The following is a 144,179-nucleotide window of genomic DNA, read 5'->3' as shown; positions in this document are numbered from 1 at the left end:
GGACATGTTTGATCTTAAAAAATGGATGACTCTTTACCCATTTTAAATCTTGATTCATCGACTCACGAGTGGAGATAACAAATTTCAAAATTTTCAAGAATCTCCTTATTCATTATAAGACTTGTAATTCACAATGGATCGTGAATTAATTAGGAAAAGTGACGGATTATGGGCAGAATTTTCGTACAAAGTTACACTGCGTAATAACAACAGGATTTTGCGATTCTAAGGAAGTACGGTGCAACCTTTCCAAGAATATCATACGAATTTTTCCTACTCCATGTATGTTAAGGCTATCCCTTCTTTCTTTTGGCATGATCTATACGATATGAACGAAACGTGCAAATGCACAAATTCCATAAGTGACCCTACTCATAGAAGTAATGAAATATCTATGTTCTTTAATTTTCATATATTATAATATTTATCATTTGTTCATAGGTCTCAGAAAAATACGAAAGTTGAAAAGATGTTACTTTATGATATTGCTCAAGAGGCAAAATGGTCTTATGACATTCCGAATGATTTTATTGACGTACTTTACATGCATTGCGTTCATGTGCATTGACCCATGACTAGATGACGTTATATACGCGTATATATGTAAATATATGTATATGGGATATGGGAAAAGGTTACGGCGTTATATACGCACCACCACCTAATCAGCTGGTATATGATGATGATGTTGCCCACAGTGGCTGAAATATGATTCAAACGGCGTTATATACGCATATATATGTATGTACTCAAACGGCGTTATATAAGCGTATATATGTATGTATATATATGTATATGGGATATGGGAAAGGTTATGGAATTATATACGCACCACCACCTGATTAGCTGGTATACGATGATGATTTTGCCCACAATGGCCGATATGATATGATGGGATGCCCTCAGAGGCTGATGATGTTATGAAACATGTATCTATGCACGACATGACATTCATATGCATATGCATGATGCTAAAAGTAATTTATGATTTGCAAAGTTATTCAGACTTACAGGTTGAGTCATGTACTCTATATTTCTTCCATGTCTCTTATGTACTTATTTATGTGCCTTACATACTCGGTACATTATTCGTACTGATGTCCCTTTTGCCTGGAGATACGGTGTTTCATGCCCGTAGGTCCCGATAGATAGGCCGAGATCCCTCCAAGTAGGCTATCAGCTCAGCGGAAGATGTTGGTGCGCTCCATTTGCTTCGGAGTTGCTTGTTTGGTTAGTATGATTTAGATACGTGAAATATTGTATGGCCTTGCTGACCTATATTTTGAGTTGATAAATGATTATGTTGGCCTATTAGGCCCGTATGTCACGTGTATATGATGATGTAATAAGAAAGATATGTTACGTTGGTACTCGGTTGAGTAAGGTACCGGGTGCCCATCGCAGCCCATCGGTTTGGGTCGTGACATAGGTCATCTCATGTTTTAGAACTAAATTCTATATTTCGAAGCCTTAAATATCTCATTTTAACCTTCCTCGATTTGTGTGAGTGGTCCAAATGTTTTTTCGGAAGGCTTATATGTTAAAAATTGATAAAAATAAGAATTTTTGCCTTAAAAGTTAAATTGAGTTGACTTTGGTCAACTTCATGAGCAAATGGACCCGAATTTGTGTTTCGACGATCCCGATGGATTCGTATTATAATTTGGGACCTGGGCGTATGCTCGAAGTTGAATTCCAAGGTCCCAAGCTTGAGATATGAATTATTGTTGAAAATTGAAAGTCTGAAAGTTTAATGGTTTTTAAGAATTGATTGACTTTTTGGTCTTGTTGATACAGGTCCCATATTTTGGTGCGGAGCCCGATACAGGTCCATTATAATATTTAAGACTTGTTTGTATAATTTGGTGAGAAACGACGTTAGTTTGACGTGATTCGGATGCCCGGTTGTGAAAATAGAAGTTTTAAAATTTTCTTGAAAATTTCATTTGATTTGGTGTTCAATTCGTAGTTCTAGGTGTTATTTTTGGGATTTGATCATGCGAGCAAGTTCGTATGATATTTTAGAACTTGTGTGCATGTTTGGTTTAGAGCCCTGATGGCTCAAGTGAGTTTCGGATAGGCTACAGAATGTTTTGAACTTAGAAAACATGGCAGCACCTGCAAGTATCTGCAGACTTCGCATTTGTGAGGTCTGGCTCCCAAATGCAAGCCTCGCATTTGCGAGCAGTGAGCTGGGAGGGACACCTTCGTAAATTGCGAATTGGCGAGATCAACAGGCTCAGGCAATCTTCGCATCTGCGAAGCAAAGTTTGCATTTGCGAACCCCAAGTCGCAAATGTGCTAACTGTAGCAGGCTAAATTGTTAGAAAAGGGTATTTTCGCTCATTCTTCAAATTTTCAAAACAAGAAAACCCTAGGGGCAATTTTTACAAGACTCTTTCTTCCCCAAATCATTCGTAAGTGATTGTAACCCATTTTCTTTCAATCTTTCGTCACATTTCACAAGTTTTTAACCTAAAATCTAGTGTTTTCATGGTGAAAATTTGAGGGTTTGGGTAGAATTAGGTATTTTTGAGAAATTGGGATTTAGACCTCAAATTGGGGTCGGATTCCAAAATAAATTACATAACCGGGCTCAGGGTGAATGGATAATCGGGTTTTCGTCCGAATATTTGGGTTTGGACCAAGTGAGCCCGTGAGTTGACTTTTTCAATAATGACCTAAATTGAATCTTTTATAATGTGGGTGATTCCTAAGGCTTATTTTGAATAGTTTGGTTGGTAATTTGCTAGATATTATTAGTTCGGAGGCTTGTTTGAAAGGCAAAGCTGTGGTTGAGCTTTGAGTGGTCTTTGGAGCGAGGTAAATGTTGTGTCTGACCTTGACTTGAGGGAATTAGGAACCCTCGGACTATGTGCTCTGTGAATTTCATGTGAGCAGCATATATGCAAGGTGACGAGTGCTTATACGCCGCCGAATTATCTGATTTCTCTGATTTTCCGCTTATCCTTAATTATTTCCTTTCCTGTCTTAACTGTTATATGCACTAAATGCTTTTCATGCTTAACTGCTACTTGTTAATCAATATCTTCTCCTATTAACGATGTTAGTTCTTCCACAGTTTCATGATTCCCTGCTATTTGCTTAAATTGATTTACTTGCATCTTCTAATTGTCAATTGTTGGATTAGTCTCTTTGTGTAGTAGTACTCATGTAGATTTTTTTATTGTACAAGTTCCTTTTGGTTCAGTTTGGTATTTATTAATCGTAAAGGCTTTGTGGTTGAACTATTAATTTGATTTTGCTTTGAGTACTTGGTACTGATATGGTGGGATCGGGCTGCATGCCGCAATAGGTATAATAAGGGCGGATTTATATGGTGAAATAAGGGAAATCTATACTATACGGTGAGATCGGGTTGCACACCGCAAAAGGTGGAATACGGGTGGATTGTTAAGGTTAAAGAAGGGTAAATTGTGATACTGATATTGACTGTTGTTAATATAGCTACGGTGAAATAAGGGAGGTTTTGTATTGTTTGGTGGGATCGGGTCGCGCGCCGCAACAAATTATGTGTTTCCATTTCTTGAGTTGTGTCGGTTTTTCGGCATTTGTATTCGGACTGTTAAAGATTGGTAAATTCTGGATGACACTGGTTTATTCTTGAGGCTGTGGTTATTACTTTTAGTTGACTGTTTAATTTTGTTCAGTATTCCTATTTTCTGTCATTATTATATACTGCGTACAAGTTGTAGTGTAGGTGACCCGACTTAGCCTCGTCACTACTTCGTCGAGGTTAGGCTCGGCACTTACCAGTACATGGGGTCGGTTGTACTGATACTACACTCTGCACACTGTGCAAATTTTGGAGTCGGTCCTAACGACAGTTATTAGCGTGCTCGGATTGGACAGTTGTGGAGACTTGAGGTACGACCGCTCCACGCCTGCAGGTCCTGGAGTCCCCTTCCTCTTTCTATTTAGTTGTGTATTTTCATTCAGACAACTTTGTATTTATTTTAGACCCTTGTATGTATTACTCTAGAAGCACGTGCAATTGTGACACCAGGTTCAGGGATTTGTAGTAGATGTTTTACAGTTTTAGCTTCCGTATTTATATTTCGAATTATTATAGTTAAATTAGTTCTTCTTCATTAATTAATTTTAGACTTGTAAAAAGGATAAATCGTTCTAACGTTGGCTTGTCTAGCAAGTGAAATATAGGTGCCGTCACGATCCCAATAGTGGAAATTTTGGGTCGTGACATTTACTTTCAATATTGCTATGTATTTGGGCTATGCCCAGACTAATATATTAATACTTTGTATGTTGCTGCATGACTTAGTGTACTTGGGTATTATGGGATGTTGCACCTAGACAATTGTACTTTATTTGTTCGCTTTTATACTTATGAACATTTTGTCGTGCTCATTTCATATTATCAGCATGTTTGAGCTTAGTGGATTCACCTGGCGTGGATAATGATTTTTCAGGTGCATGTCAAGGCCTAGATGCCAGATTTAGATCATGACACAGCAAATATAACTAACTTGAGTGTTGGAGAAGACCTCAATCCATCGAGTCAAAAACACTCTCCATTCTTCCGTGAGGAGTCATATTTCAATGGTGATACCTTATATTCAAATTAGGCGACTATTCAAAGCCTTTGGCATTTGTAAAGTTTTTCAGAAGTATATCTAACATTTTTTTTGTTCTAAAATTATTTTTAACAAATAAAAATAAACCAACATGTTTGCCAAATCTATTTCTTCTAAATACTACGAGTTTGGACTATAAAGCGTGGTTCAATGGTTTTAAATTTAAGTATATATTACATAGAGTTGCTACTAAATGTTGTCCTCTTTAATTACACATATTTTTTCTTACATTACTTTATACAATCTGTTCTTCTTGAGCATTTTATAGTTCTTAAGCCCAAAAGTAAAACTGTTATAACCCCAACGGAAAATGAGGAGAGAAAAATATAGGAAATTCTAGCTCCTATAGCAAAGATATAAACCCTATTTATCATAAATTAAAATTATTTTAAAATATTATTTTCTATAGCTACCTTTTATATTTTATAACAAAATAGGTATTTATGGTATATATACTACCATTGAGGCATGAAATACGCTATTTATGTTTTTCTTCTCTTTTTTTTTCAATTAACACACGAATCTCTCTCAGATTTTTTCTTTTCTCTCTCTCTCTCTCTCTCTGACGACCCGGCCAGTTGTCTCATGAGTTACCGCTCTAATTTCTCCATTTCTACTTCTTATTGCTTTGTCTATCGGTTCTATGTGTGATCGGGTTAGTTAGCTCGGGTTCGAAAAGGATTTAGTAAGGTTTGAGACACTTAGTCTCTTTTGAAGAATCTTAAGTTGGAAAAGTCAACTGGATGTTGACTTATGAGTTAGTGGGCTCGAATGTAAGTTCTGATGGTTCGGTTAGCTTCGGGGGGTGATTTGGGACTTAGGAGCGTGATCGGAATGAGTTTTGGAGGTTTGGAGCAGATTTAGGCTTGAATTGGCGAAGTCGATATTTTGGCGATTTCCGGTTGTAAGGTGAGATTTTGATATAGGGGTCGGAATGGAATTTCAAGAGTTGCAGTAGTTCTGTTGTGTCATTTGGGATGTGTGTGCAAAATTTCAGGTCATTCGGACGTGGTTTGGTTGAGTTTTTGATCAAAAGCGTAATTTAGAAGATTTTGGAATTCTTAGGATTGAATCCCATGCAAATTGGTGTTTCAATGTTGTTTTGATCGTTCCGAAAGTTGGAACAAGTTTGAATGAGGTTATAGGATATGTTGTCATATTTAGTTGGGATCCCGGGGGCCTCGGGTGAGTTTCGGGTGGTCAATCGGACCATTTCATGAAGTTTGGAATTGCACAAATCTGTTGCTCAGTGTTGAAGACAAATGACCTTCGCGTTCGCGAGATGGGAACCGCGATCGCAAAGGGTTAGCTGAAGAAGGCTGAGATGTTGGCCTTCGCATTCGCGAGGAAGGCTCCGCGTTCGCGAAGGGCTGGAAAGTGATTCATCGAGTTCGCGAGGTAAGCTCCGTGTTCGCATAGAGGAAATTGGCCAGCTGGGTTTGAGGTGTTTTGTTCATCGCGTTCGCGGGTGAGGGAGCGCATTCGTGAAGAATCAGGTTGTGGAACCATCACGTTCGTGAGTGGCATGCCGTGATCGCGAAAGAGGAATTTTGGTCAAAGGTGATTTGTGCTTCGCGAACGCGAGACTTTGACCGCGTTCGCGAAGAAGGATGTCAGGCCTGGGCAGAATGTTTAAATACTCGTCTTGTCCGCAATTTTGGGGTTTATTTCTTCCTTTGTTGATCGTTTTTGAAGTTTTTTGAAGAGGATTGAAGATGGATTGAAGAGGGGAATCACTCGGATGTAAGATTCTTGGACTTAAAACTCGATTCTAATGTGAATTCCACATAAATAATCATGGAAATTAAGCCAAAAATTGAAGAACTAGGGCTTGGAAACTTAGACATTTGATTGAGGAGTTGTGGGACCATTTGAGGTCGGATTTTAGAACTTTTGATGTGTATGGACTCGTGGGGATTTCGAGACATGGGCCCGGGGGTCGGGTTTTTGTAATTTCGGGATTTGTGTTGCATATTGATTAATTTTTGGGCTTTATTCCCTTACCATATTTTGATGTCGCGATTCTTATTTTGGATAGATTCGGCGCGAGTGGAGGTCGATTCGAGGGGAAAAGGCATTGCGAGCTAGATATTTGACCAGTTTGAGGTGAGTAATGATTGTAAATGATGTTCTGAGGGTATGAAACCCCGAATTTGCACATCGTTATGCAATATTGAGGTGACGCACATGCTAGATGACGAGCATGGGGCCGTGTACTATTGGGGATTGTGACTTAGTCCATCCCGAATGACTATTTTATCGCGTATTTGACTGAAATCTATTTGTGAACACCATGTTTTGGGCTGAAAGCCATAATTGGGCATAGTGCCAACTATTTGAACCCTTAGGGGACTTTTATTGATATTTCCTCACTGTTTTGACTTTATGCTTGAACTCAGTCATGTTATATTTCACAGTTTCGTACTCATCCATGTTTACTCTATTTTAACACTTAAACGATCCTTTAAATGATATTTTGGGCTGAGAATCATATTTTACTATTGTCCGAGTGGCTTGTGAGGATTTTTGACTGAGTAAGGCTGAGGGCCTATGTTATGAGGAAACATTTGATATTGATTATGAGGCCGAGGGCCTGAGATATATACGTCATGAGGTGGCTTGTTGATATGAGGCCGAGGGTCTAGTGATGAAGCCATGAGATGACTTGATTTTGCGCTTGGCCCGTAAGGTGCCCCTCCAGAAGTCTGCACACCCCCAATTAGTGCGGGTACCCATGTAATGTGAGATGTAGCCTGAAGGGCTGGTATTGTTCTGAGATATTGCCCGAGGGGAGGATTTCTTGATATTGTGCCCGATGGGCGAACCTTTATGTGTTTATTTTCTTAATTTTCTGTCCTTTACGGGTTTAATTGTTCAAAAAGGTTTTTATGAAGTTTAATTGCGCTAAATGACTTTCACATATCTTTTACTAATTTTACTGCTTCATTATAATCTGCAAATGTGTTTTACGTGATTTCTTGCTTTTAGTCTTTATTTATGGTTATTACTCACTGTGTTGGAGTACTCACTTTACTCCCTGCACCTCATGTGCAGATTCAGGCGCATCTGGTCCCGCTTCAGAGTGTTGATCTTCCCAGCTCAGGCGGATCCGAGGAGTCTCTAGGTAGCTGTCGACGTCCGTAGCCCGGAGCTTCTCCCTATCTTATTTCTCCATGTTTTTAGTTACTATATTAAACTCTGTAGTATTCTCTGAGTAGCCCGGATTATTTAGATGCTCATGACTAGTGACACCCAGTATCAGGCTGTGTTGGGTTGTATTCCGCATATTATACTATCATCTTCTTAAACCTTGATTTATTTTATCATGCTTTAAATTGTTTCTTACTATTTAACTATTAAATACTGAAATGGGAAGTGTTGGTTGGCCTTGTCTTCACGAGAGGCGCCATCACGATCAGGTCCGGGTTTAGGGTCGTGACAAGTTAGTATCAGAGCCTAGGTTACATAGGTCTCACGAGTTATTAACAGGTTTAGTAGAGTCTCGCGGATCGGTACAGAGACGTCTGTATTAATTTGAGTACTAAACTTCTGTTATTCTATTCTTTCACAGATGGTAAGGACACGCGCTTCCGGTCAGGATGGATGACCACCAATACCACCAGTTGTGGCCCCTAGAGGCCGAGGGCGCGGTCGTGGTCGCGGTAGGGGCAGAGGTGTGGCCCGCACAACAGCTAGGGCAACACCTCCAGATCCACCTGCCGCCTCAGTTCAGGATCGAGTCCCAGTCGTGGATGCTCCAGCAGCACCAGCTCAGGCACCAGCTGTGCCCATTATGATTCTAGGTTTTTAGGAGGCCTTGACTCAGATCCTATCAGTTTGCATTGGCCTAGCTCAGGCGATTTTAGTCACTATAACCGCAACTACTTCTCAGGCCGGGGGAGGCAATCAGACTCCCGCCGCTTGCACACCTGAGCAGGTTGTGCAGGGACTTCAGATGCCGGGGGCACATCCAGCCCAGCCGGTTGTAGCTGCTCAGGACTATGTAGTCTCTGCCATGCCAGAGGATGAGCAGCATAGGTTGGAGAGGTTTGGTAGACTTCAGCCTCCGACCTTCAGTGGTGCAGAGGGCGAGGATGCCCAGGGCTTCTTGGATAAGTGTCAATGCTTTGTATAGCGGGTATTCTAGAGACCAGCGGGGTCACTTTCACTATTTATCAGTTTTTTGGAGCTGCCTTCACTTGGTGGGAGGCTTTTAAGAGGCGTAGTATTGTTGGTGCAACACCCCTTACCTGGCAGCAGTTCTCCATTTTCTTTTTGTAGAAGTATGTGCCACAGTCCCGCAGAGAGGAGCTGCATAGGGAGTTTGAGTGGTTGTGTCAGGGAGAGATGACTGTGACGCAGTATGAGATGAAGTTCTCCGAGTTAGCTCGCCATGCTATTTGGTTGATTCCGACAAATAGAGAGAGGATTAGGAGGTTTGTTGATGGCCTCACTTATCAGCTTCGTATTCTCATGACCAGAAAGAGGGTGACTGGTGCTACGTTCGACGAGGTTGTGGATATTTCTGGTGAGATTGAGTCTGTTCATCGCCAGGAGCGAGAGGAGCGGGAGGCCAAGAGACCTCGAGGATCTAGTAACTATAGTGGTGATCCTTCGAGTCGTCAGTTTCAGCACGGTAGAGGCCATCCATTCAGGCATGCTCAGCTAGCTCGCCCAATTTATCGTGAGGTGTTATCAGGTCACAGCTCTCACAGTTCTCATCAAGGCCAGTCATCACTTAGTGCCCTTCCAGCTCAGAGTTCGTCCCGTGCTCTATTAGTTCAGGGCTCTTCTATGTCAGGTGCATCTGCTAGTCACTCCGGTGAGAGGGGTTCCCTTCATTCCCCTTCTTTAGCACCTGGGAGTTGTTATGAGTGTGGTGATATGGGTCATATGTGGAGGCAGTGCCCTCGTCGTCTTTCGAGTTCATCTCAGTAGAGGGGTCAGCCATGGGCTTCAGTGCCAGTTACTTCATCACCACCTGCTCATCCAGCTAGGGGTGGAGGTCAGTCAGCTAGGGGTCGCCCTAGAGGGGGAGATCGATCAGGTGGCAATCAGGCTCGTTTCTATGCAATTCCAGGCAGACCTGATGCTATTGCTTCAGATGTTGTTATCACATGTATTGTTTTAGTCTGTCATAGAGATGCCTCTGTATTATTTGATCCCGGTTCCACCTTTTCTTATGTGTCATCATACTTTGCTCGTTATTTGGGTATGCCCCATGAGTTTTTTGCTTCACTTGTTCGTGTATATATCCCGGTGGGCGATACTGATATTGTAGAACGTGTGAACCAATCATGTTTGGTGACTATTGGGGTTCTGGAGACCCGCATGGATCTTTTATTAATGTGTATGGTGGATTTCGATATCATTTTGGGCATGGATTGGCTATCTCCGTGTCATGCTATTCTGGACTGTCTTACTGGGTGTGCCATGAATTGAGTGGCGAGGTGTGACTGATTATGTTCCCAGTAGAGTGATCTCATTCTTCAAAGCCCAGCATATGTTTGGGAAGGGTTGTCTTTCATATCTAGCCTTTGTGCGAGATGTCAGTGTTGAGACTCCCAGTATTGATTCTGTCCCAGTTGTGAGGGATTTTCCCAATGTGTTTCCTGCATACCTGTCGGGCATGCCACCAGACAGGGATATTGATTTTGCTATTGACCTGGTGCCAGGCACTCGGCCCATTTATATTTTGCCGTATCGTATGGCACCAGCGGAGTTGAAGGAATTAAAGGAGCAACTTCAGGAACTCCTTGATAAAGGGTTCATTCGGCCTAGTGTGTCACCTTGGGGTGCGCCGGTTCTATTTGTGAAGAAGAAGGATGGCACTATGAGGATGGGCATTGATTATAGTCAGTTGAACAAGGTAACAATTAAGAACAAGTATCATTTTCATCGCATTGGTGATTTATTCGACCAGTTTCAGGGAGCGAGAGTGTTCTCCAAGATTGATCTTCATTCAGGTTATCACCAGTTGAAGATCAGGGATTCGGATAATCTTCAGACAACTTTCAGGACCCGATATGGTCATTATGAGTTCTTGGTAATGTCTTTTGGGCTGACCAATGACCCAACAACGTTCATGCATTTGATGAACAACATGTTCCGGCCTTATCTCGACTCGTTTGTCATAGTCTTCATTGATGATATTCTAGTGTATTTGCGTAATCAGGAAGAGTACGCAGAGCATTTGAGAGTTGTGTTGTAGAGATTGACGGAGGAGAAGATTTATGCAAAATTCTACAAGTGAGAGTTTTGGTTCAGTTTAGTGGCTTTCTTGGGGCACGTGGTGTCCAACAAGGGTATTCAGGTTGATCCGAAGAAGATAGAGGCAGTTCAGAGTTGGCCAGACCGTCCTCAGCCATAGAGATTCGTAGGTTTCTTGGTTTGGCAGGCTATTATTGCCGGTTTGTTTAAGGATTATCATCGATTGCATCGCCCTTGACCAAGTTGACTCGAAAGGATGCTTCATTTGTATGGTCGGACGAGTGTGAGGAGAGCTTTCAGAATCTCAAGACAGCCTTGACTACAACTCTAGTGTTGGTTTTGCCATCAGCTTCAGGTTCATATACCGTATATTATGATGCTTCGAGAGTGGGGATTGGTTGTGTTTTGATGCAGAAGGGTAGAGTTATTGCTTATGCTTCTCGTCAGTTGAAGCCCCATGAGAAGAACTACCCAGTTCATGATTTAGAGCTGGTTTCCATAGTTCACGCATTGAAGTTTTGGAGGCATTACTTTTATGGTGTGTCTTGTGACGTGTTTACTAATCATCGTAGCCTACAACACTTGTTCAAATAGAAGGATCTCAATTTGAGGCAACGGAGGTGGTTGGACTTGCTTAAGGATTATGATATAACTATATTGTACCATCCGGGAAAGGCCAATGTGGTGGCCGATGCCTTGCGCCAAAAGGTAGTGAGTATAGGGAGTTTGGCATATATTCTAGTTGGGAGAGACCTCTTGCAATTGATGTTTAGGCCTTGGCCAATTGGTTTGTGAGGTTAGATATTTCGGAGCCCAGTCGGGTATTGGCTTGTGTGGTTTCTTAGTCTTCATTATATGATCGCATCAGAGAGCGACGGTACGATGATCCGCATTTGGTTGTCCTTAAGAACAGAGTTCAGCACGATGATGCCAGAGATGTGAACATTGGTGATGATGGGGTGTTGAGGATGCAGGATCGGATTTGTGTGCCCAATGTGGATGGGCTTCGGGAGTTGATTCTGGAGGAGGCCCATAGCTCGCGGTATTCCATTCATCCGGGTGCCGCAAAGATATATCAGGATTTTATACAACACTACTGGTGGAGAATGAAGAAAGACATTGTGGGATTTGTAGCTCGGTGTCTCAATTGTCAGCAGGTGAAATATGAGCATCAGAGACCAGGTGGCTTGCTTCAGCGGATGGATATTCCAGAGTGGAAGTGGGAGAGGATCACTATGGACTTTTTAGTTGGACTTCCACGGACTTTGAAGAAGTTCGATGCAATTTGGGTGATTGTGGATCAGCTGACCAAGTTCACACACTTCATTCATGTGTGTACTACCTATTCTGCATAGCGGTTGGCAGAGATCTATATCTGGGAGATTGTTCGTTTGCATGGTGTCCCAGTTTCCATCATTTCAGATATGGGCACTCAGTTTACTTCACAGTTTTGGAGGTCTATGCAGCGAGAGTCGGGTACTTAGGTTTAGTTGAGCACAACTTTTCACCCTCCGACGGACGGGCAGTCCGAGCGTAATATTCAGATATTGGAGGACATGTTGCATGCTTGTGTCATTGATTTTGGAGGGTCATGGGATCAATTTCTACCGCTTGTAGAGTTTGCTTATAACAACATCTACTAGTCGAGTATTCAGATGGCTCCATATTAGGCGTTGTGTGGGAGGCGGTGTAGATCTCCAGTTGGTTGGTTTGAGTCAGGTGAGGCTAGGCTATTGGGGACAGACTTGGTGCAGGATGCTTTAAAAAGGGTGAAGGTGATTCAGGAGAGGCTTCGTACAACATAGTCAAGGCAAAAGAGTTATGCTGAGAGGAAGGTTCGAGATGTGTCATATATGGTTGGCGAGAAGGTTCTGTTGAAGCTTTCGCCCATGAAGGGTGTTATGAGATTTGGGAGGAAAGTTAAATTGAGTCCTCGGTTCATTGGGCCTTTTGAGGTGTTTCGGAGGATTGGGGAGGTGGCTTATGAACTTGCTTTGCCACCCAGCTTGTCGAGTGTGCATCCAGTATTTCATGTTTCTATGCTCCGGAAGTATATTGGGGATCCGTCTCATGTTTTGGATTTCACCACGATTCAGTTGGATGATGATTTGACTTATGATGTGGAGCCAGTAGCTATTTTGGGTCGTCAGGTTCGAAAGTTGAGGTCGAAGGATATAGCTTCAGTGAAAGTGCAGTGGAGAGGTCGGCCCATGGAGGAGGCTACCTGGGAGACCGAGTGGGAGATGCAAAGCAGATATCCTCACCTGTTTGAGGCTTCGGCTATGTTTCTAGACTCGTTCGAGGACGAATGTTTGTTTAAGTTAGGGAGGGTGTGACGACCCGGCCATTCGTCTCATAAGTTACCACTCTGTTTCCCCCATTTCTGCTTCTTATTGCTTTGTCTATCGGTTTTATGTGTGATCGGGTTGGTTAGCTCGGGTTCGGAAAGGATTTAGTAAGGTTTGAGACACTTAGTCTCTTTTGAAGAAGCTTAAGTTGGAAAAGTCATCCGGATATTAACATATGAGTTAGAGGGCTCGAATGTGAGTTCTGATGGTTCGATTAGCTTTGGGAGGTGATTTGGGACTTAGGAGCATGATCGGAATGTGTTTTGGAGGTTTGGAGCAGATTTAGGCTTGAATTGGCGAAGTCGATATTTTTGCGATTTCCGGTTAGTATGCGAGATTTTTATATAGGGGTTGGAATGGAATTCCGAGAGTTGCAGTAGTTCCATTGTGTCATTTGGGATGTGTGCGCAAAATTTCAAGTCATTCGGACGTGGTTTGGTTGGGTTTTTGATCAAAAGTGTAATTTAAAAGATTTTGGAATTGTTAGGCTTGAATCCGATGCGAATTTGGTGTTTCGATATTTTTTTGAGTGTTCCGAAGGTTGGAACAATTTTGAATGGGGTTATGGGATATGTTGGAATATTTGGTCAATCGGACCATTTCATGAAGTTTGGAATTGCAGAAATCTGCTGCTCAGTGTTGCAAACAAATGAACTTCGCGTTCGCGAGAGGGGAGCCGCGATCGCGAAGGGTTAGCTGGAGAAGGCTGAGATGTTGGACTTCGCGTTCACGAGGAAGACTCCGCGTTCGCGAATGGCTGGGAAGTGATTCATCGCGTTCGCGAGGTAATCTCCGCGTTCGTGTAGAGGAAATTGGCCAGCTGGGTTTGAGGTGTTTTGTTCATCGCATTCGCGGGTGAGGGAGTGCATTCGCGAAGAGTCAGGTTGTGGAACCATCGCATTCGCGAGTGGCATGACGCGATCGTGAAAGAGGAATTTTTGTCAAATGTGATTTGTGTTTCGCGAATGCGAGGCTTTGACCGCGTTCGCAAATAAGGATGTCAGGCCTAGGCAGAATGTTTAAATACTCATCTTGTCTGCGATTTTGGGGTTTATTTCTTCCATTGTTGATCGTTTTTGGAGCTTTTTGAGGAAGATTGAAGAGGGATTCAAGGGGAATCGCTTGGAGGTAAGATTCTTGGACTTAAAACTCGATTCTAATGTGAATTCCACCTAAATAATCATGTAAATTAAGCAAAAAATTGAAGAACTAGGGCTTGGAAACTTAGACCTTTGATTGAGGATTTAAAGGACCATTTGAAGTCGGATTTCAGAACTTTTGATGTGTATGGACTCGAGTGGAGATAAGGAATCTATTGATGTAAAAATTATCGAATTCCGAGACGTGGGCCCGGGGGTCGGGTTTTCGTAATTTCGGGATTTTGTGTTGTATATTGATTAATTTCGATTGGGCTTCGTTCCCTTAGCATATTTTGACGTCGTGATTATGATTTTGGATAGATTCGACGCGGGGGGAGGCCAAGTCGAGGGGCAAAGGCGTCGCGAGCTAGAGATTTGACCGGTTTGAGGTGAGTAATGATTGTAAATGATGTTCAAAGGGTATGAAACCCCAGATTTGCACATCATTGTGCTGTATTGAGGTGACTCACACGCTAGATGACGAGCGTGGGGTCGTGTACTATTGGAGATTGTTACTTAGTTTGTCCCGAATGACTATTTTATCGCGTATTTTACTGAAATCTATTTTTGAACACCATGTTTTGGGTTGAATGCTATAATTGGGCCTAGTGCCAACTATTTGAACCCTTAGGGGACTTTTATTTATATTACCTCACTGTTTTGACTTTATACTTGAACTTAGTCATGTTATATTTCACTATTTTTGTACTCATCCATGTTTTCTCTATTTTAACACTTAAACAATACTTTAAATGATATTTTGGGCTGAGAATCATGTTTTACTATTGCCCGAGTGGCTTGTGAGGATTTTTGACTGAGTAAGGCCGATGGCCTATGTTGTGAGGAAACGTTTGTTATTGATTATGAGGCCAAGAGCGTGAGATATGTACGCTACGAGATGACTTGTTGATATGAGGACGAGGGCCTAGTGATGATGTCACGGGATGGCTTGATATTGCACTTGGGCCGTAAGGGCCCCCTCCAGGATTCTGCACACCCCCAGTGAGCACGGGTACCCATGTAATGTGAGATATAGCCCGAAGGGCTGGTATTGTTTTGTGATATTGCCCGAGGGGCGAATTTGTTGATATTATGCCCGAGGGGAGAACCTTTATGTGTTTATTTTCTTAATTGGATGTACTTTACTTGTTTAATTGTTCAAAAAGGTTTTCATGAAGTTTAATTTCGCTAAATGACTTTCACATATCTTTTACTGAGTTTACTGCTTCATTATAGTCTACAAATGTGTTTTACGTGATTTCCTGCTTTCAATATTTTATTTATGGTTATTACTCACTGAGTTGGTGTACTCACTTTACTCCCTGCACCTCGTATGCAGATTCAAGCGCATCTGGTCCCGTTTCCGAGTGCCGATCTTCCCAGCTCAGGCGGATCCGAGGAGTCTCTAGGTAGCTGTCGGCATTCACAGCCCGGATCTTCTCCCTATCTTATTTCTCCATGTTGTTAATTACTGTATTAGACTCTGTAGTTTTCTCTGAGTATCCCGGATTGTTTAGATGCTCATGACTAGTGACACCCCGTTATCGGGCTGTGTTGGGTTGTATTCCGCATATTATACTATCATCTTCTTAAACCTTGGTTTATTTTATCATGCTTTAGATTGTTTCTTACTATTTAACTGTTAAATACTGAAATGGAAAGTGTCGGTTGGCCTTGTCTTACGAGAGACGCCATCACGACCGGGTTCGGGTTTAGGGTCGTGACACTTCCTTCTCTTTCTTTTCAAGCAACTCAAGCTCTAGTATTGATGGCCAACGAAAAGAAGAATATCTCTCTTTTTGAGCAACTCAAGATACACGCCCTAATATTGATGGCCGACGAAACATTAGAATAGAGCAGAAGAACAGAAAGGAGCAATGTGATGAACTCTTCTCATAAATTTGTTGTACGGATTCGATGAACTTTGTTCTCTTCTTGGCCGGAAAACGCCATCTCCCACAAACTTTCTTTTCTTCTTTGCTATTTAGTCACATGTAATGATACAAATATATTATTTTCTGTACAAATTCACTCAAATTCATTGTATCTGTATATAAATATTTTTTTTGCCTGTATTTATGTATTTCAAAGATCTGTATTTTTTAATACACTTGAATACATATGTATTCATGCATACTGTATATACGGTATGCATAAATACAGGATATAATCATTGAAATACACTGAATACAAACATTAAAATAGAACACAAAATAAACAGTGAATACATTTAATTTTAAAATACAGTGAATATAGTAAATACACTGAATAGAACCAAAGAAATACACTGAATACAACCAATGAAATATTCTGAATACAACAGTAATAACATGTATTAGGAATAACCAAAATATTGTTAATGCAAATACATTTGAATACACTAAATATAAAATAACAAATATAGCTGTGAGCACGTGATTTTTGCCCTATATATTAATTATTCTCAAAAATTCAAACAAAATGATTTTTCTTGATTTTACAACTTCTGTGAATTTTATGGCATTTTCTGGTAACTGTTGCATTTTATTTGTGCATTTTAATTCATATAAAAAATACAAAAATACATTTTCATTTAGGATTTAATTTCATATTTTTAGTATTAATTAGGGGATAATTTTTTTTAGAATAAAATATGAAAAATAACAAAAATAGTTCGCTTTCGCATTTTATTGTTTAATTGTGAAATCGTCACGAAATAGTTTTTAAAATAATTTTAGGCATTAATTAGTTTTAGTTTAATTGTTAGTTTAATTTTGCATCTTTGTAAAAAATCAGAAAAATTAATACAACAATACAAAATGAAATAACAAGGAAAAGAAACAAAACAAAAAGAAAACATTTTTTAAAAGTGATCTTTGTTGAAGACCCAAATTTGCGCTAATTTTAATGTCCCAGCCCACTTCAATCACCCACATCATCCACCTCACCCAAGCCCAATCCAAAACAGACCCGGTCCGGATCTTCAAAAAGTCCAAACGACGTCGTTTTCAGGAGTCCATCTCAGCCGTTGTTTCTTGATCAAACGGATAAGATCGTCTTAGGATGTTTTATATATATATGTCCGAATCTGAGCCCCCACCCCATTTTCAGTCGTCTCCCTCACCCCACCACTCCTCTCACAAACCCTAATGGCGCCACCCAGAAACTCTAAGCCGCCGGTGGCGGCGCCGCCTCCAATCGCTCCCAAATTCATGCCACAGCTCCCTCTCCTCCCCCTCATCACGAATCCCCCATCATATTCCCTCGAATCACATCCAAACTCATTGAATATGTGACTGAAACTCGTGTCCAAAACACAAACTTGTCCAAATGATCCCAAATCGATACCAGATAGTCCCCTGATCTTCCTCACCTCAAATCCTCGGTTGAAACTCCTCGAATCTTACTAGAGCTCAGGGATTTTTGGATCTAGGGTTGTTGTCGAGGTTATGGGAATTTCTAGGGTTGTCCAAGGCTTGCATGGTTTTAAAATTGTATTATGTGTTTGTTCTTGGTAAGAGCAAACACATAATACTATTTGAAAACCACGTATGAATTCCGTCGAGTTGAAGACTTGAACCAGTGAGTCGCCCGTTCTTCTTTTGTTTGAATCATCCTTTTCTTCATGCATTGAGTGTCATTTTTATTTTGAATCAATTTGTTCTTTTCTGTGTTAATTTGTTCGATTAATTGATGACTTGAGTTTGTTTGTTTAAATTCTGTCATTCGTTCAAGCACAGTTATCGTTGAATAATCTATAGTCGTTGATTCTGGTTTTAGTTTAAGTTTTCTTTGGGATTTTCGTTTTCTTAGTAAGGTTCATTTCGTACTTGATTGATTTTTCTTCGTGATTAATTGTTTCTGTTTTACTTTGGTCTTAAGTTTTGGATTAATTTTGTTCTATTTTTTGATTTTCTGTTGGGTTGATTCGCTTTGGTTGCTGGAAATTAGATCATAGTTTAATCCCTTTAAAATGACTAATTTGTGTAGTGAATAAGTTTAGTGTGGATTAATAGTTTAATTGGATTCCATTACCCTGTTTTGATTAGTTTAGTGTTCACCTTAGGTGGTAATTAGAGTGGATTAGTTGGAATAATTTTATTAGATTTGTTTGGATTTAGCTGAATCTTTTTGATCCTTTGAACAATTGACCCAGTTAATAACTAGGATGAAGGGGCTGGTTTCAGTTTACACTAGTTTGTAAATTTCAGACTAGTATAAGGGTGGTTTAGGCATGGGAAAGGGTAGTTTTATTAAGAATGGTAATTTCAAAACAAAGAAAGGATAGTATAGGTATTGCATGGGTAGAAGAACACCCTAGGGCCTTCTAGAATAGGATTTTAGTGTACATTTCAGCACAATAGAGGTACTTACTTGAGTAACAAGTTAGAAATAAGAGGACTAAACTGAAAATAAAGAAGGACTAAAAAAGAAAACCAAAAATCTGATTATTCACTCTTGGGTTGCCTATAAATTGGCATTCTCATGCCGTAGAGAGGGGTCCTTCTTTGGAGCCAAAAATTCCCCAAAATCCTCTGCCAGATCTGCTCTTATATTTTTGAATTTCAAATCAAAATCTTCTTCTAGGTCTTAGTTCTATATAGAAAAATCCAAAAAAACAATAGAAAAAAAAGCTATCCAAAAATCAAACAAAACCTATTGTTTCATTAAGCTGCAAATGGATTTCAATTATTAGCTGTTGGTTTACAAGTTTGGCTCAGCTTCTAGTTGTTGTGGTTCTAAGGGAATTTCTGGGTGAATGTCGATTGGTTTTGGTTGCAATTAAGTCGTTCAGGATTCTTTTACTGGATGTGGCCTTCCTGTAGTGTTTGCTTGGAATCGTGAAGTCATTTTGGGTCCAATTTGTTCCAAGTTGTTGTTGTTGTTTACTGTTGGACACTAGTTGTGTTTCCTACTACTCTTACTGCTGGAAATTGCACGTTTGCTGCTGTATACTGCTGCTGCTTAGCTGACTTCCCTCTTCTCCTTTGTTATTTCACATTTCCAAGTATTGATTGAACTCATCTTGATGTAGCTTCGCTTATGGAAAGTATAAAATGAAACTGATGTAGAGTTCCTGCTGAGAAATCGCATTTTTATCATTTCGCTATGTTTTGAATTAGTTCCTTGGTGTATTCAAACTAGGACTGTTTTCTAATTTGTTTGATGCAAGGACTGTTTGGATTTTTAGAGGAATGTTTAGTAATTTGTGCTGCTTTAATGTATGTTATTAGTATAACATAGTATGGTGTATGTAGTTTCAATTTTCAATGATGCTAGGTCTGGTTCGTGTTTCAGTAGTAGTGTCAGTAGTCCCGTTTTTATGTGAATCGGAAACTAATTGAGTAATAATCGAATCAGTTTCAAAATAGCTGTATGTCCAAAGTTTAGGGGTCATTGATTTGTTTAAGCAGAAGGTCCAGTAAAATCACGTACTTAAAGCTTCGTTCCTGTTGTTAAAATCAGGTTTCTGATTCCCATTTAGTTGTCATTGTTGATAAGAGTTGGGAATTCATTAATAGAAAAGCAAGTAAGTTAAATAAAAAGGGTGATTTCATATAATTTGAGAATAAGTATAATATAACTGCACAATACCATTTCATTGGCATGGGGTTTAATAAAGCCATTTGGGTGCTATATGATATGTCTACTGGGAATCGAACTCTAGACCCCATTCAAACACTATGGAAAACCGGACTGGGGGCTCTTCTACTAGCCTGGTTCACTGGGCTAGTCATTTGGGCCCATTTAAGAATGTGTAATTCGAGATTTAAACAATAATATAGGTTTGGGCTTCGAGTTAGGTAGCGGGTTCAAATTAAAAGGTGCTCCCTTTTGTTTGGGCCCGGAATTGAACTTGAAGCCCGAATTCTAATATTAATTAACTAGGACCTTTTCCTTCCTTTTAGAGACAAAAAAAAATAGAGAATCATAGTTTCTTTTAGGCTTGCCCTTTTTAAAATAAAATGAGACGAGCCTCGCCCAATAAAGTACAAAATTGCGGGGCCCTCAGTAAAGGTTTAAAAAATACTTAGAGATTCGGGACGGACCGTTTAGCGAATTTCACGGCCTTCCCAAAAGATAATAATGCGTTAGTCTCTTTAGGCGAGTATTTTAATAATATTACTTTCCTAAACTCGGCATTTCATGTGACCCAAATCAAATCCCCAAAATGTTTACTAAAATATGTTTAGGATTGCGGGTGCATTTCATGTGACGCGATCCAAGGACACGTTTTAAACGACGTTCACCTTTCTTTAAAAAATTGAATAAAAAGCGGTTAAAAGTTAAAATTGGCACATAGGTTCATCATGTAATAAAATCAGATAAATAAGCTAAACACGTCAGTTGAGCGACCGTGCTAGAACCACGGAACTAGGGAATGCCTAACACCTTCTCCCGGGTTAACAGAATTCCTTACTCGGAATTCTGGTTCGCGGACTGTTAACAGAGACATATCTTTCCTCGGTTCAGGATTAAATCGGTGACTTGGGACACCATTAATCTCCCAAGTGGCGACTCTGATCTTTAATAATTAAATCCCGTTCCGATTGTCCTTTAATTGGAAAAACTCCTTTTACGCCCTTCCGAGGGTGTAGGTAAAAAAGGAGGTGTGACAGCTCTGGCGACTCTGCTGGTGATCGAACCCAGAATCTCTGGTTTAGGGTTTAAGAATTCGAGCTTAGAATAATTGTTGTGTTGGCTTTATCTAATCTCCTTACATGTTTCATGCTAAATGTGCTAAATGCTTTACCGCTTTGATATTATCTCAACTGTATATAAACTGTGCCGAAACCCTTCTCTTCTCACCTCCGGGGATGTGCTTACTGGTTGAGACTCCCTATTCTGTTAGTGTCATACCCTGAAATAAAAAAGAGGCTCGGATAAGTTGCAAAGCCGGACGATCTCGCGGGTCCTCGGTACGCTGCCCCCTCCTCGACTCGAGTTGTCCGCTCGAGTGCACTGTTTAGAACACATACCCAGGTTTTGAACCTAGAATAACTTGACTTCATGCCGGATCCCTAGTAGGAGCGCTTAATTGCATCATGCTGCATTTGACTTAGGGTACTCAACACAGGGGTTGGGTCCGTCTAGGGCTAGCAACCTGAAATGAAAAGACCATCCTGATGCATCCTACTTGTTCTGTACATATATTTGTTTTGAACCGGCATGTTGACCGGATTTTAAATCTCGGGAATGTTGGAAAATTGAGAAAAAGAGGAAAAGAGAAAAAGAGAGAAATAGCAGTTAGGGAGTTAATTGATTATTTTAGAAAAACCAATGACCAAATACTGTCGAAACTCTGCCGAAATTTTGAGAAAATGGAAAAAGGAAAATATTTTATTTTTAATAGTTTGTTTTACTAAAAAGAAAGGACAAATAGAAAAAGAGTCTTTTATTTTTGGAAAGTTGTTTGTTGAAAAAGAAAAGAAAAGAGTCTTTGTTTTAGTTTGTAAAAAATAGGTTGTTTATTGTTTGTTGAAAATGAAAAAGAAAAGGAGAGTCGTTATTTTGTCTTGTTTTCAAAAATAGAAAAGGAAAAATAGTTTGTCTTGCCATGGAAAATGAAAAGAAAGAGCCTTGTTTTCAAAAATATAGTTAGTTTCTTTGCCCGAACTACGCCGGTTTGATTCTCACAGGGTGTGGGATACGTAGGCAACCCTCATCGGGTCCAACCTCCCCTTTGCAAAATAGCCAAAATATTTAAGTTTAAATTTTGGCATGAATAATTCGGGTGATGCCGTTTTTGTCAAAATAGCCGAATATTCCCAAAAAGGACGCCGGAAGGTTGATTTCGCAAAGACGACCATTTTTGGTAAATTTTTATTTTTGACCGGTTGACTCTCACAGCCTTAAAATCTTCGTCCTTGGGAGTGCTGAATGGCCATGTTCGAAAACCAAGTCTTTCATTTTAAATTTGGAAAAGGAAATAGTTAATTTTGTTTTGAGTCAAATAAAAGTTTTGTTTTTGCTTAAATCACTTTAATAAATGTGCAGGATGAACACGATGCAAAACGAACCTTTCTCAATAATGACTAAAATCCCTTTCGAGTTGCGGCTATGGTGGAACGATTTAAAAAAAGAAGGACAAGACGAAGTCAAGAAATATCTGAAAGGTCTTACGGGTTTATTGAAAATCAAGCCTCGGGGTGATATTATAATAGCGTTGGTCACCTGCTGGGACCCGGCGCATAATGTCTTCCACTTCTCAGATTTTGAGCTCACCCCAACTCTGGAGGAAATAGCCGGGTACATCGAAAATGCTGAGGTTCCGTTAAGAGAAAAATATCTGGTTGCTCCAAGAGCCATCACGGTGCATCGGTTTTTAGATTCATTGAAGATACCTAGGACAGTCCATAATCCAGATTTGGCAAAAGGCTTCTGCACTTTGCGCTTCATATACGACAGGTACGGCCACGTGGGAGGGTTTAACAAGACGGACATCAAGCTACGCAGTAAAAATAACTGTCAAAAATGGGATGAGCACAGACGGGTGGCTTTCATGATAACCTTTTTGGGCCTCTTGGTGTTCCCAAGGAAAGACGAGAATATTGATATAAAAGTAATCGGGGTCGTTAGTACCTTGCTTACTCCAGATGAAAGCACTCTTGTGCCAATGATCGTGTCTGACATTTTCCGAGCTCTCACTGCCTGCAAAGCTGGAGGCAACTTTTTTGAGGGGTGTAACTTGTTGCTATAAATGTGGATGACCGAGCATCTATGCCACCATTCCTGGCTCTTGAGTTATGGTTCGTCTGACAAAACCTGTATAGGAGAGTTTTACACAAGGATTGACGGGGTTAGTCTGCTCGAAGGAGTAACAACGTGGATATCATACTTTCGTACTCTCACAGACAGTCAGATACAGTGGACGTTGGGATGGTTGCCTGTTGAAGAAATCATATACATGCCAACAGCTAGGTTGCATTTTCTTTTGATGGGACTTAAGAGCATCCAACCTTATGCTCCATGTCGGGTTCTGAGACAACTCGGGAGATGCCAAACAGTGCCACGGGAGGAAGATCTTAGTGCTCAAGTAATTGAGATTAGCCCTACAGTTTCCCGAAGCAAAAGTCCGCAAGATTTGGAATGAATGTCAATATCTACAAGCAGATACTTGTGTGCAGGATTGGGCCAAAGGAGAAATGTCGCCAGAATACCTCGCATGGTACAGAAGAGAACTTGAGCATCATAGGCCAGCTAAAAACCCACATCCAGGATTTCACTGAATCATCACAAGAACAATGGGGTTGGCTAGCAAAAGAAGAAGGCTATCAGGCTGAAATCGGCAATCTGAAATAACAGACTGGAGCTCTGAAATTTGATAACAGTGTGCAAGTTGCTGCTGATCAGGGAGAAAAGAACAGGTTGGCCCAAGAAAACGAGCCGCTTAGGGCCCAAATCCAGCAAATGAGGATAGCTGCCAATAACCAACAAAGGAGCCGGTCGGACGAGCGGTTGATAAAGGGGCTGAAAAAGGAAATTAGTGAGTGCCGGAAGGAGCTGAAAAAATCCGAAGGCACCATAGCGGGACTCCGGGAATAGTGGGTAAAAAGAACAGAAGAATGCACCCATTACATGCAACAATTAGAGAAGGATTATTAAAAGACCATTGCTAATCTGAAAAGAAAAGTGGTCACCCTTGAGGATAAAGCAGCTAAGCAAGCTAAAGCTTTTGAGACCGAAAGTGGACACTGCTATGATTTACTGGCCCGAATGAAAGTAGAAATACAGCAGCTACAGGATCAGCATCTTCAGGATTCTCATGTGTTGGAGGCTCGCAATAATAAAGTAAGGCGATTGCTTATAGAAAAGGGTCGAACAAGAGACAAGATTGAGACCATTGCCCACGCCATCCTTAGGAGATGTCGGGCATGTGAAGACATGACCCGCACTACCTTCTTCTCGGTAGTGATGATTTATGTCAAGCAAACCATATATGAGCTGGAGCAACTTGAAAGGGATTTGGCACCTAAGCCCGTGGCGAGGCCGAACGATGCCCCGCGGGCACCCACTTTTGAAGCACTAATGTATTCATAGATCGAGTTTGTATTTTCCATTTTAGAGTTTATTGTTTGTCAGTCTGTTTTCTTTTTGCATCCAAGTATGCTAGTAAGTTCGAAGTTTGTATTTGAGTTTAGTTGGAGTCTGTTATTTTCCATTTCAAAATGTTTAGTGTGTAATAGAATGTTGTGGTAATGAAAAACTTGAAAATTCCCAAAATTGTTCCTTTATTTTGGCACTTATTTTCATGAACTACGCCTGGTCTGATTCGTGCGGGGTCACGATACGTAGGCAATATCCATAGGATTCGACCGTACCCGAGTAAAGAAATGAAAATAAGAGAAGAGAGAAAAGAAAAGGAAAGAACGGAAAAACAAGAAAGGAATAGAATAAAGGAGGAAGGAAAGGAAAAAAAGGAGAAAAGAAAGAGAGAAAAGAAAAGAGAAAAGAAAACAAAAAGAAAAGAGAAAGCTTACAGTTGGAACTAAGAAAATGCGGGATGACGCATGCGGTCGAGCAAATGCATAATAGAAATAGTTAACTGTATAGGTGCATTCATGCTCAATGTGCAGTTATCCAATCTGTTAAAGCCTAATCGCTAACGGAATTGTTGTCTAAATGTGTGAGTCTAGGCAGGTGGTTAGTTGTTTGGCATTCTGGAAACCTATCCATACAACACCCGGTCTAAAGATAAAGTGAACATGACTGGCCCAGAATCTGATACGAGTATCGTTGACCCATCAAAAGAAGTAGAAGAAATGGACGTTCATGCAATGAGGGAGGAAATGTATAAGCTGAAGCAACAGATGACTGAAATGTACCAAGCCTGGGCGAAGGGGTATCCACCGCCAGTTTATCCCGCTAACCCCACTTATATCCCACCATTGGCTCAGCCTCAGGAGCCACCACTGTGAATTCATCTCCAGCATTTCCCCTCTACCAACAATGCCAATGCACCACTTCTCATACATCACAGGCTCCTCTATCCAATCAAGTCTCATACCCTCATCCACCAATCACTCCCGTTTTTGTGGCACCTCCGCCTGCTACCCTACACTGATCCCCCAGTGAACCTCTGCTCCAGATGCACGACAACCAGTGTTATCCCCCTAAGCCTACCTTCAAAGTTCCAGAACCCTACTCTTATAGCCCTCATCTTAATCTCACGGCAAGCACCAAGAAGCCGCCCAGAAACCCTTAGCAGGAGGAGATGATCAAAAAGGTCAAAAGCCTGGAGCAATCATTCTGAGACATGAGGGGGTTAGGGGGCCAAGTAAGTGTGGCCTATAAAGATTTATGTCTGTTCCCAGATGTTCAGTTACCGACCGGGTTCAAGATGCCTAAGTTTGATTTGTACGACGGGCATGGCGACCCAGTAGCACATTTAAGGGGATTCTGTAGCAAGATGAGAGGAGCAGGAGGGAGAGATGAATTGATGATGGCATATTTCAGCCAAAGTTTGAGCGGATCGGCGTTGGAATGGTACACTAGACAAGACCATAGCAGGTGGTACACCTGGGACGACTTGGCCCAAACCTTCGCCTGTCAGTTTCAATACAATCTTGAAATCATCCCAGATCGATTGTCATTGACAAAGATCGAGAAGAAGCCCGGTGAGAGCTTTCGAGAATATGGGTTCCATTGGAGAGAGCAAGCGGCGAGGGTTGACCCCCTGACGAAAGAGAGTGAAATGGTTGATTATTTCTTACAGGCTTTGGAGCCCACCTATTTTGGTCATTTGGTGTCAGCAGTGGGCAAGTCCTTTAATGAAGTCGTGAAAATGGGAGGCATGGTTGAGGAGGGACTCAAATCCAATAAGATTATGAGTTATTCAGCAATCAAAGCAACCACCCAAGCCATTCAAAACGGCATTGGGGGTGTGCTTGGGAAGAAGAAGAAAGAAGAGGTTGCAACTGTTGAATCCGGAGCATGGTCCAGGTCTAGAAGCCCTTCACCCTATTACAACAAACCTAGACCCCACCACCCAAATTATCCGTATACCTCATATGGCCCTCCTCAACACTATTATCCACCACCGGAGCCACACTTTTCCGTCCACCATGCCTAAACTTATACCCAGCCTCCGGCTCACGCACAATGGTGTGCGCCGGCTCCCCAAAACACATACCCGGCTCCCCAAAACACATACCCAGCTCCACAAAACACATATCCACACCCGAGGGCTTATAGGCCAGGATCCGGCTTCCACCCAAACCAAGCTTTCAGAAACGAGAGAATACAGAAACAAAAAACATTCACTCCGCTGGGAGAATCCTATACCACTCTTTTCCACAAACTGAGGCAGTTAGGCCTGTTAAACCCGGTTGAGGCCAAAATGCCAAATCCCCTTCCTAGAAATCTGGACCATTCAGTGAGTTGTGAGTATTGCTCAGGGGCTCCCGGACATGATACTGAGAAATGTTGGAGATTGAAAACTGTTGTGCAAGAGCTTATTGACACAAACAGGATCGAGGTTCAGGTCCCGAAGGCACCCAATATCAACTAGAGCCCGTTGTCAACGCATCATGAGGCCAAAATGATTGAACTGGTACATAAAGGAGAAGAGCTTAAGAATCCCTCACAAACAGTCATGATGATCCGTTCTAGTGAAGCCAAAGTGAATGAAAAGTCAGCTAGTGTAAAACCAGCGGTTCAGTTGAAAAGAATAGACAACAAGCCAGTTGTGGTGATGGGGAAAGGATCGTCCATTGTTGCTAAGAAACCAGAGCCGATCAAGGTAGTGGTTCGGGGAGTATCAAGCATACCTGCGGCAGTCGTGAAGGGGGCTCACATAGAACCAGTTGTTATAAAGCCAGTAACCCAGTTACCAGTAATTGACAGTAAAGTCGTTCCGTGGAAGTATGAACGGGTAATTGTGACCTACAAGGGGAAGGAAATCAAAGAGGAAGTCTGTGAAACACAAGGTTTAACTCGCTCAGGACGTTGTTTTGCCCCCGAAGAGTTGAGAAAGGCCAGGGCTCCCAAGGAAATCTGGTGCCAGTTAAGAAAGCTATTACGGAGGAAGAGGAAGAAGAGTTTTTGAAAAAGATGAAAGTGCAAGATTATTCTATTGTTGAGCAGCTAAGGAAATGCCAGCCCAAATCTCGTTGCTTTCATTGCTTATCCACTCGGATGAACATCGCCGGGCTCTGATGAAGATATTGAACGAAGCTCATGTCCCCGATAAAATTTCAGTGAATCATTTGGAGAAAATCGCGAACAAAATCTTTGAGGTAAATAGAGTGACATTTTCTGATGATGAATTGCCCGTGGAGGGTACATAACATAATAGAGCTCTTTATTTGACCATGAAATGTGAAGATTCGGTAGTCACTCGAGTACTGATTGATAATGGGTCCAGTGCTAATATCTGTCCTTTGTCTACATTGAACAAGTTGAAGGTTGATGATTACAAAATTCATAAGAATAGCATCTGCGTTCGGGGGTTTGATAGTGGTGGTACGGACACAGTGGGTGACATCATACTTGAATTGACAATTGGTCCGGTCGAGTTCACCATGGAGTTTCAGGTGTTAGACGTGGCGGTGTCTTATAATCTTCTGTTGGGGTGACCATGGATCCACGCTTCTAAAGCGGTGCCTTCTACACTACATCAGATGGTCAAATTCGAGTGGGATAGACAAGAGATCGTAGTACATGGGGAAGACAACATGAGCATTGTAAGTGATGCCATCATACCCTTCATAAAGACTGATGATGATAATGGGCCGTGGGTTTACCAGGTTTTTGATACAGTCTCGGTAGAAAAGGTTCCTGAAGGGAAAAGCATCCCGGTCCCCAGAATAACAGCTGCAACTGTCATAGTAGCCTCTGAAATGTTGAAAAATGGGTTTGTACCAGGCAAAGGGTTGGGTGCTGATTTGCAAGGTATTGTTTAGCCAGTTTATTTGCCCAAGAATCTGGATACCTTTGGGCTGGGGTTCAAGCCTACGGTGGGGAGATGTGAGACGAGCCTGCAAGATGAAGAAAAGAGTCTGGGTTCTTCCTAAACCAACTCCACGTCTGTCCAGGTCCTTCGTCAGGCCAAGTATCGGGAAGCAATTATTGGCAAAGGTGTCTGGTCCACTGATTGGTGCGGATGGGAACTTGGAGAAAGGGCTTGAAAGGGTATTTGCTGAGGTGAACATGGTTGAGGTCGGGGAAGGGTCGAGCAAAGCAGATATACAGTACATCGGGCCACGTGCTAATGTCAGCAACTGGGAAGCCACTCCTCTTCCATCTCGAAGGGAGTCGCGGTAGTGGGTTTTGTTTAACTTTTGTTCACCTGGATTATTCCAGGGTTTATAATTCAGTTACTAGGTTCCGTCCGTTTGGATGAGTTAAAACCTTGTTATCTTTACATTCAATGAAATGCAATTCCTTTTCTTTCTTAATTCCTAATTTTGTTTCCATTTTTTTTCGTTTCTTTTTTGTACAGTTATTTTTATGCTGATATCAATGACATGACATGCATGAGGAGTCTTCGGCCCAGTTTTAAAAGCCAATCTAACTCAGAAATAATAGCGCAAGAAATCGAGTGTGATGATGAGGTGGAATATGATGATGACGAGGCCTATGAGGAAGTTAGTAAAGAATTAAGTCACTTTGAAGAAAAACCCAAACCCAACCTAAATGACACAGAAGCAGTTAATCTAGGGGACCAAGACAATGTTCGTGAAACTAAAATAAGTGTTCATCTGGAGCCACAACTCAAGGAGGGGATAATCAAAGCATTGTTTGAGTACAAGGATATTTTGCATAGTCGTATGATGATATGCCGGGGCTAAGTACTAATTTAGGGGTTCACAAATTGCCCACTGACCCGACATTCCCTCCTGTCAAGCAGAAGCTGAGAAAGTTCAAAACGGACATAAGTGTAAAGATCAAAGAAGAGATCACCAAGCAGTTCGATGTGAAGGTCATTCGGGTTACACGGTATCCCACCTGGTTAGCTAATATTGTGCCTGTGCCGAAGAAAGATGGCAAGACCAGGGTGTGTGTCGATTATCGGGATCTTGACAAGGCAAGTCCAAAAGACAATTTTCTGCTGCCGAACATCCACATATTGATTGATAATTGTGCCAAACATGAGATTGTTTATTTTGTGGATTGTTACACGGGTTATCATCAGATTTTAATGGACGAGGAAGATGCAGAAAAGACGACATTCATCATGCCATGGGGAACATACTGTTATCGGGTCATGCCATTTGGTTTGAAAAATGCTGGGGCAACTTATATGAGGGCAATGACAACAATATTCCATGATATGATACACAGGGAAATCGAGGTGTATGTGGACGATGTGATTGTAAAGTCTAGACAGCACTCTGACTATGTCAGGGATCTGAGAAAGTTCTTCCAAAGGCTTCGCAGGTACAATCTCAAGCTTAATCCTACAAAATGCACGTTCAGGGTGCCGTCTGGAAAGTTGTTGGGGTTTGTAGTCAGCCGCCAGGGTATTGAACTGGATCCATCAAAAATCAAGGCCATCCATGAATTGCCACCTCTGAGGAACAAGACCGAGGTGATGAGTTTGCTGGGGAGATTGAATTATATCAGCAGGTTCATTGCTCAGCTCATGACAACTTGTGAGCCTATCTTTAAGCTGTTAAAGAAAGACGATGTGGTCAAGTGGACAAACGAATGTCAGAAGGCGTTTGATAAGATAAAGGGGTATTTGTCAAATCCACCTGTGCTGGTTCCGCCAGAACCAGGGCGACCTTTGATTCTATATTTAACGGTATTGAACAATTCGTTCGGCTGTGTATTGGGTCAACATGATATCACTGGAAGGAAGAAGCAGGTCATCTATTACCTCAGCAAGAAGTTCACACCCTATTAGGTTAAGTATACTCATCTTGAATGGACATGTTGCGCCCTAACTTGGGTAGCACAGAAGCTGAAACACTATTTGTCATCTTATACTACTTACCTCATATCTCGTTTGGATCCGTTAAAGTATATATTTCAGAAGCCTATGCCCACAGGGAGGCTTGCACAGTGGAAGATCCTGCTTACAGAGTTTGACATTGTCTACGTGACTCGGACTGCGATGAAAGCATAGGCCTTGGCAGACCATCTGGCCGAGAATCCGGTTGATGAAGATTATGAACCTTTGAAGACTTATTTCCCTGATGAAGAGGTGATGCATGTTGAAGAGTTGGAACAAGTAGAGAAGCCAGGATGGAAACTTTTCTTTGATGGGGCTGCAAACATGAAAGGCGTGGGAATAGGAGCGGTGCTTATTTCTGAAATAGGGCAACATTACCTTGTTACAGCTCAGCTTCGTTTTTATTGTACGAATAACATGGCAAAATATGAGGCATGTATCTTAGGGTTGAGATTAGCTATAGATATGGGTGTCCAGGAAGTCTTGGTCATGGGTGACTCGGACCTACTGGTACACCAAATTCAAGGAAAATGGGAAACACGGGACATAAAGCTTATACCGTACCGACAATGTTTGCATGAGCTTTGTCAGCGGTTTCAGTCGATAGAGTTCAAGCAAATTCCAAGGATTCATAATGAAGTGGTCGATGCGTTGGCTACTCTGGCGTCGATGTTACACCATCCGGATAAGGCTTACGTGGACCCTTTGCAGATTCAGGTCCGCGATCAACACGCTTATTGTAATGTGGTGGAAGAGGAACTTGACGGTGAGCCGTGGTTTCATGACATCAAGGAATATATCAGGATGGGTGTGTATCCGATACAGGCCACATGTGATCAGAAACGAACAATTCGACGGTTGGCAAGCGGGTTTTTCCTTAGTGGAGGAGTGTTGTACAAAAGAACTCCAGACCTCGGGTTGTTGAGATGCATTGATGCGAGACAGGCCACATCTATCATGACTGAGGTACATTCCGGAGTTTGTGGACCGCATATGAGTGGGTACGTTCTAGCAAAGAAGATTCTCAGAGCAGGTTATTACTGGCTCACTATGGAGCGGGATTGCATCAGTTTTGTGCGTAAATGTCATCAGTGCCAAGTGCATGGAGATTTGATTCATTCTCCACCATCCGAATTACATACAATGTCTGCACCATGGCCCTTTGTTGCTTGGGGCATGGATGTCATTGGGCCAATTGAGCCAGCAGCATCAAACGGACACAGGTTTATTCTGGTGGCCATTGATTATTTCACCAAGTGGGTTGAAGCGAAAATTTTCAAATCCGTGACCAAGAAAGCAGTGGTTGATTTTGTGTACTCAAATATCATCTGTCGGTTTGGGATTCCGAAGGTAATCATCACGGACAATGGCGCTAATCTCAATAGTCATCTGATGAAGGAGACATGTGAGCAGTTCAAGATTACTCATCATCATTCTACTCCATACCGCCCTAAGGCAAATGGTGCGGTTGAGGCAGCCAATAAGAATATAAAGAAAAAACTCCGGAAAATGGTGGAAGGATCTAGACAGTGGCATGAAAAGCTGCCTTTTGCATTGTTGGGATACCGCACCACTGTTCGTACTTCGGTGGGGGCAACTCCTTACTCTTTGGTGTATGGTACGGAAGCAGTGATACCCGCAAAAGTGGAAATCCCGTCTCTTCGAATCATAACAGAGGCTGAGATCGATGATGATGAATGGGTGAAAAGCCGCCTTGAGCAGTTGAGTTTGATTGATGAGAAGAGATTGGCATCCGTGTGTCATGGTCAGCTGTACCAGCAAAGAATGGCAAGAGCATACAACAAGAAAGTGCGTCCGAGGAAGTTTGAGGTGGGACAGTTAGTGTTGAGACGTATTTTGCCTCATTGGGTAGAAGCAAAAGGAAAGTTTGCTCCAAATTGGCAGGGACCATTCGTCGTAACCAGAGTGTTGTCTAATGGTGCATTATATCTGACAGATGTGGAAGGAAAATGTGTAGAAATGGCCATCAATTCTGATGCGGTCAAGAGATACTATGTATGATTTCTTTATTTTGATTGTACTTGTTTGTATTAAGCATATTTTAAAGATTGAAATGACGAAGGCATTTTGTTCTGCTATCTAAAAACTTTTACCCTTTGTCATCCCCTTTGAGCCTTACTTATTCTCTTTCATATCTCTCTTTCTGAATCAATAGGCACCATTAAGAAATGCGAGTGCGGAAGAAAAGAAAATGAAAAGGAAAAAAAGAAAGAAAAGTGAAAAAAAGAAGGAAGAAAAGAAGGAAAAGAAAAGAAGAGGAAAATTGAAAGTGAAAAGAAGAAAGAAAGAAATAGAAAAGAAAAGAAAATGAAGAAAAGAAAGGAAATGCGAGTGCGGCAGAAAAGAAAAAACAACAACGTAGTCTCTATGACGTGAACTACGTTTGACTTGATCCCGCAAGGGTACGTAGGCAGCCTCGCTGAGGTTCAGTCATACCAAGATAAAAATCCAAAAGTCCCCAAGCAAGAAAGTGGGGCAGAAGTTGTGGTTGTTGTGAAAGAAATTGGATTCCGAAAGTTGTAATTCTAACCCATTTTGAGATTGTTTTGAGCCTTTCATACCCTTTCTTTCTTACCCCGTCCAAAGCCCACATTACGATCCAAAGAAAGATCTTCTGATCAGTCTTTGGGGAATGCCACGTCAAGCAGGTAAAAGTAATTCCCGTCAGGGGCAGCACTCTGGTACAAGCAAGGAGAGAAATTAAAATGAGAGAGTCTTATTGGTGAAAACCCTCACGGGCACCGTAAGGCGATGGGAGTTGAGAGAAATTAAAATGAGAGGGTCTTATTGGTGAAAACCCTCACGGGCACCGTAAGGCGAAAGTGAGTTTGAGAGATGAACGAATGAAAGAGGTATGCTGGTGAAAATCTTTCAAGGCGCCACAGGATGAACAAAGTTAAAGGTTTGGGTAAAGTAATCAAGTGATGGAAATTCTGGGGCAACAAAGTGTGGCGACCAAGAGCTGGGTATTTGGACAGATTGGGCCGATTAGTCCGAAATGCATGTCATGACCATTGGTACCAGCTCTTCCGGTCAGATAAGTTTCTTTCCTTTTTCCTTTTAACAGTCATCCGATTTTGGATTCTTCTTATCCTTAATTCATAAAATCATTGCGTTTCATTTTCTTTTGGGGGTTTCGTCTATCTAAAATGTTCCAATGTCAGTTTTTGTTCAAAGCATTAGGGAAAGGATTTCAAAGCTCACTACCAGCTTCCGAAAATGGTAAAGCATAATGTGGTCAGAGCATGTCAACAACAACATGATGTAAAGTGGAATAGGGGAGGTCGCTGGGAGTTTCATCGGTGGAATAATTGGAAAATATTGTGGGAAATGTAAAGGTTCAGACCAAAGGTTCAGAGGTATGAAACAACAGCACGAGTACATGACAGTCGGGTTGTCAGAGGTTAGGGAATTTGAAAGTCAGTCAGAAAGTCAAGTGGTTCAGGGTCACTTCGAGGAATTCAGTCAACACAAAGCAAGGCAGTGGAAGGATTTTTCAGCAAGAATGCCATCAATTAACCACCATTTTAAACTAACGAAATTTGCTTTGATTGAAATAGGGGCAGAAAAGTTGTTTGTTCAAGAGGAATTCTCCATGAGGGAAAAGCAAGAAGTAATCAGGTTTGACTGCAAGTGAGGTATGGTTAAAACACAAGATAATGAGGAGTAACATAGGAAAATGTAAGGTAGTCTCAAAGTTTGCATGTTTAGGACACAATTTTAAGTTTTGAAGTGGGGAGCCCACCCCTATAACAAGGGAATACATTTCAGTCTTTAAATTTTAAATTTTGAAACATTTCAGTCTTTACATTTTCAAGTTTTGAAGTTGGGAGCCCGCCCATATAACAGAGGAATACATTTCAGTCTTTAAATTTTGAAGTTACATTTCAGTCTTTAAATTTTCAAGTTTTGAAGTTGGGAGCCCGCCCATATAACAGAGGAATACATTTCAGTTTTCAATTCTTATTAATATATGCTAACAAGCATCCAGTTTTCCTAAACTGGGGCAGAAAATTTTCTTTGTTTTGCCTATTTTTGTGAAGTCAGGAGCCCGCCTGGAGAACAGAGGAATACATTCAAGTTGCTGAAGTCAGGAGCTCGCCTGGAGAATAGAGGAGCCCGTCTGGAGAACAGAGGAATACAGTTCAAGTTTTGAAGTAGGGAGCCCACCCGTACAACAAGGGAATACATTCAAGTCCGAGTTCAGAAGTCGGGAGCCCACCCATACAACAAGGGAATACATTCAAGTTCAAGTTTGAAGAAAAATAACAATACCTCAGTTTACAATTTGAAGTGGCAACAAGGGATTTCATCGAGAAAACACAAGACAACGAGGCAACAAGAAACACAAGACAACAAGGCAACAAGAAGTACAAAAGCAAGTTTGAAGAATTTAGATAGGATTTTTTTTGTAATTCATAGTTCATAGCTTAGCCTAGCTTCTTTTATTTTGACACGGTGTAATAAGGGAGGTCAGCAAGTAGTAACAGCAGCAATCGCAGTGAAATCACAGCTCCTGGTAGTCCCATCTACCAGACATTTTCGAACTACACTGACCTGATTCCTGTTTAGCCCAGGATATGTAGGCAACCTCTGAAGCAGGGTGCGGTCAAAACCTTTCAAAATGCTTCACAACGTAATATTTGAACGGGAAAATATCGCTCGTATTTGCTCACTTATCTTTGCCCGCAAACTTTTCATGTTTCCGAGTAAAGAAGGGCAGCTGTGAGCACGTGATTTTTGCCCTATATATGAATTATTCCCAAAAATTCAAACAAAATAATTTTTCTTGATTTTATAACTTCTGTGAATTTTATGGCATTTTCTGGTAATTGTTGCATTTTATTTGTGTATTTTAATTCATATAAAAAATACAAAAATACATTTGCATTTAGGATTTAATTTCATAGTTTTAGTATTAATTAGGGGATAATTTGTTTTTAGAATAAAATATGAAAAATAACAAAAATAGTTCGCTTTCGCATTTTATTGTTTAATTGTGAAATCGTCACGAAATAGTTTTTAAAACAATTTTAGGCATTAATTAGTTTTAGTTTAATTGTTAGTTTAATTTTGCATCTTTGTAAAAAATCAGAAAAATTAATACAAAAATACAAAATGAAATAACAAGAAAAGAAACAAAACAAAATGAAAACATTTTTTAAAAGTGATCTTTGTTGAAGACCCAAAATTTGGGCTAATTTTAATGTCCCAGCCCACTTCAATCACCCACATCATCCACCTCACCCAAGCCCAATCCAACACAGACCCGGTCTGGATCTTCAAAAAGTCCAAACGACGTCGTTTTCAGGAGTCCATCTCAGGCGTTGTTTCTTGATCAAATGGATGAGATCGTCTTAGGATGTTTTATATATATATGTCCGAATCTGAGCCCCCAACCCCATTTTCAGTCGTCTCCCTCACCCCACCACTCCTCTCACAAACCCTAATGGCTCCGGCCCAAAACTCTAAGCCGCCGGTGGCGGCGCCGCCTCTAATCGCTCACAAATTCACGCCACAGCTCCCTCTCCTCTCCCTCATCACGAATCCCCCATCATATTCCCTCGAATCACATCCAGACTCATCGAATATGTGTCTGAAACTCAGTTCCAAAACACAAACTCGTCCAAATGATCCCAAATCGATACCAGATAGTCCCCTGACCTTCCTCACCTCAAATCCTCGGTTGAAACTCCTCGAATCTTACTAGAGCTCAGGGATTTTCGGATCTAGGGTTGTTGTCGAGGTTATGGGAATTTCTAGGGTTGGCCAGGGCTTGCATGGTTTTAAAATTGTATTATGTGTTTGTTCTTGGTAAGAGCAAACACATAATACTATTTGAAGACCACATATGAATTCCGTCGAGTTGAAGACTTGAACCAGTGAGTCGCCCGTTCTTCTTTTGTTTGACTCATCCTTTTCTTCATGCATTAAGTGTCGTTTTTATTTTTAATCAATTTGTTCTTTTCTGTGTTAATTTGTTCGATTAATTGATTACTTGAGTTTGTTTGTTTAAATTCTGTCATTCGTTCAAGCACAGTTATCGTTGAATAATCTATAGTCGTTGATTCTGGTTTTAGTTTAAGTTTTCTTTGGGATTTTCATTTTCTTAGTAAGGTTCATTTCGTACTTGATTGATTTTTCTTCGTGATTAATTGTTTCTGTTTTACTTTGGTCTTTAGTTTTGGATTAATTTTGTTTTGTTTTTTGATTTTCTGTTGGGTTGATTCGATTTGGTTGCTGGAAATTAGATCATAGTTTAATCCCCTTAAAATGGCTAATTTGTGTAGTGAATAAGTTTAGTGTGGATTAATAGTTTAATTGGATTCCATTGCCCTGTTTTGATTAGTTCAGTGTTCACCTTAGGTGGTAATTAGAGTGGATTAGTTGGGATGATTTTATTAAATTTGTTTGGATTTAGCTTAATCTTTCTGATCCTTTGAACAATTGACCCAGTTAATAACTAGGATGAAGGGGCTGGTTTCAGGTGACACTGGTTTGTAAATTTCAGACTAGTAGAAGGGTAATTTAGGCATGGGAAAGGGTAGTTTTATTAAGAATGGTAATTTCAAAACAAAGAAAGGATAGTATAGGTATTGCATGGGTAGAAGAACACCCTAGGGCCTTCTAGAATAGGATTTTAGTGTACATTTCAGCACAATAGAGGTACTTACTTGAGTAACAAGTTAGAAATAAGAGGACTAAACTGAAAATAAAGAAGGACCAAAAAAGAAAACCAAAAATCTGATTATTCACTCTTGGGTTGCCTATAAATTGACATTCTCATGCCTTAGAGAGGGGTCCTTCTTTGGAGCCAAAAATTTCCCAAAATCCTCTGCCATATTTGCTCTTGTATTTTTGAATTTCAAATCAAAATCTTCTTCTAGGTCTTAGTTCTATATAGAAAAATAAAATAAAAAAACAATAGAAAAAAAGGTTATCCAAAAATCAAACAAAACCTACTGTTTCATTAAGCTGCAAATGGATTTCAATTATTAGTTGTTGGTTTACAAGTTTGGCTCAACTTCTAGTTGCTGTGGTTCTAAGGGAATTTCTGGGTGAATGTCGATTGGTTTTGGTTGCAATTAAGTCGTTCGAGAGTCTTTTACTGAATGTGGCCTTCCTGTAGTGTTTGCTTGGAATCGTGAAGTCATTTTGGGTCCAATTTGTTCCAAGTTGTTGCTGTTGTTTACTGTTGGACACTAGCTGTGTTTCCTACTACTCTTACTGCTGGAAATTGCACGTTTGCTGTTGTATACTGCTGCTGCCTAGCTGACTTCTCTCTTCTCCTTTGTTATTTCACATTTCCAGGTATTGATTGAACTCGGCTTGATGTAGCTTCGCTTATGGAAAGTATAAAATGAAATTGATGCAGAGTTCCTGATGAGAAATCGCATTTTTATCATTTCGCTATGTTTCGAATTAGTTGCTTGGTGTATTCAAACTAGGACTGTTTTCTAATTTGTTTGATGCAAGGACTGTTTGGATTTTCAGAGGAATGTTTAGTAATTTGTGTTGGTTTAATGTATGTTATTAGTATAGCATAGTATGGTGTATGTAGTTTCAATTTTCAATGATGCTAGGTCTGGTTCGTGTTTCAGTAGTAGTGTCAGTAGTCCCGTTTTTATGTGAATCGGAAACTAATTGAGTAATAATCGAATCAGTTTCAAAATAGTTGTATGTTCAAAGTTTAGGGGTCGTTGATTTGTTTAAGCAGAAGGTCCAGTAAAATCACGTACTTAAAGCTTCGTTCCTGTTGTTAAAATCAGGTTCCTGATTCCCATTTAGTTGTCATTGTTGATAAGAGTTGGGAATTCATTAATAGAAAAACAAGTAAGCTAAATAAAAAGGGTGATTTCTTATAATTTGAGAATGAAGTATAATATAACTACACAACACCATTTCATTGTCATGGGGTTTAATAAAGCCATTTGGGTGCTATATGATATGTCTATTGGGAATCAAACTCTAGACCCCATTCAAACACTATGGAAAACCGGACTGGGGGCTCTTCTACTAGCCTGGTTCACTGGGCTAGTCATTTGGGCCCATTTAAGAATGTGCAATTCGAGATTTAAACAATAATATAGGTTTGGGCTTCGAGTTAGGTAGCGAGTTCAAATTAAAAGGTGCTCCCTTTTGTTTGGGCCCGGAATTGAACTTGAAGCCCGAATTCTAATATTAATTAACTAGGACCTTTTCCTTCCATTTAGAGACAAAAAAAATAAATAGAGAATCATAGTTGCTTTTAGGCTTGCCCTTTTTAAAATAAAATGAGACGAGCCTCGCCCAATAAAGTACAAAATTGCGGGGCCCCCTGTAAAGGTTTAAAAAATACTTAGAGATTCGGGACGAGCCGTTTAGCGAATTTCACGGCCTTCCCAAAAGATAATAATGTGTTAGTCTCTTTAGGCGCATATTTTAATAATATTACTTTCCTAAACTCGGGTGTGCATTTCATGTGACCCAAATCAAATCCCCAAAACGTTTAATAAAATATGTTTAGGATTGCGGGTGCATTTCATGTGACGCGATCCAAAGACACGTTTTAAACGACGTTCACCTTTCTTTAAAAAATTGAATAAAAAGCGGTTAAAAGTTAAAATTGGCACATAGGTTCATCATGTAATAAAATCAGATAAATAAGCTAAACACGACAGTTGAGCGACCGTGCTAGAACCACGGAACTCGGGAATGCCTAACACCTTCTCCCGGGTTAACAGAATTCCTTACTCGGATGTCTGGTTCGCGGACTGTTAACAGAGTCATATCTTTCCTCGGTTCGGGATTAAATCGGTGACTTGGGACACCATTAATCTCCCAAGTGGCGACTCTGATCTTTAATAATTAAATCCCGTTCCGATTATCATTTAATTGGAAAAACTCCCTTTACGCCCTTTCGGGGGTGTAGGTAAAAAAGGAGGTGTGACAATAGTAAATACAAATATTGAATCTAATGAATATAACAGTAAAAAAATATTGGAACACACTAAATACAAAAGTTAAATACAACAATTATATACAATTGAAAAATCATTCTAATTAATTGGGTTGATAATGAGGCACGTTAGAATTGATTTAATTGAGTTATATTACGAGTGTATCACGCTAATTTATATTATTTCTATTATTAGATAACTGGACATATCTATTTTTAAGGTGATTGTCGTTACTGTATTCATGAATACATGGCGCAAATACATGTGAATACATGCGCGTACAGTTGGACTGCCCTGATTTTAGGCATTTTTTGTTGCTGTATTCATGAATACAGAAGTGCGAATACAGCGAATACACTACGGTAACAATTGAATAGTAGCTATAGAAAGTAATTATGTATATGGTAGCTATAGGAAGTTAATAGCCACTAAACAATAGTGGTTCTGAAAACTTCTCAAAAATATATACATTATAAAAAATATTTATAAAAAAATCAGTATACATATATAATTATTTTCAAATGAGTTAATATCTTTGGTTGGTTTAATTCGCCTTTTTCAATTATTTTATATAAAATCAACCAACAAAATATTATTAGTTTTCTAAAATTTAATTCCTAAATAAACCAAAATCGAATAGATAATTGATTTATCAGGTTGATTTAAATTGAATTTTGACTTAGTGCAATTTCTTTTTTATTTTAACACCCCTTTAATCGAGGGTCATTACATAGTCAAGTGTCAAGCTTGACCTGTCTCACCCTCCGATTCTATTCTTGGATTGTTAAATTTTATTTTGATACCGAATCTTTTCCTAGCACCAACAATAACCATAATTGATAAGTATTAAAGATACAATTACCTCTTTACAAATTAGATCATTTTACTTTTTTGGTCAAATATTTTACTACTTCAGATCGTCACAATGTAAGAGGATTATATTCAGTATCTATCATTTAAGGTATTGCATTTAATAATTGGGAGGTTTTAAGAATTTAATTTAATTTCTTCACTATTGGTTTATCTCAATCTAAATGAAATAATTTCAGTATCTTCCATTTGATAATGTTCTATAAGATTTAAATTTAATTCTTTATTAGCTTTACAATACTCTTTAATATTGAAGAATTCCAAGAATACAATTAATTTCTTTACTGTTTTGATTTATCTCAATCTACAATCTGATACTATTCTATAATTAGTTGTAATATTATTCTTCTATTCAATTTTTCCTATAAATTGGAGATGCTCATTTCTGCTTTCATACAAAGATGGCTTCGAAAGTTTTGATTTTCCTCTTCACTTTGTGGGCAATAGGGATTTGTAAGTCTACTTTCATTTCTATTTTCTCTTTATCACTCTGTATTTAATATATGAAATTTCTGTATGGACTCAATCAATGAACTCTCTCTATCTCTTTGTTCAATACGCACATACATATATGTTTCTTGTGTATCTCTTTATTATGGTTTACCTTTCAATTCAATTTGCTGAAAAATGTAAAGCGGTGATTGCAGGAAAGATTATTTGTTTAATTAATATTTATATCAAATCAATAAATATATCACGTGAAGTTTTCTTTTTCTTTAATTAATTAAAGTTCTTTCCCTATAAACTCATTAAACAGAAAATGTTAGTTGGAATGTTTGGTAGTGAAGAAAAAAATAATCAATAACTATTAATACGAAGACGGTTTCAATTTTTTTTTAAAATAAGAAATTGATCTATTCTCTTTTTTATAGTGGTAATTATGATTATTTTATTTCATCATCTCCTTTGTCGATATATTTCTCAAGAAATTTACGTGCATTTAATGCATGAAATTCATCGCATTGTCTAGGCTATCTTCACAATAAAAAGGTAGTAAATTTCCTATATTTTTTTGTCAAATCTCAATGATCTAGATACTTACACAACTTGTCACATTAAAATTTCTCTCCTTTATCACATACATTCATATATTAATATCAGTGGCGGACCCAGAATTTTGTGCAAATGGGTTCAGTCGGAGAATAACTAACATAAGCGGGTTCAAAAATAATTTCTAAACAAAATTTACCTTGCTTTAGCCATAATTTATACATATACACAGTATTATTTTTTGACGAAGGGGGTTCAGTTGAACCCACTTCTCACCACTTGGGTCCGCCCCTGATTAATATTTGCACACACGCACACAAATACATCATATAAACCTACGTATACACACCTATGTACACTAATATATACACACACATGACGACTATATATATGTATGTATTCACTCATATTTTATTTTATTCACTCATATTTTGTATGTATTTCATATGATGTATACTCATTTTGATATAATTGAAATATCATTTTGAATAGGTTCGTCATTTGGGATTGAAGCAAGGAATGTAGTTACAACACATTGCGACAATGATAACGATTGTTTGACTATTTGCAAGGTGAAATTTCTACCAAAGTGTATAAGCAACGTGTGCATTTGTGATTTTCTGTTGGTCTGCAACAATGATCAAGATTGCGTAGAAAGAATACCAATGTGTAATTTGGAGCGTAGATGCTTTTTTCATCAATGTGTTTGTGGAGGATAATGTAACACTTCAATAATGTATGTGTTAAACATATTTTTAGTTTAATCTTGTTTTGAAAAGAAATATTATTTTAATATTATCAATTGCTTGAGATTAATCGATCGCGTGAACAATCTCAATCTTATGTGATGATAGCTTCTGTTGGAACTGAAATATATTGCTACGTAATAATCTGAGAAATCACTTTCTATATTTATTTCTTATTCCAAACCCTACTTATGAGATTTTACTGGGTTGTTGTTGTTGTATTTGTTTCTTATACTATAACTGAATTTTCGAAAATGAAACAACTTATGAAAGTCTACCATAAAATGTGTCATAATTAGTATCCTTCATTGTCAAGACATTTAAAATCAAAGACATGAGCCACATGGTCAAATGTTTTATGTGGTCAGACTGGATAAACTTCAAGTAGTCTATCTATATTAATAACATGGATCGATATAATTATTGGCCCCAACTAGATTATTGGCCTAATGACAAACTCAATGCTAGTCCAATTCTAGTCAAACATTAGGTAGAAGGAAAAGTTCTATCAATTTTTATGGAACAAATTACACTTGACCTATTTAGTGTTTGAGTTATGAAATAAATACCCTTTTAACCTTTGAATGAGACAATGACTCCCCTGACCTAAAGTTAACATCCAAAATGAGCGGCTGACTGCAAAAATATTTATAAGGTAAAATATTTATGGATTATAACATTCTAAAAGAATAAAATTACCGAATAGTATTATCTTCTGGTGTTACAATCCGGAATTCCCGCCCTTGGGATCGTGATGACGCCTAACATTTTACTTGCTAAGCAAGCCAACGTTAACTATATTTATTAACCAATTTTAACAATTCAAATTAATTGATAACAATAATAACCGAATATTTGAAATAAAGTGATAAACTACTGAGCGACTTAATTCAAATACAATCCCAGAAACTGGAGTCACGAATACATGAGCGTCTAGAATACTACAGATAATAGTCTGAATAAAAATAACTATTTGAATCAAAGTAAACAGCAATGGTGACATAGAAGGGAACTTCAGGGCTGCGAACATCATGCAGCTATACCTCAAGTCTCCATAGGTAGATGGATCCGAGCAATCTCACTAGGCACTGCTGGACCACAGTATCTGCACAAGAAGTGTAGAGTATAGTATGAGTACAACCGACCCTATGTGTAAGTGCGAGATTAACTTCGTCGAAGTAGTGACGAGGCTAAGGCGGGCCACTTATAATAACTTGTACGCTCTAATAATAATAACGAAAAAAATCAGAAATGGAAGTAAAGCAGTTAACTCATGAAAACAAACTTGAAATCCAACTACTAAAGAGTCTAGAATAACAAGTCTCATAATCTCATATCACAATGTTGGGGCAAAACCAACAATCACACACAAGTATCACATTTACAATCCGTTGTGGCGTGCAACTTGATCCCACCATATCATTGTCTACCAATATTATAATCCATCCTTATTCCAACATTTTAATTTATTACCTTTCAATTTCCGTTGCGGCATGCAACCCGCTCCCCAAACAATTTCAATCAACATAAACAATTCAACAACCAAATTTACAAGAATTTCTACATCAAGAGGGTAAATATACGAGGCAATAATGAACCACATAATAATCAACGAATATCTAACTTTCAAATTTACCAATTCATTGGTATCTATCAATTTAATAACTCATGCAAATGAAGCCACATTACGGAAGGAAACAAACATTACAAACAATAAGACAAGTAAAGCATATGGCAATTTAGATATGTAAGTAAAGCAAGTAGAGAAGAGTAGCAAATAAACATAGAGTCATGATAGGGACGGACAGTTTAATACAAGAATAATTAAATGACAAGTGACAATTATGACATAGAAGTCAAATAAAACATGTAACAATTAAGGCATGAATCAAGATATATAATGAAATAAACGAAAACATGGAAACAAATATTGTAACAGCGTATATACACTCATCACCTCGCATATATGCTTCCCTCCTCGTAATTCACACCACACATAGTTCAAGGTTCCCTAATTCCCTCAAGTCAAGGTTAGACCCAAAACTTACCTCACTCCGCGAATCAAAGCAATCAACCAACTACGACCTTAGCTTTCGAACAAGCCTCAAACCAACCAAAACTAGAAAATTATCGATCAAATGATTTAAAATAAATAAGCTTTAGAAACTACCCATTAATGAAAGGGGTTCAACTTTGATCATTTTTTAAAAAGTCAACACAAGCTCGCTTGGGCAAAACCTGATGTTCGGACCAAAACCCGATTACCCATTCACCCCGGAGCCTGGTTATGTGATTTGTTTCGAGATCCGACCTCAATTTGAGGTCTAAATCTCAATTTTACAAAAATCTCCAATTCTGCCCAAATCCCTAATTTCTACCATGGAAATCCTAAATTTGACGTTGAAATCTCATGAAAAATAATGGATAATTGAAAGAAAATGGATTAGAGTCACTTACTAATAAATTTGAGAAGAAAAGTCTTTTGGAACATCGCCTCTAGAGTGTTTGGGGTTGAGAAATTATGTAAAATTATAACGATCCGATTGGTCGTTATGAGTAATTGCACTTTGCTCGATAGTTTGGAAGTGCGTGTAGCTTCATATGATGTATTATGACTTATGTGTATTGGTGGTTTTGGTTTTCAGATAATTTGGAATTGATTTGGAAGAATGATTTCATGATTGAAGCTTCAAAGTTGGAAGAGTTGACCAAGTTTGACTTTTTAGTATTTGACCTCGGAATGGAGATTTGATGGTTCCGTCAGGTCTGGATGATGATTTTGGACTCGGGCGTATGACCAAATTTGCATTTGGATATGTCTGTAAGGTTTCAGCGCTAATTGGCGAAAGTTGGAAATTTGAAGGTTTAGAAAGTTCATAAGTTTGACATAGAGTTGATTTTGACGATATCGGATTCAGATTGTGGTTATGGGAATTGAAATAGCTTTGTTATATTATTTTGAACTTGTGTGAAAAATTTGAGTTCGTTCCGAGTTGATTTGATATGTTTCGGCGCGAGTTTTTGGAAGTCAAAAGTTCATTAAGTTTGATTTGAGGAGCGATTCGTCGTTTCGATGTTGTTATGCGTGATGTGAGACCTCAAGTAGGTATGTGTTATGTTATGGGGCTTGTAGGAATGTTTGGATGGGCTTTTGAGGGGCTCAGATGAGTTTCACATAGGTTTGGGTTGTATTGCACTCGTTTTTTATGTTTCGACGCCTTTTCTTCAAGCATAAATGGTACCACATTAAGCAAATGGCATCCAATTTCTATTTTGATTGAATCGTTAGATCCGTATCGTAATTACGAAGCCATAAAAAATAATCGTTGAATTTGGACATCGTATGAGGGTTTTATGGTCATTTTACTAAGAATTGGGTTACTAGATTTTTTTAAATTAATTACGAAATTGTCACTGACTTCGTATTTAAAAATCTACACTACTTTCAAATATTGAAACCAACATATCTCCTTCATTATAAGGTCAAATGGAGTGATTCAAAAGCCAAACTTGACTGAAATTTCACAAGGAATCTATTTGAGGCTTCAAAAGCAAGTTTCAAGATTGTTTTGTATGAGAAACGAGGCAGAACAGTTGGAAAAATATCTATTATCAAGGGCTTGTTCATTTGGTTATATTTTGAGTTGGGGAGCTTGGATTTGGGCAATTTTGGATCCGATGTTCACCACATGGATTGGGGTAAATGTTCTCTACTTTGTTTTGGTTATATTTCATGAATCCATCTTCGTTTTTTGGCATTTGATTGATGATTTCAAAGTGATATTTGAGGGGTTTTGTCTGAAATTTCATAAAGTGAATTTTTGAGTTTTGAATATAGATTCAAAATCAGATTTGAGTGAAACTAGCATTGTTGGACTAGTAATTGAATGGCTTATCAAATTTTGTCAGTTTTATTGGGTTCCTAGGTGCGAGCCTGGGTTGGACTTTTGGGACGATTTTTGGGATTTGATTAAAGATTCAACCTTTATCGATTGAGTTTGTTTCCTTTGGCATTGTTTGATGTATTTTGAGTTGCTTTTGGCTAGTTTCGAGCCGTTCGGAGGTTGGTACGCGCGATATGGCATTTTCGGAGCATCGTTTTGCTTGCTCGATATTGGATTTGGCTTGTTCGAGGTAAGTAACACTTCTAAACTTGGTGCCGAGGGTATGAAATCCCGAATTACGTGTTATGTGATTGATGTTGAGGTGACACGCATGCTAGGTGACGAGCGCGTGGGCGTGCACTATGTGAATTGTGATTTAGTCAATTCCATGGAACTGTGTATCTAGCTTCTCTTGATATTCTCACTGTACTCTATATGTTAGAACACTTGAGCTGTAATTCATGCTAGAAATCATGCTGTGATGACCCGAGAGGTCATCACTTATTTTAGAAATAAATTTTGTGTTTCGAAGCCTTAAAACCTCCTTTTTACCTCACCTCAATTTGCGTGCGTAGTCCGGACGTATATCCGGAAAGCTTTTATGTGAAAATATGATAAATAGAAAATTCTAGAGTTAAAAATTTGATTATGGTTGACTTATGTCAATATTTTGAGCGAACGAACCCGGATCTGTGTTCCAATGATCCCGGGAGGTCCGCTATTAAAATATGGGACTTGAGCATATGCCCGAAAATGAATTCCGAGGTCCCAAGCCTTAGAAATCAATTTTTGAAAGAAATTATTTTGCTGAATTTTTTATGAAATAATGAAAAGAATTAATGTTTAAAACCATTCGTATCGGGCCCGTATTTTGGTTCCGGAGCCCAATACAAACTTGTTAAAGTATTTAAATAATAACTGTGAAATTTGGTGAAAAATGGAGTTTATTTAACGTGATTTGGACCTCCGGTTGAAAAGTTATGAACTTTAAGTGTTCTTGATGAAAATGATGAGTTTTGAGGTTTTTTTTTATGGCAATCCGCTAGGCAAACGCCTAGGGCTAATTTTTTATTAATGAAAGAAAAGAAAAATACAACAATTAGGAACAGTACAAATAAGGGAGAAAATAGCACCGGTATTGTTACCCATATGCCTTGGCTATATAATCACTCCTCTGCGTCTCACATTGCCTTATGATGGAAGCCTCATGTAGAGGATTCATGGTGTAGCTGCCGGCAAAGTCTCACGAGGGCATATAATCTCATAGTCGTGTGGATATTTTTCCAAAGGCATAGTACCAAGGCAACTCAAACCGGGCTAAACCTTACCCTACTAATCCTATTGAGGCAGAGAAAAGGCCTCACCTACTAGCACGCATGTAAAAAATAAGAACTGGAGAGTACCAAATATTCAATGATCATCACAGAGTTTATAACATACTCTGTGATGATATTACAAATGAGAATACTAATAAAGTGGTATAATAGAATGAAGTACCAATTTGGTTCATGTCCCTTCTTTTGCAAACTTGTAAAATCTTCAATTTGTAATTCTTTGTTGTTTTCCTCACCCGTGATCAAAATGTATTAAAAAATCATCATTTCTTTTTTGAACGGTTGGACCTCGTTGATGTAGTTGGGGCAGCCTGCTTTTGTTTGGCAACTCTCATTGGAGGTCGCCTAACATTTAAAAAATTACTAACCTTGTCGTCCCAACTATTTTTCCTTGTATGAGATTTCCTATTTTTTCCGCTATGCATAGGTGATAAATCACCTTTTCTTGCTGCATGTGCGCGGCATTCTTTCAAAACTGCATCTTCTTCTCCTTCCTCATACATATCTCTACCCACAGATACTGGATCTGGCATGTCTTGTAAAAATTCTTGTGCCATCAAACCATTTCCATCTTGTCTGTTAACCATAATTGCCTTGTTTTGACTTTGTTTTGTGCCTTTCACTTGGTTGCTGGTCCAATCCCCACGCCCAGTGCTACCAACTTGATTTGTATTTAGAGAATTTAGGGGCTTAGAACTTACCATTGCATCAAGTAGCTTTCTGTCCTCCATCGTGATAACAGGTGCCCTTATAGATAACTGTTGCTGTCCAGCAGTTGAAGAAGTTACTGCTGCTCCTGCATTGTTTTCATTCTGCTGCTGCAATGCATCAAGCAACTTTCCATCCTGCAAAGTGATAGCTGGTGGCGTTGTATCCTGCTGCTGCTGTCCACCAGTTGGAAGTGTGACTATAGCTCCTGAGGTGTTTGCATTCAGCTGCTGTTGCCCATACTTTCGACCAGCTGGATCAATCTGGTTACTAGGTGTGGCTGCATTTTGAACTATGTTTCCAGCTACTGCATCCTTGACTTTTAGAGCAGCAACTGGAGAGTACCTGGGAATGAAAGCTGGAGCGTTGAGATTCAACATGCTTTTGTGGCTCGCGTTTGGTATACCATCTGGTTTAGGCAGTGTTATTGAATCAAGTTCTTCACCTGCACTCTCCTGACAACCTCATGATCTGCCTCTTCAGATGAGTATCCAGCAAAATCAACACCACAATCTTCTTCATCATCATACTCACGCTGGTCATCCTAGAGCTTGGATTTAATTGCCATCGCCCTCACATTTGCACTGATAACCTCATTGTTATTTCCTGTAGAAATCATCATCTGCCTAGATTCACCACCATGCTCACCAAATGATTCTAGCGATTGAGTAGGCACCTCTTGCACCGATGTGTTCAAAGCGACCAATGGTTGCCTGATCAGAGGCTTTGCATTCATCATCATATCCATCTGAGTCTCTTTAATGATTTTGGCTACTTCCGGACTAGAAATATGCATCTTTGGAGTACTGGACCTCGTGGTTGCTGTAGTCAATTGGATTTCCTCGGCCTTTTACGCATCAACAGGAACAATGTCCTTCGACACAATTAGTCGACCACCTGTGTTCTTGGCAAGTTGTTGTTTGCTACTACCTGGATATTGTAGTTGGCAAATTTTTGGGGTTGTGTTCATCATCATAGCTGCCACGGCATCGTTTACCATTTTATCAAGTTCCGAATTGGAAATATGTAGCGTTGGCGTATCTGCAGCATGAATTTGACTTGTCTCACTATTGTGATTACCACCAGATGCGATCTCAAGGCGAACACTGTCCGCTTCATTTTTCTGCTCCTTTTCAGTACCTGTAAAATTAGTTTTTCCAGCATCTGGTCGTATCTCGTACCCCATCTGTTGTTCCTCATTAACATGCTCACCCTCATTCACCAAAGCATCGAAAGAGTTAGAAACTCCAATAGCCTTTGATGGTACAATATGATTTTGAACCATTGGAGTTTGCTTCTTGCTAGGTGATTTGTTCACCACTTTCCAGTTGCTACTCTTTGTAGTACCTACTGCCCCTACACCTATTTTATCTTGCCCCGTAGAAATTTAATGACCATGTGCCAAAACATTTTTTCCTCGATCAACATCGGCCTGCATTGCACCATCAGTAACTAGGTGCATTCTTGTAGAGATAGTGGAGGCGTGAACATGTTTGGATTGTTTAGGCAGCCCCTTGTCCAATTTTAACACCTCATCTAGTGGCACGATAGGAGCTGAAGCATGTGTTGTATTTGAATTGTCAATAACCCCAGCAACAGAAGTCATAACCCCTTCATTAAAGAGCCCAACACCTGCCTTCAAACCTGTAGCATCTACACTTCTCACAACATCAACATCTTCAAGTTCCTGCTCCTCATCTTGCACTGCAGTATCTATTAACTGAGCTGTTTTTTCAGTTAGATCAACATGTGGAGCAGTAGCTTTAATAACCCCAGCAGTAGGACGATTACCAGTTGCATTCAATGCAACATTAGCCTCCAATTGTGAACCTACAGTAGCTGATCGTCTTTCAGCTTTGTCAACTTGTCCTATCAATGTTACTGCTTCATTATTCTTGGCAAACATTGTTCGAACAGCTGCAGCTAAAGCACTGTTATTCATCATCCCAGGTACAAACACTGAACCTTTAGAAGTTCCAGGTAAAGCCTGATCAACCATAGTATTTTTTGCAGCCTTCAAGTCCTGAGCAACTCTAGCAAGGGCTTCAGCAACTGGGACAATTGCACTAGAAACAGGATTATGCCCCATATGCCTTGTAGATACAGCTGTTACATGTGCTGTCTTGATCAAATTTTCAGCATGTTCATGAGCCCTTTGAGGAGCTCTTAACACCTTTGTAGCATCTGTATGGTTAATGTGATCTCCAGCAGTTCGATCACCATCATTTAAGGCCCTCCTCTCATTCAAAAATTGACGCAAATCTCCCTTGTATTTCGCACCACCAATTTGTTCTTGACGAGGCTGCTCTTCATCAATCTGAGCATCCTCATCACGATTTTTTTTCTGAAGTCTTCGACACGTAGTTTCATCATGGCCTTGATGCTTACAACAATTACAATACAATGATAAATTATCGTAAACGATTTCTTGAAAAACCTCCAGTACTTTTCTAGAAATTGTATCCACACTTTGCAACCTTACGCGATTAGGATGTTTGTCAAGCAAGTCTAAGATCACCTTCACGCTAACAGTGCTAGGTCTGGACTTAGTTTGTGTTGCCTTATCAATGGCAATTGGTTTTCCTACAGCAGATGTTATAGACAACAATGAAGGCATCGCAAACAAATCTGGTGACAGATTCGGCAAAGATATCCAAACCACTGTTTTGTTGTTTCCTCCTTTGGGTTATAACCAATCGTCCATGGAAATACACGCAAGCTGAACACCCTTATACAGCAGATAATTAACAGAGCGAGCTAAAGAACTTACATAATCATCATAACGATCAAACCTTAGCAGTAATTGTCTTGGTGCGATTAAACCGATGATACATCGACATTTAACACCTAAGTGTTTGGGTAGTAAATCTCGTTGCTCATTGAGTTCTGGTGCTCCTGGAGATACTTTCATCACTACTGATTGATGCAAACCTTCCTCCACATCAAACTGTTGTCGTTCTTCTAAGGAAAACATTACAGTTGGCTCTCTATGGATGAACTGGACTGGTTTGAGTTTTGGAGTTGTGCGAGGTATGGGGCCTATTTTTGTTGCGATTTGCTGAGCATATGTGGGTTTTATTGGTGGCTCTCCCACAGCCAAAGGCTGGGGAGAGACGACAGCATCCATGGCTGCTCAAAACGTCACCATATCATTGACGTGAAGAACTGAAAATAACAACAAAATCTGGAAAATTCTGCTTGCTACAATAAATCGCGAAATAGAATTTAAGATCTAGAAAAATAGGTTATGAATTTGAGGATGAAACCAGTTGGGGATTGTTCTCTAAGAGAAGGGGGTTCTTTTAAGACAAATCTTGTGATATTACCTTGCCGGATGCCAGAGTTATGGCCCGGTGAATAGTGACAGAATTACTATTCACCTTCTTCCTAGCCCGGAATAGTAGTTTTGAGGTTTAATTCAGAGTTTTACATGTTAGTTTGATGATTTGATCGCACGAGCAAGTCCTTATGATAATTTTGGACTTGCGTGCATGTTTGGTTTGGAGCCCGAGGGCTCGGTGAGTTTTGGGTAGGCCACGAAGTGTTTTGAACTTAGGAAGTTTCAGATTTTCAACTGCTATGTGTTGCAGGTCTGCAGGCTTCGCAATTGGGAGCTCGCATTTGCGAGAGACCCATCGCAATTGCGATGATGGGCTAGGGCAGGAACCTTCGCATTTGCGAGGCTTATGTTGCAAATGCGACTTCAACAGGGACCGCAAATGCGAACAATTTTTCGCAATTGCGAAGACAGCAGGATTTGGCCTACCTTCGCATTTGCGAAGACTGGGCCGCATTTGCGAGTTCGCATTTGCGAACCTGACTTCGCAAATGCGACATCTGCACCTGTGCAAATTATAACTTAGTCGAAAATCTCTCATTTTTCAAACCCTTTCAAAACCAAAACTCTCTTGGACGATATTTCAAAGACACGTACTCTTCCAAATCGATTGTAAGTAATTTTTAACTTGTTTTTATTAATCTTTAACATCTTTTCTCATAATTTCAACTCAAAATCAAAGGTTTTCATCAGAGAAATTGGGTGATTTGGGTAGAACCTAGGTTTTTCAAATTTTGGGGATTTAGACCTCGATATGAGGTTCGATTTCAAAACAAATTGTATATTTGGGTTCGTGGGGGAAGGAATAATTGGGTTTTGGTTCGAACCTTGGGTTTTGACCATGTGGGCCCGGGGGCAATTTTTGACTTTTTGGGAAAAACTTTAGAAAACCTATTTTCATGCATTTGAATTGATTCATTTAGCACTTATTGATATAATTAAGTAACTTGTGGCTAGATACGAGCGAATTGGTGGTGGAATCAAGAGGTAAAACGATAGTTGAGGCTTGAATTGTGTTCGTGGCATCGAGGTAAGTGTTTGGTCTAACCTTAGCTTGGGGTATTATGAGTCGAGTCTTAATTGCTACGTGTTAACTATGGAGTACGACGTATAGGCTTGGTGACGAGTATCTATACATCGGTGTCAAGCATGCCCGTGAGTCTTGTATTAAAATTTTATGACTCCGTTGTGGTTTATTCGTGCTGCATATGAGAATTATATTATTATTCCCTTGTCGGGATGTTGTTGTGATATTATTGGTCTCTTGCCGGGATGTTATTGTAATATTATTGTTCCCTTGCCGGAATGTTGTTATTATATTATTGTTCCCTTGCTGGGATATTGTTGTTACATTATTGTTCCTTGACGGGATGTTGTTGTTATACTATTGTTCCCTTGCCGAGATTCTTTTATGATTGGTGTTGATAAATGAAATGGGATCAGGTTGCATGCCTGCAACGGTAATAAGTAAAATGGGAGCGGGTTGCACGCCTGCAACGGTAAGATATGAAATGGGAGCAGGTTGCACGCCTGCAACGGTAATATATGAAATGGGAGCGGGTTGCACGCCTACAACGGTAATATTAGAAATGGGAGCGGGTTGCACGCCTGCAATGGTAATATGTGAAATGGGAGCGGGTTGCACGCCTGCAACGGTAATACATGGGTACTTGCTTTTCTTATTTCCTTATCTTTTGCTGGTAATTGATTTATGGCATTCCTTACATTTTTCTACTATTATTCTGTTGTTATCTGTTACTCCCCGCGACATATTTCCCCCGCCCAACTTTAGCTGTAATTTTCTGCTTTTATTTCCGTTGTATATGATTTAACTGCACAGGTTTATTGGGTAGTCTGGTCCTAGCCTCGTCACTACTTCGCTGAGGTTAGGCTAGACACTTACCAGCACATGGGGTCGGTTGTGCTGATACTACACTCTGCACTGTGTGTAGATACTAATACCGGAGCATTTGGACCGTAGTAAGGGTGATGTCTTTAGTCCATTCAGGCGATCCGAGGTAGTCCTGCAGGCGTCCGTGGACCTTGGCGTCTCCTTCTATCTTTTCTCTTTCTGTTTTTACTTATTCAGGGACAGACTTATGTATTTCATTCAGACCTTATTTGTAGTATTCTTAGACAGTCTCTGACTTGTGATACCAAATTCTAGGTAGTATTGTACTTCAAATTATGTAGCAGTGTTTGGTTGAATTATTAAGTTTTTGTCTTCCTCATTTCCGGTTATTTAATTTATTTCGCTGTTTAATAACTTGTTATTTTAAATTGTCGAACATGTTTAATAAAAAGGGTAATGACTTTATAATATTCTGCTTGCCTAGCTTCCAGAGTAGGCGCCATCACGACTCCCGAGGGTGGAAAATCCGGGTCGTGACAAATGCTTAGGCATATGTTGGTATTATTGGGACCCACTTAGGTCATTTCTGTTGTTGAATTATATGTTTAAATTGAAGTTTCGTACTCAGTCATATTTATTCATTTCATATCATATCTCAGTCTCTAGTGCTATTTATTGATACATCATATCATAATTTTTGGGCTTGTTTTATGACATGGTGAGCCTGGGAGACTGGAGAGTTTGATGACTGAGTAAGGGCGAGGGACTGATTGTGAGTGACATTTATGGGATCGATCTACACGCTGCAATAGGTTTTATAGATATATGCCTGGATCTGGCTTATTATAGCGCTTGGGCTGAAGGAGCCCATCCGGAGTCTGTACACACCCGAGTGAACGCACTTAATTTTTATTGAGGGATATACCTTCCCTGAGCATGTATTTTTCCCGAATCATTTATATTTGGGGATGGATCTTCCCCTGGGATTCAATGGCCTTATACAGTACTGAGTGACTGACTGTTAGTTGATATATATTATCAACTAACAGTCAGTCACTCATTACTGTATATATATTTGAGATGGATCTTCCCTGGGTTGGATTGGCCATATATTTGAGCATGTTTCTTGTACCACTATTATTATGTTGTTATGAACTGTTGCTGGCTATTGGTGTTGGACTCTGATCTGTATTCCAGCTCGTCACTACTTACAACCTAAGGTTAGGTTTGTTATTTATTAAGTACATAGGGTCGGTTTTACTCATACTATACTTGTGCACCTAGCGTGCAAATGTTGGATGTTGATGTTGTTGTGTTCGACGAGAGCTAGATTTGAAGATGTACATGCGTTCCGGTTATAGCTACCTTTTGTTCATGGTAGATCTAGACTTATGAAAGATATGTTCATGTATATTTCAAACAAATGATGTACTTTATTTCATACCAGCTTTGTAAATTCTAAATTTTAGACGCCCAAGATTTGTACTACCAATCCTTGGAAATTGTATAAAATTCAGTTATCTCATCTTTGACTCACATCAGTATTATTATATTGTGTTTTATTATTAATTGTCTTACCTAGCGGGTTGGGTTAGGTGCCATCATGATGGTTTGGATTTTGGGTCGTAACAAAAATGAGCTAAGTCCCATTTCCCTCCTCTTTTATCCAGCTGCAGATGTCGCAATTGCGATGTCTTGTTCGCAATTATGAGCATCGCAAATGCGAGACAAGGGTCGCAAATGCGAACGCCGCCATAGAAGCCCAGAAGTTGCAATTGTGACAAAAGCTTCGCAATTGCGAACAGACCCACCTTCGCAAATACGAAAATTACTTTGCAATTGCAAAGATCACTCAAGAGCACACTGAGTCGCAAATGCAACTATGAGATTGCAAATGTGACCTCTAACAGTTTGCAAATGCGAACATGTTCTTAACAATTATGAGACTAACCTAGCCTAGCCCAGCCCATGCTCGCAAATGCGAACAATTCTTCACAAAAGAGAGGCTCGCAATTGCGAGTCAGATCTCGCAAATGCGACATCTGCAACAGAGCACTAGAACTGGTATTGCACCAACAATCCTTATACTAACAAAACTCATCCGAAACATGTCTAAAACTCACCCGAACCACTCAGGCTCCAAACCAAACGTGCACACAAGCATAATAATATCGTACGAACTTGTTCGCATAATCAAATTACCAAAATAACATCTAAATCTACAAATCAACCCTCAAAACAAATGAAATTTCAAAGCAAAACTCAAGAACAACTAGAATCACATCTAAGCATCCGAATCGTGTCAAATCAATTTCGAATTGCACCAAATTTTGCAGACAAGTTTCAAATAGTAATACGGGCCTATTCCAAGTTTCAAAATCAAAATCCGGACCCTTTAGCTATGAAGTCAACTTACCGTTAAACTTTGAAACTTTCCAAACTTTCAAAATACTAGTTTTCGGCAAAATGAGTCAAATCAATCTAAGGACCTCCAATTTCAATTCTGGGAATACGCCCAAGTACAAAATCACGATTTGAACTTACTGAAATTGTCAAAATACCAATCTGAGGTCATTTTTATAAAATATTGACCATGGTCAACCCAAGTTGTTTTGAAAGTCAAAAATTATGATTTTCTTCAAATTTTCCAATAAAAGCCTTTCAACATAATGATACGGACCATGCACGCAAGTCAAGAAACATCAAATGGAGCTAATGGAGGCCCCGTAACACAGAAATAAGGGCTAATACTCAAAATAACCTTTCGGGTCATCACATTCTCCACCTCTAAAACAAATGTTCATCCTCGAACGAACATAAAAAAGTACCTGGAGTGATGAAATGGTAGGGGTATCTACTCCGCATATCGGACTAGGACTCCCACATAGCTGCCTTGATCAGCTGACATTTCCACTGCACTCAAACAGAATGATAACTCTTAGAATAGACACTGGCTCCTCCTCATTAGTCAAATCCTTGTCAAATTGGACTGCTAAAATCTAATGAATGGGACAGATCACCGTGATACTTTTGGAGCATGAAAACATGGAACGCCGGGTGAACTGCAGATAATCTAGGTGTCAATGTAAGCTTGTAGGCCACCTCACCAACTCTCTCAAGGATCTCAAAGGGTCCGATATACCTAGGGCTCAACTTTCCCTTCTTCCTGAACCTCATCACACCCTTCATGGGTGAACCCGGAGCAAAACCCTCTCTCTAATCATGAATGCAACATCATGAGCCCTCCGATCGACATCTCTTTTGCCTAGACTACACCATACAAAGTTAATCCTGAATCATCTTGGCCTTTTCCAAGGCATCTTGAACCAAATCGGTACCCAACAATTGAGCCTCTCCTGGCTCAAACCAACCAACCGGAGAACGACACCATCTCCCATATAAGGCCTCATAAGGATCTATTTGAATACTCGATTAGTTGTTGTTGTTGTACATAAAATTCGCAAAACCCCTGAAATCCATAACACAGGCACGAAACATATCCTCCAATATTTGAATGGTACGCTTGGACTACCAATACGTCTAGGGGTGAAATGTTGTACTCAACTCAACCTATGTGCCTAACTCACACTGTACGACCCTCTAGAAATATGATGTGAACTCCGTGTCCCGATCAGAAATAATGGACATTGGCATACCGTGAAGACAAACAATCTCACGGATATAAATCTCAGTCAGCCACTTTGAAGAATACGTAGCTTCCACTGGAATGAAATGCGCCGAATTGGTCAACCTATCCACAATGACTCATACTGCATCAAATTTCTTCAAAGTCTATGGGGGCCCAACAATGAAATTCATGGTAACTCCCACTTCCACTCGGGAATCTCAAGTTTTAGAAGAAAACTATCTGGCCTCTGATGCTCGAACTTCGCCTGTTGACAGTTCAAACACCGAGCCACATACTCCACTATATCTTTCTTCATTCTTCTTCACCAATAATGCTGCCAAATCATGATACATCTTGGCGGCACCCGTATGAATGGAATACCGCAAACTCTGGGCTTCCTCAAGAATCAACTCACGAAGCCCATCCATATTAGGCACACAAATCTGACCCTGCATCTGCAACACCCCATCTTCTTTAATAGAAACCTTCTTGGCATCGCCGTGCTACATTATGTCCTTATGGAAGAGCAAATGGCGGTTGTCATACTAACATTCTCTGATGCCTCATACAAAAAAGACCGAGAAATCGTACAAGCAAGAACCCGACTAGGCTCCAAAACATCTAAACTCACAAATTGATTGGCCAAGGCCTAAACATCTGATGTTAGCAGTCTCTTACCAACTGGAATATATGCAAGGCTAACCATACTCACAACCTTTCTACTCAAGGCATCAGCCACCACATTGGCCTTCCTATGATGATACAAAATTTAACAGCTCTAACCACCTTTGCCGCCTCAAGTTGAGATCATTTTGCTTAACGTACTGCAGACTCCGATGATCTGTGAATACCTTACATGACACGCCATAGAGGTAATGCCTCCAAATCTTCAATGCATGAATAATCGCTTCCAACTCTAAATCATGAACATGATAATTATTCCAAATGAAACTTCAATTGCCAAGACGTGTATGCAATCACTCTGTCATCCTGCATCAATACTACACCAAGCCCAATATGCGACGCATCACAATACACGGTATAAGATCCCGAGCCCTTAGGCAATACCAACACCGGAGCTATAGTCAAAGTAGTCTTGAGCTTCTGAAAGCTCGACTCACACACATCAGACAACCTGAATTGGGCACCCTTCTGAGTCAATCTAGTCAATTGGGTTGCGATGGATGATAACCCCTCTATGAACTGAGACAATAATAACCCTCCAAACCTAGGAATCGCTGAATATCTGTAGCTTAAGTAGATCTAGGTCAGTTCTAGACTGCCTCACTCTTCTTAGGATCCACTTTAATTCCCTGGCAGATACAACATGTCCCAAAAAGGCAACCGAATCTAACCAAAACTCACACTTTGAAAACTTGGTATTCAACTAACTATCTCTGAAGATCTGAAGTACAATCCGAAGATGCTGCTCATGCTTCTCTTGGATGTGAAAGTAGATCACAATATCATCAATGAAGATGATCATAAAAGAATCCAAATAGGGCTTAAATACCTGATTCATCAAATCCATAAATGATGTTGGGGCATTTTTCAAACCAAATGACATCACTAAGAACTCAAAATGCCCATACCGTGTTCGGAAAGCTATATTAGGGACATCTGATGCCCTAATCTTCAATTGATGGTAACCAGATCTCAAATCAATCTTCGAAAACACTTTGGCACCCTGAAGCTGATCAAATAAGTCATCAATCCTCGGCAATGGATACTTGTTCTTGATAGTGACTTTGTTCAACTACCGATTATCTATACACATCCTTATCGATCCATCTTTCTTTTTTCACAAATAACACTGGCGCACTTCAGGGCGAGACACTAGGTCTAATGCATCCTTTACTAAGAAAATCCTACAACTTCTCCTTCAGTTCCTTCGACTCAAGTGGAGCCATACGGTATGGTGGAATAGAAATGGGCTGAGTCCCCAGATCCAAGTCAATACAATAGTCAATATCTTTTTTTTTTGTGTAAAGAAAAATATTATTAATCTCCAACCAAACCAGAATTACATTCAAATATCTATACAAACTAGAAGAAGTCCTTTTAGTCGCAAAACTTGCTATCTATCTTGTCCTATGTTTCTATTATATATGCTTTCTATCTATTCCCTACTTCTTATCCCTTCTTTCCTAATGTTATGCACACTTAGTATAACTCTACTTTTTTGTTGAATCTGTTTGCACACCATTACTGACCTTGGTACTTTACCATTCCATATTGCATCATTCCTAGCTTGCCATATTTTGTACACCAAAGCTGCCACAACTGTTGTGATCAATTTCCTGCATAGTTTCCCTCTGACATTCCTTATTATCCTTTGCCATATACCATCCAAGATTAAATCATTTGTCCTCAATCCAAGCCATTCATTCAGAAGTTTATAACATTCCTCTGAGAAATGAAATTCAAAGAATAAATGCGGTAAAATTTCTGTACCTTCCCCACATATTCCACAACTTGTGTTTGTACATACTCCAATCTTTTCCAATCTTTCCCTTGTCAATAAACGTTTATGCATTACCAACCAACTTATGAAACTATGCTTTGGAATATTAATAGAATTCCAAATCCATCTAGCCCAAGGCCAGTTATTTATCTCCCATTTCCTCCAAATATACCCTTTTTGGACAGTGTATCTTCCTCCCATTAGTTTCTAGTCATCCACTCTATATCCATCCTTAAACTTTTCTTTCACACTACATATTATCTTCCAGTTCCAACTACAATCTTTTGGAGGTTGGTATTGTTTCCATCTTGACCCTTTAATGTATATATGATCTGCCCATTTCACCCATAGATTATCTGCCTTTTGTGCTATATTCCACACATACTTGGCAATTGCTGCCTCATTCCATATCACACAATCATTTATCCCTAATCCTCTTTTTTCCTTTGGTCGACAAACCATATCCCAAGAAATTAATGGAACTTTGTTTGTCTGTTCCCTCCCATCCCATAGAAAATTTTTTTGTATGCTGCAGTGATTCTTTTTAGCACATCTTTTGGAAGTATGAAGATTGATGACCAGTAAGTATGTACCTGTAATAGCACTGAATTTATTAACTGAACTCTCCAAGCATAAGATAGATTTCTTGAGCTTCATAGTCCATGCCTTTATTCTTGCAGTCATTTTATCAACTAGCTCTTCATAGTCTATGCTTGACAGCTTCTTTGCTGAGATTGGTACTCCCAAGTATTTAAATGGCAGCTTCCCCTTCTGTATCCAGTTACTTAACACAAATCTTGTAATTCCTGCTTTGGCATATTAGCACTAAAGATGTTTGACTTCCCTGCATTTGTACTCAACCCAGAAGCCTTTGAAAATGCTTGCATTCCTCTTAATAGAAGCATTACTGATTGGTAATTCCCTTTTCAAAATAGCAATACATCATTTTCAAAGCACAAATGATTCAGTTTCATCCCTTTACATTTGGTGTGGTACCCAAACTCCTTCATTTACTTTGCTCAGTATTCTTGTCATATACTCCATAGAGATAATAAATAATAGAGGTGAGATTGGATCCCCTTGTTTTAGGCCTCTTTCCCCTTTTATATTACCATACAATCCTCCATTCAGTGCAATGCTATATCTTGTTGTTGTTATGCATGCCATAATCCACTTGATGAACCTTTGAGGAAAGTTCATAGCATGAAGCATTTCTTCCATAAATGTCCATTCTACATAATCATACGCCTTTTTAAGATCAGTTTTTATCAGACAACTTTGAGTTGTATTTTTTCTGTTATACAATCTCACCAGGTCTTGACATATCAGAATATTTTGGACTATAGTTCTGACTGCAACAAAGGCACTCTGGCTCTCAGAAATCAGCTTAGGCAACACTAATCTTAACCTGTTGCACATCATTTTTGATATCACCTTGTACACTGTGTTACATCCTGCTATAGTCCTGTAGGCTCCCACATTTGTAGCATGAGAGCTCTTAGGTATCACCGTTATCACTGTATGGTTCAACACTTTCAGCATTTCTCCTGTTCGAAAGAATTCCAGTACTACAACCATCACATCTTTCCCAACCACATACCAACTATCTTTAAAAAATTTTCTACCATAGCCATCTGGCCCTAGTGATTTATCACCATTGATTGCACATAAGGCTCTTTTAACCTCATTTTCTGTAAATTATGCTTCTAACATTTCCCTTTGTTCTGCTGTTACAATTTGCCCCTGCTTCACAAACTACTATTTACATGCTCCCTTTCCTTATTGCTTGTACCCAGTAATTTGGTGTAAAAATCAATGAAGGGTTTAGCAATTGCATCCATCTTTGTTCTATGAATTCCTTCTGAGTCTGTTATTGAGAAGATTCTATTCATATTCCTTCTTGCCTTCATCATACTATGGAAATACTTAGTATTCAGATCTGCTTGTTCCAGCCATTTCACTTTACTTTTTTGACTCAGAAACTGATTCCTTACTTCCTTCAGTCTCTTATACTTCCTGATTAAGCTTGCTTTTTCCTCTTGCAGTTGCTAGTTCGAAGGCATCTGCTGCAATCTTTGCTGCCATTGCATCAACTCTTCTTGTATTTGATTAGTCTGCTTTTCAATTTGACTAAATCTCTCCCTATTCAGCTGACTTAGTTTACTCTTCAAGCTATTCAATTTCCCTACCAATTTATACATTTTGGTTCCCTTTTTTGTTGTCTTCCATCCTTGTTTAACCTTCTCCATATAGTCTGGTGCCAAACTCCACATATTGAAATATCTGAACATATATTGCTTCTTCTGCTCTCCTACCCAACTTATTATAGCAGGGCAATAATCAAAAGTCCCTTCATTCCTATAATACACCTCTGAATTTGGAAGAGCCAATATCCATTCATTATTCACCAACACCCTACCAATTCTACTATATACTCTATCATCTCCACCATGTTTATTGTTCCATGTAAAGAAAGCCCCTGAAGATTTTATATCCTGCAAGGTACATTCCTCAACACATTGTTTGAACTCTCTTATTTCTGACATTGTAATTGGGCTCCCAATTCTTTCATCTATGCAAAACACAATTAAAATCTCCCATGACTGCCCAAGGTTCTGCCATATGCTCATGAATTTCCTTTATTTCTTCCCATAATTTCCTTCTAAGTGTTGCATCATTGAAACCATGTACTAATGTAACCGCTAATTTCTTCTTTGTGCCTCTATACTGCACTCCACAATGTATAAGCTATTCTATAACTCTATATATAGTTATATCAAACACCATAGATTTCCATAATAGCCAAATTATTCCTCCTTTATGTTGACTAAGGCTTGTATTATGTGACCAACTATTACACAAGTTAAGAGCTGCTCTTTGAGCTTTATCTCTCTTAACCTTAGTCTCTAGAAGGCCAAATAATCCAGCTTAAGAGTTATGTATAAACAGATTCACCTCCTTCTTTCTTTCTGAATTATTTAGCCCTCTGGTGTTCCAGAATCCTATTAAATCCATGCTATGGTGGGCTCCCCCCACCTTTATCATATTGAACCACCATTTTCCCTGTATTTTCAGTCTCCACTATCACTCTCTGCTTCCCTGTCTGACTATTACATGCACCCTCTTCACTACATTGATGTCCTAAAGTGGCAAATACATATCTATTTTTAGAGGTATGTCTTGTTGATACGCTTAAATTACACTTTAAATAAATAGTGTAAGGCGGTTGGTGTCACATATAAAAACCCAACAAGGTTGGGATCAAATCCCATAGGGAATAGGCGTGAAAAAGTTACTCGAGTAGTGTGTTACTTAACTTAAGTTGTAATTCTATTCGGTTAATTATAACAAGAGTATGATATAGTTATGATTTTAAGAAATAACTAATTGTAACGTTGAGAATGTGAATAGTTTGATTAAGGAAACCAAGGTTGTGTCCCTTTCAATGAAGTGTAATGCTATCGGTGTTAATATGATATATTTCTAATGAAAAGTTCTTTAGATAGGAAAATGATTTCTAAATGACTACCTAATATTTTCCAATAGTTGGGTAGTATTTCCTCTTTGTGATTTTTCCAAATATAAAAGAGTTTCTATTAAGAACAATCAATATATGCCAAATAAAACCCACTTATTCCTAAGCAATTCTATTAAACAAGGTTTAAAGCCTTGAGTCTTTGATATTTACTTGTACCAAATTCTAACTCACTTTTCCAGGTAAAGAAAGAATTTAATAGCACTTGTTAATGTTTGCAACCACCAACAATAATTGAAGAATGAGAAATAAATATATAACAACCAACCATTATACATATATTCAATGTTAAACACCCATTAACATAACACCCATTAAGGGTCCACAACCTTAGTATTTAAAGTTAGCTACACATGCTAAAATACAAAAAGATGAGAATATTTAATGCCATAAAGCTTACAAAATGCAAGATTCTTCCTTCAAAAGCTTCCAAAAGAGAGGAATATTAAAGACTTGGATTGTAGCTCAAAAACCAAACAAGATGCCCCCACAAAACCCCAATAAATCTATTTATAGTGGGTCAAAACTCGAGACCAAAATCGGACAAAAATACCCTTTCAGGTCAATTATGCGATCGCATATCTGTCGCATAACAGACATGCGGTCCGCATTCTCGTCATGACCATCGCATCTTCAAACCCTACTTTTCAGGCCTTTATCGCATTCACGCCCTGCGGTCCGCATTGTATATATGCGATCGTATTTATAATCGCATTTTCCACCTTCTGCAACGTTCACAACGAGTTTGCGGTTCATTATGTGGCCTGCAAACCTGTTATGCGATCACATACTGGACCGCATTTCTTGCACTGAACTTTGGCCAACAAACTGTTGGGGTTTGCGATTCCTTTGATCATTATGCGGTCTGTATGTTAGATTTGCGGTCCACATTTCCACATTTGCAATGCATTTTGCTCTTTTCTTATCCTCTTGTGCCTTTTTGATTTCATTTCCATGCTCTTAGGTCCTTGAACCTCATACACTGCAAAAACACTAAAATTACATAAGTATAAAAGATTATTGCATTTAAAACAAGCTAAGCAATTTGTATTAAATGTGCCGAAATTCTCTGGCACATCAACACCCCCAACTTAAACTCTTGCTTGTCCTCCAGCAACTAAAACAACACTATCCTATTCTAGACTCCATCTAAACGATATGAAACAATAGTGAACGTGGACAGTGTTAGTTGTTAGTACTAAAAGCATGCACTTTCGTTTATTTACCCTTCCTGAACCATCATTATTTACAAAGAAACTAATCAACTTGTGAAACTTTGAGCCTCAACCAATTTGACAAAATGTTACCCTCAGCTGAGTGCACTTGCATTTGACTTAAAAACTCAACTTCTGTCAAACCACACAATTCATGTGCCCTCACTAGAAAGAAAGTCCTAAACTCACAATATTTATAATTACAACAAAAGGGACGAATTCACAAATACACTCACTCTCAAAAAGAGTTTCAAGTTTTACAACATACCATACCATAGGCTTGCTCTTATTTTAATTCATCGCTTTATTCTAAGAACGTTCGGTTGGAGATCCCATATGGGCATTTTAAGCTTGTAATGTAGGTTTAGGGAAGGGTTGGATTAGCATTTGGGTACAAGTGACTACATCCTCCTTGAACATTACTCACATTTTTCTTTCTTGTTGCTCTTTGCTTCTTTTCAAACCAAATAACCCTCCTTAGCTCCTAATTTCCCACATTGAAACGCCTTCCATATCTCTCTAATTTTCATCAAGACTCCATATTTATATATATATATATATATATATATATATATATATATATATACACACATACATCTCTCTCTTCTTTTTTTTCTTCTTTTTCTCTTTTTTTACATAGCTTTTGGAGCTTGAATAGTTTCCTATCTCAAGGTATACTTTCCCACACTCACAGTATAACCTGGCCAATTTCCGGCTTGACACCACACCCCCAACTTAGGCTTTTAGCCTCATTCTCAATATTCAAGGAGGGACAGATTCAAAAGAGGAAATTATTTTACAAAAGGGGAAAGGTTTGTAGCGAGGTGGTCAAAGAAAAGGTTAAAGGCTCAAATGGGGTAACTAGTGATAATATCTATACAATAGGTAGCTTGAAAGGCTAACTGGTTTTTCAAAATCACAAAGAATGCCTAAGGTCATTTCTCCAACCAAATGTAGTTATCATCAGCATCGAAAGACCAACCGGCCAAGTTCTAGATGGTATAAGTAAAAACCAGAATTATTTATACGAAGACTCACACACATGGCACATGAACTGTTTGGCTCAACATAGTTTTAGCCCTCGAGTCAACACTTGGCAACTCGAAGCTTCCATCATATTTACATGTATAACTCTAGGTAAGCATAGAGTCAAAGAGTGAGCCTCAAGTTCACACAGTTGATATTATATATATATATATATATATATATATATATATATATATATATATATATATATATATATATATATATATATATATATATATATATATATATTACTGGAAGGGTATAGGCTATTTACATGCTTGAAACTAGTCAATTACACCAAACCGGTCAAAATGTTTCATTCTACTGTCCTGGTTCTACTATTACACCCTTGGAAAAGAACCCGACGAAGAAAAACCAAGGGAATTCATTGATAATTACTATAGATGAACATACCACTATCTACTTGTTTTTGTTTTTTTATAAACAAAGATAACCTATGTACTAAAACCACAAAACACAAATATATTCAGAATCACAACACCTGTATATACAGAAGTTTGCTTATATAACACAAAAAACATGTACAACAGTTGGATTCACAAAAATTTATACAAGGATATCCCACCCCCAACTAAAAAGCATGCATTGTCCCCAATGCATAAGAATGTAAAACAGAGTTTAGGGGCTCCCTGAGGCACACTAAATGCTATGGGAGTCGGAAGCCGGTTGAATGATGGTGGGGTCACCCTCTGATGCTGAAGCTGGGACCGATGAGATCTCGGCCTGAGGAGTGACCTCCACTGATGGAGGAGGGATCTCTGGCTGGCCCGACACTGGAGTTGGGGCTTGTGAGCTGCAAGCCTCACCCGTTGATGGCTGAGTGGTCGATGGATCTACTGGGGAGACCATGTCTACTAGCGAATGTGCTATCACCTGCTGAATTGTTGCTTGTTCTTCATCCTCAACTGTAGGGATAGCAACCTTCTTACCCTTCTCCTGAAGGGACTCATCCTCCTCGGACCATGACTCCTCATCAGTATCTTCCTCATGTGCCTTCCCACCTTCGAACTCTGCAGAGTGTCCGGAATCTTCCTCAGAAGGAATGTCAATACATGCATGGGGAGCTGGAGGCTGGGAATCCCCGATAGTCTAAGGTGCGGTGTCTGTCATCAGTGTGGAGAAGTCAAGATCCAATCAAGCCACTACTGTTTCTGCTCCCTACTCACCTTCCTTGGGAAGGAAGGATGATAGATCGAACTCCAGAGTTTGCATTTTGTGGAGTTCAGTCTTCATGGTGGCTACATCCTCCCGGATCTTTGGTAAGTCACCAACCTTACCCCGATCTATCTTATCAACCCACACCTCAAGCTGCTTCAGGCGATCCCCATAAGATGTTTGTTGTTGTTGGAGGGCCATCACTAAGGGCTGGATAAGAGTCAATGCCTGCTTGATGAGGGCAAGGAGGTTCTTTAAAAGCTGGTCTACCTTAGCATTGGCATGCTGAGCTAAGAGACCAAGCCTCCAAAACTGCTGGCAGTATGGCAGAAGGCTGAGCAATGGTGGACTGAGAGGTGGGTTGTGAAGTGGAAGTGGATGCAACAGTGGCTTGAGGAGGCACATGAGCCTGGGAATCTGTGGGCTCTACATCAGCAGGAACCTGAGTCTGAACCTCTGGGGGAACAACATCTACTTCATCATTAATGCGCGTGATATCAATATCCTTCAGCGCCTTCCTTGTCTTGTCAGTGTGTGGCATGGTGGGGACTTTCACAGCCTTATAGAGGGTTGTGATCAAGCATGGGAATGGAAGTAAAGTGGCTGCCTATTTTTCCTGGATCCCTATCTCTCGAAAGATGAAATCACCCACATCAATTTTGATTCCCGCCATAATGCATGCAATGAGAAGAGCTTTCTCAATACTAATGTCAGTCTCATTTCTGGACGGTATCAATCGAGAGATGACAAAGCTAAGCCAAAATCTGCCCTCTCGTGTGAGATCCTCCTTGAATATTTTGTGCAAAGGGTTAATCCAAGTAGGGGTCCCCTTGGCTATCACTAACGCTATCCAACTACGCTATCCAACTCAGCTGTGCCCGGGATCCAGTTAGGGAAGTAGAATTCATTGATGGTCTCACTGCTGCCAAACACTTGCTTCCCCCAAACCAATAGTGTCACAGAAAACCCTGTTGCGCTTGTGGTGAGCAGTCCTGGAGGTTCCATACGAGACATAACACTCACGGACACGTGTTTCATTATAGTCATCATGCAGCTCAATGAAGCACTCTCATTTTCTTGCTTTGATGTTCTGCCATATGTGGGGGGGTACTACTCCTGCAGCCCATTCAGACTTAAATGCTTTTCTGCCAGGATTTTACGTTTTTTAGCCCTTCTCTGTATAGCTCCCTGGACCTTTCGACCCCAAACCTGAGCTAGAAGTCATCTCCTCTTTTCCTTCTTGCCTCAGCTTGTAGGTTAACTGAGGGAAAGATCTCCTCCTCATCAGACTAGGAGGGAAGTGTAGTAGTAGGGTCCGATCGTGAACGTTTTGCTTGTTATGTTTGACGACTGGTGGAGGCCCTTTTTTGGGCAGAGGCTGTATGTTTCTTGGGAGCCATATTTGCACAGAAATGAACTTTGAGCAACATGGTAGGCAACAATGAAAAATAGTTAGAAAAGAATACAAACAAGTCAAGTATACGACAGGTTATGCGGTCGCATAACCACTATGCGGACAACAAACTCTCTGCCTCTTGAAATGATATAGGTATGCGATGGGTTATGCGATTGCATATCCATTATGCAGTTCACATAACCATCACATACTTATCAAATAACATGCTACAAAACCATTGAAACTGTCTTAGTATGCGGTGACTTTGCGGTCTGCGTATCAATTATGCGATCGCAAAGTCGCCACATTTTGTCATCTTCTTCAGCCACCTAGGGTTCATTTTTGTGGAAACAATACGGACTGCAAATCGATTATGTTGTCCGTAGAAGTCATCGTTCTCAACTTTTGACTTCAACCCTCGACAATGGCGGACCTAGTTTCACTACCCAGCACCCCAAACATAGCTACCTATCCAAGACCCCCCTACATTAGGAACAAATACCCAACTACACAGAGGGAAACAAAAACAAAAATGATAGGAAACAAAAATAGGAGAAACAAAACAAAATTTAAACTAAAGTTTGCAAGGATGAAATCGGGAAAAGAAAAATATACTAGTGACGGATTAATGAGCACAATTGGGAGATGATTTCACAAGTGTTGTCTTACGTTTTTGATTCACTAGCCGTATTGCCTTCTCCTTTCTCTTTTTTCCGTTTTGTTTTGTTTTCTTTCTGATAATTTTTTTGTTCTTTTGTTTTGAAAGTGGTTGGATGCTGAAGAGATGCGAGGGTACTTAGGCCAAAATGTGGTGCACTATGCTATCGCATAATGAAAATGTGGTCTGCGAAGTGCACCTCCTTGCCGCATTCTTACCACCATTTTTTTCCAAACACACTGTCTGGGTTTGCAACCACAATGCGGTCCACATAGTTAAAATGCGACTGCATATGTGTAGCAAACTTCCTATGGTGACTTTTCTTCCCTTTCACATGCAATCTTACCCAGTGTTATGATCTTTTGAATCCCCTGCACTCTAACACACATTTTAAATCGCTCAATTAAATCTATCTAACAAAAATTTAAATTTTAAAGGACAAGAAGGGTGTTACCACACATGGGTTACCTCTCATGAAGCGCTTGATTTAACGTCATGGAACGACGAAGTTGGCATTTCTATGGATTCACTCATTTGTCGGGCATAGACCATCTTTGAGAGCCAACTGCTCCACCAAGTGTTTTCTCCATCTGTGCCCAAGTAGTGCTTGACTCGCTAGCCATTCACTTTGAAGGTTCGGAGCCCATCCTCCGATTCTAGTTCCACAGCTCCAAAAGGAGAGACATTGACCACCTTGAATGGACCGAACCATTTCGATTTGAGCTTGCCCGGAAACAATTTGAGCCTTGAGTTGAAGAGCAAAACCAAGTCACTCGACTTGAACTCCCTTTTCAAGATCTTTTTATCGTGGAAGAACTTCATCCATTCTTTATACACAGCTATAATTTCATATGCATTGAAACGAAATTCCTCTATTTCATTGAGTTGTGTTAACCTCAAATTTGTAGCTTCAGCCCAGTCCAAGTTCAACCTTTTTAGAGCCCACATGGCTTTGTGCTCCAGTTCTATGGGTAGATAACAAGCTTTGCGGAAGACTAACCGATAAAGAGAAGTGCCAATAGGAGTTTTGTACGCCATACGGTACGCCTTCAATACATCATCTAGCTTCCTTGACCAATCGGTCCTGTTTGCATTAACAGTCTTTGCTAGAATGCTCTTTATCTTTCGGTTGGAAACTTCAACTTGGACACTTGATTGGGGATGATAAGGTATGGCCACCTTATGCTTGACGCCAAATTTCTCCAGTAGCCCCGTGAAAGCCTTGTTACAAAAATGAGACCCACCATCACTAAGAATGGCTCTAGGAGTGCCAAACCGAGTGAATATGTTTTTCTTTAAGAATTTGGTCACACTCCTTGCCTCGTTGTTTGGTAAGGCAATTGCTTCAACCCATTTGGACACATAGTCCACAGCCACCAAGATATATTTCATTCCACAAGAACTTACAAGGGACCCATAAAATCAATTCCCCACACGTCGAAGATTTCTATCTCCATCACAAAGTGCATTGGCATTTCATGCCTATTTGAGATTGATCCTTGCCTTTGGCATTGGTCACAAGCCTTGACCATTTGATTGGCATCATGATAAATCGAAGGCTAATAATAACCACATTCAAGCACCTTAGCCGTTCGATTTCCCTCATGGTGACCCCCAATCGGTGAGTCGTGGCATGACTTTAGAAATGACATAATCTCTTCTTCTGGAACACACCTTCTAATGATATTGTCAGCAGAAACACGAAACAAGAATGGTTCTTCCCAATAGTATTGCCGACAATCTCTCAAAAACTTATTCGTTTGATAGGATTCCAATTCATCCGGAATAAGGTCACTAACCAAGTAGTTAGAAATATCGACATACCAAGGAGCAAAAGTGCTAGATAGTACCAATATGTGTTCATCCGGGAAAGCATCGTTTATTTCAAGATCTCCCTTTGGTCTCCCTGCCTCTTCAAGCCTTGATAAATGATCTGCCATTTGATTTTCGGTCCCCTTTCTATCTTTGACTTCGAAGTCAAACTCTTGCAACAACATGACCCATCAAATCAACCTAGGCTTTGCATCCTTCTTTGCCATAAGATAGCGAAAAGCAGTATGATCTGTGTACACTATTACCTTAGATCCTAACAAGTAAGCCCGGAATTTATCAAAGGCATAGACAATGATAAGAAGTTCTTGCTTAGTCACCGTATAATTCATTTGCATTCCATTGAGTGTCTTGCTTGCATAATAGACCAGGTAAAGAACCTTGTTGTGACGTTGGCCCAAAATTGCTCCAATAGCTACACCACTAGCTTCACACACGAGTTCGAATGGAACAGACCAATCGGGTGTGAAAATAATAGGTGCCATGGTGAGCTTTTGCTTCAATTCCTTAAAGTCTTTGAGGCATTTCTCGTCAAACACAAATTTTGCATCTTTCTCAAGGAGTTTGCACATAGGATTTGCAATCTTGGAAAAATCCTTGATGAAACGCCTATAAAATCCGGCATGCCCTAAGAAACTTCAAACACCTTTAACTGAAATAGTTGGAGGAAGCTTGGAAATGATCTCGATCTTTGCCTAGTCAACCTCTCTGCCATGTTTCGAAATTTTATGCCCCAATACAATGCCTTCCTTCACCATGAAATGGCATTTCTCCCAATTGAGCACAAGGTTGATCTCCTCACATCTCTTAAGCACTTGTCTAAGATTGTTGAGACAATGCTCAAAAGAGTCACCTACCACCGAAAAGTCGTCCATGAAAACCTCTAGAAAATCTTCCACCATGTCGGAGAAGAAGGACATCATGCATCTTTGAAAAGTAGCCAGAGCGTTGCACAAACCAAACGGCATCCGGCTAAAGGCAAAAGTTTCATAAGGGCAAGTGAATGTTGTCTTCTCTTGATCCTCCTATGCTATGTTGATTTGGTTGTAACCGGAATATCCATCAAGAAAGCAATAGAATGACCTTCCCGCTAACCGATCAAGCATTTGATCAATAAAATGCATAGGGAAATGGTCTTTGTATGTGGCACTGTTGAGCTTCCGATAATCCATACACACCCTCCATCCGGTCACCGTTCTTTTTGGGATGAGCTCATTTTTATCGTTTTCAATTATGGTCATGCCTCCTTTTTTGGCACACATTGCACCGGGCTCACCCAAGAACTATCGGTAATGGGGTAGACTACCCCGACATCTAACCACTTGATGATTTCTTTCTTTACCACCTCTGGCATGGATGGGTTCAACCATCATTGATGTTCCACACTTGGTTTTGTCTCACTCTCCAATTGGATCTTGTGTTCGCAAATTCTGGTAGGAATCCCTCGGATGTCCACAATTGTCCATCCAATAGCTTGCCTATACTCCTTCAAGACTTCCAACAATTGTTCTACCTACACATCATTCAATAAAGAAGAAATGATTACCGGTAAAGTATCATTTGAGCCAAGAAATTTATACCTCAAGTGTGGTGGAAGTGGTTTGAGCTCTATTTGAGGTGGCTCAATAATAGAAGGCTTTGCGGGAGGAGTGGCTCTATTCTCCAAGTAGAGAGAGAGCTTCGCCGGAGCATAAGTGTAGGACCATTGCATTGACCGATTCCATATATCCTTCCATATCTTCACCATCAAAGTTCACTAAAATAGCCTCAACGCCTCACCAAGGCATTGTTCTTCCATCTTCATTTCAACCGCATCTTCCACTTCATCAACAACATCAATCACCGAGATACTTTCATATTCATGTGGTAGATTCATACCTTTGCTTGCTTGGAATGTGACCTCTTGATCATTCACACAGAACTTGATCTCATTCCGTTCCGAATCCATTAGTGCTCGTCTTGTGGCTAGGAATGGTCTCCCCAAAATGATAGGGATATCATTGTCAACCGCACAATCAAGGATTACGAAATCAGCAGGTAAATGAAACTTTCCCACTTTAACAAGCACATCATCAACAATTCCCACCGGTCTCTTTATGGAACGATGGGCCATTTGAAATCTCATACTTGTGGGTCTTGAAATACCTAACCCTGCTTGCTTGTAAATGGTAAGAGGCATTAATTTGATGCTAGCCCCATTATCACAAAGGGCTCTTGCAAAATCATGTGCCTCAATAGTACAAGGAATGGTGAAAGCTCCCAGGTCTTTTTTTTTGAACGGTGAATGTTGCAATGATGGAACTAACCCGGTGAGTCACATTCACCACTTCATTCTTGGTGGTTCTCTTTGTTGTAATAAAGTCTTTCAAATATATAGCAAAACCCGGCATCTCTTGAAATTCTTCCACAAATGGAATATTCACAGATAATTTCTTGAGAATGTCATAGAACTTTTCGAGTTTGCTATCATCAACCTTCCTAGCAAGTTTTTGAGGGAATGGAGGAGGAGGTTTAGGAGTAGGTGGTAGAGTTTTTGGTGTCTCTTTTACCTTTTCATTTACCTCTTCCTAGTTTTCTTCTTGCACTTTCAATTCTTCCGGAACCTTTTCAACTTCAACAACACCTGGCTCTTCAACCTCAACCTCTTGTTCGGACTCTTCAACTTCACCAACTTGTTCACTCCCTCCTTGTAGTACCTTCCCACTCCGAGTAGTAATTGCCATGACATGAGAATTTGGACCACCCCCACTACCCTTTATGTTCGCAATTGTGTCAGTTGGAAGTGTCCCTTTTTGCTTCGGATTTTTCTCCTATAGAGGTCTCTCATTTGCATCTCCAATTTTTGAATGGACGCAGTATGAGAGCCAACAAGCTTGGTCATATTACTCATAGAAGTGTCAGACTTCTCTTTATTTTGCAATACCCGTTCAAGCATGCTTTCCATCTTGGAATCACTTGAGGAACCTTGATTTGAATATTGACCCTTTGGAGGAACGTACGAGTTTGAACTCCGATTTGAGAAGTTGTTGTTGTTGTTCCAATTTCCTTGATTTGAGCCACCTTGGTCATTTCGCCACTGTTGGTTGCCTTGCCCTTGCGGGTGAGGCCTCCATTGATTTTGTTGTCCTTGACCTTGGTATTGTTGCCTTTGATAACCTCCTTGAGAGTTGTTGGCATAGTTTGCCTCCTCAAAGTCTTCATTTGATATGGGTTGCACATCCTCAACCACATTTACCTTCTTTGTTTGTCTTTCGGTGAACATCTTTGTCAACATATTGACATTTGTGGCAAGCCCTGCAATCACTTGATCTCTCTCTTGATTTTCCTTGATCATGGTGGTCAAGGAAGAAGAACCATATGCAATTCCACCTGTGGTGTCTTTTGAGTGCCATGCTTGATTATGTTTTGCCATTTTGTCAAGTATTTGTGTGACTCTTGTGATTGATTTGTCCATGAAAGATCCATCAGATGCATTCTTTGCTGTAGATTGGTTCATAGGATCCAAACCCATGTAGAATTTTTCCAACAAGATATAATCCAGAAAACCATGGCTGGGAGACCTCACCAAATATAACTTGAATCGATCCCATGGCTCATGTAGATGTTCTCCCGGTACTTGCTTGAAAAATATAATTTTATCTTGGAGCTCAGACTTCTTGCTTTGTGGGAACCATTTAGCTAAGAATGCTCGGACAAGTTCAGGCCAAGAATGAATGGAGTTTGGTGGCATATTTTGAAGCCATTTCCTTGCGTCCCCAACTAGTGAGTACTTCAACACCCTCAACCTTAGGGCATCATTAGAGACGTTGTTCTGCTTATGCATCGCACACACACCCAAGAATTTTCTAAGATGTTGTGTCGGATCATCATCAGTGGAATTCCTGAAAAACCCCTCCGCTTTGAGCATAAGGATTAAACCATGTTCCACCTTGAAAGTTGCAGCACCAACAACCGGAGGTACAATAGCATTTGTATACTCGATGTACTCATCTATGTTCGCAAAAGGATTTTCCTCCATTTCTTATTCATACTCGGCCATGTTTTCCTATCAACACCAAGCAAAACAAGAAAAATGTGATGGAATAGAATAAGACGTAAAGTAAAGCACACACTAATTAGTAATTTCAAAACTGTATTCCCCGACAACAATACCAAAATTTGATACGCTCAAATTATACTTTAAATAAATAGTGTAAGGCGGTCGGTGTCAAATATAATAACCCAACAAGGTTGGGGTCGAATCCCACAGGGAATAGGCATGAAAAAGTTACTCGAGTAGTGTGTTACTTGACTTAAGTCATAATTCTATTCGGTTAATTGTAACAAGAGTATGATATAATTGTGATTTGAAGAAATAATTAATTGTAACATTGAGAATGTAAATAGTTTGATTAAGGAAACCAAGGTTGTGTCCCTTTCAATGAAGTGTAATACTATCGGTGTTAATATGATATATTTCTAATGGAAGGTTCTTTAGATATGCAAATGATTTTTAAATGACTACCCAATATTTTCCAATAGTTGGGTAGTATTTTCTCTTTATGATTTTTTCAAATAAAAAAGAATTGCTATTAAGAACAATCAATATATGTCAAATAAAACCCACTTATTCTTAAGCAATTCTATTAAACAAGGTTTAAAGCCTTGAGTCTTTGATATTTATATCTACCAAATTCTAACTCACTTTTCCAGGTAAAGAAAGAATTTAATGGCACTTGTTAATATTTTCAACCACTAACAATAAATGAAGAATGAGAAATAAATATATATCAACCAACCATTATACATATATTCAATGTTAAACACCCATTAACATAACACCCATTTAGGGTCCACAACCTTAGTATTTAAATTTAGCTACACATGATAAAATACAAAAAAAATGAGAATATTTAATGCCATAAAGCTTACAAAGTGCATGATTCTTCCTTCAAAAGCTTCCAAAGGAGAGGAATATTAAAGACTTGGATTGTAGCTCAAAAACCAGACAAGATGCCCCCACAAAACCCCAATAAATCTATTTATAGTGGGTCAAAACTCGGGACCAAAATCTGACAAAAATACCCTTTCAAGTCAATTATGCGACCGCATATCTGTCGCATAACAGACATGTGGTCTGCATTCTCATTGTTGATATCCAATTTTTCCTGAATATTTTTATACGCAAAATACTTTCAAAATAGCATATATATGCATATAAGTATGTCCCAATGTTTTATTATTTTTTTTAATTTTAAAGATATTTTAACCAATTTATTCCTATGTTTTATTCATAAAAAAACCTAATAATAATTCCCAAAGTTATCAATCTTGGTGATTCATTTATTGAATTCTCATATTTATACTAAAATATAGTCAAGATAATATTTTGCATATTTTTACAAATTTATTTAGTATTTTTAAAGCTAAATTGCATATAATTGCATTATTAGCCTCTTTTAAATTTAATTGCATTTATATTTATAAAAAAATTAAGTACAGTATTTTTAAATTGATAATTATGTATTACAAATTATTTTAGTACCTTCAATTAATTTTCAGGAATTAATTTACTCTTTTTTATAAAATTAAAAGCGAAAAGTGGTTATTGCAATTATAGCCCAAATTGAGTTTCAATTATAACCCAAAACAGGCCCCTAATTTCCTAACACAATTTCAATTTCAACCCGACCCCTGACCCAATCTAAATAACCCAACCCGGATCCCCTACCTAACCCTTTCAATCCTGGCCGTTGATCATTTAGATCAACGGCCAATATCGGCCCTTTCCATTTTTAACCTCAAACAACCCCTTACCCCACCTCATTTCACACCAAATTCCGCCCTTGAATCCCTTTCCCTCTCAACTCTCTCTTCAATCCCTCATGAACCCTAGCCGCCGCCACCTAACCCAACCTTAATACCTCCCAAATCTATAGCTTCCAAGGTCATCAAAGACCTGTATCAACCCCTCATGGCTTCTACGTGTTCGATTCTTATGATCTTAAGGCTAGATCTTGAAAGAGCTTGGTCCAGACCATGTTCGAATTCAGTTCATGACTGTTCTCCGGTCAGCCATGGCTATTCGAGTCAGACTCTTGACTCTCTTGCTTAGATCAATGGTTTTCAAAGCCTTTCTCATCACCTGGGGTTCTTCTGAAACCCTAACCTCTAAGGTTCTTTCGATTTCTTTTAGATCTGTTCAGATCTATGTTTGCTCTGAATTGCTACGCGTTTTTCTCGAAGTTTCTTTTAAAACTCCGCCTTCAAAACCCCTTATCTTTTCCGATTAGGGTTCTTGTTAGTTTATTTCAAAACTTTTCTCTGATGACATGTTCTGCTGTGTTTCCCTATATCTTTCTTCTACTTGAGTTTGCATGTTAAAAGCCCTAATTTCATATGACTGTTTATTAGACAAATGTTTGTTTGCCTGAGTTTCTGTCCGATTTGTTTGTTTATCCTCTTTTAAAAACTCTTCTATTGTTGAAAATCCTATGGTTTTGGGTCTGAGGCTGTTCGTTTAAGTGCATTACTCGATTTTGAAGTTCTTTATCTCAAAATCTCTTATTTCTCTATGTGATTCTTCTGACTCTGGTTTTCTATCATCTCTAAAAATCAATTATGCTCGAAACCCTAATTTTCAAGAGGGGTTTTCTTCACCTGCTACTGTGAGATCTTTACATGCTTTGATATTCTATGTTTTCTTCACTACTTGACCTACTGGGCTATCATGTTTCGAATGTTGCTATCCACTGAATTTTATGCTACTATTGTATGCTATTTCCTTCTGCCAACAGGCTTAGCCTCGCATGTATAGTGTTTATACACCCTATTTATATGCTAAGTTTCCTTCTTTGTTTGACCTTCAACTTGTGACTGATTTCGAACTTTTCCTTTGTGAAATTCTGATTTCACTCGCCTATTAGGGTTAGTTGATTTTCTTTTCCTATATTGCTTTGCTGAATTCTTTCCAAAATTAGTGTATCTCTGAACCTAGACTTGATGGCCTACTTAATGTTTTACTACTTCTTTTATGACAACTGTTAGCCTGCTTATAAATTGATTTCCTTCCTTATTTTTGAACCTGTCACTACCCGTTAAGCAAAGTAATCCCTTAATTAAAGGCAATCACTTGTATAATTGATTCCGAATCATGATTGTTTCCATGTTTGTAGCTTATTACCCTCTCTTACTCGTTTTCAAAAAGCTATAAATACCATGTACTTCTTTTCTTTCAAAAAAACACGAACACAAGGCATAAACACTTGAGTTCAAACACACACTCCACCAAATCTCTCTTTTCTCTGTTACTACTATATTGCTGCCTTACTAGCCGGCTGAAAGCCAAGGCTAGGTTGTGGGGAAACTTGCTTATTTTCTGCATTTGCATTTCTTACTGGTATGTTCTAATTAAGTTTTCTGCACCAACAACAATATGCTTATTTACCGTTTCTTGCATTCTTGTCTGCCTACTGTTTGTATTTAGCCAAGTACCATTGTTTAGCATGCTGTAATTTCCTTTCTCCTATTCAGAATCAATGTATCATGACCTGCGAATTCTAAATCCCTACCCCAATGTGTTTAATACTTGTGGTTGGTTTGGGGCATGACAACATTGGAAATTGCTGTGCATGACCCAAACTTGATCCTCTTAGGATCATAACCTCCATGTTTCTCTTATATGTTGTGTGTTCTGGTTGATTTACAGGCATGTCAGCACTTCCTATTGTTGTACATGCCCAAAGTTAACCCATGCCTAAGTGTATAAGATCCTTGCAATGGATTCCCAATCCCCTGCCCCCTTTGTATGAAGTTATTGACTCCCTGAAATGTTAATGGCTGTCTCCCATCACCCTTTCCCTCTCCTTTATTCCCTAGGCTCTTAGAACTATGTTTCTGCACTTTCACTCTCTTCTTAGGCTTAAGTTCTCTCCGCCCCCCCCTCATGTGAGCCTTGCCTTGGGACCCATGAGCTCCCTCTGAACTTGGACACATAAGGGCTGGCATTTCCACACTACACTCATCTCCATTCTAGTTATGTAACTTGGGTGTGAGCATTCCCAGGGTCCTATTGAGGCTCTTAGGGAGCTCTAACACATTTAAGTCTGAGAAAGGCTTTGGATCAATTGCATTTTGAGGTTCTTTATTCCATATCTCAAAGAGGAAGTCAAGAATCAGGCTTCCTCTGGTTGTAACTTTTCTTTATACTTTTCTGATGTGATTCAGTATTTCTGGTTTGTAATAATTTGTAATAAACATTTAGGGCTAGATAGTGAAAAGGGTTGGGTAATTATGCATGCTCAAGGGTAGAAAATATGCCTATAGGACTACTTTTTCTACATGTTCAATTCGCATTCAGAAAACATTCCTATAGGACTGCTTTTAATTCGGCATATTCACATCACATTTAGAAACCATGTCTATAGGACCTACTTGTTCAACTTCACATCTAGATAGCCTACCTATAGGAATTATCTAAAATTCTGCATGTTTGTCACCGTTTAGATATCATGTTTTTAGGGCCCAATTGGTTATAACCCAGCCGCCTGTTAAAATCAGCATAATGAATAAAAATCATGCTTATAGGAATTCCCAAGTGAAAACCCGCTTGTTTCCATTGTCTACTAGATATTATGCCTATAGGGGATTGACATTATTCAGATACTATGTATGCAAAGGTTTAAAATCGGCAATTATGTCTACAAGGGTCTAAAATCTATAATCCTAGATACCATGTTCACATGAGTAAAAATCAACGATAGTGGATACTGTCATTTGCAAAAACTGAAACTAGTCTAATTTAAAATTTGTCCATTCTGAATCTTTTTTTAATAATCAGATTCCCTTATTTTAACGAGGTTTAGCAAGCATGCCTATAGGATTTCAAACAATTCGCTTTGAGTTTTCATTGCTTCACCACCTTCTGAATTAAGTAGATATCATGCCTATAGGAACCCGTCTAAATACTTAGGCAAGCCTTAGAGTAATGACTGTAAAATTGAGTCCGCCTTTGTTAATTGTTACAGCCATCAGAAAGGCCTGATTCGAACTTCTTATCTGAGTTATGTAAAAACAAATCTTTTTCAATAATCAAACTCCCCTCGTCTTTAGTATTTTAATCAGACCTAAAAATTATGTGCAAGTCATTCTAGTTATGTGCTTTTGTTCAAGGAGGTATATTTGAGCCTTTATCTGTTTATATGCTTCCCCAACATTGTTTTTGCATGTCGCGTTAGATTTTTATCCCAATCAGCCTAATATCCCACCCTTTAGGACTAGTAGTCCTAAGTGCCTCCGGGACTGATAGGAATGGGACGGGTAATAACATGCAATAGTAATCGAGACCAATCCGCGCTTTAATACCTTAACGGGGTGGGAATGGTAGATATGGATATGATGATCGGTGTGCTAATGCCTCGTGTAACCCCTCTTTTGAGGAGTGATTATCGGGCATTGCATTTACGTGATCCATATTAAACATAAACCTAGGATCCCCTTTCCTTTTATTTGCAAGCTCTTTTTTTACTCTTCTTTTAATTGCTCTTTCTTTTTATGTGTTTAAATCCCCTAATATTTGAGCCCGTACTTGTATATTTGCTAAATTAACAATAACTGTCTGGCCGGAAACCACACTATTGGATCCTGAGGGGTGCCTAACACCTTCCCCTTAGGATAACTTCAAGCCCTTACCCGATCTCTGGTTATTCAAATGACTTAGAATTGAACCCCATTGGTGTCCTAATGCACCTTAAGTCATTAGGTGACGACTCTTCAAAATTGCAAAACCCAGCTCCCAAAAGGAACGAGTTATCCCATACCAAATATCATAAACCCAATTTCGCGAGAAAAAGGGGGCGCGATAGCATGGCGACTCTGCTGGGGATTTTTAGGCTTTTACCATTTCAGACTATCATTGTGAATTTATGCTCCTTTATGTTCAATTACTTGTTTACTTTCTTTAAGCATTCAACTCCCTTTTCAATTGCAAAACTGACTTCTCTTTTTGTTTCCTCCTTTTATTACTGCTTCAAATAATGAAATTACTGTATTTACTGCTTTCTTAACGTGCAAATATGTGCCAACATGCTTTTAGTTATTGCATAATCATGCTCAACATCATATCTCACTCATGCCCAAACAAATACCATAGCAATGCTTATAATGAGTGGTTGCGCTCTTCCTATATTATTACCTCCTAAATCCGGAAAAGGCATATTTATGGTAAAACCAGTCGATAAACGGTGTAGTCGACGGTTCCGTGCCTTTCCCCCTTAAGTTGTCCGCTCAAGGGTACCAGTCTAAAACCCCATAGAAACCTTACTCTGTTTAAACTGTGCATGCATTATGGTCAAACCTAGCCAAGTCAGTTATGTTGTCCGCATAATGACTCTTTAAGATAAGCCTTCTCCAAAGTCCACTGGGTTTCCCTAAACCCAAATGGACACCCACCACATTCTGTGCATTTATTTGGAGAACTAAATGCTTCATGCTAATGTTGATGTTAAATAGTCGAGTCTGGTGGGGGTAGGGTCTTAACCCTTTTGTTTTGCAGAAAATGAAGAACGAGGTCCCCAACTTTGGTAAGGTTAGCATACCCTCACTCTTGCTAGATTGGTGAAGGAGTCTTCCATCAAATGACCAAATCAATGAGTGGAAAGAGAGGGCCGCCAAAGCTAGAGAAAAGTTGGAATATCTAGAATACAGTTTGCTGGAATTGGAAGAAAAAGTGAGGAAAAGAGTCACCGACTACCACAATGCTGAGGGAAACGAAGAAGAACACCTTGCAAAGGCATTTTTACTGGTGAACCTATGCAAACTGGGGGATCTGATCAACGAGAGAATTCAACCTGCGGAAGGTCCTTCAGGGACCAAGTAGATAGGAGTTTATCTTTTCGCTTTATAAAATGTAATAAGGCTAATGGCCATTAATGATTTTCATTTCTTGTTTATTTAGTGTCGATTTGGGATTAGTCTACTTTTTATCAATGAAATGAGGCATTTAAAATCCTAAGTTCTCCAAAACAATTTGTCGCTAAGCCTACCTCGGACACAAAGAGGTCCCCAAATTAGGACACAATTTAAATTCACGCACTATATGTTTAAACACTGCAATACTTTTTATGATCCTCACTAACTTGGTTAACTTTTGTTTTATTCTTTGTTTTTGTTTTTATTATTCCCCTCCCCAAAGGTTAGTTCGTGCACTCTGGCAACATCATTTTATTCCATGAAATCCAAAGGCCCTCCACCCACTCCTCCTCTTAGTCCTGTCAAAAAAAGAACAAAGGGAAGATTGAAGATTTGAATAATGTCAAAAAAGAGAACTCAACTAAACGGGTAGAGGTCACTCATTGTCACGGTACTCAGGTTTCCAAAGAAAATGCATCCCAACTCGAACAAAAGCTGCTGAAATTCCAGGAAAGACTTGATCAGGTTCGGAATCTGGCAAATTTGTCATTTTCCCTCACCACTCTAGATATCAATTTCCTAAATGCTCAGAACCCTACATCTCCACAAAATATCCCAAAGCAAAAAAACTATCTCGCTCCTCACCATCACTACAACACCTTCCATACCTCAAACAACACCTCGCTGCTCATCCAAGAACTCCAAAACTCCACAAATGACCACTTCCACACCCACCATAACACCCCCATCTATGTGGAGACTATGTCACACTCCACCCAACCCATCTCAAGTACACCCGAGTCTGATGACAAGGATTTGCTCATCAGGAACCTGGCTGAAGAACTCAAGAAATTGACTAGCCGAATTCAAGGCATTGAAGGAAGCAAGGGAATTGAAGGGCTGAACTATGAAGATCTTTGCATACAACCCGATGTCGAACTGCCCGAGGGGTACAAACCTCCGAAGTTTGAAATGTTTGATGGTACAGGGGATCCAAGGGTCCATTGAGAACTTACTGTGACAAGCTGGTTGGAGTAGGGAAAGATGAAAGAATCCGCATAAAGCTATTTATGAGGAGTTTGAAGGGAGATGCTTTGTCTTGGTACATTAGCCAAGATCCGAAGAAGTGGTCAAATTGGGTAGGCATGGCGTTCGACTTTGTTGACAGGTTCAGGTTCAACATAGAGAATGCGACAGACGTGTTCTATATTCAGAATCTAAAGAAGAAGCCCACAGAAACATTCCGCGAGTATGCTACTCGCTGGAGGTCCGAAGCTGCTATGGTCAGACCTGCCTTAGAAGAGGAACAAATGAACAAATTCTTCATCCGGGCTCAGGACCCGCAGTATTATGAATGACTAATGATGATCGAGATCCACAAATTTTTGACATTATCAAGTTGGGTGAAAGGATCGAAGAGGGTATCAAAAGTGGTATGGTTACAAACTTCATGGCCTTGCAAGCTACAAATAAGGCCTTACAGTCTGGTGGTGTGTCCAAGAAAAGGGACGTAGGGGCCGTAATGGTTGCACAAAGAACCAAATCTCCCATCAAATACCAAACTAACCCAATGCCTCAACTCACATATTAGCCTACCCCAAACTACCAAAATCCCTCACCCTCTTACCAAACTCTACCACCCGCTTATCAATCACCTCCACCTCCCACATATCAGCCATTTCACCTAGATATTACCAACTCACACATGTTTACCAAGCCTACAATGCTCAACCATCCCACTATCAATCTGCTCCTGCACGCCAAAACTTCCCTAGACCTTGACCAAATTTTGACTGCAGACCTCCGAAACAATATACAGCCATTGCTGAACCTATTGACCAGTTGTACGAAAGACTCAAAGCTGCTGGTTATGTTACCCACATCCCTGCTGCAACTACTGAGAACCCTTCTCAGTGGGTTAACCCAAACAAATCCTATGCATACCACTCTGACATGAAGGGACACACCATAGATGAATGTTGTTCTTTGAAGGACAAGATCCAGACTTTAATTGACAACAAAATTATTGTGGCAAAGGAACCCGCTCCGAATGTCTGCAATAACCCGCTGCCAGACCATAAGGGTGGAGGCATTCACATGATTGAAATAGAGGATGATTGGGATCCCGAGGGATAAATCGGTTTGATCACAGAAGGTGATGACCCCAAGAAGCCAATAGTTACTCTTAATCTGATCGTGGTCCAGATTCAGCCCTCTAGGAACGCCGAGGTAAATATGTCTGTGCCACTTGAGTTTGAAACAACGTCATCTGCAAAGACACCAGCACTAATTGAGGTCGAATTCATGTCTCCAGCAAATGCACCCAAACCGTTTGAAGTTGCGATTTTACCACAAGGCACATGCTCCGTTCGGAGTAAAGATATCCACACCGATTCCAGTGGCGATGTCAACCATGACGCCATACCATACAAAGGCTATACCATGAGACTATACAACGGAGGCAAGGAGGAAAGGCAAAGGTAGGTTCAAAAAAAATATTGTCGCACAAGGTATGACGAGAACTGGTAGAGTTTATACCCCTAAACATATGGCTGAGTCAAGCAGGCAGGCCTCCAATCTTCAACCCATTATTAAGATAGGTCTAGACGATCTTTGGAGAAAGATACAGATCAAAGAATACTCGGTCATCGACCAGTTGAACAAAACACCAGCGCAAATCTCCATACTTGCTTTGCTACAAAATTCTAAGGCACACAAGAATGCCCTGGTAAGGGTGCTGAGTGAAGCATACATGCCAAGCAATATCACTGGTGGGGAAATGGCTAACATGGTTGGACGGGTATTGGAAAGTCATAAAATTACTTTTCATGAAGATGAGTTGCCACCTGAAGGGTTGGGTCACAACAGAGCACTGCACATCACCGTGCAATGCAGAGACAATTTCATCACCAGGATTCTGATCGACGGGGGTTCTAGTCTCAACATTTTTCACTAGTAACACTCAAGAAGCTGGTAAAAGGACTGCACGAGACAAAGGACGGAGCCATCAACGTGAAAGCCTTCGACGGTTCCCAAAGGTCCACCATTGGGGAGATTAGTCTGTGTCTGCAAATGGGGCCAACTTGGATCGATGTTGATTTCCAAGTGATAGACGTGCCGATATCTTACAATATGCTATTGAGATGGCCTTGGATTCATGCTGCTGGGGCTGTAGCATCAACACTGCATCAGGCCGTAAAGTTTGAATGGAATCACAAGGAAGTGATCATTGCCTCACTTTAATAAAACACTGCATATGTTCTGCTTTTTGCTCACCTAGATATCCTGCTATAGGACTTCTAAAGTGTCTGAAATATTGTTTTTTTGAGACGTGCAATTGCCTGCTTATTTGTGGAGGTAAAATGTGAGCTTTAATTGTTTATTTATCTGACAGTCCTATTTGTTTTGCCTGTCGCTTAGATTTTCTCCTTTTAAAACACTATAGGAGAGTCTAGATCCACCTTAATTAGAAGTCCTAAACACCTCCAAGACCATAAGTAAGGGACGAGTAATGCACGCATAGAGTACGTTTAATCAGAATCTCTTAGATAACCACTAAGGGGAGGGTAATCGGGTAGTAAAGGATATGATGACCTGCACGCTAATGCTATGTGTAGCACCAAAAATTGGGGATGATTACCAAGCATTGCATAGAAGTGATCCTATAGTCTAAAAAGCCTACGACCTCTTTCACCCCTTGTTTTTGAACAAAATGTCTGTTTGTCTAAATTACTTTGTTTGCTTAAGATAATTCACCTAATTCGAGTTTGGTTGGGAACCACCGTTGTGGACCTCGAGGGGTGCCTAACACCTTTCTCTCAAGGTTATTTCAATCCCTTACCCAATCTGGTAATGCAAATCGATTTTATGAGTTACTTGCCTTAGGTTCCCTAACGCACCTTAAATCCCTTAGGTGGTGACTCTTCAAATCTCTTACCCAATTCCCAAAAGGAAATGATTTGTTTCCAAATGAATGTCGAAACCCGGACTCCGCGAGGAAAAAAGGGGCGCGACAACATGGCGACTCTGCTGGGTATTTTTAGGCTCTTACCATAACAAACTTGTTTTTGTGAATATGTCCGAAGCATGCTTTATTCTGTTAATACATGTACACCCTTTCCCCTTCCCTCTTATTTGGATTTAATTGCCTATTTCTCAAGCATTCATGATTTCTTTCATTTCCTGAAACTGACTTGTCTCCTTGTTTTCTTTCTGAACTATCTTTCAATTATTTAAATACCGCATTTATCATTTTAACGTGCAAATACGTGACAACATGCTATTATTGCTGCATAAATCATGCTCAACATCATATTACACTCGTGCGTAATCAATCCTATAGCAACGCTTGATGAGTGTTTGCGCTCTTCCTATATATCTCATTTTAAATTCGGAAAGGCATATTTGCGGTAAAACTAGTCGATTAGCGGTGTAGTCGACGGTTCTTTTCCTTTCCCCCTCAAGTTTTCCGCTTGAGGGTACCAGTCTAGACCTCTACAGAAACCTTGCTCTGATTAATTGTACATTCATCATGGTCAAACTTAGCCGAATTAATATGTTGTCCACATAATAACCCTTTAAGACAAGCCTCATCCAAAGTCCACTAGGTTTTTCATAATCCCAACGGGTGAAACCACGATTGTGTGCATTAATCTTGGAGAAATAAGTGCCAAATATCCTAATCATTATTGTATAAATAGATGAACCTGGATGTTGAAAGGGCCTAACCATATTTTATTTTGCAAAAATGAGGCACGATGTCCCCAGGTTCGACATGGTTGGTAACATACCATCACTATTGCTAGATTGGTGGAGGGATCTTCCATCAAGTGATCAAAATCATTTGAAAAGGGTCTTAGGAAATTTGCCTTCTTTGTTGGACCTACAACCAAACAAAATGTTGATCGAGGTTGCCACTATATTATGGGACAAAGAAAGGGATGTGTTCTGCTTCGGGAGACATAGAAATGACCCCTCTCTTGGAAGAAATAGGGGGATTTGCTGGGTTCCTTGGGATAGTCCTAGTTTATTGGTACATAAAAATCGCACTACTAGGGGGTTTGTGAAGATGATGGGGTTAAAGAAGAATGATGACTTGAGGTACCTGAAAAACTCTTACATACCCTTCGACTTCCTCTATGAATGATACGGCCACAACAGGTCTTACCGTATTTTCGATGATGAATTCTCAATCACCTCCTTGGGTTGGATTCATCGCAGGGTCTTTGTGTTCATCATGTGTTTCTTGGGTATGCTAGTATTCCCGATCCAAGGGGATAGAATCCACACCAGGTTGTCCATGGTGGCTAAAACTTTGATGGACGGGATCAAGGGGAAGACATATACCATTGTCCCTATGATCATTGCAGATATGTACCGGGCCTTGGAGCGTTGTCAGAAGGGGTTCAAATACTTCGAGGGTTTCAATTTACTGATGTAAGTTTGGCTATTAGAACATCTCCAAAAGGGTCAATACCGTCAGGATTTTCCGCGAAGGTCGTGGAATGATCATATAGCCTTCCATCGTCCCAAGAAAATGATCTATATCCCAGACATGTTTGCTCAACTAGAGGATGTTGTAGGATGGGTGTAGTTTTTCAACAATTTAACCTAGAACCAGGTTCAATAGATGTTCGAATGGTTCCCTACCGATGAGTTCATCATCAGATCCAGGGATGTTCCACACTTGGTATTGATTGGGTTAAGGGGCATATACCCTTATGCTCCCCTCAGGGTTATGAGACAGGCAGGCAGGAGGCAGGTCATACCTCGAGTTGCTAAAATGAGTCACTACATGGCAGATTTTAAGGATGACAACGTCCCATACAAATGTGAAGCTCAGCACATGTGGCATTTGAAAATTATCGTGGAAAAAAATACCATCTAGCCATATCGATATCATGCTGGTCATGTGTACTTTTACCCATCATGGTTAGAGGATAACATAGCAGGAATATTCGAGCCAAGGGTTGGTCCGGGTAACAGGGTCATAGATGAAGTTGTCGAAGCACAAGTGAAATATAATAAATTGCGCAAAAGAATTCGCGAGTCTGAAGTCGAGCATATAGAGCAACATAAGTCCGATATGGAAATGATCAATGAGTGGAAAGAGAGGGTTGTTAAATCCAACGAAAGGCTAGAATATCTGGAATACGGTCTGATGGAATTGGAAGGAAGAATGAGGAAGAGAGCCACCAATTGCCAGAACGCTGAAGGAAATGAAGGAGGACATTTGGCAAGGGCATTGTTACTACTAAACCTGTGCGAACTAATCGATAAGAGCATCCAGCCTAGAGAGGGTCCTTCTAGGACCAAATAGATTAGGTTTACTTGCTTTTCAAATGTAATAAGGCCAAGTGTCATTAGTGACATTATCTTATTTAGTGTCGTTTTGGGTCGTCTATCTTTACATTAATGAAATAACGAAATTATTGGAACTGAATTTCTCCAAATCTATTTGTTGCTAGGCCTACCTCGGGCACAACGATTATCCAAAATTAGGAGGCGAATTTACATTCCCACAATATGTGTTTAAATACTGCAAACTTTTTAGAACCCTTACTGACTTGTTTACCTTTTATTTTTATTTATTCTTTATTATTCGCATCCCCTAAGGTTGGTTCGCACATACTGGCATCATCAGCATATCGCACCAGATCTAGAGGCCCTCCACTTCCTCCTCCTCCAAGAAATACAAAAAGCAGAGGAAAAGCTAAGATGGATGACTTAAGTGGATTTCAAAAGGAAAACGCGGAGAATGTAGAAACTTCAGATGGTCAGAGTTCTCCGGCACCAAATGACTTGGTTTTGCGGTTGGAACAAAAGATATTGGAGTAACAAGGAGAACTTGAGCAGGTCCGCAACTTAGAAAACCTCTCCCTCACCCTGAACGTCCCCGACATCAATCAACAAAATACCAAAAACCCAGCACCTCCCCCAAATACACCAAACCTGCATCCGCAAAATCCTCCCGCACTACATCAATATGCAACTCTACCTCAAAATCTCAATCCTTTACCGATACCAACTCCTCCACAACATCATCATCAACCAACCCAGTACCCACAAACCACTACCTATCACACCCCTTAGAACACACTACAACCTATTCTCGATCCTCAAAACTCAACCAACGACCACCACTATATCCAAATCCCTAGCACTCACCAAAATAACCCCATATATATGGAAATTGTCCGTCACTCCACTCAACCAATCTCCTATACACCAGAATCCGCTGAGAAGGACCTGCTCAACAAGAATATGGCCGAGGAGCTCAAGAAATTGACAAGTCGAGTTCAGGGTGTTGAAGAAGGTAAAGGGATAGAAGGTCTGAATTATGAGGATCTATGCATAAAACCGGACATGGAACCGTCGGAGGGTTACAAACCTCCCAAGTTCGAAATGTTTGACGGAACAGGTGATCCCAAGTTTCATTTGAGAACTTATTGTGACAGGCTCGTGGGGGTCGGAAAAGATGAAAGGAACTGATTGAAGTTCTTCATAATAAGTCTTACCGGAGATGCCCTATCCTGGTACATAAGCCAGAACCTTAAGAAGTGGGCCAATTGGGTGAGCATGGCATCATAATTTATGGACCGGTTCGGTTCAATACGGAGAATGCACCAGATGTTTTCTATATCCAAAACCTGAAGAAGAAGCCAACTGAGACTTTCCACGAGTATGCAACTCGGTGGAGGTCGGAAGCAGACAAGGTCAGACCAGCATTAGATGAGGAACAAATGAACAAGTTCTTTGTCAGGGCACAGGACCCACAGTATTATGAAAGGCTAATGGTCATTGAGAATCACAAGTTCTCTAACATCATCAAACTCGGAGAAAGGATTGAAGAGCGTATCAAAAGCGCGATGGTGACAAATTTTGAGGCACTGCAGGCCATGAACAAAACATTGCAATCAGGTGACATATCAAAGAAGAAAGAAATGGGGGCATTAATGGTGGCCCAAGGCCCAAAATCTCCACTCGTATACCAAACACCTCCACCCACATACCAAACACCTCCACCTGCATACCAACCCTCATCTCCCAGATACTCTTGAAAGAAAAACTTATAAAGAAGAAAGAAAATATTTTTCGATTTAGATTTATTTGTTTATTTTTTGAGAATTTTTGAAAAGAATGACTTCTAAAGAACAATATTTTTTTGGAATTTCAAAAGAAAAACTTCAAAGGAAATATTTTTGGATTTTTGAACTTTTATTTTGAATTCATGAAGAAAAAACTTCTAAAGAGAAAAGAAATTATCTTTGAATCTTGAATTTTATTTTCAATTTTCGAAAGGTGAACTTCTAAAGAAAAATGAAAATATTTTTGGATTTTTTGAAAATTGTGGGCTCGAAGAAAGACTTTTCTAAAGAAGGGAGTAAAGAAAAATATTTTTAGATTTTTGAAAATTGGGGTCTAAAATAAAGACTTTTCTAAAGAAGGAAGTAAAGAAAAATATTTTTGGATTTTTTTTAAAAATTGGGGTCTAAAATAAAGACTTTTCTAAAGAAGGAAGTAAAGGAAAATATTTTTGGATTTTTTGAAAATTGTGGGCCGGAACCAATGAGGTTTGCTTACATATCTCACATCCGGCGAGAATCAGACCCGCATAGTTTGCCCAGTTTTGACGGAACAAAAGAAAATATGACTTATTTTGAAATGACTTTTCTTTTTTTTTTCTCAAAAGTTTAACAGAATTTCAGGGTAATTCAAATACTTGCCTCTCACTCTCTTTTCTTTTCTCTTTTTTTTCGATTTTCATTTTTTTCATTTTCTTTCCCTATTCTAGAAGTCAGTCAGCATGCAAGCCGAAATAGACAGATACGCAAGTAGCACGTAAGATGTATCAGGATGGTCTTTTAATTTGGGTGCACCTGTCCTAGACGGACCCAACCCCTATGTTGAGTTCCCAAAGTCAAATGCACATGATACAAACAAACGTTCCTACTAGGGATCCGGCATGAGGTTGAGTTATTCTAAGCTAAAAACCAGGGTATATTGTTCTAGACTTGTGTACCCGAGCGGACAACTCGAGCCGAGGAAGGGCTACGTACCGGGAACCAAAAGGCCATCTGGCTTTGTAACTTGTCCGAGCCTCTTTCTTATTTCAAGGTATGACACTAACAGAAGGAGGAGTCACGCCAGCGTGCACATCCCCGAAGATGAGAAGAGAAGGGTTTCGTAACAGTTTATATACAGTTCAAATAATATCAAAGCGGTAAAAAGCGACATTTAGCACATTAGGCTCAAACAGGCAATAAAATCAGATAATAAATAAAGCCTATTATAACAATTATTCTAAGCTCGAATTCTTGAACCCTCAACCAGAAGTTCTGGATTCGTTCCCCAGCAGAGTCACCAGAGTTGTCACACCTCCTTCTTACCACCCCCGAAAGGGTATAAGGGAGTTTTTCCAATTTAAGTGACAATCGAAACAGGATTATTATTTAAGAATCAGAGTCGCCACTTGGGATAATTTATGGTGTCCCAAGTCAACGGTTTAAATCCTGAATCGAGGAAAGATTGACTCTGTTTTACAGTTTGCGAACACAGAAATCTGGGTAAGGAATTCTGTTAACCCGGGAGAAGGTGTTAGGCATTCCCGAGTTCCATGGTTCTAGCACGGTCGCTCAACTGTTATTATTGGCCTATTTATCTGATTTTAAAACATTTTTTAACCTATGGTTCAATTTTAACTTTATAACCGCTTTTACATAGTTATGTTTTTTTAGGAAAGATTCAACATCATCCAAAACACGTCTTGAACCACGTCACATAAATGCACCCGCGATCCACGACATATTTTATCTAACGTTGTTGAGATTTGGATTTGGGTCACATAAAATGCACACCCGAGTTTAGGAAAGTAATTTTGAAATAGCACGTCTAAAGCAACTACGCTCTTTCACATTTGCGAGGGCCATGGGAAATTCAACTAAATGGCACGCCTCGATTTCTAAAGATTAAAATTAATTAAGTGAGGGCCATGCATTTTTAGATTTTATTTGGCACGGCACACCTCAAGTCTATTTTTTAAAGGATGTTTGAACTAATTTTTTGAGGGCCATAAATTATAATGATGTTGTTTATACGACTGAACTCAATAAGTCATAGTCATCCACAAAGCAAAATGAGATCAAGTTACATATTTAGCAATGTAATAACATTCAAAAAAAACAAAAATGTTACATTCCAGGTGCATTCAATTTAACCACATTAAAAAAAACATTTTTCTCGGATATACGATACTACACGACTGCAAATTTGAAGTACTAAGCAGAAATCTTTATAGTTAACAATTGCAGATGTAGCTTTCCACAGTAAAATCAATAACATGCTCATTAAGAATGTGGCATTTTACTCAACTTAAAACCATTCAAAAAAAGAAACATCAACATAGTGTTTTAACGAGGAAGAGTAGTAGAGTGCAAAAATAAACTTTAACAAGAAGGATCTGAATCGGTTTGTTCAAAACCAAAAGTTGACCAAGACCATGATTCCGGAACCTCGACTTCGAAGCTCGCTGGAATTCGAACAACCACGAACGTACTCGACTAGGCTTGGGCATTTTTCTCTCTGTTTTCTGGGTCGAATAGTCTTTGTAACTCCAGAAAATTAGTGTAAACAAGTAAAAATTGAACCAGCTTTAAGATCCTTCCTTTTGTGTTTTTATTTTCTATTTTCTGAGTTCATCTTTGAATTAAAGAAAATGCAGAATGCTTCCATGATATCTAAATGTGTATGTGTTTATATGTGTGAGTTGAGAAAGAATATGGATCGAAGAATCAAGGGGAAAGGTCGTTTCTCATTCTTTGTGTGGTAAACTGGGTTGCTGCTAGGTTCAAGTGGGGGTTGCGGCTGATAGCTTGGAGTGATGGCTGGGGAAGATGAAGTCAGGGGGGTCATTTTTTGTTCAGCGCCCTTTCTTCTTCAGATTTTCGATTTCTTGTATAGATTAGAACAGAAAAACGGCGGATTGGTAAGATTTTTAGGCGTAGGTCACTATTTAGGCATTAGGTACTATTATATAGGGGTAGGGATTAGGTTAGGGGTATGGGCCTAGGAATTATGGGCTAGGTCCAAAATTAGGCCTAAAAATGAGTTGCTCGAGCCCAAGTTTTATTCTTTCTCCGCGAACAAGACTAAAATACGACCTTATTTATTAATTAGTCCTATTTAAATAAAATAGCTGTTAAAATAAGTCTGACTGTTAAAATAAACTATTTTTTGGTAATTTTCAAGATTAAAAATGACTAAAAAATATTAATAAAACTATTTTTTTGTAATTTTTATTTTCTTGCAATAAAATAATGTAAAAGAGTCAAATTAATTAAAATAGCTATATTAGGCCTAGATTAAATATTTACATACTAAAATATAAAAAAATCTTGGGGAGGGTCAAAAATCACATGTCTACAGCTGCCCCTCTTTGACTGGAAACACGAAGAGTTTTCACACAAAGAATGACTAGACAGGTTTCTTGTCCCGACCCTTATTTAAGCAGACCAAAAACTAAGAGAAAGGAGAATGTGACCGAACCCTGGTATCTGAGCTGCCTACATATTCTTGGCTATAAAGGAATCAGGTTACATGTAGTTCAGAGGTGAATGAGGTGATGGAGTACCAAGGTGGAGAGTCGGTCGAGGTGCCGTTCCACTGAGGTTCCGGTCCGCGGCCCCGTTATTATATCAAAATCAAAAATGAAAAAGACAAAATAAGCTTATCAACTAGGAGTTACAAGATTCCTGTCTATGAGTCTTCTGAAGCTTGATCTTGAGTCTTGGTTGGTTCTTCATGCGGACCCTGATCTGAATCTTGATGCTTGTTAGCCGCAAGTGTTGGTTCAATCTTCTTCAGCTTTACAAACTAAGATGGGACATGCAGATATTATGACCTCAGCCCTGTCTTGAGCAGCTCACATCTTTCATTAACTTCTGCATTTGGATTCACTTCTTGTCGTTCTTTTTTTTTCTTTTTATTTTGGATTGTGACAAACTTCTGTTGATCATCTAGGACTGCTGACTCGCATTCATGACGCGAGCTTCTTTTGTTGCTGACTTGAATTGCATTCTGAATTGAATTCCCTTTTTTTTCCAAGAGGACGCCTGATTGCTGAACTTGAACCGTCTTCTCTTGTTACTTGACACTGTTTTCCCTTGCACCTTGAACCATTTTCCCTTGAAACTTGAACTGTCTTCCTTCGAAATTGATTTCCCTTGAAACTTGAGTTGTCTTCCTTCAACACTGTTTTCCCTAGAAACTTGAGTTGTTTTCCCTTGTTCTCCAGGTGGGCGCCTGATTACAACAAAATAGATAAAGCAAAAGAAATTTTCCTGCCCCAGTTTGATACTGGGAACATCTGTGAGTGTTAACAAAACTATAAATCACCTGCGATGCTGATGAAGAATGCAATGATGAGAGTAAAACTAATGACTCGAATAGGATGTGCGTCTCCTAAACGTGATTGAGCTTGCAGAAAACTATAAACTAAGCTTGACTAAAGTAAAAACTGACCCTATTCTCCAGGCGGGGACCCCTGATTTCAGGAAAACTAAACATTGATAATCTTAAGAAAACTTAAAAAAATGACCCCCTTTTTTTTCAAATTTAGACTTCCTTTTTTTAAATTATTATCCTAGGAGAAAATTGATCGGACTAGGTATTCTATCTTAGGAGAAAGATTCATCAGACTAAGATTTTGATCCTAGGAGAAAGTTCATCAGACTAGGTCTCTTTTCTACTTCTTTTTTGGTATCTTAGGAGAAAGATTCATCCGACTAAGATTACTATCCTAGGAGAAAATTCATCAGACTAGGTCTCTTTTTGTATCTTAGGAGAAAGATTCATCATACTAAGATGTTGATCCTAGGAGAAAGTTCATCAGACTAGATCTTCTATCTTAGGAGAAAGATTCATCAGACTAAGATTTTGATCCTAGGAGAAAGTTCATCAGACTAGGTCTCCTATCTTAGGAGAAAGATTTATCAGACTAAGATTTTGATCCTAGGAGAAAGTTCATCAGACTAGGTCTCCTATCTTAGGAGAAAGATTCATCAGACTAAGATATTGATCCTAGGAGAAAGTTCATCAGACTAGGTCTGCTATCTTAGGATAAAAATTCATCAAACTAAGATTTTGATCCTAGGAGAAAGTTCATCAAACTAGGTCTTCTATCTTAGGAGAAAAATTCATCACACTAAGACTTTTATCCTAGGAGGAAAAATGTAAAGATCATTGGCAAGATTTTATGCACAACAGCAAGACAAATAAAGGCAAAGATTTGAGAAAATTCCATTTATAGTCTCTTCTCTTCTTTTCTTTTCCTTCTCTTTTTTTTTTCTTTTCTTTTTCTTCCTTTTTTTCTTTTTTTTTGAACCACTTTCCTCGCACTACTTTGTTCTTGTTTCACACAAAGAAAAATTGGTCAGTTTTGAAAATGGTGGTCGGTTTGTGGCCTTGAGTCTTGGGCAGCTTGTGATTCTTCTCAATCAGCTTGAGTCGGTCTCAAATGACTTTTGTTCTACACCAACTCTGATTGTTTCACACCAGTACCATTTGTATTTGCAGCTCAAACAGCTTTATCCCAATTGGAGATCTTTGCTTATATGACCTCTTCCGATATCTTGTATGACTTCCTGCTTTTGAGCAATTTGTTTGTCAGAGAGAATCACCAATTATCTTTGCTTGCGCCAAGTAGGCTGACAAGAGTCTTTTGGGGAAGCCTTTGCATGAATCCTCAAGTCATGTTGAAAGTAACAACTGAGTGTGCTGGCCAAATTTATTTTGTGCAACTAAAAAGATGGTAGCAGATTTTGAAATCTTTTCTTGCTTGTTTTGACAAGATCCGACTCAGAGTGAAGGACACAATGATGCAAAGAAACAAGTATCAACAAGAAATGCCCCTGTCGGAAGGACAGAAGGAAGAGTTTTTTTTCTTTTTTTCAATAACTAGCATTAATGATCATGACATGCATTTTGGACTCAACGGCCTGATCTATCAAACTAATCCAATCTTCTGTCACGACCCTAACCCCGAACCTGGTCGTGATGGCGCCTCTCGTGAAGACAAGGACAGCCAGTCTAACCCAATTCGTCCTTTTAAGCAGTTAAACAACATAAGAATGATTCAAACATGATTTAATAGAACAATTAGCGGAAATAGAGATAACAAAGTGGAAATCCAACCCGACACAGCCCTAACCGGGGTGTCACAAGTCTTGAGTCTACTAAATACAATATCTAGTACAACTATTTGAAGAACATAAAAGTAATAAGATAAGGGAGACACGGGGGCTACGTACGCCAACAACTACCTCGTAGTCTCCGAAACACCGCCCGGACTGGAGGGATCAGCACTCAGGAGTGGGACCTGCTGCGCCTGAATCTGCATATAGGGGTGCAGGGAGTAAAGTGAGTACTCCAACTCAGTGAGTAATAAATATAAATAATGGTTGAAAGCAAGAAAACACGTGAAAACACAAAGCAATCTACACCGAAACAGTAAAATCACTTAAAACAGTAAATCAGTGAAATATCAAGTAAACTTCCTTTTTCAACCAGTAAAAACAAGTAATTTGGCAGGTAATTAATAAATAGAAATCCGCCTCTCGTGCACAGTATCAATCACTCAAAACAGTATCAGCCCCTCGGGCTCACTCTCAATACAATATCAGCCCCTCCGGCTCACTCTCAGTACAATATCAGCCCTTCGGGCTCACTCTTAGATCATGATGGGTACCCACGCTCACTGTAGGTGTGTAGACTCCGGAGGGTCCCCTTACGGCCTAAGCGCTATATCAAGCCACCTCATGGCATCATCTCTCGGCACTCGGCCTCACATCACTCGGCACTCGGCCTCACATTAGTAAAGCCACCTCGTGGCGTATAAAAATATCTCAGGCCCTCGGCCTCATATCACTCAGCATATCCTCACATATGGCCCTCAGCCTCACTCAGTCCGAAAATAATCATAAGACCCTCGGGCATTAGTAAAATAGTAGTTCTAAGCCCAAAACATCATTTAGAAATATCATTTAAGTTTTCAAATCTGAGTAAAAGTGGCTGAGTTTGTAAAACAGTAGACATCAACAGGAATGAGTTCAAATAATAAGTCAAAGCAATGAGGAAATAGTGATAAAAATTCCCGAAGGGTTCAAATAATTGGCACGAAGTCCAAATATGGCAATCAGCCCAAATCGTGATGATAACAAATAAATTTCAGCGAAATACGCGGTAAAATCATCAATCAGGATGGACCAAGTCACAATCCCTAGTGGTAAAAGACCTCACGCTCATCATCCAGCGTGTGTCTCACCTCAATATAGCACTACGATGTGCAATCCGGGGTTTCAAACCCTCAGGACATCATTTACAACCATTACTCACCTCGAATCGGCTAATTCTCTAGCTTACAACGCCTTTGCCCCTCGAATTGGCCTCCACGCCGTCGAATCTATCCAAAATCAGAACAAATATGTTACAATATGCTAAGGGAACAAAGCCCAAGCGAAAACATTTGAAAAATATCAAAAATCCCAAAATTAGCAAAACTCAAGCCCCGGGCCCACGTCTTAGAATCGGGTAAAATTTACATTTTCAGAATCCTCATACCCTCAAGAGTCTAACCATTCCAAAATTATCCAATTCCGATACAATTTGATCCTTCAAATCATCATTTTATATTTTCGAAAGGTTTCACAATTTTCTTGCCAAATTCCATCCCAAATCACTAATTAAATGATGAATTCAATGATAGATTCATGTACTCTAGCCAAATCTGAGTTAAAATCACTTACCCCGATGAATTTCTTGAAAACCCTTCAAAAAATCGCCAAAATCCGAGCTCTCTAGGTCAAAATATCAAATAAAACCCAAAACCTCATATTTATAGAGTACCCCACAGATTTCCACCACCGCGGGCCGCACAAAATCGACCGCGGTCCGCACAAAAACGACCGCGGCCGCACAAGCTTTCCTCTACAGTGACATGCTTTAGTATTTTGGCCATAACTTTCTCTATAGATGTCCAAATTGCAATATCGTTATCTTTCTGAAAACTAGATACGAACGGCTACAACTTTCGTTTTTAAATCAGCTCAAAATTTCTTATAGATCAAAAGCTATGAGTTTCTGAAGTAGGACCAGCGGAATGTTCTTCACCGCGGCCGCACACCATTTTGTGCGGTCCGCACAACACCTACCGCTGCCGCACTTCATTTTGTGTGGTCTGCACAACACATACCGCGGCTGCACTTCTTTTTGTGCAGACCGTGCGGGTGAGTTCCGAGGTCTGCAACCCTTCTGGACCTTTTACAGCTATGATTTTCAGCCTAAAACTTCCCGGAACCTACCCGGAACCTATCTGGAACTCCTGGAACTTCAAACCAATTGTACTAATACATCCCATGACATCGTTCAAACTTGTTCAATACTTCAGAACGCTCACAACAACATCAATCACTAATTTAACATAGCATTCAAGCCTAAGAACTCCAAGAACTCTTAAATTATGTTTTCGATCAAAAGGTCTATCAAATCTCGTTCGAATGACCTAAAATTTTGCACACACATCCCAAATGACACAACGAAGCTACTATCACTCTCGGAATTCCATTCTGACCCCTATATCAAATTCTCGCCTATCAACCGGAATCGCCAAAATATCAACTTCGCCAATTTAAGCCTAAATCTTCTCTACAACTCCAAAACCCATTCCGATCGCGCTCCTAAGTCACAAATCACCTCCTGAAGCTAACCGAACCATCGGAACTCACTCCCAAGCCTTCTAACACATAAGTAAACATCCGGTTGACTTTTCCAACTTAAGCCTTCTTAAAAGAGACTAAGTATCTCATTTCTTACCAAATCCTCTCCGAACTCGAACTAATCAACCTGATCACATAAAACATGGATAACGAAGCGTAAAGAAGCTAAAATGGGGGAAAACGGAGCGGTAATTCATGAGACGACTGGCCGGGTCGTCACATCCTCCCCAACTTAAACAAACATTCGTCTTTGAACAAGTCAAGAAACATACCTGAAGCCTCAAACAGGTGAGGATATTTGCTCCGCATCTCCCGCTAGGTCTCCCAGGTAGCCTCCTCAATGGGCCGACCTCTCCACTGCACTTTCACTGAAGCTATATCCTTTGACCTCAACTTTCGAACCTGACGACCTAAAATTGCTACTGGCTCCACATCATAGGTCAAATAATCATCCAACTAAACCGTGCTGAAGTCCAAAACATGAGACGGATCCCCAATATACTTTCAGAGCATAGAAACATGAAATACTTGATGCACACTCGACAGGCTGAGTGGCAAAGCAAGCTCATAAGCCACCTCCCCAATCCTCCGAAGCACCTCAAAAGGCCCAATGAACCGCGGACTCAACTTCCCTTTCTTTCCAAATCTCATATCACCCTTTATGGGCGAAACCTTCAGCAAGACATTCTCACCAACCATGTAGGACACATCTCGAACCTTCTGGTCCGCATAACTCTTCTGACGCGACTGCGCTGTACGAAGCCTCTCCTGAATCACCTTCACCTTCTCTAAGACATCCTAAACCAAATCTGTCCCCAATAGCCTAGCCTCGCCGGGCTCGAACCAACCGACTGGATACCTACACCACCTCCCATACAAAGCCTCATACGGATCCATCTGAATACTCGACTGGTAGATGTTGTTATAAGAAAACTCTGCAAGTGATAGAAATCTATCCCATGAACCCCCGAAATCCATAACACAAGCACGCAACATGTCCTCCAATATCTAAATAGTACGCTCGGACTGCCCGTCCGTCTGAGGATGAAATGCTGTGCTCAACTCCACCTGAGTACCCAACTCTCTCTATACGGCTCTCCAAAACTGCGAAGTAAACTGAGTACCCCGATCTGAAATAATAGAAATTGGAACACCATGCAGCCGAACAATCTCACGGATATATATCTCTGCTAACCACTCTGAAGAATAAGTAGTACACACAGGAATGAAGTAGGCGGACTTGGTCAGCCGATCCACAATCACCCAAATAGCATCAAACTTCTTCAAAGTCTGAGGAAGTCCAACCACAATGTCCATAGTGATCCTTTCCCACTTCCACTCGAGAATAATCATCTGCTAAAGCAAGCCACCCGGTCTCTGATGCTCATATTTCACCTGTTGATAATCGAGACACCGAGCTACAAATCCCACAATATCTTTCTTCATTCTTCTCCACCAATAGTGTTGCCTCAAATCTTGATACATCTTCGCGGCACCCGGATGGATAGAATACCGTGAGCTATGGGCCTCTTCCAGAATCAACTCTCTAAGCCCATCCACATTGGGCACACAAATCCGGCCCTACATCCTCAACATCCCATCATCACCAATAGTCACATCTATGGCATCATCATGTTGAACTCTGTCCTTAAGGACAAGCAAATGCAGATCATCATACTGGCGCTCTCTGATGCGATCATATAAGGAAGACCGAGAAACCACACATGCCAACACCCGACTGGGCTCCGAAATATCCAACCTCACGAACAGATTGGCCAAGGCCTGAACATCAACTGTAAGAGGTCTCTCCCCAACTGGGATGTATTCCAAACTCCCCATACTCACGGCCTTTTGGCTCAAAGCATCAGCAACCACATTGGCCTTTCCCGGATGCTACAATATAGTGATATCATAATCCTTTACCAACTCTAACCATCTCCACTACCTCTAATTAAGATCTTTCTGCTTGAACAAATGTTGAAGACTACGATGAACAGTGAATACCTCACAAGATACGCCATACAAGTAATTCCTCCAAATCGTCAATGCATGGACTATGGCGGCCAACTCCAAATCATGAACAGGGTAGATCTTCTTATGGGGCTTCAATTGATGAGAATCATAAGCAATAACTCTACCCTCCTGCATCAATACACAACCAATCCCAACTCTCGAAGCATCACAATATACGGTATATGAACTTGAAGCTGATGGCAAAACCAATACTGGAGCTATGGTCAAAGCTGTCTTGAGCTTCCGAAAGCTCTCCTCACACTCGTCCGACCATACAAATGGAGCACCCTTCTGAGTCAACTTGGTCAAGGGCGATGCAATGGATGAGAATCCCTGAACAAACCGGCGATAATAGCCTGCCAACCCACGAAAGCTATGAATCTTTGTGGATGAGGACGGTCTAGGCCAACTCTGAACCGCCTCTATCTTCTTTGGATCAACCTGAATACCCTCGCTGGACACCACGTGTCCCAAGAAAGCCACTGAACTGAGCCAAAACTCACACTTGGAGAATTTTGCATAAAGCTTCTCCTCCCTCAATCTCTGCAACACAACTCTCAAATGCTCCGCGTGCTCCTCCTGGCTACGAGAGTACACCAGAATATCATTAATGAATACTATAATGAACGAATCAAGATAAGGCTTGAACACGCTGTTCATCAAATGCATGAACGCTGCTAGGGCATTGGTTAGCCCGAAAGACATCACAAGGAACTCATAATGACCATATCTAGTCCTGAAGGCAGTCTTAAGAATATCTGAATCCCTGATCTTCAACTGGTGATAACCTAAACGGAGATTAATCTTGGAGAACACTCTCGCTCCCTGAAGCTAATCAAATAAATCATCAATGTGAGGCAAATGATACTTGTTCTTAATTGTTACTTTGTTCAATTGCCTATAATCAATGCACATTCTCATCATGCCATCCTTCTTCATCACAAACAAAACCGGTGCACCCCAAGGTGACACACTAGGCCGAATGAACCCCTTATTTAGGAGTTCATGAAGCTGTTCTTTCAATTCCTTCAACTCTGTTGGTGCCATACGATATGGCAGAATAAAAATTGGCTGAGTGCCCAGCACCAGGTCAATACCAAAATCAATATCCTTGTCCGGTGGCATGCCCGGCATGTCTGCAGGAAACACATCGGGAAAATCCCTCACAACTGGGACAGAATCGATACTAGGAGTCTCAGCTCCAACATCCCTCATAAACGCTAGATATGAAAGACAACCCTTCCCAACCATACGTTGGGCCTTCAAGAAAGATATCACTTTACTAGTAACATAATTAGTCACACCACGCCACTCGATCCGCGGTACACCCGGCATAGCCAAAGTGACTGCCTTAGCATGATAGTCCAGAATAGCACGACACGGAGACAACCAATCCATGCCTAAAATGACATCAAAATCCACCATTCTCAATAGCAATAGATCTACTCGGGTCTCCATACCCCCAATAGTTACCACACATGACCGGTACACACTGTCTACAACAACAGTATCGCCCACCGGGGTAGATACATGAACAGGTAAAGCAAGAAACTCATGGGGCGTACCCAAATAACGAGCAAAGTATGATGACACATAAGAAAAGGTGGAACCGGGATCAAATAATACAGAGGCATCTCTGTGGCAGACTGAAACAATACCTGTAATGACAGCATCTGAAGCAATAGCATCTGGCCTGCCAGGAAGTGCATAGAAACGGGCCTGACCGCCCCCTGATCGACCTCCCCCTCTGGGGTGACCCCTAGCTGCATGACCTCCACCCCTAGCTAGCTGGGCGGGTGGTAAGGTAACTGGAGCAGAAGTCAAGGGCTGACCCCTCTACTGAGATGAACCAGCAATACGATAAGGACACTGCCTCCACACATGTCCAAACTCTCCACACTCAAAACAACTCCCAGGTGCTGGAGAAGGGGATTGAAGGGAACCCCTCGCACCGAAGTGACCAGCTGATGCACTCGGTATAGAAGAACCCTATGCTAATGGGGCATGAGACTCTGGGCTGGAAGGGAGCTGAGTGAAGGTTGACCCTGTTGTGACCCATGATAACCACGACCTGAAGATGCCCCGCGATACTCTAGGCGGGCTGACTGAGCAGGCCTGAAAGAATGACCTCTACCATGTTGAAACTGGCCCTTCGAGGGAGCACCACTATAACTGCCCGATCCTCGAGGCCTCTTGGCCTCCCTCTCCTCTCGATCCTCACGGCGAACCGTCTCAATCTTGCGAGCGATATCGACCACCTCCTCGAACGTAGCACCCAACACCCTCTCTCGGTTAATAAGAGTACGGATATGATAGTTAAGGCCATCAACAAATCTCTTGATCCTCTCATGATCTGTCGGAACCATCCAAATGGCATGACGAGCCAACTCAGAAAACCTCGACTCATACTGTGACACAGTCATATCCCCCTGTCGCAACTACTCAAACTACCTACGCATCTCCTCTCTACGAGACCGCGGTACATACTTCTCCAAGAAGAGAGTGGAGAACTCATGCCAAGTAAGGGGCGCTGCTCCAATCGGCCTATGCCTCTCATACGCTTCCCACCATGTGAATGCAGCCCCAGTAAACTGAAAGGTGGTAAATGCCACACCACTAGTCTCAAGAATCCCTACTGTACGGAGCATCCGCTGACACTTATCAAGAAAACCCTGGGCATATCGCCCTCAGCACCACTGAATGACGGAGGCTGGATTCTGCCAAACCTCTCAAGACGATGTTGCTCATCATCTGGCATAACTGTCACAACAAACTCCTGAGCTGGTGCAACCGGCTGAGCTGGAGGTGCCCCCGGTGTCTGTAGTCCCTGCCCTACCTGCTCAGGTGTGCGAGCAGCAGGGGTTTGAATACCTCCCCTGGCCTTTGAAGGAGTTGCTGTTGCGGTGGCTGAAACTGCCTGATCCAAGCCAGTATAAACTGATAATATTTGTGCCAAGGCCTCCTGAAGTCCCGAAATCACGATGAGCACAGTTGGTGCCTGAACTGGTGCTGCTGGAGCGTCCAAAGCTGGAGCCTGATCCGGAGCTAGGGCAGCTAGTGGATCTACAGGTGCTGCCCTTGCTGCTCTGTCTCTGCCACGACCATGACCGCGTCCACGGCCTCTTGTGGCCTCAGTGGGTGGCACTGGTGGTCGTCCACCTCATACGGTAGCTCGCGTCCTCACCATCTGTGAGAGAATGGAATAACAGGAGTTTAGTACTCGGACCAACAAGTTCGCACGACAAGAGTTTCAAGAATATGAAGTTTTTCCTAAAAGGTTCTGCAACCTCTAGAGGATAAATACAGACGTCTCTGAGAGTGAGCCCGAGGGACCCCTCCGAAGTCTGCCCCTCCGGAGGGTAAATAAGGCGATGGTAAGAAAATCTTTATAGTGCCCGTAAAGGTTTTCACTAGTAAGACTCTCTCATTCATTTTTTTTTATTTTCTTTTTTTTTAACTTTTCTTGTGCGAACATCTTGACAGTGTTCTATGTCGCGTGACAACCATTGCTCATTGCATACTCCTCTTGGCATTTTTGAAGGCATATCGGGAGGTCTTTATTTGGAAGGTTTTTGGATAGGGTTGGACGAATGGGTGGCATCAAGCTCAACACAGACTAAAGATGACAGGATTTTATACTTACAAATTTTGGAATCGACTCTTTTAAAAACAAAATAAAATCTTTACAGCAGTTTTAGCTATTGGGGATTTTTTTTTAATTTTTCTTTTTCTTTTTCTTTGAATTCTTATTTGGTTGGACCGAACTGTGAGGCTGCCTACGTATCCTTTTTTTAAGGAATCAGGTCGAACGTAGTTCAAACATCTGACCTAACTATTTTTTCATCTTTCTTTCTATATCTTTTTCTCTTTTTATTTTCTTTTCTTTCTCTTTTTTTTTTAAAAAACAAGTTGCCCCAGCTTCTACTTTTTTAGGGCATGGACCTTTGACAATTCTTTTCTTCTTTTTTTTTCACTTGAACTTTCTAAAAGCTGCCCCAGTTTGTACTCTTGGGGCATGGACTTTTTTTTTATTTTTTATTTTTATTCATTTTTTTGACTCTTGACTCTAAACTTGATTCCAAAATAGGGTGGTCAAAGAAAATAACACAGGTTCATAAGGGGTAACAAAGGGTATAAAGTGTTTGGATAGCAGAAAAAGGGCCTCCCAGCCTCGAGAACGCCAGTTATAGTATTTCTTCGCGATCACATCATTGATGAACATGCCTAACTTCTTGGGTCTTTTTCAGTGTAAAACTGTATGAGCAATACTTTCCTCGTTGTGAATGACCCTTGTCAATTTGGGTGACTTTTTTGGATTTTGTCTTGATGTAGAAGATGCATTTTGCCACTAACTGATCCATTTCAAGTTGTCTGGAATACACCTTCTATTGAAAATACTTTCTATCTCTTAGTGCTAAACAGACTTCAGCCCATCCGATTATCCTTAAGCCCGATCTTCTCAAATGATTCAAAAGGTAGAGATCCTTAACTTCCATGAGCATGACTGCTTTAGTTCCATGTAAACTTGGCTCAAGCCTATTTTCTAAATGTTTCATGTCTTTATTCATATTCCAAAAGTGTCTCTTTCTCACTTATCCAATTCAAGACTAAGTCAGTTTTCTAAGATCTGGCCAAAAATTTCGTATGCATGTCATGTCACTAAAACTAGCATGACAAGAACTATGCACAAAATGGACACAAAATGACTGACATGCTTTTTTTATTGAATAAAGGATAGCAGGGTCCGATAACACAAAAGAAGAAGAAAAAATGACAAAATAAGCTACCATGGCTAAAAGAGGAGTGACTTTCGAGTTACTAAGCGATATCTTAGCCACACATTCGCACATCGACATTACCACAACATTTGACCATTTTTATTGCTTTGGATTCAACACTCAAATTTTGACAATCATCCCAAGCAGCCCATGTCCTATTGTTCAAAACTGGTAAATTCAACCCCACATTTGCCTCCATTTTTGATTTTTCACCGCTAACTTGCCTGCTTGCCTTTTTGTGACCTTGGATCAACAACAATGGTGCTTGTTCCATTGGTTGAGAAGATGCATTTATTTCCGAGAGATCTTGGATTGTTTTTGCCATTTCAAACCAACAAACCGACCACACTTGACTACCTTTTATTCCAAAACAACAAGCATATTAGAATAAACACTCTCTTTCTTTTCACTCTTTTTTTTTTTCAAAATCATTCGATCGAACCTGATGTGGGTCGCCTAAGTGTCATGTGGGAACATGAATCAAATCTTGCGTAGTTCGGGGAAGATTGGGAATAAAGTAAATAAACTAACTCTTTTTTTTTAAATTTGTTTTTGAATATTTTTGAATTTTCGAAAGAAAAACTTATAAAGAAGAAAGAAAATATTTTTTGATTTAGATTTATTTGTTTTATTTTGTTGAAAAGAAGGACTTCTAAAGAAGAATTTTTTTTTCTGTATTTAGACTCTTTTTTGGAATTTCAAAAGAAAAACTTCAAAGGAAATATTTTTGGATTTTTGGACTTTTATTTTGAATTCATGAAGGAAAAACTTCCAAAGAGAAAAGAAATTATTTTTGAATCTTGAATTTTTCTTTTCAATTTTCGAAAGGTGAACTTCTAAAGAAAAATAAAAATATTTTTGGATTTTTTGAAAATTTTGTGCTCGAAGAAAGACTTTTCTAAAGAAGGGAGTAAAGGAAAATATTTTTAGATTTTTGAAAATTGGGGTATAAAATAAAGACTTTTCTAAAGAAGGAAGTAAAGAAAAATATTTTTGGATTTTTTTCTTTTAAAATTGGGGACTAAAATAAAGAATTTTCTAAAGAAGGAAGTAAAGGAAAATATATTTGGATTTTTAAAATATGGGCCGAAACCAATGAGGTTTGCCTACGTATCTCATTTCCGGTGAGAATCAGACCCGCGTAGTTCGCCCAAATTTGATAGAACAAAAGATAATATGATCTATTTTGAAATGACTTTTCTTTTTTTTTTTCTCAAAATTTCAACAGAATTTCAGGGTAATTCAAATACTTGCCTCTCACTATCTTTTTTTTTTTGATTTTCATTTATTTTTAATTTTCTTTCCCTATTCTAGAAGTCAGTCAGCATGCAAGCCGAAATAGACAGATACGCAAGTAGCACGTAAGATGTATCAGGATGGTCTTTTAATTTGGGTACACCTGTCCTAGACGGACCCAACCCCTGTGTTGAGTCCCAAATTCAAATGCACATGATACAAACAAACGTTCCTACTAGGGATCTGGCATGAGGCTGAGTTATTCTAAGCTAAAAACCTGGGTATATTTTTCTTGACTTGTGTACCCGAGCGAACAACCTGAGCCGGGGAGGGGGCTACGTATCAGGAACCAAAAGGCCATCCGCTTTTTAACTTGTCTGAGGCTCTTTATTATTTCAAGGTATGACCCTAACAGAAGGAGGAGTCACGCCAGCGTGCACATCCCTGAAGATCAGAAGAGAAGGGTTTCGTAACATTTTATATATAGTTCAAATAATATCAAATCGGTAAAAAGCGGCATTTAGCACATTAGGCTCAAACATGCAATAAAATTAGATAATAAATAAAGCCAATTATAATAATTATTCTAAGCTCGAATTCTTGAACCCTAAACCAGAAGTTCTGGGTTCATTCCCCAGCAGAGTCGCTAGAGCTGTCACACCTCCTTCTTACTACCCCGGGAAGGGTATAAGGGATTTTTTCCAATTAAAGTGATAATCAAAATAGGATTATTTATTTAAGAATCAGAGTCTCCACTTGGGATAATTTATGGTATCCTAAGTCACCGGTTTAAATCCGAATCGAGGAAGGATTGACTCTGTTTTACAGTCTGCGAACACAGAAATACGGGTAAGGAATTCTGTTAATCCGGGAGAAGTTGTTAGGCATTCCTGAGTCCCGTGGTTCAAGCACGGTCGCTCAACTGTTATTATTGGCCTATTTATTTAATTTTAAAACATGTTTTAACCTATGGTTCAATTTTAACTTTATAACGGCTTTAATTTAGTTATGTTTTTTTAGGAAAGATTCAACATCATCCAAAATACGTATTGAACCACGTCACATGAAATGCACCCGCGGTCCACGACACATTTTATCTAACTTTGTTGAGATTTGGATTTGGGTCACATAAAATGCACACCCGAGTTTAGGAAAGTAATTTTTAAATAGCGCGTCTAAAGCAACTACGCTCTTTCACATTTGCAAGGGCCATGGGAAATTCAACTAAATTGCACGCCTCGATTTCTAAGGATTAAAATTAATTAAGTGAGGGCCATGCATTTTGAGATTTTATTTGGCACGGCACACCTCAAGTCTATTTTTTAAAATATGTTTGAACTAATTTTTTGAGGGCCATAAATTATAATGATGTTGTTTATACGACTAAACCCAATAAGTCATAGTCATCCATCAAGCAAAATGAGATCAAGTTACATATATAACAATGTAATAACATTCAAAAAAACAAAAATGTTACATTCCAGGTGCATTCAATTTAACCACATTAAAAAAACAGTTTTCTCGGATATACGATACTACACGACTGCAAATTTGAAGTACTAAGCATAAATCTTTATAGTTAACAATTGCAGATGTAGCTTTCCACAGTAAAATCAATATCATGCTCATTAAGAATGTGGCATTTTATTCAACTTAAAACCATTCAAAAAAAAGAAACATCAACATAGTGTTTTAACGAGGAAGAGTAGTAGAATGCAAAAATAACCTTTAACAAGAAGGATCTGAATCGGTTTGTTCAAACCCAAAAGCTGACCAAGACCATGATTCCGGAACCTCGACTTTGAAGCTCGCCGGAATTCGAACAACCTCGGACGTACTCGACTAGGCTTGGGCGTTTTTCTCTCTGTTTTCCGGGTTGAATAGTCTTTGTAATTCCAGAAAATTAGTGTAAGCAAGTAGAAATTGAACCAGCTTTAAGATCCTTCCTTTTGTGTTTTTATTTTCTATTTTTTGAGTTCTTGACTTTCTAGATCTTTGAATTAAAGAAAATGCAGAATGCTTCCATGATATCTAAATGTGTATGTGTTTATATGTGTGAGTTGAGAAAGAAGATGGATCCAAGAATCAAGGGGAAAGGCCGTTTCTCATTCTTTGTGTGGTCAGCTGGGTTGTCGCTAGGTTCAAGTGGGGGTTGCGGCTGATAGCTTGGAGTGATGGCTGGGGAAGATGAAGTCAGGGGGTTTGTTTTTTGTTCAGACGCCCTTTCTTCTTTAGATTTTCGATTTCTTGTATAGGTTAGTCTCCATCTGCAGAAAAACGGCGGATTGGTAAGATTTTTAGGTGTAGGTCACTATTTAGGCATTAGGTACTATTATATAGGGGTAGGGATTAGGTTAGGAGTATGGGCCTAGGAATTATGGGCTAGGTCCAAAATTAGGCCTAAAAATGAGTTGCTCGAGCCCAAGTTTTATTCTTTCTCCGCGAACGAGACTAAAATACGACCTCATTTATTAATTAGTCCTACTTAAGTAAAATAACTGTTAAAATAAGACTGACTATTAAAATAAACTATTTTTTTTGGTATTTTTCAAGATTAAAAATGACTAAAAAATATTAATGAACTATTTTTTTTATAATTTTCATTTTCTTGTAATAAAATGAAGTAAAAGAGTCAAATTAATTAAAATAGCTATATTAGGCCTAAATTAAATATTTACATGCTAAAATTTAAAAATTCTTGGGGAGGTTCAAAAATCACATGTCTACAGCTACCCCTCTTTGACTGGAAACACGAAGAATTTTCACACAAAGAACGACTACATAGGTTTTTTGACCCGACCTTTATTTAAGCAGATCAAAAACTAAGAGAAAGGAGAATGTGACCGAGCCCTGGTATCTGAGCTGCCTACATATCCTTGGCTATAAAGGAATCAGGTCACATGTAGTTTAGAGGTGAATGAGGTGATGGAGTACCGAGGTGGAGAGCCGGTCAAGGTGTCATTCCGCTGAAGTTCCGGTCCGCGGTCCTGTTATTACATCAAAATCAAAAATGAAAAAGACTAACTAAGCCTATCAACTACGAGTTACAAGATTCCTATCTATGAGTCTTCTGAAGCTTGATCTTGAGTCTTGGTTGGTTCTTCATGCGGACCCTGATCTGAATCTTGATGCTTGTTAGCCGCGGGTGTTGGTTCAATCTTCTTCAGCTTTTTAAACCAAGACGGGACATGCAGAGCTTATGACCTCAGCCCTGTCTTTAGCAGCTCACATCTTTCATTAACTTCTTGTCTTTCTTTTTGTTTTTTTTTTCTTTTTATTCTGGATTGTGAATAACTTCTATTGATCATCTAGGACTGCTGACTCGCATTCTTGACGCGAGCTTCTTTTGTTGCTGACCTGAATTGCATTCTGAATTGAATTCCCTTTTTTTCCAGGTGGGCGCCTGATTGCTGAACTTGAACCGTCTTCTCTTGTTACTTGACACTGTTTTCCCTTGCACCTTGAACCATTTTCCCTTGAAACTTGAACGGTCTTCCTTCGAAACTGCTTTCCCTTGAAACTTGAGTTGTCTTCCTTCGACACTGTTTTCCCTAGAAACTTGAGTTGTCTTCCCTTGTTCTCTAGGTGGGCACCTGATTACAACAAAATAGACAAAGAAAAAGAAATTTTCCTTCCCCAGTTTGATACTGGGAACATTTGTGAGTGTTAACAAAACTATAAATCACATGCGATGCTGATGAAGGATGCAATGATGAGAGTAAAATTAATGACTCGACTAGGATGTGCGTCTCCTAAACGTGATTGAGCTTGCGGAAAACTATAAACTAAGTTTGACTAAAGTAAAAACTGACCCTATTCTCCAGGCGGGGACCCCTGATTTCAGGAAAACTAAACATTGATAATCTTAAGAAAATTAAAAAAAATGACCCCCCTTTTTTTTCAAATTCAGACTTCCTTTTTTTTAAATTATTATCCTAGGAGAAAATTGATCGGACTAGGTTTTCTATCTTAGGAGAAAGATTCATCAGACTAAGATTTTGATCCTCGGAGAAAGTTCATCAGACTAGGTCTCTTTTCTACTTCTTTTTTGGTATCTTAGGAGAAAGGTTCATCAGACTAAGATTTCTATCTTAGGAGAAAGACTCATCAGAGTAAGATGTTTATCCTAGAAGAAAATTCATCAGACTAGGTCCTTTTTCTCTTTTTTTGATATCTTAGGAGATAGATTCATCCGACTAAGATTTCTATCATAGGAGAAAATTCATCAGACTAGGTCTCTTTTCTTATCTTAGGAGAAAGATTCATCAGACTAAGATGTTGATCCTAGGAGAAAGTTCATCAGACTAGATCTTCTATCTTAAGAGAAAGATTCATCAGACTAAGATTTTGATCCTAGGAGAAAGTTTATCAGACTAGGTCTTCTATCTTAGGAGAAAAATTCATCAGACTAAGATTTTGATCCTAGGAGAAATTTCATCAGACTAGGTCTTCTATCTTAGGAGAAAAATTCATCAGACTAAGACTTTTATCCTAGGAGGAAAAATGTAAAGATCAATGGCAAGATTTTATGCACAATAACAAGACAAATAAAGGCACATATTTGAGAAACTTCCCTTTGTAGTCTCTTCTCTTCTTTTTTTTTCTTTTTTTTTGTTTTTTTTTTCTTTTTTTTTAATTGCACTGCTTTATTCCTGTTTTACACAAAGAAAAATTGGTCAGTTTTGAAAATGGTGGTCGGTTTGTGGCCTTGAGTCTTGGGCAGCTTGGCTTCTGCTCAATCAGCTTGAGTCGGTCTCAAAACACTTTTGTTCTGCACCAACTCTGATTGTTTCACACCAGTACCATTTGTATTTGCAACTCAAACAGCCTTATCCCAATTGGAGATCTTTGGTTATGTGACCATTTCCGATATCTTGAATGACTTCCTGCTTTTGAGCAATTTGTCTGTCAGAGAGAATCACCAGTTATCTTTGCTTGCGCCAAGTAGGCTGACAAGAGTCTTTTGGGGAAGCCTTTGCATGAATCCTCAAGTCATGTTGAAAGCAACAACTGAGTGTGCTGGCCAAATTTACTTTGTGCAACTGAAAAGCTGGTAGCAGATTTTGAAATCTTTTCTTGCGTGTTTTAACAAGGACCGACTCAGAGTGAAAGACATAATGATGCAAAGAAACAAGTATCAACAAGAAATGCCCCTGTCGGAAGGAAAAAAGGAAGAGTTTTTTTTTATTTTTTTTCAATAACTAGAATTAATGATCATGACATGTATTTTGGACTCAACGGCCTGATCTATCAAACTAATCAAATCTTCCCTTTTAACATTCTTATGACCTTTGAAGTCGGGCTTGTTTATGTCAATTCTTTACATCAGCTTTACGAATCGCTTTCAACTAGTGGTGCCCCGGGGGATTTTCACCATCAAGTCTCTCTCATTTATTTATCTCTTCTTACCATCGCCTTATAGTGCCCGTAAAGATTTTCACTAGTAAGATTCTCTCATTCATTTTTTTTTCATTTCCTTTTTTTTTCACTTTTCTTGTGCGAGCATCTTGACAGTGTTCTATGTCGCGTGACAACCATTGCTCATTGCATACTCCTCTTGGCATTTTTGAAGGCATATCGGGGGGTCTTTATTTGAAAGGTTGTTGTATAGGGTTGGACGAAAGGCCGACATGAAGCTCAACACAGACTAAAGATGACAGGGTTGTATACTTACAACTTTTGGAATCGACTCTTTTAAAAATGAAATAAAATCTTTGCCCCAAATTTTTTTTTGGCAATCCGCTAGGCAAGCGCCTAGGGCTATTTTTATATATATAAAATTCAAAAAACAAATACAGTGTTCGGAGGTCTTACATAATGAAATAGATAAATTTTGACGGAAACATTCCTCCTATTACCAATACTGATTAAAGCACTCATTGTTGGTATCACATATGAGCTACTGTAAAAGTTGACTATAACAACTATCCTTACATAGTAAAAGATGTAATTTGGAGTACATAAGGAATAACTTGTCTTTACTGTCCTGCTGCATTGAATAGGCTGTTTAGTAAAGCACACTGTCCAGCATAACGAAAGCACTATGTTAAAAGTTGTGCCCCATTCTTTAAGTGTGCAGTATACAACCTCCAAAGTTCTTATTTTAATAAGCCCTATTGTCCTGTTTACACTGTCTAGCAATGTTCGTTGAATTTTCAGGCATGTTTGTCTGCTTTTTGTTTGCCTCGAGAGATCTTTTTCAGTTGTACACTTATTCAGCATGACATTGTCTACCTGTAAAGTCCCTCCATTGTCGAAACCCAAGCGCCTCGGAAGTTGGTTGTTTTAATAAACCACCTCCCAGGTTTTTGTTGTCGATACCCCATGCGCATACCTTCTTGCTTTCTTCAAAAGTCACGCTCACCCCATGACCTCTTGACCCTCTAGAAACGTTAGTAATCACGCATGACCAAAATAGCATATTCCAAAACATTGTCCAGCATGCATTACATTGCCAGCGCGCAATTCCATGTGAGAACTGGCATGCCTCCCAGTTGGAATTTAAAATGTCCTCCCAACTCTTGTAGCTCCTCGACCGAGTTTTCTCCAGCACCCGAATATTGTGAAGCATGCTTTCATATAAAATTGCTAGAAGCATGCGTGCATTCCATGACTTTGAAGAAGCGTGCTTGCATTCAAAAATCAAAAGAACAGCATTGGCCTTCGTATGCATCTCTTCTCAAAACTGGCGTGCTCCACATGCTAAAAGTTGTGATGGTTTTTGTTTAATGGTAAGATTCTCCTCGAAATTAAGCACTTGTACAGCATGCTGGTTGTATATCCAAGGAATTGAATGAACGCGAGCACCCCATGCTGGATATGTTTCCAATGCCTTTAGCCATCCCTTTTGTGCTTGATTATTGATTTGCTTTTATTCTTTAACAGAGGTTGTCTCGAAAAGTTGCATCAGTGAATGCCATAAGCATTGTGATACTTTAGGTTCACTGCCCCATGCAAACGATCTGGGCATTCTGTTCCTTTGTTCCCTGCTTGTGCAGATAATGATATCTCTTTCAAGGGATTGAGTACCATGTACTAATACCACCCATTGAAATTGACAATCATGATAAGTCATCTCCACATTACCATTCCCTGCACAGAAACACCAAATGTTAGTATAACAGAAGATCATCAAGATCTCTTCCCATAGGATTCGACCCTGCTGCTCAGTTAAGTCCATTCTGTTTCTCCTCCTCATTTTGCCTTTGTTCCACTCCTTATTTATCTCCTTTTTCGCTTTGTTCCTTCCCCTTTTCCTCCTAATTCCTTGCAACCTTTACTCTTATGTAAGGACATTGCATCTTATCTTCGTTAATGATCCTCCTTCCTTTTGAGTCCAGATCCCAGAAACCATGGCACTCAGTATTTCCTTCATCTAGAGCATAATTGGCAAGGTGGTCTACTAATGTATTCCCTTCTCTGAATATGTGAGTGACCTTGATGACACTTTGTTCCTTCAGTCTTAAAATCTCCTCTACATGTTCAGTAATATACCAATGAGGCTTCCATGATTCCTCTATAATGTTCTTTAAAAGCATAGAATCTGTCTGCAGCCATATCTGGAAATAATTAAGACTTTTGCACACCTTCAATGCCTCCGCAATAGCTACTGCTTTTGATACATTGTTGGTTCCTTCAGAAATCTCCCTTCCTTCTGCATATATCAAATCACCTACCTCATCCTTTATGCAGAAACCAATCGAACTCCTCCCTGGGTTCCCTCTACATGCTCCATCCGTATTACCTTTGATCCACCCTCTTGAAGGAAATTCCCATAACACTTTATCATATTTTAGTCGAGGTGTGTACTGCTCCATCATTGTCAGTAAGTCTAGCCACTTGTGAGGCACGTGTAGTCCTGGCTTTTTCAGTTGGACCAGAGCTTGCATAGTGGATGACACCTGGTAAATAACTCTGCTCACTAAAACTGCTTCTCCATATTTCAAACTTTTTTTTCTCTTCCACAGTTCCCATACAATGTATGCATGTAAAGCCTGTAATACTTGCTTCAATCTAGGTACAACTGCTGTTGTCCAACACTTTGTAATTGCTTGATGTAATGACAACCCATCTAATGCAATTCCTGCTCTCCTCAGGAAGTAACTCCAAACACTTGTAGCTGCATTGGATCTGAAGAACAAATGTAGTAATGACTCCTCTTTTTGATCAGCACAACACCATCATTTAGATGGCATGGAGTATCCTAGTTTACGCAAGAAATCATCAAGTGACAGTTTGGCTTTCCACACCTTCCACAGGAAGAAGGATATCTTGAAAGGTAAACCTTTTACCCATATCATCTTGTAAGCTAATCTTGAGTTGGCTATTCTCCGCAGGTAATCCCATGCAGACTTTACTGTAAAATATCATCTTGTTTCAAGCATCCAGAAAGGAGTATCTTACTGTGAACTTTCAGTTGGTGGTCTAATATTCTGCACAATGTGGTGTGCCAAATCTTCAGGTAGGCTCTCAAACATTTTATCCACATTCAACATACCATTTTCAACCAGATCATTGACATTATGAATATCCTCATCGATACCAAACTCTGCAGGCACTTGAAAATATAAGGCTCCCATCTCAGTCCAATCGTCGAACCAGAATTGAGCCGATCCCATTCTCAGTTTCCAGTAGATTTGATGCTCAATCAAGTCCCTACATTCTAGAATTTTTCTCCACACATGGGATCCATGCTTCCAAGGTACAATTACTGCATTTAGTTTCTTGCAGTACTTTTGACTAATAAATGCACTCCATAGAGTGGGCTTAGTCCTGAAATTCCACCACAATTTGCAGAACAGTGCCTTGGATACGTCATGTAGGGACCTGAAGCCTATGCCTCCCTCCTCAAAAGGCATACAAAGGTTAGTCCAAGACGCCCAATGTCTAGTGCTCCCTCTCACATTGCTGTTCCAGAAAAACTTGGCAAAAATACTATGTAATTTGTTGATCACATAACTTGGAGGATTGACTACTGACAACATATGAATTGGGATACTCTGCACGATATTTGCAATTAAAACAGCTCTGCCTCCTACAGATAGGAGTTTGCCTTTCCATGACTGAAGTTTGTCCATAACCTTGGTGTTTAATCCCTGGTAATAGTCTCCCCTTCTTCTTGCATAAAAAATAGGACAACCAAGATAGGTCATAGGGAAACATTGTCTTTATATACTTGTAATCCTTTCCACCTTGTGAATCACCTCATTATCCATTAAATGATGCAGGTATATGGCTGATTTGGCTTTGTTCACCAGTTGACCAGACGATGATTCATAAGCTTTCAAAACCTCCATGACAAGTCTCAACGAAGTTTCATCAGATGAGCAGAAAATGATTGTATCATCAGTGTATGATAGATGATTTATTTTTGGGCTCCATTTTGGCATTCCAAATCTACAAAAATACAGGTTAGTGTGTAGTGATTTCAATCCCCGAGAAAGTGCTTCTGCTGCTAGAATGAATAGAGTTGGTAACAAAGGGTCACCCTGTTTAACTCCCCTCAATGATTTGAAGAAACCATTAGGCTGACCATTTATAAGTATAGAGTACCAATTGTTCCCAATCAATCAAAGATCAAGCCAATAAAAGTTCTAGGAAATCCCATTTTCCTTAGTACTTTGGTCAGGAATAGCCATGATAGTCTATCGTAAGCTTTTGTCATATCAAGCTTAATTACAACCTGATATCCGTAGTGCTGGCTTTTTCAGTTGGACCAGAGCTTGCATAGTGGATGACACCTGGTAAATAACTCTGCTCACTGAAACTGCTTCTCCATATTTCAAACTTTTTTTTCTCTTCCACAGTTCCCATACAATGTATGCAGGTAAAGCCTGTAATACTTGATTCAATCTAGGTACAACTGCTGTTGTCCAACACTTTGTAATTGCTTGATGTAATGACAACCCATCTAATGCAATTCCTGCTCTCCTCAGAAAGTAACTCCAAACACTTGTAGCTGCATTGGATCTGAAGAACAAATGTAGTAATGACTCCTCTTTTTGATCAGCACAACACCATCATTTAGATGGCATGGAGTATCCTAGTTTACGCAAGAAATCATCAAGTAACAGTTTGGCTTTCCACACCTTCCACAGGAAGAAGGATATCTTGAAAGGTAAACCTTTTACCCATATCATCTTGTAAGCTAATCTTGAGTTGGCTATTCTCCGCAGGTAATCCCATGCAGACTTTACTGTAAAATATCCCCTTGTTTCAAGCATCCAGAAAGGAGTATCTAACTGTGAACTTTCAGTTGGTGGTCTAATATTCTGCACAATGTGGTGTGCCAAATCTTCAGGTAGGCTCTCAAACATTTTATCCACATTCAACATACCATTTTCAACCAGATCATTGACATTATGAATATCCTCATCGATACCAAACTCTGCAGGAACTTGAAAATATAAGGCTCCCATCTCAGTCCAATCGTCGAACCAGAATTGAGCCGATCCCATTCTCAGTTTCCAGTAGATTTGATGCTCAATCAAGTCCCTACATTCTAGAATTTTTCTCCACATATGGGATCCATGCTTCCAAGGTACAATTACTGCATTTAGTTTCTTGCAGTACTTTTGACTAATAAATGCACTCCATAGAGTGGGCTTAGTCCTGAAATTCCACCACAATTTGCAGAACAGTGCCTTGGATACGTCATGTAGGGACCTGAAGCCTATGCCTCCCTCCTTAAAATGCATACAAAGGTTAGTCCAAGACGCCCAATGTCTAGTGCTCCCTCCCACATTGCTGTTCCAGAAAAACTTGGCAAAAATACTATGTAATTTGTTGATCACATAACTTGGAGGATTGACTACTGACAACATATGAATTGGGATACTCTGCACGACATTTGCAATTAAAACAGCTCTGCCTCCTACAGATAGGAGTTTGCCTTTCCATGACTGAAGTTTGTCCATAACCTTGGTGTTTAATCCCTGGTAATAGTCTCCCCTTTTTCTTGCATAAAAAATAGGACAGCCAAGATAGGTCATAGGGAAACATTGTCTTTATATACCTGTAATCCTTTCCACCTTGTGAATCACCTCATTATCCATTAAATGATGCAGGTATATGGCTGATTTGGCTTTGTTCACCAGTTGACCAGACGATGATTCATAAGCTTTCAAAACCTCCATGACAAGTCTCAACGAAGTTTCATCAGATGAGCAGAAAATGATTGTATCATCAGTGTATGATAGATGATTTATTTTTGGGCTCCACTTTGGTATTCCAAATCTACAGAAATACAGGTTAGTGTGTAGTGAATTCAATCCCCGAGAAAGTGCTTCTGCTGCTAGAATGAATAGAGTTGGTAACAAAGGGTCACCCTGTTTAAATCCCCTCAATGATTTGAAGAAACCATTAGGCTGACCATTTATAAGTATAGAGTACCAATTGTTCCCAATCAAATCAAAGATCAAGCCAATAAAAGCTTTAGGAAATCCCATTTTCCTTAGTACTTTGGTCAGGAATAGCCATGATAGTCTATCGTAAGCTTTTGTCATATCAAGCTTAATTACAACCTGATATCCGTAGTGCTGGCTTTTTCAGTTGGACCAGAGCTTGCATAGTGGATGACACCTGGTAAATAACTCTGCTCACTGAAACTGCTTCTCCATATTTCAAACTTTTTTTTCTCTTCCACAGTTCCCATACAATGTATGCAGGTAAAGCCTGTAATACTTGATTCAATCTAGGTACAACTGCTGTTGTCCAACACTTTGTAATTGCTTGATGTAATGACAACCCATCTAATGCAATTCCTGCTCTCCTCAGGAAGTAACTCCAAACACTTGTAGCTGCATTGGATCTGAAGAACAAATGTAGTAATGACTCCTCTTTTTGATCAGCACAACACCATCATTTAGATGGCATGGAGTATCCTAGTTTACGCAAGAAATCATCAAGTGACAGTTTGGCTTTCCACACCTTCCACAGGAAGAAGGATATCTTGAAAGGTAAACCTTTTACCCATATCATCTTGTAAGCTAATCTTGAGTTGGCTATTCTCCGCAGGTAATCCCATGTAGACTTTACTGTAAAATATCCCCTTGTTTCAAGCATCCAGAAAGGAGTATCTAACTGTGAACTTTCAGTTGGTGGTCTAATATTCTGCACAATGTGGTGTGCCAAATCTTCAGGTAGGCTCTCAAACATTTTATCCACATTCAACATACCATTTTCAACCAGATCATTGACATTATGAATATCCTCATCGATACCAAACTCTGCAGGCACTTGAAAATATAAGGCTCCCATCTCAGTCCAATCGTCGAACCAGAATTGAGCCGATCCCATTCTCAGTTTCCAGTAGATTTGATGCTCAATCAATTCCCTACATTCTAGAATTTTTCTCCACACATGGGATCCATGCTTCCAAGGTACAATTACTGCATTTAGTTTCTTGCAGTACTTTTGACTAATAAATGCACTCCATAGAGTGGGCTTAGTCCTGAAATTCCACCACAATTTGCAGAACAGTGCCTTGGATACGTCATGTAGGGACCTGAAGCCTATGCCTCCCTCCTCAAAATGCATACAAAGGTTAGTCCAAGACGCCCAATGTCTAGTGCTCCCTCCCACATTGCTGTTCTAGAAAAACTTGGCAAAAATACTATGTAATTTGTTGATCACATAACTTGGAGGATTGACTACTGACAACATATGAATTGGGATACTCTGCACGACATTTGCAATTAAAACAGCTCTGCCTCCTACAGATAGGAGTTTGCCTTTCCATGACTGAAGTTTGTCCATAACCTTGGTGTTTAATCCCTGGTAATAGTCTCCCCTTTTTCTTGCATAAAAAATAGGACAGCCAAGATAGGTCATAGGGAAACATTGTCTTTATATACCTGTAATCCTTTCCACCTTGTGAATCACCTCATTATCCATTAAATGATGCAGGTATATGGCTGATTTGGCTTTGTTCACCAGTTGACCAGATGATGATTCATAAGCTTTCAAAACCTCCATGACAAGTCTCAACGAAGTTTCATCAGATGAGCAGAAAATGATTGTATCATCAGTGTATGATAGATGATTTATTTTTGGGCTCCACTTTGGTATTCCAAATCTACAGAAATACAGGTTAGTGTGTAGTGAATTCAATCCCCGAGAAAGTGCTTCTGCTGCTAGAATGAATATAGTTGGTAACAAAGGGTCACCCTGTTTAAATCCCCTCAATGATTTGAAGAAACCATTAGGCTGACCATTTATAAGTATAGAGTACCAATTGTTCCCAATCAAATCAAAGATCAAGCCAATAAAAGCTTTAGGAAATCCCATTTTACTTAGTACTTTGGTCAGGAATAGCCATGATAGTCTATCGTAAGCTTTTGTCATATCAAGCTTAATTACAACCTGATATCCGTAATAATTACAACCTCATAGTTGGACCTACTTTTGTTCTCAACCTGATATCCGTAATGATTTCTTTAGTTAAAAATACGTTCTCAACTATGCTCCTGCCCTTCACAAAACCTGCTTGTTCCTCTGAGATTATGTTTGGTAATAATTCAACCAACCTCTCATGAATAACCCTAGAGAAAATCTTGTCAACAAAGTTGCTAAGACTGATTGGTCTCATGTCTGCAAAGGTGATAACTTCTTTTTTCTTTGGTACTAAAACCAGGTTCGTGTGCGTGACACTCTTTGGCAGCTGCTGACCGCTAAAGAAAGCCTTGACCATGCGGACAACATCTTCTTCGATAATTTCCTAGCATATTTGGTAAAAGGCTCCAGTGAATCCATCCGGTCCACCAGCTGAGTCTCCATTCAACCCCATAACAACTCTCTTCACTTCTTCATTGGAAGGCAAGGCCATCAATCTTTCATGTTGATCAGTATCTACCATTGAAGGTACATGATTTAGAATGTCAAAATCATTCGGAACTGCAGTCTCAGTAAATTGATCTTTGTAGAACTTTATTGCTTCTTCTGCTATTAAGTGATCTTCTTCGATCCAGTTACCAAGGCTATTCTGGATCCTTGATAATTTCAGTCTCTTCCTTCTCCCATTAACTTGAGCATGGAAGAATTTAGTGTTTCTATCGCCATCTTTGAACCATAACATGCCAGCTTTTTGTCTCCAGAATTCTTCTTCTAATGCAAGATATTTAATCATTTCAGCTTGGACCTGTTGTAATCTTTGTCTATTCATCTGTGTAGGATTTACTTCAAATTGTCTTTCATGAACCAGGACCACCTCCTCAAGGCTTGCAATCTTCTGGAATATATCCCCATATGTAGCTCTGCTCCAGGTAGATAGTGTTTGTTTAAGCTTCTTTAACTTGTAGTTAAAAATGCAGAAAGGGTTAGCACTAAAATCAGCATTCCAATTCTCCTTTACTACATCTTTGAAGGTTTCATGCTTTGTCCAGAAGTTAAGAAATCTGAATGACTTTTTAATTGGAGGAGTTTCTATATCACATTTGAGCAGCATTGGGCAATGATCAGACCTAATTTTGGATAGGTGAGTTATCTCCAATCCAGGAAAGGTCTGTTGCAATTCATTATTGCCAAAACATTTGTCCAACCTTTTAAAAATGCAATCCTCCTTTGATCTTCCATTCCACCATGTAAATATGCTTCCTTTAAAACCCAAGTCTGTCAAGTTGCAGGTATTGATGTAGTGTCTGAAGTCGTCTACTTCAATGAGAGAAACTAGCAAGCCCCCATATTTCTCTTCCTCATCCCATATCACATTAAAGTCGCCTCCAACTAGCCAAGGTACTGTCATATCTGATGTCATTGCGTACAACGTATCCTATAGTTCTATTCTTTCCGTGCGATCACATTTGGCATAGACTAGTGTAAGGATGAGCTCAACATGTGTTTCAGAGTGCATTAATCTCAAAGTCAGCTGTTGAGTCATGTACCTTCTATTTCAAACATCTGACCTAACTATTTTTTTCATCTTTCTTTCTATATCTTTTTCTCTTTTTCTTTTCTTTTCTTTCTCTTTTTTTTTAAAAAAAAAACAAGTTGCCCCAGCTTCTATTTTTTTAGGGCATGGACCTTTGACAATTCTTTTCTTCTTCTTTTTTTTCACTTGAACTTTCTAAAAGCTGCCCCAGTTTGTACTCTTGGGGCACGTACTTTTCTTTTCTTTTTATTTTTATTTTTTTTGACTCTTGATTCTAAACTTGATTCCAAAAGAGGGTGGTCAAAGAAAATAACACAGGTTCAAAAGGGGTAACAAAGGGTATAAATTGTTTGGATAGTAGAAAAAGGGCCTCCCAGCCTCGATAATGCAAATTATAGTATTTTTTCGTGATCGCATCATTGTTGAACATGCCTGACTTCTTGGGTCTTTTTCAGTGTAAAACTGTATGAGCAATACTATTCTCGTTGTGAATGACCCTTGTCAATTTGGGTGACTTTTCTTAGATTTTGTCTTGATGTAGAAGATGAATTTTGCCACTAACTGATCCATTTCAAGTTGTCTGGAATATACCTTCTATTGAAAACACTTTCTATCTCTTAGTGCTAAACAGACTTCAGCCCATCTGATTATCCTTAAGCCCGATCTTCTCCAATGATTCAAAAGGTAGAGATCCTTAACTTCCATGAGCATGACTGTTTTGGTTCCATGTAAACTTGGCTCATGCTTATTTTCCAAATGTTTCATGTCTTTATTCATCTTCCAAAAGTGTCTCTTTCTGACTTATCCAATTCAAGACTAAGTCAGTTTTCTAAGATCTGGCCAAAAATTCCGCATGCATGTTATGTCACTAAAACTAGCGTGAAAAGAACTATGCACAAAAGGGACACAAAATGACTGACATGCTTTTTTTATTGAATAAAGGATAGCAGGGTCCGATAACACAAAAGAAGAAGAAAAAATAATAAAATAAGCTACCATAGCTAAAAGAGGAGTGACTTTCGAGTTACTAAGCGACATCTTAGCCACACATTCTTACATCAACATTACCACAACATTTGACCATTTTAATTGATTTGGATTCAACACTCAAATTTTGACAATCATGCCGAGCAGTCCATGTCCTATTGTTCAAAACTGGTAAATTCAACCCCACATTTGCCTCCATTTTTGATTTTTCACCGCCAACTTGTCTGCTTGTCTTTTTGTGACCTTGGATCAACAACAATGATGCTTGTTCCATTAGTTGAAAAGATGCATTTATTTCCGAGAGATCTTGGATTGTTTTTGCCATTGCAAATCAACAAACCGACCACCCTTGACTACCTTTTATTCCAAAATAACAAGCATGTTAGAATAAACACTCTCTTTCTTTCTCTTTTTTTTGTTTCTTTCCTTTCCTTTTTTTTTTCAAAATCATTCGATCGAACCTGATGTGGGTTGCCTACGTATCATGTGGGAACATGAATCAAATCTTGCATAGTTCGGGAAGATTGAGAATAAAGTAAATAAACTAACTCTTTTTTTTGAATTTTTTTGATTTTTTTTTAACTTTCGAAAGAAAAACTTATAAAGAAGAAAGAAAATATTTTTTTTTATTTAGATTTATTTGTTTTTTTTAAAAGAAGAACTTCTAAAGAAGATTTTTTTTTTTTTGAATTTCGACACTTTTTTGGAATTTCAAAAGAAAAACTTCAAAGGAAATATTTTTGGATTTTTGGACTTTTATTATGAATCATGAAGGAAAAACTTCTAAAGAGAAAAGAAATTATTTTTGAATCTTGAATTTTTCTTTTCAATTTTCGAAAGGTGAACTTCTAAGAAAAATTAAAATATTTTTGGATTTTTTGAAAATTGTGGGTTCGAAGAAAGACTTTTCTAAGGAAGGGAGTAAAGGAAAATATTTTTGAATTTTTGAATATTGGGATCTAAAATAAAGACTTTTCTAAATAAGGAAGTAAAGAAAAATATTTTTGGATTTTTTTTTTAAAATTGGGGTCTAAAATAAAAACTTTTCTAAAGAAGGAAGTAAACGAAAATATTTTTGGATTTTTGAAGTTTGCCTACGTATCTCACATCCGGTGAGAATCAGACCCGCGTAGTTCACCCAGTTTTGACGGAACAAAAGAAAATATGACTTAGTTTGAAATGACTTTTCTTTTCTTTTTTTCAAAATTTCAACAGAATTTCAGGGTAATTCAAATACTTGCATCTCACTCTCTTTTCTTTTCTCTTTTTTTTTTTTTGATTTTCATTTTTTTTTCATTTTCTTTCCCTATTCTTGAAGTTAGTCAGCATGCAAGCCGAAATAGACAGATACACAAGTAGCACGTAAGATGCATCAGTATGGTCTTTTAATTTGGGTGCACCTGTCCTAGACGGACCCAACCCCTGTGTTGAGTCCCAAAGACAAATGCACATGATACAAACAAACGTTCCTACTAGGGATCCGGTATGAGGCTGAGTTATTCTAAGCTAAAAACCTGGGTATATTGTTCTAGACTTGTGTACCCGAGCGGACAACTCGAGCCGAGGAGGGGGCTACGTACCGGGAACCAAAAGGTCATCTGGCTTTGTAACTTGTCCGAGGCTCTTTCTTATTTCAAGGTATGACACTAACAGAAGGAGAAGTCACGCCAGCGTGCGCATCCCCGAAGATGAGAAGAGAAGAGTTTCGTAACAGTTTATATACAATTCAAATAATATCAAAGCGGTAAAAAGCGGCATTTAGCACATTAGGCTCAAACATGCAACAAAATTAGATAATAAATAAAACCAATTATAACAATTATTTTAAGCTCGAATTCTTGAACCCTGAACAAGAAGTTCTGGGTTCGTTCCCCAGCAGAGTCACCAGAGCTGTCACACCTACTTCTTACCACCCCCGGAAGAGTATAAGAGAGTTTTTCCAATTAAGGTGACAATCAAAACAGATTTATTTATTTAAGAATTAGAGTCGCCACTTGGAATAATTTATGGTGTCCCAAGTCACCAGTTTAAATCCCAAATCGAGGAAAGATTGACTCTGTTTTACAGTCTGCGAACACAGAAATCCGGGTAAGGAATTCTGTTAACCCGGGAGAAGGTGTTAGGTATTCCCGAGTTCCGTGGTTCTAGCACGGTCGCTCAACTGTTACTATTGGCCTATTTATCTAATTTTAAAACATGTTTTAACCTATAGTTTAATTTTAACTTTATAACCGCTTTTATTTAGTTATTGTTTTTAGGAAAGATTCAACATCATCCAAAACACGTCTTGAACCACGTCACATAAATGCACCTCCGATCCACGACACATTTTATCTAACATTGTTGAAATTTGGATTTGGGTCACATAAAATGCACACCCGAGTTTAGGAAAGTAATTTTTAAATAGCGCGTCTAAAGCAACTACGCTCTTTCACATTTGCGAGGGCCATGGAAAATTCAACTAAATGGCACGCCTCGATTTCTAAGGATTAAAATTAATTTAAGTGAGGGCCATGCATTTTGAGATTTTATTTGGCACGGCACACCTCAAGTCTATTTTTTAAAGGATGTTTGAACTAATTTTTTGAGGGCCATAAATTATAATGATGTTGTTTATATGACTGAACCCAATAAGTCATAGTCATCTATCAAGCAAAATGAGATCAAGTTACATATTTAACAATGTAATAACATTCAAAACAAAAAAAAAATGTTACATTCCAAGTTCATTCAATTAACCACATAAACAATTTTTTTTTTATATATACGATAGTACATGACTGCAAATTTGAAGTACTAAGCAGAAATCTTATAGTTAACAATTGCAGATGTAGCTTTCCACAGTAAAATCAATAACATGTCCATTAAGAATGTGGCATTTTATTCAACTTAAAACCATTCAAAAAAAGAAACATCAACATAGTGTTTTAACGAAGAAGAGTAGTAGAGTGCAAAAATAACCTTTAACAAGAAGGATCTGAATCGGTTTGTTCAAAACCAAAAGCTGACCAAGACCATGATTCCGGAACCTCCACTTCGAAGCTCGCCGGAATTCGAACAACCTCGGACGTACTCGACTAGGCTTGGGCGTTTTTCTCTCTGTTTTCCGGGTCGATTAGTCTTTGTAGTTCCGGAAAATTAGTGTAAACAAGTAGAAGTTGAACCAGCTTTAAGATCCTTCCTTTTGTGTTTTTATTTTCTATTTTTTGAGTTCTTGACTTTCTAGATCTTTGAATTAAAGAAAATGCATAATGCTTCCATGATATCTAAATGTGTATGTGTTTATATGTGTGAGTTGAGAAAGAAGATGGATCCAAGAATCAAGGGGAAAGGCCGTTTCTCATTCTTTGTGTGGTCAGCTGGGTTGCCGCTAGGTTCAAGTGGGGGTTGCGGCTGATAGCTTGGAGTGATGGCTGGGGAAGATGAAGTCAGGGGGTTCGTTTTTTGTTCAGCCGCCCTTTCTTCTTCAGATTTTCGATTTCTTGTATAAGTTAGTCTCCATCTGCAGAAAAACGGCGGATTGGTAAGATTTTTAGGTGTAGGTCACTATTTAGGCATTAGGTACTATTATATAGGGGTAGGGATTAGGTTAGGAGTATGTGCCTAGGAATTATGGGCTTGAAAATTATGGGCTAGGTTCAAAATTAGCCTAAAAATGAGTTGCTCGAGCCCAAGTTTTATTCTTTCTCCGCGAACAAGACTAAAATACGACTCCATTTATTAATTAGTCCTACTTAAGTAAAATAATTGTTAACATAAGACTGACTGTTAAAATAAACTATTTTTTTTTTTGGTATTTTTCAAGATTAAAAATGACTACAAAAATATTAATGAAACTATTTTTTTTGTAATTTTCATTTTCTTGTAATAAAATAAAGTAAAAGAGTCAAATTAATTAAAATAGCTATATTAGGCCTAAATTAAATATTTACATGCTAAAATATAAAAATCTTGGGGAGGGTCAAAAATCATATGTCTACACCATTGACGAGTGCCGAACATTGAAAGATAAAATCTAGACATTGATTGATAACAAGGTCATACAGGCAAAGGAAACTACGCCTAACATCCGCAACAACCCTCTCCCAGATCATAGGAGTGACGGGGTACATGTGATAGAGACGGATGAAGAATGGGATCCTAAGGGGTCAATCAGGCTTATTCGGGAAGGCGATGACTTTAAACCTATAGACACACTCACTCCTATTGTGGTGCAGACGCAACCGTCAATCGAGGTTGAGGCAACCACATCGGTTCCATTTGAGGTAATGTAGCTCCACCTGTAGCCACACTTATTCCATTTGAGGTAGAAGTGGCCACACCTTTCATAGTGACAGTAGCAACCACACCTCTTTTCAACTCCAACATCATACCTTGGGATTATGTTGCCGAAGCTAGGCGAAAAGGAAAAGCAAAGATGGAAGAGTCTGATGTCGCACAAGGAATGACCAGAACGGGAATGATCTATACACCCAAATATTTGGGAGGATCGAGCAAGGAGGCTTCTACCAAGCAACCAGTCATTGAAACAGGACCAGATGATCTTTGGAGGAAAGTACATACGAGGGAATACTCCGTTGTCGATCATTTAAACAAGACCCCTCCCCAGATATTCATCCTGTCACTATTGCAAAATTCAGAGGCGCATAAGAATGCTTTGATGAAGGTGTTAAATGAAGCTTATGTGCCCAACAATATCACTTGCGGAGAAATGGCCAACATGGTAGGGAAAGTGTTGGAGAGTCATAAAATCACCTTCCACAAGGATGAATTACCACCTGAAGGGTTAAGTCATAACTGGGCATTGCATATCACGTTACAATTTGAAGACAAATTCATTACCAGAGTCTTAATAGATGGGGGTTCAAGCCTCAACACTTGCCCGTTGACTACTTGTCACACCTCCTTTTTTCTACACCTCCGGAAGGGTATATAAGGGAGTTTTTATAACTTAAAGTGATAATCGAAACGGGATTATTTTTATTAAATTCAGAGTCGTCACTTGGGATAATTTATGGTGTCCCAAGAAACCGGTTCAAATCCCGAATCGAGGAAAAGATTGACGCCGTATTACAGTACGCGAACACAAAAATCCAGGTAAGGAATTCTGTTAACACGAGGGAAGGAGTTAGGCACCCCCGGATTCCGTGGTTCTAGCACGGTCGCTTAAACTATCATAATTGGCCTATTATCCGATTTTAATACATGTTTTAGCCTACGGTTCATTTTTAACTTTATAACCGCTTTTATTTAATTATTGGGAAAGATTCAACGTCATCTAAAACACGTCTTGAACCACGTTACATAAATGCACCCGCGGTCTACGACACATTTTGTCTAACGTTGTTGAGATTTGGATTTGGGTCACATAAATGCACACCCGAGTTTAAGGAAATTAATTTAAATAGCACGCCTAAAGCAACTACGCACTTTCAGGTTTGCGAGGGCCATGGAAAATTCAATTGATGGCACACCTCGATTTTAAAAGAGTTAAAATATTAATTAAGTTAGGGCCATGGGTTTTGGGATTTTATTCAACATGGCACACCTCAATTTATTTCAAAGTGTTTTATTATTCGAAGTTGTTATAATCGGGTCATCATAACTATATCACGGGAACCATACTCATAGTCATTATGATTTATGTAATCGCGCCTAAAGACTTTCCTACGAATATTAATCTATTCCCCAAAGATGACTCTCCCTTACAAAAATAACTCGGTAAAGTGCTACTCAATGAAATGACAATCATAAAATAGCATGCCAAAAACAAAATAGAGCATTTCATCAAAATAAAAAGGTAATAATTCAAATCCTAATAATGCCAATAAAACTGACACTTTCTCCAAATTTATCCTCAAGTCCAAATAAACAAAATATGACATAATAAATACTTTTTTTTTATCCATAAAGGAGTCTAATCATTTTCTCTCATAAAAATGCTAGCCATACAAGTATCGACTACCAAGTAAACAAATATTCAAAGGGCAAGTCCGCAGAATAAAATAGGTATCGCTAAACAAACCGAAACATTTAAACTCAAACTGCAAAACTTAACTCCGTCTACACTCCAACAGTGTGAAATTGACTTGAACGGTGGATGAAACAACCGAGAAGTTTTAATCAGTGGTTAGCAAAAAACATCTTAAAATTATAAATTAAACAACTAAACCAAATTCCTCTGCAAATCTAGAATTTTTTTTTCTTCATATATATGAAAGCAAGAGGTACAACATACTCATGATTATTCCCTTGTATCGTGCTTGTGCAACTGATTGAACAGTCGAACAACAACGACGTTGGCGACGAAATCGAGCAGGAGCCACGAACCCGAATCGGAAACACGGACTACACCTCAAACGAATTTTAATCGGCTGAGTTGGCCGGAGAATCACTTTAGCGGCTGAATTTACTGACTTAGCTGCTATTTGTTGAAGAAATTAGCCTTAGGTGTTTCACTTTTGTCTCATTTTGGTCTGTGGCTGAAGCTTCATCATTTTGGTAGGGATTTTTGGTTTGGTCGTTTCTCTCTTTGGAGAAGACAATGACAGAGCGGGCGGGCTCCGCTTTTTTGGAAAGCGGCAGAATGGTTTTTTTTAGGTCTCCCTCTATTTAAGCATCAGTTACTATTACATAGAGGTAAGGATTAGGTTAGGGGTATGGACCTAAAAATTATGGGCTAGATAAAAAATTAGACCTAAAAATAGGTTGCTCGAACCCAAGTTTATTCTTTACACGCGAACGAGATTAAAATACGATCTCATTTATTAATTGGCCCTACTTAAATAAAATAACTATTAAAATAAGACTGACCGTTAAAACAAAACTATTTTTGGTATTTTTCAAGATTTAAAATGACTACAAAATATTAATGAACCTATCTTTTTGTAATTTTCGTTTTCTTGTAATAATAAAGTAAAAGAGTAAAAATGAGTTGAAATAGCTATATTAGGCCTAAATTAAATATGTACATGCTAAAATATATAAAATTTTGGGGAGGGACAAAAATTACATGTCTACACTACTATGAAAAGATTGGGCAAATATTTCCACGAGATACGGGCAAGAAGTATGAACGTAAAAGCCTTTGATGGGTCTCAAAGGGCCACGAATGGGGAGATTAACCTTTGTCTGCAGATGGGGCCAACTTGGTTCGATGTTGAATTCCAAGTGCTTGACATATCAGCTACATACAATCTTCTGTTGGGTCGACCTTGGATACATGCCGCTGGGGCTGTGCCCACACTACACCAGGCCGTAAAGTTCGAAGGGAACCATCATGAGGTGATCATTCACGGAGATGGAAGTAACCCCATTTACACCAGTCAAACAATCCCGGTTATTGAGAATAGAAGAAGGTTAGGACGGGAAACTTATCACCACATTGAACATGTCAATTCAGTTGAGAAAGACAAATGGTAGAGTAACAAAATAGAAAGCATACTAGCATGGTCTGGGTATGAACATGGCAAAGGGCTTGGGAAGAAACTCCAGGGCATTACCAAGCTGATTGTTTACCGTGAAAATGGTAACAATAATTAAATTTGTAAAGGGGATTCTAAAAATACGTGATCTATTCCCGAGATAGTTGTTAGAGCAGTTGATGCTAACAATATGGAATCTAATGACTAAAAACAAGCTAAAACGAGATAGTAATCGAACTGTGGGGCCTGCTGCCCGTGTATAGGCCTGACCGATTAAGGACATCGGGGTCGACATCGAGGTCGAGCTCGACCTATCGGGGATAATCGGGGATGGGATAACAGTCGAAGATATAATCAAACAAGGCTCTTTATGGCCAATACTAAAGTATATGATGAGTACGTGAGGTGCAGATCCCGGAGGGAAATCCTTGAGGAGATTCACGCCAGGGGCTTTGATCTCTCGGGGGAGATCGAACAAGCCAAATGAGAGGAGTATGATGCCAAGTTCTTACTGTTAAGATGCTGAGGACGAAAGGGAGGAGACCGCCGGGTTATAACTGCCGGAAAAAAGCAGAATGATCATTCCTTGTCTTCTTTGTTATGTATATATATAGCTTTTATTATACGACACAGGCTGAGGTTGCGCTTCGTCGTCAATATGTAGCAATAAGAGGGGAAACCCCGCAACTTGTATTTTCTGTATTTCTGCTCGTTGGAGTTTCAAATTAGGTCGATTTGATCCCGGATTTGTCCTTAGGCTTGCATGTTTTAACCGTCTTAGGGTTCAGTCTCTGAGTTAGGGCCCAACTCGAGCTTAATTTACCCTTGAGTTTTGCTTTTATCTGAGCTGGCGATGGTGTCATTTATGCCGTGCCCTTAGGCATATTGTAGTTTAGCCATTTCAGGTCCAGTCTCCGAGTCACGCAGCGATTTGAGCTTCAATTGACCCTCAAGTTCTTTCTTGCCTGCATGGGCGGATGGCGATGGCCTTTTGTGCTTCGGAACGAAGTGACTTTACCCTCGAGTTTTGCGTTCGTCTGGGCTGGCGATGGTGGTTTTTATTTTTTACCCTTGGGCGTTCGGTGTTTCGACTATTTTGGGTCCAGTCTCTGAGTCGCGTTGCGATTCGAGCTTTAATTGACCCTTAAGTTCTTTCCTGCCTGCATGGGCGGATGGCGATGGCCTTTTGTGCTTTGGGTCGAAGTGACCTTACAGGCGTGTGGCGTAGAGGCTCACTCGGCTGGTTGATAGTGGCATTTATGTTGTGCCCTTATGCATGTTGTATTTTAACCATTTTAGGTTCAATCTCCGAGTCGCATTGCGATTCAAGCTTTAATTGACCCTTAAGTATTTTTCAGTCCGACGATATTGCCTCTTACACTGTTTCGGTCGTTGAGACCTTTTCATATATGGCCCGGAGGCTTGGATAGCTAACTATTTTGGATCCGGTCTCCGAATCAGGTTACGATTCGAGCTCATTTTAATCCTCAAGTTGTCAATTTTTTAGCTGGTGACAATGGCTCTTATGTTGTTTCGTCGTAGAGACCTTTTAATATGTGGCCCAGAGGCTTGCTTAGCTAGCGGCAATGGCTCTTACGCTATTTTTGCCCGTGGGCTTTTGTAGGCTTTGTTTTCCGCTCATTAAGGTCTTTTTGAAAGATTTTTTCCTGACCTGTCGTCGGTTTCGGAGAACCTCGATTTCAAGTCGTTATCGGCGATGTTTGAGTACCTCGGAAGGTTCATAGCTCGTAGGATGAGTAGATCGAAGCCTTATGATTTGGAGCTGACATGGTCGAAGCTCGTTTTTTCCTATTGAGGGAATCCTATTTTAACCAATTCTTTCAGAAGTATATTCGAAATAGTGGCCTATGATTTTTGCTTAGCGACGGTCAGGCGTCCCCAAGTCTCGTTAGATTGGCTGTATCAGCCGCTTTGACCGTAGTCATATGTGTTTGGCCGTAGCCATTTTTGATTCCGAGTGACAGTTCAGGCATCTACATCAAGGGTATGCCCTTTCGGGATTCTTACAAATGCGACGTGTAGCCTGAACTTCGGAATTTTCATGCCTGTTGAGGTCTTACAGTTTGTCATGCCTGTTGAGGTCTTACAGTTTTTGTAGAATAGATTTGGTTACACTGAGTCTGCCCGCTAGGGGTCTTACAGTTTCAGGTTTTCCTGTGCATGGCGATTGGCGATGGTCGACTGCCTCCAAGTCATCGAATTTGTTTAAGCGTGAAGACCGCTTTTCGTGAGCTCGGAGTTACCTTGTAGGGGCTTTATGAGCCCGAAGTTCTGACCCTCTGGTCATGCAAGTATTGAATTACTGACGCTAAGTCTCCGAGATCTCGGGACGCATTTGGTGGAGAGGCCCCTGTCGGGGGTATACTTGAGATTTCCTTGTCTAGAGAATAAGATTCTGAAAAGATATCTTTTTACTGCTTGGTGCAGACATACATTGTTTCATTGTCGTGAGCTCGGCCCGTGCGAGCGCGACTTCTCGGACCATTCAATCCGGTACATAGTTCCTGATTGGGGTTTACTCTGTCGTTTCCTGGTCTTCTTATTCTGGATGGTGCCCTTAGAAGCAGATCATCGCTCGTCGTTGGACTGTAGAAGAAGGCCTGTGACCGTATCGGGTCCTCCTCAGGGGGTACGTGGCTCTGCTAATAATCTTGCTAGCAAGGCCCTCTTTGGGGCGGAAGCCCGACTGGGGGGAAGGAGCACGGCGCCCCCCTGGTAGAGTTAGAACCTCCGAATATCCTGGCCAGCTGTCTGCATACAGGTTAGTGAAACAATAACAAAGGAATAAAGCAGTTCTTCCTTACCGCGGGACACGCAGGTCACATTTTGAGGTTCGGTACATTTTCTACCCTTTCGAGGTGTGAGCCCCGATATAACCATCCGCTGTGTCTTATCTGGTTTGGCCAAGGATGCGGTTCGCTTACCCTTTAATCCCTCAGAGGGTAGGGGCACTGATGCCGGCGATGCATCATATGGTGAAGAGTTTCTTCTCATTACGTATCACTTTCTATTGACTTATTTTAGTTCCGCTCTTTGCGGGGGTTTCGTGATTTTGGCGACATGGGGCCGACGCTGTCTCCGGGTGGTTTGCCGGCGGTTGTCTGAATAAAACGTCCGTGCTTTGTGCCTCCTCCGATGATACAGAGTTCGAGGGTTCATACGGGTCGTATTACGAGGATGGCCTTTGTGGCAATTTGTCATTAGAAATTTGCTAGGGATTCGGGATGCGGGAGTGATTTGGTCCGTTAGCCCGGGCCGCCCTACTGACTTTGGTTCGATAGTGTTATTGTACGTGACTGCACCACCTGAATTCATGATCACATGTTTTATTTGAAATAGATCAAATGAGGGAGAAGGTTACCAATGTGTCAGTGTGATGTCGAGGCGAAGTATCGATGTCCTTTTCCCTGGATGTAAGGGTGTCTTCCGGAATACTCCCTTGGACTTGTCTTTTCCTGATGGCGAACATTTTCACTTTCCATTTTATGAGTCCTTGGAGGGTGTCGCCGCTCCTTCACTGTCATGGTAATATGTCGCAGCTTGTTCACTTCATCTTTCCCAGTTACCTTCCTTCCTCGGGGCTGGATTCGAACCTGATCGCTCGATGGTACTCGGCGGCGATTTTCATTGAGCAACACAACTGTCGTCTTTCCGAAATGGGGGTCATTTTTGACCCCGTGGTCGCGCGTGCCCTGCGGTTCCCACATCGGGTTGTGGCTCTTTTGAAAGTGTCTTTGTCGAACAGGCTTGAGTCGCTCAGCGTCCCTGGTTTCGCTTATGGTGATCATGATGTTTGGTATAGCAATGTTGAAATCGTACTCTGCTAGGCGGGGCTCCTCTGTCGGCTTTTCCTTGTCAGATCCGGTTCCACTGAAGGTTCCTCGAGGATATGGCCCTCGAAATATTTCACTACCGTTGCGAGATAGGTTGCATCTTGCGGCATTCCTCCCATTTGTGGCACATGGATATTACCTCCATCTATTTGGCGTTACTTTCTTTGCTGGGAGCCTGCTTGGGTATACCAGGACAGTAGAGGCTCCCGGACGGTTGTCCATGGCCCTGACTCATGGTCGGTGCCGGGTACGGGCATACGGCCAAGTCTCGGCGGGATATCTGGCTAAGCGTCATTTTAAAAGACTTGGAGTCGTTGGGCATGCCTCGTTTAAACTTTGGGCGAAAACCTGTGTTGCCCAGTCATCCGAAACCGGGGTCGATATCACTCGTCTTATCAGTGAATGAGGCATGACTTCCTGTGTTTCCCGAGCCGGGATTTGCTGGGCTTTCTGTTGGTCGATATGCAGAATGTTCCTGTCTGTGTGAGATATTTCATTGACATATTGCGCGTCCTGTGAGTCCGTATCTGCTAGAATCGGTCTGGGCGCATTATCAAGGTTTCGTAGTGGTGCTGCGGCAACCGGGGCAGCCACCCATTTTCCCCGTGATATTCGAGGCTGTCGTTCTCAATTCTGTTTACCGAGCCAAACATTTTGACCTAAAATCAAAGGGTCTTGGACAAGAAAAAGTGTGAAAGATAATGTGCGTTTGTGCAATGAAACTAGCAAGAAAACCACGGTGGGCGCCAAACTGTTTACCGTAAAAATAGTAATAACAATTAAATTTGTAAAGGGAATTCTAATAATACGTGGTCTATTTCCGAGCTAGTTGTTAGAGCAGTTGATGCTAACAATATAGAATCTAATGACGAAAAGCAAGCTAAAATGAGATAGTAATCGAACCATGGGGCCTACTGCCCGTGTATAGGCCTGATCGATGAAGGACCTCGGGGTGGACATCGGGGTCGAGCTCGATCTATTGGGGATAGTCGAGGATGGGATAACAGTTGAAGATATAATCAAACAAGGCTCTTTATTGCCAATACTAAGGTATATGATGAAGAACGAGTAAGAATGCGATAAATATCGAGGTGGCCTCGGACCAGTGAGAACGAACAAGCTTAGAAAGAAAAGAGAATGAGGGAGAGATATTATTGCACTTGTGGAGAAATGGAGCAACATCAGTCCCTTACAAAGTGGCATGGATCCCCCTTATATAGGAGAGGTAATACCATATAGTACAAAGTGTATTGAATGAAAGGACAAGGGGATGGGATGGCTAGGCATGTTACTAGTGCCTATTGACTCTGGCCGCTTGCCTCGAGAGTCCCCCTGTCTTCGTAACTTTTGCTGGGTCGCAGACAGATTCCTTATCCTTAGAGTCTCTGCAGGGTCGTGGACGATCCTCGAGAGAGGGAGTTCGATCGTAATACCACAGCCTCGAGATGCTGATATGACTTTCCTAATGTACCTTAATGGCGGGAAATAGATCCCCCTGATTTCACTGCATATACTTGGCATGAGTACACTGGCATGAGTACAATGATTGGTCCCCCTGAAACGTCACGACACAACTTTCGGGATGGGATACACATACACTTGGCATGAGTACAATGATTGGTCACCACCATGGCGTGGTCCTTATTACCCTTTCGAGCAACCAGTGCCACATCTGGGTCAGACTTTTCACCAGGTTGATACAATATGGGGAACTACAAATGAAGAAGCTTTAGCTAGGCTGAGGAATTTGTTCCTAGAGGACGAGGATATAGATTGCAATGTGATAATTGAGGAGGAGGAGGAAGAAGGCCTCATCATTCAGACTGTAGAGAAGGGAGCTGTTCTCAGGAATTGGACTGCCAGATATCCTAGGCCAGTCGAGTCCCTGGGTAGCTTGGCATTTAGCCTAATTTATTTCTATAGCCATGCTAGGCATTTCAGATGTTTTAGTAATTTTTTTTGAAGACGCATTTTATTTAAAAATAATTGCTCGATTCATCGAGCCGTACTTGTTTTGGATATTATCAACATTTAATCAATGCATTGTTATTTATTATTCATTATTATCTTTCAAACTTTTCTTTCTACAACGTTATTATTGCTTTTCCTGATGAACTGATGACTGTGACATGTAATGAGACAACACAACATAAGGATAGCGACTCAGAGGAAGAGGATGAAATACCTGGGGAAATTGTCATGGAGGTTGAGAACTTTGAGAATAAACCTAAGTCCAACCTGGACGAGACCGAAGCAGTAAATTTGGGAGATGCCAAGACCATCAAGGAAACTTGCGTAAGCATTCACTTATCACCGTCAGAGAAGGAGGAGTACATTCATTTCTTGAAGGAATATGAGGATATCTTTGCACGGTCATATGATGACATGATCAGTTTGAGCACATCCATAATGGCTCACAAATTGCCTACAAATCCAATGTGTCTGTCAGTAAAGAAGAAATTTAGAAAGTTCAAACTAAATATGAGCCTGAAAATCAAGGAGGAAGTCACTAAATAGATCCCCCTGAAACGTCACGACACAACTTTCGGGATGGGATACCCATACGCTTGGCATGAGTACAATGATTGGTCACCACCATGGCGTGGTCCTTATTACCCTCTCGAGCAACCAGTGCCACAACTGGGTCAGACTTTTCACTAGGCTGATACAATATGAGGAACTACAAATGAAGAAGCTTTAGCTAGGCTGAGGAATTTGTTCCTAGAGGACGAGGATATGGATTGCAGTGTGAAAATTGAGGAGGAGGAGGAAGAAGGCCTCATCATTCAGACTGTAGAGAAGGGAGTTGTTCTCAGGAATTGGACTGCCAGATATCCTAGGCCCGTCGAGTCCCTGGGTAGCTTGGCATTTAGCCTAATTTATTTCTATAGCCATGCTAGGCATTTCAGATGTTTTTGTAATTTTTTTTGAAGACGCATTTTATTTAAAAATAATTGCTCGATTCATCGAGCCGTACTTGTTTTGGATATTTTCAAAATTTAATCAATGCATTGTTATTTATTATTCATTATTATCTTTCAAACTTTTCTTTCTACAACGTTATTATTGCTTTTCCTGATGAACTGATGACTGTGACATGTAATGAGACAACACAACATAAGGATAGTGACTCAGAGGAAGAGGATGAAATACCTGGGGAAATTGTCATGGAGGTTGAGAACTTTGAGAATAAACCTAAGTCCAACCTGGACGAGACCGAAGCAGTAAAGTTGGGAGATGCCAAGACCATCAAGGAAACTTGCGTAAGCATTCACTTATCACCGTCAGAGAAGGAGGAGTACATTCATTTCTTGAAGGAATATGGGGATATCTTTGCACGGTCATATGATGACATGATCGGTTTGAGCACATCCATAGTGGCTCACAAATTGCCTACAAATCCAATGTGTCTGCCAGTAAAGAAGAAATTCAGAAAGTTCAAACTAGATATGAGCCTGAAAATCAAGGAGGAAGTCACTAAGTAGATCAAAGCCAAAGTCCTCAGGGTTGCTGAGTATCCGACCTGGTTAGACAACAATGTACCAGTTCCGAAGAAAGATGGAAAATTTAGAGTATGTGTTGACTATCGAGATTAAAATAGAGCAAGTCCCAAGGATGATTTTCCACTGCCAAATATACATATCATGATCGATAACTGCGCCAAGCATGAACTCCAATCCTTTGTGGATTGCTTCGCGGGTTATCACCAGATTTGGATGGACGAAGAAGACGCAGAGAAAATAGCTTTCATTACACTGTGGGGAGTGTACTACTACAAGATGATGCCATTCCGTCTAAAGAATGCTGGGGCTACTTACATGAGAGCCATGACAACCATCTTCCATGATATGATACACAAGGAAATAGAGGCGTATGTTGACGATATCATCATCAAATCCAAGAGGGTCGTGGATCACGTAGTAGACTTGAGAAAGTTCTTTGATAGGTTAAGGATGTACAATCTAAAACTAAACCCCACAAAATGTGCATTCGGGGTTCCCGTGCAAAAGCTACTAGGATTCATAGTCAGCCGCCGAGGAATCGAGTTAGACCCATCCAAAGTTAAGGCTATTCAAGAGTTACCGCCACCAAAGATCAAAAAGGACTTGAAGAGCTTCCTAGGACGTCTCAACTACATCAACCGCTTCATAGCACAGTCCAGAGTTATATGTGAACCCATTTTCAAAATGTTGAGGAAAGATGCTGAAACGAGTTGGACCGAAGATTGTCAGAAGGCTTTTGACAAAAACAAGGAATACTTGTCCACACCACCAGTCCTAGTCCCGCCAGAACTTGGAAGACCTCTGCTACTCTATCTATCTGTATTACATGGAACTTTCGGATGTGCTTTGGGACAACATGATGAGACAGGAAGAAAGAAGCAAGCCATACACTACTTGAGTAAAAAATTCACACCGTTTGAGGCACGATACTCCTTGCTGGAACGCACTTGCTGTGCTTTAACCTGTAAAGCTCAGAAATTGAGGCATTACTTTTGTGCCTATACCATGTACCTCATATCCAGGATGGACCCTCTAAAGTACATCTTTCAGAAGCCCATGCCAACTGGCAAGTTAGCCAAGTGGCAGATACTATTAAGTGAGTTCGATATCGTCTATGTAACTCAGAAGGCGGTCAAAGGACAAGCATTGGCGGACCATCTTGTTGAAAATCCTATGACAGGAGAATATAAACCCTTGAAAATGTATTTTCCTGATGAAGAAGTATCATTCATAGGAGATGACATTACTAAGGCTTACGACGGTTGGAGAATGTTCTTCGACGGAGCTGCAAACTTCAAAGGAGTGGGCATCGGAGCAGTTTTGGTATCAAAAACAGGTCAACACTACCATGTATCCATGAAGCTTAGGTTTCCCTGTACCAACAACATGGAAGAATATGAAGCTTGCATCATGGGGCTCAATCTGGCCATCGATATGAATATACAAGAGCTGCTGGTAATTGGTAATTCCGATCTTCTGGTACATTAGGTTCAAGGAGAATGGGCTACGAAGAACACTAAGATACTACCTTACTTGTATCATGTGCAAGAGTTAATGAAGAGATTCACAAAGATAGAATTCAAACATGTGCCCAGAATTCAAAATGAGTTCGCAGACGTATTAGCCACATTATCATCGATGATACAACATTCAGACAAGAATTTCATCGATCCCATCATGGTGAAAATACATAACCAGCCAGCTTATTGTGCTCATGCTGAAGAAGAAATAGATGGAAAACCTTGGTTCCACAGCATCAAAGAATATTTAGCGAGAGGAGAATACCCAGAGCAGCCAAACCATACTTAGAAATGCACGCTGTGGAGGCTGTCCAGTCAGTTCTTCCAAAACGGAGGGACCTTGTATAGAAGAATTCCTGATCTAGGGCTGTTAAGGTGTGTTGACGCAAAGGAAGCTTCTAGACTGCTCGATGAGATACATGCTAGAACTTGTGGACCATATATGAATGGTTTTGTTCTATCCAAGAAGATAATCAGAGCTGGATACTTTTGGATGACCATGGAGATAGATTACATCCAGTACGTGAAGAAATGCCACCAGTGCCAGGTGTATGCAGACATGATAAAGGTACCACCAAATGAGCTCAATGCAACTGTCATGACCCAAACCTATGGGCCGTGATGGGCACCCGATACCTTACTCAACTGAGTACCTACGTAACGTATCTTTCTTATTACATCATCATATACACGTGACATATGGGCCTACTAGGCCAACATGATCATTTATAAACTCAAAACATAGGCCGACAAGGCCGTACAATCTTTCACGTACACGACATATGTCTACAAGCCTCTAAGAGTACATAAATGTCATAAAGGTCAGGATAGAGTCCTGCCATATCAAACAATATATGTCTAAATCATACTACCAAACAAGCAACTCCGAAGAAAATAGAGTTCACCAACATCTTTCGTTGAGCTGATAGCCTACTTGGAGGGCTCTCGACCTGTCTATCAGAACCTGCGGGCATGAAACGCAGCGTCCCCGAGCAAAAGGGACGTTAGTACAAATAATGTACCAAGTATGTAAGGCACATAAATAAATACATAAGAGACATGGAAGAAATATAGAGTACATGACTCAACCTGTAAGTCTGAATAACTTTGTAAATCATAAATTTCACTTAGCATCATGCATATGCGTATGAATGTTATGTCATGCATAGGTACATGTTTCATAACATCATCAGCCTCTGAGGGCATCCCATCATATCATATCGGCCACTGTGGGCAAAATCATCATCGTATGCTAGTTGATCAGGTGGTGGTGCGTATATAACGCCATACCTCATCCCATATCCTATATACATATACATACATATATACGCGTATATAACGCCATCTGAATCATATTTAGCCACTGTGGGAAACATCATCATTATATACTAGCTGATCAGGTGGTGGTGTGTATATAACGCCATAACCTTTTCCCATATTCCATATAAAAATATTTACATATATACATGTATATAACGCCATCTGGTCATGGGTCAATGCACATGAATGCAATGCATGAAAATTACGTTAATAAAATCTTTCGGAATGTCATCAAACTATTTTTCCTTTGAGTAATATCATAAAGTAAACTCTTTTCAACTTTCGTATTTTTCTGAGACCCATAAACAGATGATCAAATATTATGACACATAAAAATTCAAGAACATAGATATCTCTAATACTTCTATAAATAGAGTCATTTATGGAATTTGTGTAGTTGCTCGTTTCGTTTGTGTCGTATAGATCATGCCAAAAGAAAGAAGGGATAACATACCTGAGTCGATTTTCTTGACAATCCCTCTGACGCACGTTAATTATGACGAAACACGTAACGACGAGATCGAAATAGGAAACAATCCGTATGAAATGCTAAAAGAAATAACGTTGTTATTGCAAAATCATCTTTGTTGAAACTCTTTCTCAAGAGATTTATAATGTTTCTAGGTATATGAAAGGGAAAGTTTGCTGAAATTTTTCTCAAGAGACTATAAAATGTGCATTTTTTTGTTGAAACTATCTGTTTATCATGGTACTATTTATGAAATGGAACTTTGCTGAAATTATTAAGAGACTACAAGGTTGTCCTTATTATATTTATTATATTTTTAGGTGGGCCCCACTTTGATGAATAATGACACATACTTTACTAAATGTTTGACACCTTTCAAGTGTTATATAGGAGTCACAAGGTTAGATTAATGGGCTGTCACGTGGGGAGGGGTGGGGGAAGTTAATCTTTATCAAAATATATCCCAATTAATTAGGCAATATCCCGTTACCCGGTAATTAATCAATTATCCATAAAATTGAGAATTATTCCCACTTACCTAAAATATTACTCACTTTTCACATGCCTTATAAACCTTACTAGCATAGTCATGTAGTACCTTGTATGGTACTAGCCCATAAATACCGGGTACTTTAGCTCGGGCCATATTTTATCCCAAAATGCCAAATTTCAACGAAATTCATTTTCTTCGACTTGCTTTCCCTCTCACCTTCACGAATTTACTAATCACTTGTGAAATAACATAATCCTTATAACCTCTAATAATCTTTTACTTGGACTGATGTCAATTACCTTACGACAAATTCCACGTACAATACTTCAGGGTGTAACATCATCGTAACTTAATACTACGAAGCGTAACATCACTGTAATGTAATACTGCTAGGTGAAACACTGTCGTAATTTAATACTGCGAAGCGTGACATCATCGCAATGTAATACTGCAAGGCACAACATCATCGTAATATAATACTGCAGGACATAACATCATCGTAATATATTACTGCATAACATAACATCATCGTAATATAATACTGCGGAACGTGATATCGACGTAATATTGCGGGGCGTAACATCATTCCCCCTTTGGAACATTCATCCTCGAATGTTGACTAATGCTCTTATCATTTTCATAACTTATATCTTCCGAATACTTTAGAACTTCCCTTGCCATTTAGGTGACTGTTCTGTGAATATGTCCAAAGTACAGGGCATTCCCCCCTTAGGCCTCCTTCTCACCCCACAACTTATAGTCGGAATCCTTCCAATTTCGTAATTGTTGCTACCTTTCATCATGCAGCCTGTACGATTTTGACCTTGTAAGTGTGCCCAATCTCTAGGCTTTATATGTAGAGCTTGATAAGATGTCCCTTTGGGCATCTATGAGTATACTGAAGTTCTTTGCTCGGTACTTTGTTGAATTCACGAATATTTATCTCATCGCATAGGTCCGTTTAGCCGTCCATATGAATTTACTGCCATAACTCTTACTTTAATTTATCTTTGCTGAGGTCTTCTATCAAATCCCAGCTTACTATCATTGCTTATTCCATATGTATAAATTTAAGTCCTTTAATGCTTCCTCATTACTACTCATCTTTAGAATGACGGCCTAATCTCATCTCATACTTTGTGACTTTTGTCCATCCATTGTTGATTCACCTCAATATTGATCTACAATACACCACTGATAACTTGAAACTTCTTACGTAATACTTTGCCCCTAGGTCTTACATTACATCAAGGAATATTCGAAGTAATTTTTCTGATCCACGTAACAGTGATACTGTACTTCAATAAGCATTTTGATCCCGTACAATTCATGAATCTCTTTTTTTTTAATTATTACTCAATTGAAGGCCCAAACGCCATCCTTTATTTATCACAATTACACCCTTATCCTACTATTAGGGCAGCATTCCATCTCTTCTAAATGCTACCTATGAAGAGTAACTCCTTTGAGTCCATTCAGGCTATACTGAGCTTACTATAACATAGAGAAGACATTAGTTCCCTTTTTTATGGTCCTAATCCTTAGGATTAATCCATTCTTGTCACCTTCTCACTGCCCTTTCTTATCCGTAGTATGGACTATTTACGATCTTCTGCCTTTGAGTATCTTGTACGTTGTTCACCTTTAGCTTACTTACCTTAAAATCTCGCATCGTATCTTCTATCTCTCTCATGACCTCCCTTCCACCTAGGTGTAATTCACGTCCATAACTTGAAGCTCTATTATAATACTGGCACCTCTAGTACATACACAATCCCGTGGGAGTTTCATACTGACTTCTTATGAGACTGGTATCCTTCTAACTGGATTTATCATAGAGCCGTTATAGAACATAGTCGTTGTGCTATCTTTCTTGCACCTCTAATATTAAGAGTGATTATTCTATGTTCTCAATCATGATTCCTATAACTTTTGGGTCCAATAATCAGATTCCTGATTTACTTTGTTGATGTAACTCTTTAGTTTTCTTCTTCTACTGTTCGACCTTTATGCTGGCTTAAGTTATCTTTCAATCTGCGGCTCATGGTATTAGTTATTACCTTAGCCTTTCATGGGCATTATGGCATATCCATGATACAATCTTCTAACAATTCAATCCTTTGTCTATGCACTGGGCTTAATTCTTTCTTTTAACTTATACCGGAGTCTTCTATGGCTGTATGATTGTCAATAAATATGCTGCCTGGATAATGCTCCAAAATCTTGAGTGCATCTATAACGTACTAACTCTGGATCATTGATCAAATAATTCTTTTGTTCCATTTTAGATTTCTTTCAACGTAAGCTATTGTTTTTCCTGGTCTTTCTGCCCCCTTGTTGCGTCCATACTTAGCTTATCTTAGTACCCACACTTGCCAGAGTTTTTATACAACTCATATGATCTCGAATATTACTTTTAACTCTTACTTCCCATTCATTAGCCACGGTAGGTGCCACTTTCCTTGGAATGCTTACAATGTTGTTGTGAGATTGTTGTTACACATCCATTTCCTTTTTAGGTCATTGTTCTTAGGTTGAGGCCTTCTTTCTTATCTCCTCAGCTAGTCTTTCGTTGTAGTACTTAGGGAGAACCCTTGACTCTCGTAAAGCTGTGAGCTTATTACAGACCTTTTCTGATGTCCTTACTTGCCTATAATCATCTGTAGTTGCTTACTTCCATGCCCTTGTGCTTATATGGTTGCTCCTGAACTGATATTTTGACTGTCTTCCTAGTGTCACTTTCTTTTATCCCCTTAACACTCATACAGTACCTTTAACTACCCCGACTATTGTTTGAATATATCTCGAGTATTATAATGATATTCTCTGAGGCTGAATTCTCCACGTTGGGTTCTACTATGTTTATCTTACACGATCTAATGACTCGTCTGTAACCTCCTATTTAGCCATAACTGAGATCTTCCTGACCAATTACTAACTACTCATTGGCCCATTCTCATATCAATATTCCGTGAAATCTTTCTTGGGTTGTTTCCTTGGTCTTGACTCACGTCTCGCACTGGCTCCTTAATTATCAATAACATCTCATGTAGGAAACCTTACTTTTTTTCTCCTTGACGTCGCGTTTGCATAATGTTCTAGAATCATAGCATATCTGTAGCATTTGGATAAGTGCAATTTCATCCCTTTCTCATTTTTATCGCATTCTTCCTTTATCATCCCATATTCCCCCATTTTGGGGAGTACTAAGAGTTGGAGCTACGACGACCTGCCTATAGATGTTTCACCTTTTCATCTTTGGCATCTTTTTACATCATCGATGGCCCTTACTCACCTTGCGGTAATCCTTATGTACCAAGGATAACAAAATTTCTTACTCACAATGGTGACACTTAGTATAACTGACACATATATTCCCTTAAGCTTAACTTTTCTCCCCTTGCTTGTTTTAGGGAAACGTCTTCCTAAATGACCATTCTTTGAAATTCCCATGAATCTTCTTTTGTTATCCATTCTATTATTGCCGGACGATCTGAAATTCTCATGATGCTGACCATTATCAAATCACTCAGACCCTAATTCATATTTAGTTTATCTTGTTTACCAGTCCATACTGATTTCTATTACTCTAGGGATTAACTCTCCCCTCTGGTAGTCGCGTTGGAGTCATGAACTTATTTCTCGAAATGAGGATATAACCTTATGGCCTATACTCTTTCATTGTCTTAAGGCCCATCACCTTTCATCTCTTTCTTCATTTGACTATAGGTTTTGTAACACTCTACCATTTTCATCTATGCATCACACCTTATTCATAATGCTTCCTTATCTCTCTTCTCATTACTTTGCTAATATTTCTGCATATCTCTTTTCTTGTGAAAACTTCAATACGACATTCTTTCGCTTTTAGCTTCCCTTTGCTCCATCCAATGGCTCTTTGGGTTGCTCAACATCCTCGCTCTACTAGGGATGAGATCCACACTTAAGGTAATATTTATCCCATCCAGGCTTTCACTGCCTATCTTCTGAATGCTAGTATTCACATCTAATCATAATATTCTAGGGTGCACCATCTGGGTGTCTCACAAGATTGACACATTTGTAACACCCTTTGGAAATGCCAACAAATGAAAGTAATCCATTTACCAATTTGGGTTACTCTAACCCCAGTCGTATCTTGATATCCCATCCTTCTCTTAACTATACCTATTAGCCCCCACAAGGCATAAATGAAATGGGCGTGACCAATTGTACATACCTCTGTTACTGTTGAATATAACTCAAAAAGCTTATGTTCCTCT

General features: G+C 39.6%; 4 protein-coding genes across 9 annotated transcripts; all 4 read right to left on the bottom strand.

The window, feature by feature from the left end:
* Positions 1-58,618: 58,618 nt before the first annotated feature.
* Positions 58,619-59,035, bottom strand: LOC142165899 (uncharacterized). Its single transcript, XM_075224286.1, has one exon. It carries the CDS (start codon positions 59,033-59,035, stop codon positions 58,619-58,621), a length of 417 nt encoding a protein of 138 aa, XP_075080387.1.
* A 135-nt stretch (positions 59,036-59,170) lies between these two features.
* LOC142165898 (uncharacterized) lies at positions 59,171-60,541 on the bottom strand. The gene is made up of 2 exons (XM_075224285.1): positions 60,076-60,541; positions 59,171-59,769 (listed from the first exon to the last, which is right to left on the bottom strand). The coding sequence occupies exons 1-2, from the start codon at positions 60,539-60,541 to the stop codon at positions 59,171-59,173; spliced, it is 1,065 nt and encodes a 354-aa protein (XP_075080386.1).
* An 8,042-nt stretch (positions 60,542-68,583) lies between these two features.
* Positions 68,584-71,545, bottom strand: LOC142165897 (uncharacterized). Its single transcript, XM_075224284.1, has 4 exons — positions 71,379-71,545; positions 70,544-70,770; positions 70,047-70,426; positions 68,584-69,189 (listed from the first exon to the last, which is right to left on the bottom strand). Exons 1-4 carry the CDS (start codon positions 71,543-71,545, stop codon positions 68,584-68,586), a joined length of 1,380 nt encoding a protein of 459 aa, XP_075080385.1.
* A 20,467-nt stretch (positions 71,546-92,012) lies between these two features.
* Positions 92,013-127,928, bottom strand: LOC107797094 (uncharacterized). Of its 6 annotated transcripts, XR_012696608.1 has the most exons (5): positions 124,296-127,928; positions 107,208-121,691; positions 105,759-105,925; positions 95,004-95,074; positions 92,013-92,985 (listed from the first exon to the last, which is right to left on the bottom strand). XR_012696608.1 is itself a non-coding variant. In XM_075225177.1 (2 exons), exon 2 carries the CDS (start codon positions 120,231-120,233, stop codon positions 119,199-119,201), a length of 1,035 nt encoding a protein of 344 aa, XP_075081278.1. In that variant the 5' UTR covers positions 120,234-121,691; positions 124,296-127,928; the 3' UTR covers positions 107,113-119,198. The 6 variants fall into 6 exon arrangements, 1 of the variants encoding a protein (XP_075081278.1); XR_012696609.1 differs by lacking the exon at positions 105,759-105,925; XR_012696607.1 differs by lacking the exons at positions 92,013-92,985; positions 95,004-95,074 and having other exon boundaries at positions 105,156-105,925.
* Positions 127,929-144,179: the final 16,251 nt, after the last annotated feature.

Source organism: Nicotiana tabacum, chromosome 11 (genome assembly GCF_000715075.1).
Source record: "Nicotiana tabacum cultivar K326 chromosome 11, ASM71507v2, whole genome shotgun sequence".
NCBI lineage: Eukaryota > Viridiplantae > Streptophyta > Magnoliopsida > Solanales > Solanaceae > Nicotiana > Nicotiana tabacum.
The sequence above is the reverse complement of the archived record's forward strand: the minus strand, read 5'-3'. Positions and strand labels throughout refer to the sequence as shown.

Bases quoted from the DNA above. Each gene is read 5' to 3' on its own strand.
- LOC107797094 (XM_075225177.1), bottom strand. From the start codon at position 120,233: ATGACATCAGATATGACAGTACCTTGGCTAGTTGGAGGCGACTTTAAT.
- LOC142165898 (XM_075224285.1), bottom strand. From the start codon at position 60,541: ATGGTTGTAGTACTGGAATTCTTTCGAACAGGAGAAATGCTGAAAGTG. The intron at 59,770-60,075 runs GTAATATAAAAG...ATGCCAAAGCAG, and splicing joins ACTGAATGGAGGATTGTATG to GAATTACAAGATTTGTGTTA.
- LOC142165897 (XM_075224284.1), bottom strand. From the start codon at position 71,545: ATGGTGAAGATATGGAAGGATATATGGAATCGGTCAATGCAATGGTCC. The intron at 70,427-70,543 runs GCATTGTATTGG...GAAGTTTCTTAG, and splicing joins CCATTTCATGGTGAAGGAAG to GGCATGCCGGATTTTATAGG. The intron at 69,190-70,046 runs GTAATAGTGTAC...TTTTGTAACAAG, and splicing joins CTTACTTGTTAGGATCTAAG to GCTTTCACGGGGCTACTGGA.
- LOC142165899 (XM_075224286.1), bottom strand. From the start codon at position 59,035: ATGCATAAACGTTTATTGACAAGGGAAAGATTGGAAAAGATTGGAGTA.